This window comes from Rhamphochromis sp. 'chilingali' (genome assembly GCF_963969265.1).
Source record: "Rhamphochromis sp. 'chilingali' genome assembly, chromosome: 11".
Lineage (NCBI taxonomy): Eukaryota > Metazoa > Chordata > Actinopteri > Cichliformes > Cichlidae > Rhamphochromis > Rhamphochromis sp. 'chilingali'.
This window is the reverse complement of record NC_137938.1, coordinates 15,973,188-16,117,366: the sequence shown is the minus strand read 5'-3', so window position 1 is coordinate 16,117,366 and position 144,179 is coordinate 15,973,188. Positions and strand designations below refer to the sequence as shown.

The following is a 144,179-nucleotide window of genomic DNA, read 5'->3' as shown; positions in this document are numbered from 1 at the left end:
CGGACGTACCTGAGCGCACCCGCAATCACGCCTCGTCGCCTTAACGTCTGTGCCATCTATGCTGTTGTGTTGGTGTGTGTCGGGCTGTGAGCTGAAAAGCTACAGCCGGCTGTATGCGTACAGCAACTGTGTGTGAAAAGTGGTAGATGCTGAAAAGCATGTTCATGGAAACATCGTCGGGTCTGCCGTGATATGTTTACAATGGGACTTCTGCTCCTGAACCTCTGCGCACAGCGTCTGCAAATCGGGGCTGTACGGAGTCACTTTCATCTTTACGCAGGACTGTAAGCTGTCATCTGTGAGGCGTGAGCGGTGTTTGTTTTTAACATAGTTCACGGTGGAGAATAGCTGCTGACATAATGTGGATCCGAAGTGCCATAATTGGCCTACTTGGGGTTGAAAGTCTCGATATATGCATGGCGTTTCGGCGGGTATACCGGCTTCCGCGAGTGTGACGCTTATTTTGAGTGATGAAAAAAATTATAGAATATATTTTTTTTTGTATTTCAATATCACAATAATCTTCCAATTTAGAACTACAAGTTAAAAAAGAACTAATATAAATAAAATACACTTCAGCTAAATACTTCTAATTTATTTTCACAAACCAATAAGGACTAAAGAGCTGCATGTGGCTCCGGAGCCGCAGGTTGCCGACCCCTGCCCTAGAAGGAGTTTTTCAGAAGACCGTATAAAAGATGGACGTAGTTACCACAATTTCACCCATTGGTTTTAGGAGCTTCGGTGTTTTAGTTGCTGTCAAGTCAGTTTTTTGGAGCCGGAAATATCTGGACAAGAGGGTGGAGTGCAAAGTTATCCGCTAACGCTAGCTAGCTTAGTTAGCAGCTACATCCACAAACTGTAAAGGTGCCACGGACACACATGTCTGCTGGCTGGGGCTAAGAAACAAAATAAAATATTAAAATTTCCCTCACAAACTTCTTGGATGACCATCTTTACAGTAATTGCTATATATAGGTTTGCATGTATACATACTTCATCTCCTCCTTAAAGGGTTGGACAATCTAAATGAAACTTTGCATGAACATATCACACATTTAACTATTATTGGTTAAATAATACGATTTTACAAAAGATTTATTAGAAATCCAAATTCCCATGATATGCGTTAATCCAGATCATAAAAGGTATAAAAAAAACTTTCGATAGGGACCAAAACTGTTTGGGTTTTTTTGGTTTTTTTGTACCAGCGTCTAAAATATGCTTTTTCATCTTTTTTTATGCTGTGAAGCTTAACATGGGAGTGGGTGGGGATTGACTCTCCTTTGAAGCCAGCCTTTTGTGGCCCCTGCAGTCTGTTAGCGTTTCCTGCAATGGCCTCATTTTATTTTAGCTCCGGAAATTGTTCCTTAATAAACAATAACAACTATTTTCTAACATGACTGTTTTTGACTGCCCCCTGGTGATTAAAAAAGAAGAAGTTTACTCACAGTCACAGTAATTTTAGTAGTTTTTGGTGACTTAAAATTCCAGATTTATGTTTCTTTGTTCTGCTAAAATTACACAACTTGTAAAATACTTTCCCATCTATTTCAGAAGAATATCCCTTTGTACTCCAGCTACAGTGTGTTGCTGGAGCGTTACGCTCACAGAAAAACCCTTGTTTTCATACAGCTGCTACATGTGCAATTAGTACAAAGCTAGTTTGTTTAGGATTTAGAGCAAGAGCTATTTTATCCTCTTATGTATTTGTGGATGCTCTGAGTGAGCACTGGCTAAACTTGGGAATTACTACAGGGATCTGGGGGTGGTGCTGGGATTCTGTGTCACTACATGGGCATGCACACGCATATACATGTTAAACGTTCACTTGCTTCTACTCCTGCTCTCTTGTCTGTATCATCTGTACAAACTACTTCCTAATGTCAATCTTTTGGAGCAGGCTGATTGATAGATACTCTACTCTGTGTCACGATTCGCTGGTTTGTGACCAAAGTCTTTGTGGCAGATTCTTCACCCAGTCTTGGGCAAAAGAGAAGGTGGAGGAAGAAAAGGAGGGGCCAAGGGAGGGGTTTTGCACGAACAGATGCCGGCACACACAGGATGTTTGTGCGTGTGTGTAAATGAGTGTGTGTGCATGCACATGGTGTGTCACAGGAACCAAAACAGAGGAGAGTCCCGGTCAGCAGACCTGCAGTAGCAAGAGGAAAGTGATCAAAGTAAGCCAGAAAAGACTCTGTACTACTCAGACGTCAGTCACAGGAATTTAGTCAGAGACACCATTGGTCCTGTCGTCATTTGAGGGGAAGGAGTCCAAGCTCTTGAATCAGCATCAGCATTGCCAGTATCTGTTATCATCACCATTCAAAAGGAGGCCTAACAGTGACAATGAGCAACCCTAGGTCTATCCAGAATGAGATTACGTCTCTAAAAGGTATTTAACATTCAGTTTTTGATTTACAGAAAAAGTGCCTATCGACAGGCTAACATACCAGGCAGCAAAGAATGAGGGTCACATTTGATTGTATCAGTCTATCTATAGGAAGGGAGGGGTGTCATTGTTTGAAAAGCAGTGGAAGCTCAGGCATGTTTAACTAGCCGCTCACAATTGTATTTTAAACTGAGAGATACCATTTTACCGTTATAATAATCTTACCTGTGTTCGGCTGTTTTAATATCTGCCTGTCTGTGCTCCAAAATGTGTGCCATTGTTTCACCGTCTGTTAAACAGATAAATACTGAAGGAGTAAAGCAGGCTGGTATTTTGATAGACACACTTGGAGCTCACATTTGCCATGCAAACCCTCTATGCAAACCTGGAATATCCATTTTCTTGGCTTATCTAAAATTAATGGTGAAACTGTGCTTAATGATTACACAGGCTGGGCTTTATTTTTGTACAGTAGCTCCGTGAAAGAGTGATGGAAAATGTAGCACAGCATTCTTTGACTATCACGCAAACCAGGGAATACGAGGAATGTTGTCCACCTTTTCTTTCGCCATGCTTCTTGCTTGTTTTCAGTGTTTGCTTCCTTCCATCACAGTAAATCTTTCATAGTTGCATCATTTCAGCATGCGACCTGTCAGGTTTTACCTTTCTGAACCAGTTATTCACACGTGCTGCGTGTAGTTTCTGTTGATGAATGACTTAGAGTTAGCGTAAACTATGAATGGCCATATGCTTGGTAAACTGATAGTAACAATGAAGAGGAAGACAGTGACCAGAAAGATAATAGAGAAGAGTTTTGCAACTTCTTAGCTCAGCATGTTAAGTATAACCTGAAAAACAAGTGCATTTCTTATCTGTCTTTAAACAGGGCTTTATATACGTAAATGCTTCATTAGACAGGCTAATAGCAGACAGATAGGTGCAGTAAGTCACCTTCTGTTTATTTGCTTAGAACACAGTCTTTTTTCTTTATAGGCTTGGATGAAAACTAGAGCACAACCACAAGAGAGGCAGTTCAAACAAACATGAGTGCTGCCTGGCCTGATGTGGTGGCAAATAGAAACAGTGTATGAATATTTTTGTATGCAGAACAAATGCAAAATGCAGAATTCTAGCAGTTTGCTTTTCTTCTTTAGAGTTTATGTTTTATGTTTTCATTTGTTTCAAGCTGTTAGGGTTGGAAAAAATGGTAGGGGACTGAGGTGTTCAGCATTGATTTTCTGTTGTAAAAGGAGCACCATGCTGACTAAAAAATATATCTAATTATATCTAATGAAAAACAGGAATGGTTCTAGACATCCCTCTCCTGTTCAAGTTTTTTATAGGAAGTGTCTTTAAGCATGATTTTACCAAATTACCAACAGTATGTATGATCAGAGCTTTACACATTCTTCCCAGCTCTCAGCTCTTTCAGCTTCTCCCATAATAAATCCTTTTGTAATTACAGCTGTGCCACTGTCTGACACTTTGGTTCTTTCTTTAGACGGCCTGTGTGAGCTTTCACACAGTCACACTAATAAGAAACTACTGGATCCCGCTGCAATGCAGAAATTGCTTCCACTTATGTGGACAGAGTACCTCAGTGTGTGACGCTCAATCATCAGACTTTTTTATCTGTGGCATTAAGACACTTGGAACAGTAATGTCACACTGCTGCATAGAAAACAGGCCCGTTCATGCACAGTACGCTACCAGGAGAGATCAGTGCAAATGAGAGCTACAATTCCAAGAAGCTGTCATAGGTTCAGGCAGTGTGATTAATGTGATCTCAACGGTAGGCTTTCTCTCTCTGCGCGTCTGAGTCTCTCCATCTCATCTCTAGATTGATTTCGGCCTTAGTTTGCATTTCCTGAAGGAGTCATGCAGCCATAAATTCCCCCGTTTTACTTCATGACACATAGCCACAGACTATGTGTGCTTATGAGGATGAGAGCCGTAGGGCTGTCTCCTGCTCTGATAAATTCTTTTCAAGTCTTGTCTCTTTTGTTTTGGGTTGTATTGTATTTCTTTTGGGGTCAGATCTTGCAAGAATAGGTAATGAGTTGAATTCCATAAAACCAGAACACTGTGCGTGCAGTTGCACTGCTCTGTCTGGCTTTTCAAGCGGATATGCAGTTCTGTATGAATTGGTAGTAGCGTGACTTTACAGGGTTGCCAGCTGTCAAGTATCAGATTGGGTGGGTGGCATGGTTAACCTCAGCAGGTTATGAAACAGCTAAATGTACTGCCGTTGTTACCAGGAAACATATTGCAATGCTGTTTTAGTTGCTAAAAAACACAAGCAAACGCTTATAGAAGTGTAGTGTATAACAAATATATGCCAGCCATAAAAGGAATGTCTACACAGGAAGCGATTCACTTGTTGGACATTCCAGGGTCTGGTTGCCTAGGTTACCCTCTAATGTATTTACCTCGCTTCATATGCCAGCATACTTCAGACATTCATCTAGAAGCTGAAAGTTTAACTCAGGACACCCAGTTCACATTGCCCACAGTCTCTTCTCCCGTTGCGAGAAGTCACTGACTCTCTGTGGTCTCTGCTCGTTTTCTGTGTTGACGCTTGTTTAATGTGTTTTCCTCTTATACACCTCTAAAGACCGTAAAATTTACATACTAACGATTTTAGACATCATGATAATTAAGGTAGACATGCATGCTCACTCTGTAGTAGTCACTGCTACAAATACTGTCTTTGAATTTAGGCATGAAAACTGAAAAAAAAAACAGAAATATAAGAAGAAAAATTGACCAGACTTACTGAGAGGGACTGTGGACTCATCAAACTTTATTCGAAATATGCTCACAACCACCCAGCATATGCTTTCCTTGGGGATCTGCCAAACCTGGTAGTTGCCACCGATCCACAGTGAGGCCTTTCCCAACCCACAGACTCTGGCCTAGCATGCTGCTACATTATCAATAAATGTTTGTGTTTTTGTTTGAGGTGCTTGCTCATTTTAATCTGTCTAACCTAACCTATTTAACCTATTTAACCTATTTAACCTTTTTTCACAAAGTACTGGCTTTCATCTTTATTTATTTGTATTTATTTGGCATTAAATTTGTGTGGAAGCATGAGAGTAGTGAACCCTGCTAATTAGCATAAGCCACAAGACATTGCTAACTCACGTATCATCCTATATGTAGTTATCAAAACTATTTTTGGCCTATATTTACATACATGTTCTTTACACCAACACGAAATATACTCTTTATTTTACAAAAAAGCTCACATAAGCTGTGTGTATTCCATCTAATGCTAGGCTAACAGGGCAGTAGTGTTCATGCTATAAGCTACTGCGATGATACAAACCCCAGTTTCTCCACCATGGCTGTCATATAATAATATATATATATAAACTGGGTTCTCCTCTCTTTTCAGTAACACACATATTCATATTTGTCACCTGAAACCTTCTGTTTACCAAAATAGCAACAAATAGCAGCAAATAAAAGAAGACAAACAAGGTGATTGCATATCAGTAATGTAATCAGAGAAGGTAAGTTAGTCGTTATCTGAAAAGTGCTGTTTCAATTAAGAGAACTAAAAATGTTTGATTAAATCTCGACGTTCCCTTTTAAAGTGCAATGACACATATGGTTAGCGATGCCAAAGTGCAAATTAACAACTGTTAAATTGGTATTCATGGCATGTCTGATGGTGACCTCAGTCTATTTTAACCCATCATAATACTTTTAATAAAATCATATCTTAATGCTGCAGTTCACACTGATTGTTTCACCAGCCAATCCGGTCACACATCACATATTTATGAATACAGAAAGCTTTTATGACATTTAGTTGAATACAAATGTTACACAATAATCTCAAGTTGAGCAACAATTTCTTAAATGTCTGCTATGCTCAATCTGTGACAACAAAATACAATAACTGTTTCATTCAAGTATACTTATGCAACATTGGTCTCACTGCTCAAAAAAATCAAAAAGGTGGTCAGCAACCAAGTTTACACTCCAGTCACCTGAGAAAAAGTGAGAATCAGCACAAGGTCCCTGCATCCTGCGACCCCCTGTCCTCCATTGTCTGAAGGAAATACCTTTTGTAATGCAGGAAATGTTCTTAGTATTGCAAATCTGCTTGCATTTCCAACGTGTTTCAAGAAAAAAGAGATTGAAACGGTTTTTATTTCAAGCTTTGTCTACCAGCCGGCTAAAACACCAGAAGAGCCTGCACACAGTCGTTCAGAGATGAAATGTTTACTTTACTTTGTTCTTGTCTGTAGAGACTGACCGAAAATGTTAGGGGTAAGCTTATAGAGGGATTGAACAGATCCCTTCCTTCCCCTTGTTCTATAAGCAGTATGGTCTCTATAGTGTCTGGATGGGCCATGCTCCACACTGTACACACATGAATCGGTTAGAGGAAATTCCATGACCTGCTTGTAGGTATTTTGGGAATTACTTCTCACTCATAACCTTGCATTTATTTCTTTAATTTCCTTTTCTTTTGTCCCTGACCCTTTCTGGACAGATTGCATCCGCATTTCTGAAATGTAGCGTATGCTTACGTACACTGATTTTCCTTCTGTTCCACTCTGCAGTTTCTCTTTTTTGATGAGAAAAAAAACCAGTGGCAAAATATGACATTCAGCACTCTTTGTCATGAGGTAAAATAAACAGAGAAGCAGCGCAAGTGGGTTTCCACATTATAGTGTAATTAATGAGTAGCAAATGTGAGCATTGGGAGGTTCTTCACTTGTTTACCTCAGGCCTCTGAGAGTTAACCTTCTTTGTTCCTCTGGATTTGTCTCCTTTACAAAAAACATTACACAAAGATGTACAACATTTTGTGGGAAATGTAGCTCACAGAGTGACACGACAGAGTGGCAGGTATAAACTGGCTAGTCACTCTGTCACCACTTTGCTGATTGCTGAGAACACTGTTTGCATTCAGGATAGTTTCAGGCCTGTCATGAGTGCGGCGCCACAGCATGGGGTAATGATGAATATATTCCCATTTAACAGCAGAGTGAGAGGTAGTACATCCTCTCAGTATGTTTACCCTGGAGTGTTGCGTTGTAGTGCGTGCATGTCTGATGCATACTCGAGGCTCTGCAGCTGTGTGCTTGTCTGTGTTTTTCTCATGTGGATCATGCCCTTACCGTACTTTTGATAACACTGTAGTGATACTTTCCATCTATTCATCCCTCATCACAGATTCTGGTTTTCGCCTTATGAGATTCACTCTAAGAGATGCTTTTATTATCAGGCAGCTGGGACTGGAGATGACTGGGTGTTACTAGTGAGATTGTTCTCATGGTTAAGATGTTGGATACCAGAGAAATGGGAACACCTTATTGAAGTTAAAAAGGGAAATATCTTGGATCAGCGGTCCCCAACCTTTTTTTACGCCATGGACTGGTTTATGCCCGACAATATTTTCACGGACCGGCCTTTAAGGTGTCGCGGATAAATACAACAAAATAAAACTAGTACCGGTACCGAAAAAAAGAAGATTTATCCATAACACACGTGAAAAGACCCAGGAAAACCGAGTTAATGATAAAAACGATAACAAAATAACGCTGAAAACCGATAAAAACCCTGAAAACTATACATTTCATCCCTGAGCCTCAACTCTCGCAGCCCGGTACCAAACGACTCACGGACCGGTACCGGTCCGAGGCCCGGGGGTTGGGGACCGCTGCCTTAGATTACTGAAATATCATGTCTTAATATTTTTCTTCCTGTTATTGGTGTATGAATGGGGTAGTTTAGATTGAAAAGAACACGTTAGAATGTAAAAGTCACATAAAGTAGACCAGCCAGTCCTGGTTTCTCTGAGGTAAAATCACTATTTTATCTTATCTCATATCTCTTCTTTGCTCTAGAAGAACGTGTTCTCCCTGTTTGGTTCACTCTAGTATAGTCCAACTATTTGTTGACTTGATATACATTTTTTTTTTTCCTTTGAGATGAAGAAAACATAAAGAGTTCAGTTATAAGTCTGTTATAAAAAGGTCACTATAAAAGTAGATATTGATATCGGCAGCACTGATACATGGGTTAGACTTTATTCTCTATTGATATGTGTTGGCTGTAGATGTGGAAGAGGGTGAGGGTGATTATCTCTATGTGTGTGGCTTGTTCATGATGTGCCTTTTACTATATGATAGCCTCTAGTTGCCCGCACAGCCCTGATACAGGCAAGCAGTTAAGAAAACAGATAGTTCAGTATATGATACTAACGTTCAGCAGTAGTCGATACCTATCTGCGGTGGTCTGATGAAAGGGAACATCTGATAGTAGCTGTTCCACCTGGCAGCTGGAACTTTGCTTTAAAAGATCTGTTGTTATTATCTCCACACCTGATGACATAGCACACCTTCAGAGCCCCTGTAGTTTTCCTGCTTGTGCAGTTTGCACTTTTTGGCAGAACAAGAAAGACCAACAGGATATTATCCAGAGGCGTAACATTTTGGCACATGCGCGTTGGCAGATCAGTGTCGTCTTTGTATTACATCAATCGACCACTATCACAAAGCTGTGGCATAGTGGGTTTTTAAAAATCTGTTAAATGACACCCTTTTTTTTCCTGTAAGTCTATAGCAAGTTTTTCATTATCTGAGTTTCGTTTGTCTCTATCAGTATAGCTAGTGTTTGAACAACACAGGTTCTAGATACTGTTTTAAAATCTGATGTTTGGCGTTCTTGTCTTGTTTTATTAACAGTTGTTATCATAATTGCTGTTGTATTGGATCCAAGTCTCATTTTCTGGGACCATGATGATAGAACTGAAGACCGAGCACAAAGACAGGAAATGAAAATTACAAACGGTTTTCTTCAAGTTTCAGGAAATCATAGCCACTTTAAAGCGTACTGTTGATATAATGTTTAAACAATTCTTTTTTTCTTGCTTTTATTCTGCTGTGTGGAAATTGATATATTTGCTTGTTCAGTATTACAGTAGCTTAGATGAAATCATTGTAACCCATCTTAGCTGCAATTCTTAAGTCAGGAATGATGTTTCTTTGGCCACAACCATTTGGTCTTTGATCAGAGACAGCTAGCTGCCAAAAAAGGCAGCAAACTGTCTGATAAGTGCTTCGTGTCAGAGGAATGGAATGAGACATCTCTGAAAAGAAGAGATTAAAAACCGTGTAGGATTTCCAGAAATTTGGCAAACAAATGATTCTCATGGACTCAGAACTTAATGATCAGCAACAAGGCCCTTGAACTTGAAGTAAGGACAAGTCTTTACACAGCTCGAGTGTTTTCTCCCATCCACATCCATTCAGTCACCTGTGTTTCATTTCCCTTCAACTGACGATGGCACAGAGAATGACGGCTGAACAACAGCTTCTTAAACTGTATGTATAGTGCAGAAAGGAAATGACTCATCTAGTTACTTGCCAATCTGTGTTTTGTTTGCTTTAATTTCTATGTCAACAAAAGATGTCTGATCAAGAAATGACTCACAGTATCATAGGCCACAGTTCTGACCACAAGCAAATGACTCATCTTTTGGGACCGCATGCTAACTGGCTGCACGATGTCCTCGTGAATTCTCCTAAAATGATAACAAACCTCCTGCAATATTATCAGTCATGGTAACTGATAAACGAAACTTTTTAGCTTCCTGGTGTTAAATATTCTTTCAGACCTCATATTTTGCCTTACACAATAACAAAAATGTCAGCTTATTGGTGACTTAAGACAGACAGAAAATAATGAATACCTAAACCTTACTGTCCCATCCAGTGAAACAGAACTGCTAAACTACAGTTAACTTTAATTATCCTTTAGTTTTGCTCCAATCACAAACTTCAAACACAGTCTGTTCACAATATATAATACTAACAGGGGGTTTTCTCTTTATCTGTGACACCATGCTTTTGCCATGCTGTAAATCAGGAGTGGCTGCTTGCCTCAAATGTTGTGGCTACACATAAATGTCACAATGAAGCTGGTCAGTAAATTCCACTCAAATACAGTTTGCTCCATCGACCGCTGTTGATCTCTTTCGACATCTCCGCACCCCCGAACATTAAGAACAAGCCAAAACAATGCAGATACAAAGACAGACTGATTTATTATCACCCCCTTCTCCCCATTGTGATGGGCGAATTCAGCAGCCAAGGCCTAAATTTGTTTACAATCTTTCAGTCTGCTTCGCACAGGAGGGTAATTTGATGAGAACCTAACTGTGTAGGCGATGATTTCTGTGTGGTCCGAACCATGTGGTCTGTTTTAGAAGATATGACAGGACATTTTTTTTAAATCTGTTTACTTGTAACCGTTCCATCCTTTTCTCCCATTTTTCCTTTTTTAAAATACCATATGGGAGTTATCAAATTCCTGAACTGTTTTCTGTGCGGCATCTTCCAGCTGTCGACCCAGCCCTGAATTCAGAAACACAAGCAGTATTTGTTATGGGCGTGCTTTATGCTGTTTGCAAAGCCTCCACGCTCCTATTGTCGCTTCTGTCATCTGGGACATCTGCACTGTTTGAAGCAGGCGCTCTGTGGAATCATTTCACACTCATGTCCACAATGTTTTACAGCAATTTGCACACAATTCAAGACATTCCTGTCGTATAGTTAACCCTGCTCCCCTGTAAGGAAATGCATCATGGGTAGTTTCCCTTCTCTGTTGTTGAGCTATTTTTAGTTATGGCTTTCTAGCGCTATGGGGAAAGACCTTATAGTATACTTAATGAGAGCAACAGCTGTGAAATGACTTAGTGTCTCCCTCATGGTAAACAAACAGAAGCCAGGGGACAGAACCAGCCCTCTCTGCTCTATTTACTTTCTTATCTGAATTAGGCTTAAATATTTCCTTTTTGACAAAGGTTATATTTAGGGATGGATTACACGACCCTGAATCCTCTCTTTAGCTATGCTGCAATATACCTAGGCTGTTAAGGGCTTTCCATGATGATTCACCTCTTTTCTTAGTGTATTTATAGCACCACTCTACATTTAACCATTAGTATTAATCTCTCTTCTAATATCATAAAAGTACTGTTCATTATCTTCATACTGAAAATAACAGTAATTTAAAAAAAAAATCCAACAACTTGCAGCCAAAGTTCCTTGTTTTCTCTCCTTTTCTCCTCCCACGCCTTCCGGATACTTTTAGCTTGGGTTAATGTGTGTGAGTGTGTGCTGTAATTCAGGAAAAAGTGTTAATGATTAACCCTATGGCTTCCAATGCCTGCTTCACACGCAAGCTTTAAATGCAGCTATGGCTAGCATTGACACTGCACTGCAGGATCGAATTCATCATGCATGTTGGCTAACGCCGTCACTTGCGTGGTTACATTTTAGAAGACCCAGTTAAATGGCCCACTTGCATACATATGCTATATATAAATTTGACTCCCTTTCGCCTCGTGGACATCAAACACTCGCCACCTTTATCTTCACAGTGTTTTACACAGTGCACATGCAATATAGTCATTTCTCTTTGATTTCCCTGTTGTGTGTTCAGTGACTTTTCGATTAGAAAAACCTGCTGCTGTTGAAGTCCAGCATTTTTGTGTCTCCAAATCAGCAGATTAATAGTCTTTTCACACCCTATCCCAATGCGGGCTTTTCATCCCACTCAAAGCTGCATGAAATGATTATATTTAAACCTTATGCATACTCTAATGTGAGATTAATTATTGAGTTAAACATTTATTTTGTCAGTCCAGCGGGAACATGGAGCAGTGCTGCCTGATTTAATTGAATTTAACTTGTGTTCTATTGTTTTCTTTCATCTTTATGCCCTTGTTTGCTTTTGTTGCTGCCCTGAAATTTTAGCTCTTTGTCAAACACTTCAGCTCCATACACACTCACGTATGAGTATGCACACACATACACACATACACAGAGGTATTATTATGGAGGGCGGCTCTGACCTGTGAGGAGGAGGAGGAGACTGGCGGGGGGGACTTCTGTTGATCTACGCAGCGTGACGTGTTTGACAGAGAACATAGGCTGCAAGAGAAAGTCAAAAATCTGGAGTGAAAGCGGAAAGGAGAGAAGAAGATAGCTGTAGGGAAAAGCCGCCGTTAGTAAGCCGTGAGGTTCCAAAGTTCTTCTTGAACGCGTCTGAATCATGGAGTCCTTCTACTCGAGTAAAGGTACGCAAACGCAGTGAACAAACATGCAGCTGAAAGGAGAGAAAGGAGACAGGCAACAAAGCTAAGAGGTAACGTGATACAGGTGCAAGGCTGGCAAAAAGAGGATTTCAGTGGGTGGGACTGCACATGGGCAAAACTACAACAGTAGAAAATGTGTAACAGGTGTCTGTCTGCAAACATGTGAGAATGTATGGATCAAAGAGTGCAAAAACAAAAATATATAGTAATCAAGACTGTTAATCAATCTTCCATCTCCATATTTGCCAGTATTGGCTGTGTTGTGGGACTTTCATGTGCAAAAAGCTAAGGTGCGACAAGAATTACTCATAGAACAGACAAGGCAACAAGTATGCCACTGATTCACTCAGAAATGCCTTTGAAAGCCTGAATTGGAGCAGTTAGGGTGGTGGTGGGTTGCAAAGTGGTCTGAAAAGGCTGCAGAAACTCTGTGCAAGCTGAGTTGTAATAGCATAGCCCATATGAGGTGTGCCAATAGGATGAACAGGTTGGGATCAGCTGAGCACACCTGGTTGAATGAGGTGTTGAGATCAACTGATCTGACACGATTGCTAACGGAGCTTGGCTCCTTGGCCTGCCAGAACCAATGCTATCCTCAATTCATTTTCAATGGTTTATAGCATGCTGTTTCTTACATGGGTGCATTGTAGCCAGTGCAGTTACCTGCTGAAATGCTAGAGCTGAATTTAGTGAGTTACTCATGTCACTGGACTTTACCTGTTGTACAGTAAGTGATGCACTAACACTTGCTAACCTCTGATCTTGTAACAGAGTGCTGAAGATGTATTAAGCTTTTAGAGTGTAATAAATGGATGCTGACTGTGGCCGTGTGCTCCTGTGGAGATTTACTGCCTTGTCCTTGCTAGCAGCTCCCTAATATGCTACTTTACGTCCCTGTTTCAGCAGCCCGAGCAGTATTTTACCCTCCGTGTGTGCAGTGTGCTGAGTGCGATGCTGCCGTGCTGCTGACTCTCAGTTGAGAACCCACAAAGGAGGGATTTTTCTTGCACTCAAAGGCCTTTTTACTGTCATAGTCTCAGGGATTACAGGCTAAAAACGTTCCCACTGAGCCTCCATCAGGCTACAGCATGATTCAAAGACCTCCCACAGAGTGTGAAGAAGTGGTGCACTATGTTGGTGCTTCTGAGTGTTTGGCAGAAGAAGGCTTGCCTGTGTGGCGGTGAGCAGTTTTGCACTGGAGATTTGTAAAAGCCCAGGGCAGGTTTCTTAGGTTGTTTTCACTGATGGAAATGTGTGTTGGTGTGTTGTTTTTGGGCAGGGGTTGGTAGTAGCCACTATCAGCTGGTGTGCAATGGAGTATTATTAAATAGGCTTAAAGTTTCAGTCAGTGTCTTTGTGGGTTGTTTTAGTAACATAGTTAGATTTATTTAGTCAGTGAAAGCTTCTTGTGGAATTTCCCTAAAGTTGGATGATGTCATCGATGCTTCTGTCGTTGATCAGATCATTAGGCTTTCTTTAACCTGAAGTAATGAGGAAGACCTTGTGACAAACTGTCCAGCTGCAGTATGCAACACATGCAATCTTTTTCTGGAAACCAGTTTCTCGCTGTATTTGTTAGCAGATGAAGCTTGCTTAGTAACAAACACATGATTTTAGACTCTCTGTCTCTTTGAAAAGAGTTATTTTGGCCTTTATGATACAGTAGTATCTGGATAAGGGTAAAACCGAGCCTAGGGCGGTGATGTAGAAAGCTCCGCCCTGCTACGTTGGTCCTGCACTCGTCGAGCCGACCTGCAGGGGTGTTCAGTTTTTATTAGCGCATAATAGCAGTCTAGTCAGACAGCTTATGCTTAAAATGATGTATTACAGCAATAAAATATAGTTAGAACTTGGAGTCTAAGCACCAAACTCATCACTCACTTCAAATACGTCACTTGTAGAAAATGGGGAGTGATGAGTAAATATCTCCCTGGAGCTTACAGATGGAGCATGGGAGGCTTGGAAACATAGGCCTGCAGTCCTGGGTTGCACTGACATGTCTTAGGCAGAGATGGGAAAGTTTGCAGCTAAAATAGGCGGTGTGTTTGACACATGATGTTAGGCATGATTACCATTTGAACCAGCTTGTAGCCTTCACTGTATTTACAGTAACACTTATGATACACTCAGTGACGTAGCATGAAAGAATGAGAATCTCTAAACTTTGACCTACTGCCCTTACTTTACCTGTTGAAGTGTCCTTGAGAACATAAAGTAAGGTCTGGGATGATAATAAATTATCTGCTTTAATCTGTTAATTTGTTTGTACAATAAAAGGGTGCAGGGTTCACCAGGCAGCAGCTAATGCAATATTTTGGAAAACACAGTGAATTAAAGCCACAAGTCTGGACTTCAGCCACATCTTGAGTGTTTAAATTACAATTTACTGTGGTGGTATCATCCTCCAGCTCTTCTAAGTGGACAGCGAGGCATTCCCAAGCCATCTGAGAGACATAATTTCACTAGGCTGTCCTGGGTCTGTACCCCAGGCTTCTTCCAAGCAGGACATTCCTGAAACGCCTCACCAAGGAGGCACCAAAGAGACCTACAATATTTTTCCTGAAATATTTCTGTGCAGTTTCTTGTCAGCAGACTGTCCATGCAGGAAATGTGACCAGAGGTTGCTCCAGAGGAAAGTCTGCCTGCTCTTGCAGGATGCTTCCTCTCATATCCTGTTGTTCTGTTGTCTTTGAATTTAGTTTCCTTCACTTTTGGTTTTGTGACTTCCTGTAAATGGATTTCCTGCTATAAAAAATCATCGAAAAACTTGTATCATGCACATCAACAAAATAGTGGTTCGCTCACACCATCGGTGTTACAGCAAACCTTTGTGTTTTTAACAGATAAATGATCAACTTAGTAATATTTCTGTTAGAATCTTTGATGGGTGCAGTTTACTGTTTTCTCATTTATGGATTAAGAAATTAAAAGAGACGATAATTCTGAAGTTAAAAGTTTTTTATTAACTGGAAAATGTCTATTTTCACAAAAAAGTATATCAAATGACAAAACCTTTTTTAATTTTCATCTCCTCTTGATTGCATGTCTCAGTAACGTCTTGTTTCTTGGAATGTAGTTCCTGAAGATAAAGCCATAAACCAAGTACAAAACGTGAATCCATAAAATCTTAAAATTTGCCATTAAAACTTTACTGCCCTCACCATTAACACAGTCATTTTTCACATCATGTCAAGCATTTACTGCAAATATTCGCCATAAACAGTTACGTTCAGCTGCTAGAAGCCATACCATAAGTTAGACAGGTCCAATTTTAGAGCAGGTTAGTTCTCGGTTCATCTGTGTCAAAGGGTGACGATTTAACGACCTTGTGGTTCCCCATGAGAAACACTAGCAGGGTGGCAAGTTGGTAGTCGGTACTTGTGCGTTACTGTTATAGACTGGAAACTGTAGTGGTGCTGCTGAGGAGAATGTCCTACTCAGTAGCAGGGCGATGTGGGTGGTAAAGATTGGGTGGGGGCAGAGTGGCGTGACATCAGAATAAAGGACAACTGTGGAGCTCGAGCCTTTGATCTGTCCTGTCCCTAAAGGCTGGAATACTTTCAAGCCAAGAGCGTTGGCCTGTATTTACTGTGAAATTTTAAACTTCACTTTATAACTTTGATGAATACAAAGGCAGAAAAGTTCTCTGAATATTTTTTTAAGTGTAGAAAATACTAAAAAATAAAAGTTCAGTATAAAAGGTAGAAAAATAATAATAATTTGCATGGTATTATTACTCTTATTATTGCAAAAACATGTGGAGATGGTTTGACTGTAATGCAGTCTGTATCGTGTTTCATACGTTGAATGGTGTACAGGTGCTTTGGATGTGCAGATTACAATCATTATAGGAACCCTAAAACCAGTTTGGATGAGTCCTAATAACATGTGCCTTTGTCCTCTCTCTCTCCAGTAGATGGTGCTATTGCCCAGTAAACTTGAATTAGCCGCTCATTCCCAGTGAATGCTTTTTTATGAATTCTCTGAATCGGAATGGATGGGCTCAAGATGTTCCCTTTCTTTTGTGCAAAAAAGAAAGAAGGAACTCGCTTGCATAACAGTTGAAGCATGAGGATATAATTCAGCTCTTTGTCAGGCCGACTCTTGAAACAGAATGTTCCTGCATGTGGGACCGGTTAGTTTGAAGTCTTTGCAAGTGTCAGAGCGCACATTTACTTTTGGCATGCACTGCTAATGCAGTCCACATGACAAACCAGTTCTTCTCCATTGTCTTTTTAACTGTCCTGTTTAAAGTTTGCCTTGTGCGTTTATTAGGGAGTTCAAATAAACTCGACTTTTCTATCCTATAGCATGTGCCTTACACAATTAACATTGCTTTTTGTTTCTCTTTGTTTTTCAGGTGAGTCCCATCTTCTCTTCTGTCTTCTGTCGTGCTGACTGATGATGGTCCAGAACACCTGGAGCTATGAACCAATAAGTACTCTGATTGCATCAATCCAGTTGTAGTGTTAGAGTGGAATAAAACACAGGAAATGCGTGCAGCTTGATATTGTAAGAACTATTTTCTGCTGACACATGAATAAAAGCTTCATGTTTTGTTGACTTAGTACAGAGTTGGAGCGCAGCTGGATACACACTTGTGCTTATATTACTAGTTTAGTGGTGTAATAAACTTTTACTCTTATTTTATGACAGATAATATTTTATCTTGAATCTTGAATCATCACTCTATGAATCACAAGGGTGGGGTCATTTCCTCTAAAGTATATTTGCAATGTTTAGCACAAGGTATGAGAAATGCATGCAGGGGTTGTAACACCTGGGTGTGACCTGTTCACGAGAAGGCCACCTCATCACATTGCTTCATTCTTTTTAGCTCAAAGTGTTCCATGGAAAGGATGAGCTGTGCTTCTGATCTTGATGAAGTGAATGTGTGGATGTGCGATTGGAGGCATGGGTGGGGGCAAACAATGCTTGTTCAGTTACTCCCAACGTTACTCACAAAGCAAAAATGCCAAAAACGTGTGTCTGTGCTTGTGTGTGTGCTCAGCGAGTGTTGAGACAATAGCAAACTTGTGCTTCCACACTTCTTTCTGGTGATGTTTGGTAAGGGATCTCATTGTATTAGTAGAGATATGGCCCTCCTGTAACTTTTCAGTGGCCTCCAGCGCACGGCGGTTCACATTTCTTTACCCGAGGGGGAGTTATTACTGTTGCCACACCTCGCATAAAGGTCCTAAGATCCTGACAAAGCCGGTTGCATGATTGTTAAAGGTGATCCAACTGGTTTGTATTTCTCTCTTTCTCCAGTTCAGTTCATTTGATAGTCTAGTACGTCTAATTACCCTGCAGCACCTTTAGTTCAGCAAAGCAACGTTTACAAAAGGCTTCACCTTCACTACAAGATCACACTTTAAGTGCAGCGCATTGCTATTTGTGTTCAACTTGCACAAGTGGTCCCACATGTTTCTAAAAGTGCATTGATTGATTGATTAAACCACAGCAAACCTTTTAAAAGCTCATAGTGCGGTTCTGTTGCAAAGCCTGCATCGCGAGATTGGCTGCATAAATGTTAAGCAGCTCTTACAGTTGTCAGGGGAGTAACCTGATAGGCTGTTGGCTGTAGTTACTCTGCTGTTTGATTTCAATGTGGGACATACACCCTCAAGGACAAACTATCAGGATACTTTGTTTTGTTTTTTTAATGGTTACCTGTAATTGCTTCTTTGTAATCGTTTCTAAATCACAGTTCTTTCACGCAGAAATGCACCAATGCTGGTTAACGAGTGCACAGCTAGAATAGCGCCTACTCATCTGGGTTTTATTATAATTTGGGGACGGGAAGCTTGCCTATTGTTTGGACTCCTGTTCTGTCTTTAAAGGCAGGAGGTTTAGTTTTAGATGTCACAATGGAAAACAGGATGCAGAACCACTCCAACCACTCCAAGCCTGCAGATGGAAAACAAGCAAGCAAAAAAAAGAAAAAGCCATCTCCTGCAGGAGTGAAGACATGTGAATTTTGGGGTGGAGTGACTTGGCTCATGAAAAGCACGTATAGAGGAATTCTGGCTGATTACTAAAATTGGTATCAGCACTGGTAACCAATCAAATATGACCCTAGATTTTCACTAGCAGTGCATCTGTAGTTTCCAGCCTATTGTACTTTGAACTTGTGTGTCAGCTGATATTTTATTAATCCTGCAGCTGTGCAGCGCTGGGTGTGGTGTATTATTTCTCCTGTGGTTTTGTGCCTAGCCATTCTTATTGGGAATGCTGTGTGAAACAAAACAAGAACCATGGGCATAAGAGAACAATATAAAGTCATTAATTCGCATGTATTACCACACCCATAAAGTGAGGCGCCAAACCTGCACACGAAATAATTTCTTTTTTAATACCGTTGCCTTGTTGCAGGCACAGAGTTGGCTTTCATTCCTTGCAAGTTTTTATTGTGGCATTATAGTGTCTGGATTTGAGTTACTTCTTGTCCTTGCATTGTTGCATGTGAGGACATGTTGGATAGTTTATTACTCTGGGTAATTATACTCTACTGCCATAATACCAGACAACCAGAGCATTCCTAAGATTATGCAATTCTTGGGAAAAAAGAAAAACAAGAAAAACACTTGAACGAGCACTAAAATGTCCATCACCTGCTATGTTTTCTTTCATTTCATTTTCATTGATTGACTTCATGTCTGTTATGTTGCTGGGGCAGTGCTCTGTCTTGGAATGGCAGGATTTCAGGAAGAAAAGTATTATATATCGCTTCCCGTTCCCTCCGATAACCTGAAAAAAAGAGTTCAGACTCTCAGTAGTAATATATGTCAGGAAGAACAACAGCCTGAATCTAAAACTCCACACTGACCCTTAGCGCCACCTCTGCTGCAATTCTTTCCTACATTAATAAAGAGCCCTCTTGTGGGTACTTTGGCACACTGAAATCTAGTTTATGAAAGTCACGGAGATAATAGTGGTAATGAGTCACCACTGTGTCTGTAACTGGACTCTAAAGCTGTGGCAGAATGGGCCTTTTCTTTGCACACACACTAAATTTACTGCACGTCTTTCTTTTGTGAAAGAAAGACTCATGCAGTCATTTTAGTGTCTCTCTCTGCCCAGGGACGAAAGAATGCGACTGATTCATTCTGCCCGGATGGTGGTGGTGTGGCTTGTGTGTGTGTGTGTGTGTGTGTGTGTGTGTGTGTGTGTGTGTGTGTGTGTGTGTGTGTGTGTGTGAGGGCTCATATATATGGGTGTGCATGAGGAGTCACCTGTATTGTGTTTGTCTGTTTTATTCTGTGGGTCAGGATGCCTGACTAAAAATAAAGCCGAGGCTCTTCAGGTTACAATGCAAATCTGCACACTGTGACAGAGTCAGGAAGGCCAGAGTCGAGATCCTGTGACAGGTTTTGCTGTTTGATAGTTGGTTGCCCGTGGCAGCAGCAGCAGCAAGTCCATGTTCCCTGGGACCTCAGCCGTGGACAGCACATGGTGTTTGCCTAACCTGTGGGCTGTGTTGCTGCAGCAACCAAAGCCTGCATGGCCACTCCTATATGTGGTTAGCAGTTGCTGACTCATGAAGCAGATATTCATCTTTTTTTTCTCTCTCTGTCTCTCTTTGATAAAAATGTTACACATTGTTTGGAATGTCTTACAGATTTTCTCAGATACACCTTCTGTTGTTTGGTTGTTTTTCACATCATGAATGAGTTACAGTACAGTGGCTGTCTGTGCCTCTGATGGCACAAATGGACTTGCCCCTGCTGGCTGGCACTGCCAGTCCTGGCACTCCCTACAGCCATTTTATACCCTCACTCACCAGTTTGGAGCTCCATTTTGTGAAGGGCCAGCCTTTATTCAAATGCAGTTTCAAACTATTGGGTACTTACTGATGGATGTCATGACCACAAATCATCGTCAGCATATCGTTTTTTATGTAATTAGTGGTAGTTTTTTTGAATGAGCGGGCATTTAAATGTTGTCATAAAATAAAGAAAGCATGACGTTGAAGATAAGGACAGGGCAGTAAAAAAGTATTTGGCATAGGTTCAGCTCACATTCAGGAAGAACTGGGAGCACAACACAAGCAGAATTGAAAACAAAATGTGTCTCTTAGTAGCACAGAAAGTTTCTCTCTTATTTTAGTGCATCTCTGCTCTCGTTTCTTCATCTTATGTCTGTCTTTGCTGTTTATTAATAACGCCAAGGAGCCCCTTCCAGCTTTTAACACCTTGTTATGCTACCTGACTAGCTAGCATTACCCACAATGCTCTTCAGATATGTAATTTTGGACATTTCTATTTTTTAGTATTACAGATTTTTTTGTTTTCTCGAGTGTGTGTGCTGTCATGTTTGCCTGGTTTATCCTTAGATTATTATTTTTTATCTTTTTATTTTTTCTTATTTTCTTTCTTTTATTGTCTGATGATTTTTTATTATCAGAGCTAAAAAGTATATACAGCTAGCCAATATTATTAAGTCAATAAATTTAAAGCCTACTTTTCGCACATTCACTGAAACAGTAGTATTTGGAAAATTTAGCATGAAAATGCCGCTACCATCCAGGACTACATGTATTTAAATGTATGTTATTTACTTCTGTTCATACAATACTCACATTCAGTTCAATTCAGTTTTGTTTACATAGCACCAAATCACAACAGTTGCATCAAGGCACTTTATATTGTAAGGTAAGGACCCTACGATAATACAGAGAAAACCCCAACAATCCCCCTATGACCAAGTGCTACAGCCCTCTGCCACGACCAGTTGGGGGTAAGACGGGAGACATACTGCGGAAGAGAGTCAGAGATGAACAATTCTTATACATACGTTCTTTTAAGCCACTTTTAATGTCTTGTTACTTATGAAAATGCAGTTTTAAAACTTGTTAAAGTTTGAAGCTAGTTAGCAAATAAAGCATCAAGCTAGCTAATGTTAGCTAGCTTGGTTAGTATCGTTAAATAAACACAGATACCTGCTAATTAGCGCTGAGTGACCTACAAATTAAACTAGAATTGCTGTCTCTAAAACTGGAGCCTATGGTTGGATTGTTTCAGTACGATTTTAATCAAACAGCAAGCCATGTTATGTCAGAGCTCCTGTTCTGTGACTTGGATCAGCAGACATCTTGGTTTATGCAAACTGTAAGTCTTCTTAGAGGATGAGTTATGAGAAAACTTACAGTCATCATAAACGGGGCAAATGGAGTCACATACAATTGTCACAAATTCTTCCTATATTAAAAAAAAAATTAAATAGTGTTGTATTGTAATAAGACAAATGTGTTGTTTAATGCATCATTGTGTGAACGTACTCCTTTACTGAAACCTTGTGTATTCTCTTTCAGTTCAGCAGCTTCATACTTTTGTGGTGGCCTTTAGGCCCATTGGAAACATGCCAGAAACAATAAAATCGTAAACGTATTATCTCTAGTCTCTTGAAATATGTACAGCAGTTGGCTGTTTGATAGCATTTCTCCTTTGGATTGCCCGTATCTGAATGCAGTTTTAAGATTAACATGCTTCTTTTTAACAGTTAACAAAAGGCTTAATTGCTTGATGTCAACCAAAATATACAAGAGGTGAAGTAAGAGTTGTTGTTGGGTGTATTTCGGGTGCCTTGGTGTGCCTTTTACAGACTGACTTATAGTTCTTTGTATTCTGTCTCTGCATAGTTCTCTTGTCTATCCTTTTTCACCCTCCTGTGTACCCTTCATCTTAATGTCTGGGGCTGTAATTTGCTTGGTTTCTCGAACAAGGTATCCACTGTTCATCCCTCAGCTGGCTGATAATGGAATAAAGCGTGGGCGCCTACAGATGTATGGGACGTGTTGCAGGGTATCCGGGGCAGCAGAGAGGATGTGTCCAGTTTGGCAAGACCCTCAGATTTATAGTGTAGATGTTACTCTGCATTTATGGGACAGATGAAAAGATTTCCTTGTTCCCTTTTTTTCCCTCACAAACACCCTCCCTGCCCTGAAAGTAGCCCTCCACTCCCATTCATTCTCTTTCTTAGCCCCATATTGTATGCCATGTTGATCTGCTGGCCGGGCAGTGGGTCTCTATGTGAAAAGAAGGGAGTAGCAGTGTGGATTTGAGTGTGTGGCAAAAGCAGGAAGGTGTTTTGTTGGAGCCTCTGAGGCCTCTCTGTATGATAGATCAGATCAAAGCAGCATGGAGATAGGAGATCCTCTTGGAGATCGGTTCTGGCTGAGCCCAAAAAAAGGTAAGCGTTTATAATAAGTGCCTGAAGCTGAGAACAGAGGCAGCAAGTTAATGATTCTGTGCACTGGTTAGCATTAGGCTTATGTCATAAAGAGGTGTGGCTAAGTAAGCTAGACATCTTTTGTCAGATCTTCGAATCAGAACAGATAAATTGAAAGTTCTCACCCGGTTTGTGCAGCAATATTTAAACCTTTCTAGCTCCTAAATGGCGTAATACATCCTCTCCGTGCTGAGTCGGATCCCTGGCTGCTGTTTAGCTGAGCTGGCATACGCCTCTCACAAGAGAGAGAACAAGAGAGCTGAGAGCTGGTTCAAATTTTCTGTCCAGATCTCACGGCTGGAACTTATTTACAGCACAAAGATTTTTTTGTAATTGCTGGCTGTTTGCAGAATTTAACACAAAAGACTGATGTCTATTACATTTTTTTACATCAGACAGTCACAAAACATGCTCTACTTTTAGTGCAAATTTTATTGTTGCCGATTGAAACGAATGTGTCCTCTTCATCAGTCGTAGGGACTGTCTGCCAGATTGCTGTTTTTTTTTTTTTTGCTTTCAGTCGACTCTCTTACCCCGTCATTGGCGGGCTGCTGTCCAAATTTGAGAGGCTGCCAGGGACATTGTAAGGTTGGGCAAATTAGGAACCCTCCACTAAGACGTGACAAAAAGCTTGTTAGAGTGAGAGTAAGCGGGGATGAACGGGACTTGGCAAAACTTTTTTGGGTGCTCCTGCTCTTTTTTGGCTGGTGAGGCGGGCGACAGGAGACACAATCTGTGACTTAATTTCTTTCCACTCTGGAAAAGGAAAAGTCAGTGTGATCCGAGACTGGTGGAACCTAAGACCCAAGCAATGCCTGTCATTTTTCTTACCTCAGACACTCATCACTTTATAGATTTTTCCATGTGCATTTACGTGTATGTTGGCAAGACAGAAGCCAAAACTTGGCTTTCCTTACTACGCTCTCACAGTAGTCTGTTGTTTTTTTAACTTGTGACGTCTCTGCAGGTTTTATTGGTCAAGCTTTTCTCAAGAATTTCTTTTTCTAGTTCTTTCTATTAGTTACTCATGCCATAATTTAAAAAAAAGGTTGTCTTACTACACGGTTGCTTTTAACAAGGCTTACTGAACACTAGAGATATTTATAAGTCAACAAAAGTTTGGATTGGCAGAGCAACAAGCAGCAGGTCCCATAGTGCCTTGATTTATTTCAGAACTTTGTCTATTGTTCTCAGTGCAACAAAGCAAACATTTTTCCTCCTCCACTTTGATTTCCCCCCTTTTTTAGTTCAGCTTATCCAAGAACAGTTGATTATTTATTTTTGCAGCAGAGTAGGCAATGCCAAAGACACCCCTCTCCTTCCATGCTCAGCAAACCCTAACACAAAGTGCTTCTTTGTATGGAGCAGTTCTGCGGTTTACTGACTTTTGTGGCTTTGTGTTTGCTTGTTCTGTTTACAATATAAAGAGTTTGGGGTTTTTCTCTTAGCCACCCCTCCAACTATATCTGGCTTTGCACAAGAGGCACAGTTCTCTTCAAGTCCTTAGTCTCATGCGCTCAAAGTTTTCAGCCACCCGCCGTCACCTCCAGGGGTTAATCCTTTCAGCCTCTCTCTTCTTGCATTTCAAAAGCTTGTTTGTCTGCCTGTTTAAGCACTAATTTTTGTTCAGGCTGACCCATCCAGAAATCAGTCAAGGTTGTTGCGAGGGTTATATTAGTGATGGGTTATATTAGTGATACGATTAAGGCTTCTTATGCCAGGTTCTCACAATAGTAAAGACAAATTTATGTATAGATTGGCTACATAATTTATTTATAGCTTTATTTTTGGGCATAGAAGTCATATATTATGAGTGAATATATGAATACATAAAAATTGGCCACTCATTGCTGAGTAGTTCGACAAAATCCTAGAAGTTTTCCCCCAAACTGGAGCACACCCATATGGAAAAGATATATATAAATCTTATAAAGTTTGTATCTGTCTTGTGTGAAACTTGTATGAAAAGCATATAAGTGTGAAAACAGATATAAGATCCCTTGAAAAATTATATAATGAAACTTGTATGTTTTGGATACTTACTAAAACAATGTATGAAAGTAATGCGAAAGTGGCCACTTTCATGAGTAAATCATGTAAGCCTTATATGATTTACTCATGAAAGTGGCCACTTTCATGAGTAATCACATATAAGTTTTTACTATTTCTTTTCCGTATGGGCAGTTATCTGAAAAACGCTACGTCCAGATGAACTGAATCAACCTTTTGGGATAAGTTTAAAACGTTTATTTACTATTATTATTGGGGGTTTTTTTGTTTTGTTTTTTAAATTAACCATCATACAATTGTTATAAAAAGGAGTATTACAAAAATGTGAGTTTTAACAGGAGTGTTATTGGGGATTAACTCACTCTTTGAGCCAGCGAGTCCACATTAACTTCAGTTTTCAGTTCCAGATGTTTCTATCTGACGTATACAGATCCAAATGTAGCATTCTGCATGAATACATTCTCCCAGTGACGATTCTGGCACAGTGAATTTTCGCAGGTATGTGCTGAACGTTTGTCATCTTGTTTTAGCATGTGAGCAAGCTAACGTTTAACAGTTAGAGCTAAATACAGATTATGTCCGCAGGTTATGTTGTTGGTCATAAACTAAAGAATCAAACTTGACTGTGACGGAAACCACTTGGCCAGCATCCTTCTATGTATTTGTGGAGGTAGCTCAAAAAGATAGGGCAAAATAATTCAGCTATGACCAAGTTCATTAATTGAATTACTCTAATTACTTAGAAGGCCTATAAATACACTGGCGGCAGTCGGAAACCTCCATATAAAGTTGTTCACAACAACCTCTAACTTTAGCAGATTCCTAGGTCGGGTGTTTGGGCTCTAACATGCACCAGTTATGTCAGGGGCCACAGCTGTCTCAGACTATGGAGTCACTTGCCTAACCACACACAGCTAAGAGGCAAGCTCCTCAAATAAAAACGGGCTTATCATCTGGATAAAAATGAGCTCTCGTGCATCACAAAACAATTTGTCACAACTACAGAGACACAAGTCATAACTTAGGGTAGACTTAGGGCCACATTTTGATTTGTGCTTTTGTAACTTTTTACGTTTTCATCTGGCAACGCAGTCAGCTCAAATGCATCAGTGTGCTTTCATTACCAGCTTACAGTATTTTGGACTTTTTGTTTTACAGCCGGTTGTGGACTTTACCCTGAATCATAATAACGTGATAGTTGTCTCTGCTCAGTTTCAAATATAACATTTCATATGAAACAGTATGTGTGTTTTTTATTTGGAGGATCAGTCAATTTAACGAGTTATCTTTCCTGCTGCAGCTTAGAAGGTGTTTTTAGTTTTTTTAACTTATTGTAATGAGCGTTCTTACATTGGTGGATAAGAAAGGCCTTGCTGACCTTTGCTTTCCCTTGAGTGGCTTGGATCTGATATGAGGGTGGAGGGCACCTGTGAAGCCCTTTACATTGGGCCATGAGCCAGCCACCATCAGCTGGTGCTGACAAGTCTATTTTGGGACTGGTGGAGGCCTGAAACATAGCAGGAGGAGCAGACTCCTAACCAGGAAACTCTTCGGGAACTCTTCCCCAAAGTCCTATTTCTCCATTTCAGTCAATCACATTGGCATTCATTCTGTAGTTGGTCTGCTCTTGTTCTTTTTATAGCCTGAATAAGATTAGTTCTGTATTGCCATGACATTCCCTTCTGGTAGTCTGCTTCTTATTAGAAAAATTGACAATGCCACATCAAGCCTGTAAATAGCTTTTGCAACCAGCAACTCCCTTTGAAAAGCAGCAGCAGCAAATCCTGGTGATACACTGTTTCTTTTGAAGTGTGACAATCGAATATTTGGATGGCCGAAGAGGTCTGGCCTTGAGCCAGGATAAGGGTCACTGTCAGAGGCTTGAAGTTCACTGAACACTTTGTGCATAAACAGTGCATGAAATCACAGTGATATGCAACACAGAGGGCAAGGCACCCCTACACACTGATGCCAATTTCCCCCAGTGAGATTGTTTTAGGGCTTGCAATTTAAATCGTAGTGGCTACAAATGATATAAAAACTGTGATTTGCATTTAATCCCTAATTAAAAACAACCCAACAACAACTGAGATATCTTTTTTAAATAAGTAAGATATGTAAGGAAGTAGTTGCTGTAAGTTTAGAAAGCAGATTCCTCCTTGATGTAGGATTTCATCTGCTCAACTACTTGGGTCCTTTTTGGTGTTCTTCATTTCCATTGTATATTAGTGCCTGTGTTTTTTTTGCTAGACTTTTGAATACATGCAAAATGGTTTGGCATTGCCTTGGTGAAGCAAACACGGCCTTAGACTGCAGCCTAATGTGGTTTAAATGCTCACTCGCACTGATATCTTAGGATTCTTTCATGCACATACACTTCCCTGTCAGGCAGATGTTTGTTTCGCAAGTCAGAGGAATGTCTTCCTTGTTCCATAAACCGAAAAAGTCTCTATGTTCTCCGAATGAATGCTCCTCCCTGCTTTTTGAATCACTGACTGTACATACATCTCTAAAGTTAATACCATAAGATAACAGGGTATATACTGTAGGTGGAGTACATGGCTTAAGGCTTCACCCAGTCTGAGAGAGATGTCAAAACAGACAACTGCACAAATCCTGCGTGAAAGGAATTGTTATTAGATAGTAGATTAGTAAAGGCGTTAGTTGGGTTTACAAGAGGTCCAGCAATAGTTATGAGGGGGGTGTCTCCCTTATTTTAATATGTCAGTATTTTACATTTGTATATAGTCTTTAAAAAGAAACTATTATTTTGCCATGACATGTTTTTGCTTTCATGATTACTGATGAAAGGTTGATAACCTGATAATAACTTGTTTGATAATGATGAGATAATGACGTCCTTGCAAATAGCAGTCTAATAAGTTGACACAGTGGTCCAGCTGCCTAGCCAACAGATTTATGGCCAGCTTCTCCACTGCAGCTCTGAAAGCGGATATGTGGCTTACTCAGAACTGGCTTACTTCATTTGACTGTTGCCATGGTAAAAAAAATTAAAACAGTTTTCTGTCTGTGTTTGTATGTGTAATAGTGTGTGTGGTTTCAAACACCGGGGGGAATGCGTCATTTCATCTCTGCCCATTCACCACCACTATAATTTCATGAGTATATCACTGTCTGCAGCGCAGACAAACGAACGCATGCTACTGTGCTGTAAGCGACAATTGTAAGGTCTCCTTCCAGTTCGGCTTTCGCTGAACGCTGGTCGCAAGTGATCACTCTCTCTGACACTAGGAGACGAACAGGAGACAGATGTACAGGGGAGAGAAGTGATCTCTGGATAGAAAACTGATATCATGTTTCTGGGAGTGGTGAAAAGGTTAGCTATAATGCATAGTTCTTTATATAGTTGTGCAAGATAGATTCTTCTTTCCCAGCTCTAATATTAACTGTCTGAAGTAGCAGTGCAACTTTAGGCTGCTTTACAGCCTGTTGCATCACTTTAATGAGCTGCAAAGGAAACACCGATTGACCCGTCTAGCCTTCTTTTCTTGTCGGCTTGGAGACCCCCAAAACAAACACAGATAAGAATACATAAGATAAGAATAGAATTAAACTTAACGTTAGTTTTGCTATTATTATATAGGCATGGGTCATATTAGATAATTAGTAAGAGTTTAGTCATCTCCTTTCATATCCTTGCAAAGTCCAGCCAGAGTACATTATTGTGATTTATGTAGTTTCTCTTGAAATGTCACCAGCCTTCATGATATATTCTAAGACTGTGTCATATGAGATGTGAGCACCATGCCCTGCATGAATAGTAAAAGCTCTTCTTTTTTTTCTTTTTTTTCTTTTTTTTCTAAATGACATCAGAAACAGCAGTATGCGACATTACGTGATGGCAGATCTTCAGTTCATCCTTTGTCATTTTTTTTTTTTTTTTTTTTTTTTTTAATAAATAGGACAGGGGGAATGAATGAGAGAAAGAGGGGGAGAGAAAGAAAGAAAACCAAAGGGGAGAAGAGACGGTGAGAAGGGGGGGGAAGAGAGAGAAAAAAAAAAAAGAACTCCTGGGTCACCTGTATGGAGAAAAAAAAAAAAAACAAACAACAAAAAAAACAAACAGAGGAGACAGCAAACAACAAAGAGTAACATAATAATAGAGAAAACAAAGCACCATCACAATAAACTAGCTAGTCATAGATATCAATATTTACTAAATAATAAACGATATTGTGCAGCACGCAAGATAGACAGCGCACAGTGTGCTTTGAGGCAGCAGCCAAGAAAGCTTTAGTCCGCGTCTGTGAATACCCATGTGTGCATACCTGTGTGGATCAGCATGCTTGCATTCCAAAGGTTTCTCCATGTAATGATCTGCTAGGGAGTGTGGGGGGGCCACAGCCCCGTCCTCCAGGGTGTGAAGCGGGTATGGAGGAGATCAAAACTCCAGACATCCAGAGGCCCCCAGAACACAAGAGACCAAGGAAGACCAACAGAGGGGCAGCCGCGCCACTGTTCCAGTAAGAGCCGAGGAGAGTCCCAGATGAGGGCTCGCCCAGCAGCCGCGGAGCAGAAGTCAGGGGGAGTTGCAGTGACGCGCCCGTGAGCTCCGCCGGCCCCCAGCTGTGCCTGAGTGACCGACCCCACCTCCAAAGGGGGCCCGAGCGAGCCCCAGGCCCCAGGCCCCGACAAGCGGCCGCCAAGGAGTGAGCCGGTGTGTACCCGGACGCCCACCCCCAGACACAAAGAACCACCAACACACCGACACCTGAGGGAGTCCGCCACCGGCAGGGGAAGTGGTGGTGGGTGGAGATAGGCCTCCAAACCTTGGAGGGCCTGAGGTGTCCCCAGAGAGGTGGCGTCTGATACCCAACCTGACATATAGACACAGACATACAGGCACACACAGACACAAACATCCATTCCCACCCTCATGCTCTCATATGCACTCACTCCACACTCAACCAACGTGGAGACAGACATAAAGAGACGCTGTACACACAATCACACTCCCCAAGCGTACTCTACAAACCGGGTTTAGGTACCCTTGCCCCTGGAGGGGGGAATTGCACCCAGACCCAGGTGGTGTTACCCTTTTCCCTGCGGTGGGGAGAGGCAGACCACCCCGACTCCGCAGCAGCAGGGAGGCCCCACACCCCAGACCGCAGTCGGACGGCCAACTCCTCCTACTAGCCCTCCCGCTCCAGCAGGCCGCAGAGAATGGGGGTGGGAGAAGACTCCAAACCTCCCTCCACCCGCTCATTGTATGTTGATGCATATGTGTTCTAAGGTGCAATTAAAACCCAGGAGGGCATGGAGCTACCTGCCAAGGAGCAGCAGGTAAGCGCATAGTCCCTCCTGCTAGCCCTCAATGACTAAGTGTATTTAAAATTGAGAGGTGGGCAACGACGTCAGGGGTGAGGTATACACCCTGATGGTAATTTGGACTCCGTGATTGTGCCCACCCCCAAGATCCTATATGTATGTGTAATGAGAGTGTGAATAATGTGAATGTCTAAGTTGTGGGATAAAATTGAGGCAGAGGCAGCCAGAAGGGGACGGGGGGGGGGGGACGGGGGGGGTAGTCTCCTCTGCACCCTGGTGACATACCCCCACTCCAAGGCCCTGCATGTGTGGGTGGTTGTGGAGGAGCGGGAAGAGGGAGGCAGCTGGAGATGGGGAGGGAAGGAAGGGAGGGGCAGGTAACCCCTCCCTGGGGCCAGCTCCCCCGCTGACCCCAGTAGGCACTCCCACCCTTCGCGACCCGCCAGGGAAGGGGGGCCCAGGCCCATCAGACCGGGGCCCAGTGCAGTAGCGCCCCCCGGCTCCACAGAGCCCTGGACAGTCCACCCAACCCCACCACAGAGAAAACTGCACCCACCCCACCATCCACACATCTTCCAGACTACATAAGACGGTAAACGCCCAGGCTGAGATCTTCCTCCACCTCTCCTGTATCTCCCCCTCCTGCAGAGAGTTCCTGAAGAGAAGAAAGCTCCTGCAAGATGTGACCATCCCCCCCACCAGTTGAAGAGCCCCCCAGGCGGCTCGACGCACCGGCGGCACCCTGCTCCAGGGCCGGGCCCCCATGCACCCACCCGCCCACAACCCCGGCAACACACCAACCAGGACCCAAGCCCCCGAGGCCCGGCCCGGGCCCCAGCCCAGAGACGGAGCGCCCCCAGAACCTCACGCCCACGAACAGGAGACAGATGTACAGGGGAGAGAAGTGATCTCTGGATAGAAAACTGATATCATGTTTCTGGGAGTGGTGAAAAGGTTAGCTATAATGCATAGTTCTTTATATAGTTGTGCAAGATAGATTCTTCTTTCCCAGCTCTAATATTAACTGTCTGAAGTAGCAGTGCAACTTTAGGCTGCTTTACAGCCTGTTGCATCACTTTAATGAGCTGCAAAGGAAACACCGATTGACCCGTCTAGCCTTCTTTTCTTGTCGGCTTGGAGACCCCCAAAACAAACACAGATAAGAATACATAAGATAAGAATAGAATTAAACTTAACGTTAGTTTTGCTATTATTATATAGGCATGGGTCATATTAGATAATTAGTAAGAGTTTAGTCATCTCCTTTCATATCCTTGCAAAGTCCAGCCAGAGTACATTATTGTGATTTATGTAGTTTCTCTTGAAATGTCACCAGCCTTCATGATATATTCTAAGACTGTGTCATATGAGATGTGAGCACCATGCCCTGCATGAATAGTAAAAGCTCTTCACTGAAACCTGATCGTGAAATGTGTAAAGCTAAAGACACCTTGTACTTAATAACTTGCATGGGCAGGATCGGATGGATGCCAGCTAGTCATCTTCCTTTCTGATATCTACTCGCTGAACAGAACAGCCCATTCATTGGACCGGTGTGCATCACACGCCAGAGGGTGTGTGCCACTCAGTCCTAGTGTGCGTTCAGAGGTGTGTGTGTGTGTGTGTTTGCATGTGAGTAGGAGCCATTTGCTTTTGGTTGTGGGCGGGACTCTTCATAAAAGTCATAGAGTTGTAGATCACGTGCTCCCTCCATAGGTGTGTTGATCCATTCATTTGACTTTGCTCGAATTTTATTTCAGTTTATTGCAGACACTCTTTCCCCCCCCCCTCTTTCTAGCTTCCTGCTGTACTATTTACTCTAGTGAGATTTTTTTTCCATGACAGTTTTTTCCTAAGAGAAAGAGAGAGAAGGTAGGAGGAGCCAGACTGAGAAGTGTGTGCCTTGCTCTCTCACTCTCTTTCTCGCTCTCTCTCACACTCACACACACTCCCTCTCTTCCATTCTGTCATTGCCATCTCGGCCCGAACAGAGACTGCTCATTCTCAGCCACCCTGAATGTAGGGGGGGCATTAAACTTATTAACAGAGGAATATTTATTTTCTTCACTATAACAAAAGGATCGACAAGAGCAAGGAGAAGAGACAGTAAGGAAAAATCATTACAGGGATTTCTTACCCTTATTGAATTAAGAAACACGTGCCAGCCGGTCTTGGCACTTGACTCTTTCTCACAACACAGCGTGAGGTGCTGTTCTCTTTGTTTGGCATTGTGCATTTTAGTTTCACTTGAGAGAGTTTACTGAATCAAACAACAATGGTTGCTGGAATGCTGATGCCCCTGCATGACCTGAGGGCCATCTACGAGATCCTGTTTCGAGATGGTGTCATGGTGGCTAAGAAGGATAAGAGGCTGCAGATCAAACACCCAGAAGTACAAAGTGTAAGCAACCTACAAGTAATTCGTGCCATGGGGTCTCTTAAGTCCAGGGGCTATGTAAAGGAAACATTTGCTTGGAAACATTTCTACTGGTACCTGACCAATGATGGCATTGTTTACCTGCGTGACTACCTCCACCTGCCCACTGAAATTGTTCCTGCCACCCTGCAAAGGATTAGGAAGCCGGCCGCCACTCTGGCCATTGCTCACCGAGCTGCACGGGTCCAATCTGTAGAAGGTCCAACGTCTTATGTTCCTAAGCCGGGACGCAGGGCTGAAGCAGAAAGAAGAGAGGAACTAGCAGAGCGCCAAGGCTACCGCCATAAGATGGTGGGTTCTGGAGAAAGAGAGAATAACCCCGATAGGACCCCGAGGTTCAGGGGTCGCCCATTGGCTGGAGAACCGGCCAGAGAAAAGGCCTTATGGGAAGTGGAGGGCCAGCCTCAGGACGTTTTTAGGAAGACCAGCAGCTTCAGAAGTGAAACAGCAATGATGGAGGATAACAGGGGGAAAAGAGCCACTCACCAGGAGCTTGATGTTTACAGCAAGAATCCCATAGCATCACCACAAAAGAGGAGAGCACTGGAGGTCGAAAAAGAGAAGCCAACAAGTTCTGCTCCCGCTCAGACAGCAGCTTTGAAGCAGGATGTGTCACAGACCACTCTGACATCCTCCAAAACAGCCCTACCATTAGCTGTGGCTGCTGTTGCTCAGGCCACAGGTGCTGCAGCATCAAAGATTCCAGCTAAGCCCTCTGCTCCCAAAACAAACGAGGAAATGAAGACCAAGGACTGGCCTAATATCGCTGAGGAACAAACGTCAATCAAGCCTACTCAAATGATTACAAGCAAACCAGTTCTCACAATGCTTCCTGATTTTGATGCCAAAGAAGACAAAATGAAAATGGTGGTTGTGGATCCAGTTAAAGTTGCAAATGTGAGTGCTACAGCAGCCAATGATCAAGTAAAGCCCCAACAAGTAATGCCTGTCACTTCAACAGGCTCTGTCAAAGAAACGAAGCTTAAAGTAAATAAGGAATTGATTAAACCCACTGAGGTGAAGGCCCCTCCAGCTTCAGCTGAGTCTAAAATTATAAATGATAAAGCAGAAAAAGTTACAGATGCAGCTGCCACTCAGGAGACTGCCAAAGCCAAACCTCACAGCGCCACAAGCAAACCAAAGGGCTCCACTAATGAGGTCAAAGATTCTAAAACTGATGAAGTGTCCCTAGAAGTTACTACAGTACAGAAATCCTCAACACTTGAAGTCAAATCCACCATTACCACAGCAACTCTCGCAGCACCTTTGACCAATGCTGAAGATGCACAGCCTGTCACAGCAAAAGCTGCAGAGATGACTGCAGAAGAGAAGAAAACTAATTCAAAAGGGAAGGTGCAGGAGCGCACAGTAAAAGTACAAGATGAATCAGATACATCTCAGCCTCCTCAAAATGCTGTCACCACAGAGGTGCTTAAAGAAACCAAACAAGCGGTCGAGGGAGGCTCAAAATCAAAAAGAAAGAAAAAGAAATCTCAAGCTGAGGCCTTGAAGAGTGTGGAGAGTGCTGAGGGATCACCTGGAAATAAGACTGAACTCCGACCAGTGGCTTCATCAGAGCCTTTAATTGTGTCTACCTGCTCAAAGGGAACAAAGACAAACGAGGTTAAATTACATACTGACAGAGAGAAAACAGAAGATGTCCCCAAACAAATAACAGCTTATTCAGAAGAAGCCTCACTGCCACTAGGACAGATTCCTGCAGCGCCCCTAGTGGAGGGACAAATAAAAGAGAAGTCTGAGGAAAGCAATGCCGGAAAGATTGCACAGGGACCATTATCCCCTAAGGGCGAGTCAAATGTTACGTCGCCCCATATGGAGCCAGTGAAATCTGAGGAAATAACTGTGACCAAAGTGGAAACAGTGACAGTGCAGAAAATAAGTGGAGTGGAGCTCGTGCAAGCAAGCCCTAAATCTGAGCAGGGAAACCCTGCCCCACTGTCAGAACCTCAGAAACCCACAATTGAGGCTAAATCCGCCATAAATACAGAGAAAGCTACACAGGAACCTTTAAAGGGAAAGAAGAAGGGAAAAGGTAGAAAGCAGCCTAAAGAACCAGAGTTAGAGGATATAAACACAAATCCTGTCCCTTTGCCTGAAGCAGAAACATTGCCATCAACTGACACTACACCCCTGCATGAAGCTGCAGTTAAAGACAGCCCTGACATGGCCTCCGGACTGACAGAAACTAATGTTTCTTTAAAGATGACTCTTGAAAGAATGTGCAGTGAGGAAGTCAGGCAGGCAGCAGCTGTGCTCTCTGAGGCCCCAGCAGACAAAAGGGAGGTGGAGCCAGCCCTGCTCTTTGCAGAAAAAATCAAGCGGGAGGCTCCAAAACCAGAAACATCCTCCAGTGTGAGGGAAGCACCCACAGCCGGAGAATTAGCGTCAGCAGCAAGAGCGCTAACAGCAGAGCCAGCTGCAGCTCAGGCACAGGCCAGCCCACTCTTCGAGCAAGAGGAGCCTCCCACAGTTGCACAACATTCGGCCGCTCGGGCAGCAGAGTGCAGCACAGAGGAAAGGCTCTCTGTTTCTGAGGCCCTAACGCAGGAGGGAGAGAAGAAGAGGGACTTGATAGAGGACACACCCTCTGCCACCGCCACGCCCGTGACCCGTCCTGACCAGCCTCACCAGCGGGACACCTGCAAGTTTGAAACATCTGACATAGACGAGGCCACCATGAAGAGGAAAATAGTAGTAGTGGAGGAGATTGTTGAAGTAAAGCAGCTCCTTAGTCCGGAGGCAGCTGGACAGCAGTCACCACCTCCACCTGTGGAGTCTGAGGAGGAAGGCGAGGAGCTGGACCTGGATGTTCTGCAAGAAATTGCTATAGAGCGGGCAGTCTTTGCACAGGTGGCAATGGGCAAGGGGCGAGGAGCCTCACCAGAGGTAGACTGGGACCACTCACTGGGGGAGCCAGAGGAGAAGACATGGCCTAACTTCATGGAAGGTTTGTTTGAATGCGTGCCAGCTTACCTACTTCTAATGTCTCTGTGATGCAATCACTCTTGAGTCTAGATTCCCACCTTTCTTCAAAGCATTTGAGGTTTTAGGGTGCACTGTTGGTGCTCTGCACTTATGTACCTTGAATAGCATTACCATTCTGTAATTGTCTTTGACTTCCCATTCAAAGTATTATTTGGGGTGTTGTGATTACAGTTTATGGCTTAAAGTTACATGTTACCAAGCCCAGAGTCTATTTTGTGATGTGGTGCAGAGGGAGCCTCTTTTAGGAACAGTTTCAGTGAGAGGGTGAGGAGACCTTTGAGATGTGGCTGTGATTGAATTAGCTTTGTGTTAGAAGAGATAAAGTGTCTGACACAGTGCTTGCCCCTTGTTGTCCTCCTGCTGTCAGATTTCACAGGTTCCTGTGTTTTTTGCTGTGGTAAACACTCAAAAAATAATTTACTGCTATTCTTTCAAGTTTCCACATGCATCAGCAGCAGTTTTTATTTTTAACAAACAATTCAAATGACAAGAAAAATTCCCACATTTCCAGGGTGGGGAATTGTGATTGAATTGTGTAATCAATTATACTCACTGTTGTGAGTGGTAACAGTTATCTCTGGAGCTATCTGAGTGTTTGCCAGCAGGATTAGTGAGATCTGCAGCCATTCCAACTAGGTGGGGCTGTTTTAGTGAGATCCAGCCTCGCCTGTTCCCTGCAGAGACGGCTAACCGTGAGTTAAAGCCAGAAAAAGAGAGGTGTGGTCCTTTTGGGAGTATTAGTCTTTAGTAGTCTCTTTGCTCTAGTCAGGCTGTGTTCTTGGCTCTGGTTTGTGTTCTAGGGTTGTTTTTTCTTTGGAGAGATATGCATGCCCTTTGCATTCCATTATGCAAAGGGCACTAACACGGGAGTTATGTGGGTAAAGTCAACACAGTACTGTGCGCCATCCTCCTTTGCTGGTTTAGAGAAATAAAAGTGGCACATGATGCTGCGGTTAGCTTTTGTTGAAGTGAAACTCATATGGCTCATGTTAAATCCTGATGATGCTGAGGCACATTCATGTGACTCCAGAGTTTTGGATATGATATGTAACGTCTCATAACTTCCACGAGCGAAGCAAGTTGTTGCTGAAACCACCATGTAAAATGTTATATCTCCGGGTGTGCAAGACAGACTTTTTTCGGGCGTTGTCTGTTGAGGGTGTGAACAGCATGCAGATAGTCAGAAAGTTGGAATAAGTTGCTCACAGATCCATGGGTGTGTTTGTTTGGATCCACACGTGACTGACGTTCTGGATTCAATTAGAAGCCTGGCTCCTTGAGCCAGTCTGTGTTACTCATCAGGAAAATAAGTTCGATTAAAAACTTCATGACAGCTGTACACAAACACAGTCATTTATAGAGCTCATTATAAGCAGAACTCTGCTTCTCTGCAGTGCATTCTGGTATCTAGAAGAAACCTGAATTGTAGATGAAGAGCTGATCATTGCCATGGTGAACTATCGCAAAGATTTTAATTTGACTTTTACTACGGAGGTCTTTCTGATCTGTGACGTTTTCACACATCAGACACAGCAGCACACTGCTGACATCTGCTGTCCATTAACAACCATATTCATCTGTCACATAGACCTAATGCTGCAACTCCACTGCAGAAGTCTTTGAAAGGAGCTCAGATTTGTTATCATGTAATAAAAAAGCCACTTTTTTTTCTTTTTTGCTTTTAATTTGACCTCATATGGATTGTTAGAGCAGTGGTTTCCAGAAATACTGATTCTACTACCTTTATTCCTAGAGTTTAGTATTCTTGGTATGTTGCTTTATTAAGTGGCAGTCGGTAGACAAAGCTCATCACTGGATATTTTTGCAGTTAAGTATGCATACTTTTGTGCTCCTCCAGTTTCTGTTACAAGCTTACTTTGCATCAGTAATGCGGAAACTAGGAAGGAGGAACGTACTGAATGAAATGTGACTTATGCCACAAAAATGTTGCTTTCAAAGCAGCGACTATAAGCTGGTTTGAATTTCAGAGTAACAGTTTTCATCAAATGTGGCCTTCCGGATGCACTTAAACTAAATCTGAGTAGTAAGCACTTTTGTGTGGACTGTACACACTGTTTAAACTCGGCGCGGACATGGCACCAGGCACAATTTGAGTAAATCACATCACAGACGTGCCGCTGAGGGTCTTCCATGTTTTCATCTTTGAAATGGTGCCCGGTGCATACTTGTGTGATTGGATAAATGAACAGCTACAGTGAACTTCAGCTCTGTGTCTCTCATTATGGTGCCACTTCATTTTAATGTCGTGACTCACCCCGGGCGATTTGCAAATTTTGGAGTTGATTCATGTGCGTGACCTCTCTGTTGAAAGAAAAAAAAAAAATTAGGGAAAAAGTGAGAGACAAACTCTTGGCGTCTGTCAGCAGACTGTGTTGCAAACTGGCAACTTAATCTCCTGCTGCCGCTTTTGCCGCTTTTGCCGCTTGGCCCACGGTGCTGTTTTGCTCAAAACAAAGTAAATGACCTTAGCTGTTGCATGTCTCTAACTGCTGACTCTGCCTGTGAAACCCCTTCTGATATTTAGTTCGGAGTCTCAGAAGATATTGGAGTACACTTCAAAATTTATGACACCTGCAGACCAAACAGACATTTTGATCATTAAGGGATGTTGAAATGAAACCTGAGATGATTTCTTCTTGGCTTAAGTGCAAATTTTTGGAAAAATGATGGCACAAATATAGAACAGGAGTCACAAAAGGTGAATATTTATGAGGCCTATTTGAAAAGTGAAACAGAATCCCATTCCAGCAGCTGTTTGTGCGTTCAAATTGCTACTTTGAATTGCCGCATTTACGTGCGCAGAGTGCTTGATATCAGATTAAATGGTATGCTATAGCAGGAGCTGGAGAGTGATGCAGGATCGAGGATCTCTTGTGGCAGTGTAATGGTTAACTCACAATAGGCCAAACTTTGGAAACAGGATTGATAACATGTGGAATATATTGAGGGTTTGGCCAAACTGGTTATGACGTTAGTCATTTCCCAGGGTGCATGTTAGACCTTATTAGAAGACCAAACTAATGTGACTACAGTTGAGTGAGAGGGATGCGAGTTTGGCCTTCATTTTAAAGTTCATAAAACCCTAATTTTATCCAGTATTTTCTCACCAGCTTAGTGAGTAGAGGAGGAGCATTCTTGTTTACAAGAATGAATATCTGCACTACACAGTGTGGTTGAAGAGTAAGGCTACTGGTATTTTCCCCAGGGACATAAGCTTAGAATACCTTTCAGCCATGTGTCCTGACATGATTCATGTGTGTGTAGAAAGCCTGTTGAGTTCAGGAGTTTGGGATTGCTGCGCATAAAGTTGTTGATGAAGGATTTCCTGCAATCCTGTCTAATTCTGCTCAATGGTTTCTCAGTACAGCTGCTTTCATTTCACTATAGAACATCCATACATAATGTCAGCATTTCACAACAGAATGCAGTCCTCACTCTGCTCTCCAGACAGGTTTGCTTTTAGCAGTGTAGAGAAGTGGAGCCAGTCGTCAGCACTACAATTGCCCAAGCCAAATGCATATATTAGAACTTACTATATTTAGAGAATATCGTGCATTGATATGATCCCGCAGCAATAAGGGGATGAACACTGAGGTCACCAGCCTTGCTCTCTAGAGCATCCATCACTAAACTGTGTTTTACTGAATAAGATCCAGTTTAATCCATCTCATCTACTGCCAGACTTTCCAGCCGCAGTATTTCTGTGTGTTTAAATTCAGCTTGTATTCGGTTGTATCAGTGTGTCACACTTTCCTGTGGTTTAATTGGGATGAGTACTTTACTTACTACTCAAATGATTTGATTATGTTAAGCCTAAGAGAGCTCTGACATGTGATGTGTTTTCTGGGTGAGAGGTGTGACCTAAACAGTTCCCACCATCATCCTCGAAGAGAGAGAGAAAGAGAGGGAGGGGAGGGGGGATGGAAGGGCTTGCTTGTGGAGGGTGTCTCTAAAGGACGAGAACAGCCAAGTGTCCCGCCAGAGCGCTTCCATCAGTTTCTAAGTGTGAGCATTGTGTGATCATCTGGCTCTAGTGGATATTTATAACCCCCAGTCAGCTCCAGCCCTCTTTCTCCCCCCTGGCAGCCCTCAGAACCCCTCACCCCTGCCCCCTTCCCCAGGCTTGGTGTGTCATCCCTCCTCCCCTGGCCAAAGGAGAGCAGGCTGACGGATTCAAGCAGCAGGCACAGCCTGTCAAAATTCAAGACCAGGGAGAAACAAGGCAGTCGGGGCAAACAAGCACGCGGCTCGCTTGTCCTCCTCATTCTCCCTCTGTCCAGCTTGTTGTTTTTTTCTTCACCCTTGTCCTCCTCTTCTTTCCACATACCTTCTTTTAGATGAAGATCATACCTGGTAGGTCACACAATTGAAGTTTCTGTGTTGTGTCTTTGTGTCTAACTGTGCTTGTCTTCCTGGCTGATGACTGTTGTTGGGATTTTGGCAAAGGCAGTGGGTAATGTGTTGTTGTGCGTACACACTCACTCTAACAGGACATAGGCACACACATTCCCATCACAAACAGCTACTGCGGCATGGATTGCCTTTCATAGTTGTTCACAGTGTGACTGAGCTGTTGTGAGGAAATTCTTGGCTGCCTTCTGTATTTTCATTTATTTGATGGTATGTAAGTGAAGGAGGGTGAGGGTGAGAATTTGGGAGGAGGGGGGTTGCAGTACCCCCACCCCTGCTATTACCTCTTGTGACATCTGATGGAAGTCAACAATCAGCAGCGGCTCATACAGCGTGTTTAAATGTGCCCTTGTGTGTGTCAGATAGTTGTGGGTCTCTCCTGGCTATTTCACATTGCTGTAAAACTAGCTCTGTGTAATTCATTTAATTTACATTTTTTTCATCCACCCATTTAGCATTGCGCCATGTTTTGTTTTGCAATAATTCTCTAAATCCTCTTCAGTTAAATTAGAATTACATTTTGAAAGAAATCCACAAAATTAAAAAGATAACTTCTGCCTTTTTTGAGTGTTTAAACAAGTCCACCTGTTCCAAAGTCTCCATATTCATGGACACCTGTTGGCATCCAGCACAATACCAACGCATTTTGTTAAGAAATGTCAGCAGGTGGCAGCTAAAGTCCTGGATTTGTACTACTGTTTATATCACCATGTCACCTGTTGAGTTGTTTTTTTTAGGTCCTGCCATACAACAAATTGAATTGTCATCATGTGCTGTTTCAGTCTTTTTTAAGTCATAAAACTTTTGAAGGATGCTGTAATCATAACAAAATCCCTTTTCCTAATAAACAAAAAAAATCCTGATGATATAATGATTATAATCACTGAGGTGATTTTAAGTTCTGAAAACATCTTTTTTTTGGGGGGGGGGGCAGAGAGACCCTGCAGTTTCAAATGTCCCTGCCACGCCTCTGCCATCCCTCCCCCTCCTAATGAAGGCCCACCTGTCACGAGGCTTGTTTCTTCACACCCTTTACGTTATCTCTGTCCAGACTAATGCTGGAAAGCCACCCATGACCCGCTCTTCCCAGGCTGCTCATTTTGGGGCATTTAGTAACCATAACTGTGGCAGGATGTAAGGTATTGAAGCTCTTTCAAAGTTTACACAAAAAAGCAGTGAGATACTAAAGTTTCAGGGTAAAGCAGCTAGATATCAGAAAATATATTTGCCTCTTCTCTTCCTCTCTGTGTCTGACAAGAGATTACTAGAGATATTTTCTGTTGCATTGGTGATACTGATCTGAAGAGGTCACATTACTAACCCTAAAACTCTCTTCTGCGCAGCTTCACATTTAGCATGTTTACTGTCTGTATAGGTCATGTGGAACCTTGAAAATTTGTCAGTTGTGACAGGTCAAAGGTGCCACCAGGCCATAATGTGCCAGTTTTACACCGCCATATTTCCCAGACAGCATGAGAAGCCTGTTGCAGGTTCTTGAGACACGTAGGTCTGACCGGTCACACAACATAGATGCGTACTGGCCCTTTCTCCACCTAGCTGAACTTCCACAGAAGCTCTTTTGCTGCACGGTATTGTAGCTGAGCAGTGTTTTGGTAATTCAGTTGCTGGTAAGGCCCCTCCCAAACCTGTTGGGCCATGTTTGCTTTCAGATCAATATGTCTCTGTCTGTTTTTGAGTGTGGATGTGTGTTCTTGCTGAAGGTTGTTCCTGTATTTCTTTAAAAAAAGTCCGGTAGTGGTTCAGTACACCTGCTTGGTTTGAGGCACTGCCAATTTCCAAACCAGCCGGTAGCTTTTGAAACCCTAGCAGTGTTACAAAAGAGATGCTGCATCCATGAGTCAACACTTTGATGACTTTTTCTTTGGTTTATCCTGGATAAATGTAGCTTTTGTGTGCACAGAACAGCTAACAGATAATACAGTCCTACACTAAATAATATCTTGTTTGATCCAATGCCTTTACACGAGTCGTTGTTGACACGATACCCCAAAAGTACTCAATTGCTTAAATTTTAAGACATGCTTGTGCAAGTCTGGTTATTGATCAGTCCAAACCCTGTTCAAAACCCAGGTTTCTAAGATGTCTAAGGTGTCACTAGTAGTCCTGAGTGATTTCCAAAGTGTCTGTAGTTTAGCTGCCATGGCTCATCGTTGTTATCATGATAAAGTTTAAAGTTAGAGAGCGTGGTATCTTGCTCTTGCTCATGGGAAGTGTTAATGTTATCAGTCTAAGATAGGAGTAAAAGGAAAGCGCTTGTTGTGAGACAACTCGAAAAAGAAAGCTGGCCGAGATGCTTTCATGCAGGGCGTAAAGCAAACGTTAACTTCATTTCCCATGGCTAAAATGGCATTAGGCAACACTAAAGAATGCATTGACCTACACAACACTACGCAAAATGTAATATTCTTCAAAGTTGACTCACTACTCTAAGGACACGAAGACGAATATTTGATGCCCAGTTGCTTTGGCTGTAGTTTCGTGTTATGTGCCCTGACATTTACTCTATGATGTCCTTTTGGATAATGTTTTATTGTCTTTGATACTGAAGCATTAATGCAGCTGCTCTTCCTGCTGATCTGTCCCCTTCGGTCTAGACCCATCGGGGGGCTTTTTTTTTTCTTAGCTGTCCTATTTTTCACTGGCACCCATTCTTCATGATGACAGCTCTGTCCTCTATCCACTCACTAGCTCAATGGCTCGAGCTATCACTTATACAGGAGTGAGAGCAGACACCACACGGTCTGACCACTTGTGATTTAGCTTCTGGTCTTATGCTATTGACCGTGATAGGCTGCATGTGCAGATATGGAAACGCTGATGCTGGCATTTTACTCCATCGATGACCAGTATGGAGAAAGATCGTGAGAAGGGTGGGGGCGGGGGGGAAAATGCTGTGAGTCACACACAAGGTGCCTCACTCTGCATTCTCCTCCTGAGCTTTGACCTTTCATCTCTGTTTGTCTGCCCTCACACAGACAATCAAAATCAGGATGAATATATTTTATGGTGCAACAGAACCCAGATCTGTCGCACTATTTACATTGGCTGATGGCTGTTTTGGAACCAGACTGTTAATTTGCTTAAACTGCTTTGCATAAATGATCGGTTGAGAATTTTCAGGCGTAACATGTAGCTGCTGTAGCTATGGAAAGCTCTTGCTCCAGCACTCTTCTGCAGTCGCCCAGAAGGTGTCAGAGTTTTTACAGAACGCTGTGAAGTGTAACATCCGGTTTGACACGCTAAGCGCATGGATGACATTCAATCGCCAAGCAAATGCTCGTTTAGAGCTACATGTGGGGCCCTCTCATAGCTGTGTGGGCTGTGATGGTTGACTTCTGGTTATGGCTTTGGCTTGGTTCATGGAAAAGCCAGCATTCTTCCTGGAAACAGGCAGGAGTTTTATTCTGGAGCAATCCAATTACTACTTACAATACAGTACAGCAGTGTGTGTGGGTCTGTATGTGTCTGTTTTTTCCAGGGCTCGTGAGTATATAAAAAAAAAAGTCTAAATGGCCTCCACCATTGTGGTTGGTGCTGGTAAACCAGTGGGCATGAGTCATAAATTAAACAGTACACTTTTTCCTTAGGGGCTTATGGAAGCCGGTTTGGATACAGCTCTCATGTTCTCTGGGAATAATGAACAAGCTGTGATGAGACACACAGTCAGATGGAGCTCGTATAGAGCTGATTTATTTATGAGCAGCACAGGGATCATAGAAACAAATACGATTTCTATGATCTGACCCCCTCCTTAAGGCAGATTAATTATGCTTTTTTTGTCATATAGCACAGAAGCGTCACCAACATGCTATACAAATCTTTTTTTTTTTCAAAGAAAAGTGGATAAAGGGACAGTGAAGGGAGCTAAAACAGCTTGTTTGAGATGATATATTAATTCATAGGCCCAGAATTAAGTCAACAAGTGTTATTTTGTACAGTGAGTCATATAATGCTAATTTAGTAGAGTCCAAGAATCCAGTGTGGCACTGCAAATGCTAGCTGTCAGTGTGAAGGTCTTAATGTCCCTGTCAACATTATCGTTATCTTTTTATTTGATGTCAAAACATTAAAGTTTCCTGTAAAATAAAATCAAGGAGGTCAAGTGAAAGTATCCGTATCAGCGTCCAGTGTGATAAGATCCTGGCACACAGGTAGTCCTGGGTCAGAGATCAGTGATCTGCACTTTCCCTTCAACATTTTACTGCGCTTTGTCCCGTCCTAAATATCCAGATCCTAAAGTAAACCGGTAATGGGTAGGGGCATATTCACTGTATTTACTTTCAGGATTATGTGCCTTAGGATTTGTTAAGCTTGAAGATTTTCAGACAGCACTGGGGACTAATCTGAATAAATACATTGTATTCTGGCAAGATGCAGGCTATTGAAACTCAGCTTTTGCAAGGTGAAAAAAGCAGTGAGAGACGAAAGTTTCAGGTTAAAGCAGTTGGACTAAATACTAATCATAACACAACAGAAGTCTAGTCTGCTATCTTGGATTAGCATTAAAGATGCAGTGAAGCCTCATAATAGTCTCACAAACCGACGTGCCTGCAGGTGCACAAACACCTCTTTTTTAAATGCTTGTACAAACTGTAAACTGACTCTAGACGAGTGACAGTCTGATAAATGGATGGCTGTAGGGCAACAAAGCGCTTTTGCTTCCAGTTTTACATTTGTCATGGTTCTCATGGAGCAGATATGCTCAACCAAATGACTAATAAGTCAAAGGACGTCATAATTAAACTATGAAAATTATGTTGAGCTACCAGTCTGCTGTCTATTGTGTTTGTCCTTAAAAGAGCCCAGCACTGGGCTGGGCCCTGCCCCCCTCAAAGAAACGACTTTCTGTTTGAAAGTCATTCCTGTTTCCACTATTTACACCAGCTGGCACAGTTTACCTGAAACACAAAAGGCTACCTGTGTACACTTCCATTCGCATCAGCATGGCTGGGATGTGGAACTTTGAGCGAGGGAATTATCTGCATGAGATGAGCTCGCATGGAGAACGAACCAGATACCTGTACAGCAAGATGTGTTGTACAGGTGAGTGGTGAGACTCGATTTATAGGACACGGTAGGGAGGAGTTTGGTGTGTTGTGTTTTTCATTGTGTTGAATGTTCCATGGGTGGTACAAGACAGTCCTGCTCAGAGAGACTGACGGAAGGTTGGGGGTAAACTACATTTATAGTTTATGGAATTACTTTCACATAAAAATTTCAAGTCCAGATGCAATTAGAAGATATTTCAAAAATGGCAATTATGAACATAGTTGTATGACTTGAAACAGATCTAATTACAGACTCTTTGCAATGACATATATATATATATGTATGTGTGTGTGTGTGTGTGTGTGTGTGTGTGTGTGTGTGTGTGTGTGTGTGTGTGTGTGTGTATTTATTTATTTTTTTCATATGCATCTGCCATAAAACAATACAATTAATACTTCCCACCATCACTTCTGTTATAACACTTGGAAATGCTTGTGCAACTCGTGCAACCTGTGCTCTTATCTTCTAAAAGTGTTTTGTTGTTGCTGTGTAATGTGATGTTGACCTTATCTCATTCCTCTGGCGTAACGTCTTTATCTTACTTGATTGGATTTTAGCTTTTCAAAAGTTTGAAGCCTCATTTCATTATGTGTCAAATGTTTTTGATGGGTAACATGTCAGGACAGTGCTCAGGCCATTGGAGCATGAGGACTGTTGTGCTACAAACACATGCTGTCGTAGTGTAGCTTTGCATTATCTTGCTGAAATGAAAGATTTTGTCTGGATGGCAGCTCGAATTGCTCCATAACCTATATTGTTAAGCATTAATGGTTCTTTTGCAGATGTCGCAAATGTGCACTGTTGAATCCTGACACCATGATTGATGCTGGGTTCCTATCTATACATTAATAATAACCTGGATAACCCTGGGAAGTCTATGGTTTCCCTCATTTTACCTTATTGCAGCCCAGAGAAGACATGTATGAATCTTGTTCATACATGTATTTTCTTTGTGAGACAGACTTCTAAGTTTAATTTGTGGATTCAGTTATGAACTTTATTCAGTGATGATAGTTTTCTGAAGTGTTCCTGAATCCATGGAGTAATTTGTTTGCACGAATTTAAAGTGTCTGTTTTGAATAGGGCTGCAATATTGTTTTCTGGACTTCAGAGATTTCTCTGGCACCTCTGATTTATTTCATTCTTTTCTCTGGATTGCACTCACTGGAAACTTTCTCAGGTACATGTGGCTCATCATATGCCAGAAACTGAAATGTAGAAATGGTCAAAACAACCCTCTGAAGTTCTGAGTATGTCAATGTGGAATAAAGGTGATTTAAGTGATTTCAATGTGGCATGCTTCTGAGTTGTAATGTATCTGAGTATTTTAGAAACTGCTGATCTAGTGGCATTTACAGAGAGAAGGCTGAAAAAAAGAAAATATCCAGTGAGCAGTGGTTCTCTGACCAAAAATGCCATGTTGATGCCAGAGTAGAATGGCCAGACTGCGTCAAGCTAATAGGGACGGAGCAGTGACTCAAATAACCTCTCATTACCAAGGTTATGATATGCAGTAAGATTTCTGAACACAGAATATGTCGAACCCTGAAGATGGGCCACAGCAGCAGAAGACCACACCAGCTGCCTCTCCTTCAGCTAACGGAGCCTCAATTTCTAATGTCACATTTGGATGTTAGGGTAAGAATTTGGCAGAAACAATGCAAAAGCCTGGATCCATCCTGCCTTGTTTCAGCAGCTCAGGATCATACTGGTGGTGTACTGGTGTATTTCCTTGGCACAGTTAGAGCAAATTTTAGCATCATTTAAACACCACAGCCTAGCTGAGTATTGTTGCTGACCATGTCCATCCCTCTATGGGCGATCGTGGCTCAAGAGTTGGCAGTTCGTCTTGTAATCGGTTGCCGGTTCGAGCCCCGGCTCCGACAGTCTCGGTCATTGTGTCCTTGGGCAAGACACTTCACCCGTTGCCTACTGGTGTTGGTCAGAGGGCCCGGTGGCGCCAGTGTCCGGCAGCCTCACCTCCGTCAGTGTGCCCCAGGGCAGCTGTGGCTACAATGTAGCTTGCCATCACCAGTGTGTGAATGGGTGGATGACTGAATGTAGTGTAAAGCAGGTGGGTGTGGTTGTACTCTGGTGCCATCTAGTGGTCAGAATATTTCACTACCTTCAGCCAGTGGAGGACCAAAGTGTCATGTGAGGCGAGGGTGGCGTTTTCCTTTCGTCAAATAGTCAGTTATGGGAAACCCCTCTGTCTCTGCCTAAAAACACACCCATGAGTAAGACTCAGTAATAGTTACCACTGAGAAACACAGTGCTGTATATTTGTGGATGTTGTCATAGAAGCATCTCTCAAGTTCCCTTTTTTTCTCTCTCCACATTTTCAAAAAAGTGTTGAGGGTGATTTAGCAGATGGAAATACCACATGTGATACTGACTGTTTTTCTTTTTTAATTCCTAAAAATAATTTCAGCCGATTAGTACTTAAAAAAATCTTTTATTTTCTTGACAATCATCAAATGTTTTTTTGATTTACACTCAGTTACATTTTTTATATGATTGCCAAGAATTTAAATAGTTCCATTTACACTATCTTGTGTTATTTAACTTTTATTTATCTGATTTATCTGAAACATTTTCAGGTACTTTTGTTAATGTGTACATTGTCAGCCAAATGACTGCATTGTGACCTGCAGGGGGAGACACATGCTGCTTTTAAACGTTAGCCGCCGCGTGCCAGTCAGTCAACTAAGTTACATCTCAGTCACCAGAATTGCACATTAACAAGTAACATGACCCCAGATGCGGTGCTTTCCACAGACTCCTGCAAAGCTCAGGACCGAGCTATTTTAAACCTCAGCTGCCGTGGCTAATCTGAAGGCCTGTTGAGTCTGAGTTAAATTGGGTTTGGAGTTTCATCACTAGAGCTGGTTCTGACAACATCATCCAAAGTCTGCTGTCAGGCTGATGATGGCTGGCAGTGATAACTGTACGGTGTGTCACAGCACAGCTATGACTAACTGTGATTAGAATGGGTCTTACTTGTGTAATGTAGCTTTTTAAAATTACATTGCCAATCATTAACTTCTGCATAACATCTGTTTATATCTGAATAAAGATGTAAAGTGTAAAAATGTAAAAACATATACAGATATCTCTGGTCATAGTTTTCAGTTTTCACTTAATAGAACAGGATTAGAAATACAGCATTTATCACACTTAGGGGCCAATTTAACCACTGGATTTGATAGCATAAAGTTAGTGCTCTCATAAGTTTTCCATGACTTTAAAATTGCCAGATAGTTTGTGTTATGTCTTTTTTTTCTTTTTATTTCAACTGAATGTTTACAGGAGTTCATCCAGGTAACATTAAACAGGTTTAAGGTGTGTTTGCTTTGGTGTGCTGCTTGCCTAAATGTTTGAGTCATGTACTCAGTATGCAGCTTGGATAATACAGCTTGTGATCTGTGTGAATCAGAACCTTCTGAAGGATGGTCATGCCACTGATGACTTTTGTATGTATCCGAACCGTATCAGAAATATGAGATAGCGTTTGCTGTGATTCAGCCATGGGGTTAAAAACAACGATGAGAAACATGGGAGAGAGAGATAGAGAGGCATGTAACCTGAACTGTTGGAGCAAACCTTGTTTCGCAGCTTTTTCATCCTCTGCAAAGAAAGGTGTTGTGCGTCCTCCCTCTGTCTAAACCCTTATTTTTCCCTGCGCTTCAGCACTTAGAAAAGACCATAATGACACATTCCTAGAATTCCTTTGTCCTCTAATTTGTTTTGCTTTGTTGCTCCATAGTGCTTAAATGAAGGTTGTTGTAGTTTTAAGTGGTGGAAGGCTTAGCGGTGTCACAGGGATCAGCTAAAAGCACATAAATCCAGTGTGATGGTCCTGTTTCAGTTTTCACAGCAAGAAGGTCCTGGGTTTGAATTCACCATCTGGCGAGGCTACATCTATATATGTGAAAATACAGATTTCTTTTTATTAATTTCAGTTCACTTTCATATATCAAGGCACTTATATTGTAAAACAAGGAGCCTTCAACATTATAAATCAAAACTCCAGCTATGTAACAACCTGGTACCATTGGGGAGGAAAAACAGGCATAGAGAGAGGATAGCAAACAGGGCAAAACTAAAATGACACAACCATTAATTAAAAGACACAAAGTTAGCGTTTCAGGACCACTAGCACACAGAACTGCCTAACCCCATTATATTGGTTGTCACATGTGTTTATGATAATTATACCAAACCATTTCCACGATGATACAGTATATTAGTGGTAAAAGGAGTAAGGGTCAAAAGCCATGCTAGTGGTGCTTTCTGCTATATCAGCATGCACAATAATAAATAATGCTAAATTTAATTCGTAAAGCACTTTTTAACACATGGTTAGAAAGACCATAGCAGAAAAATATAAAACAATGCACAAAATTCTAATTAAAATCAATAACAAAAATACATTTTAATCAAAATTTAACATTTGCATTTGCATTAGCATGCTAACATGCAGGTCGTGGACAGACCATGCAGGCATGATATGTACCATGTTCCCAAATTTAGTTTAGCTTATTTGTGTCTGATTTTTGTATATACAAAAGACAGCCTAAGCCTCATCTTAATGGCAGAGAATAGCAGATACTGTACTATATTGCTAGTAGTCATGCTAACAGCAACACTGCATCCGGGACTACTATGACCACTGCCCTTATCAAGTCCATCATCAAACTTGTCATCAAAAAAAAAGCAACTCTCTATATTTTCACCACACTTTCTCCGTTCTTATAAAAAACCCAAGTGTTCCATCTGGTTTTTGATGAAGCCAGATGAAGGAGCAGTGTAATAAGCATGTTGAGACGTTAATGATATGCCTCCTTTTTAGAGGAAAGATCTAAGGACTAAGATTTTCCACATTTTCGCCCATTTTCCTTTGGGTCTCCTTTGCTATAGTGTTTCCAGTGAGAGTAAATGGTAAAATGGCCTGTATTTATATAGCGCTTTACTAGTCCCTAAGGACCCCAAAGTGCTTTACATATCCAGTCATCCACCCATTCACTCACACATTCACACACTGGTGATGGCAAGCTACATTGTAGCCACAGCCACCCTGGGGCGCACTGACAGAAATGCAGGTCAAGTAGGTGCTTGTATGCTTTTGCCCGCCAGATCGTCACTGATATCTGTTACCATCTACCGTTTCCTCTGCATCTCAGATCAACTGTAAATCAATTTCTTTTCTAACTTGTGTTAGGAGATGAAAAACACCTTTTTCCATCCATTTCAAAATCATATCCTTTGAGTATTTTCACAGCACGTTCTGCCTTTGATAGGATTCCTTTCCTGTTTCAGATTTAATTACCTGCCCACATACCGCACCTTAGTTCTGCAGCTTGCCTAGACAATGTAGAAACTAGAAAGGTGTGTCTCCAAATTTGCTAGCAGGGCTCAAATGAGTCAGGCATCGCTTGCACACACACACCTCCAAACAAGCACACTCACACTGACACATTAAGTGCCTGCATGTCCACACAGGCCATGCTGACTACACTGAAGAAAAAATATGTACTTTCAGATGCCTGATAAAGTGATGTCAGCCATGGTGGGGCAAATGGGATATATAACCAACCTTAGGCTGAAGGGGGGCAGGATTTAGACACACCCTGGCCTCTAGCTTAGCTGTCAGCACATAGTACAGCAACTCTATAGGGGACTGTTATGAAAGCAGGGTCTAAAGTTTTCTGATCAACTGATAATTGTGGAACTTTAGACACAGAGCTGGAACTCTGTGAAACTACATACTGATAGTATGTTACTTTTAAAGTAATCAATAATGAAACCATCCTCTTAATAAGTAAGACATGATCAAGTAAATATGACATTGCTTATGTTAATAGGCCCACTCATTTTGCTGCTTCAGTCTTACCTCATAGTTTCTAACGCTACAGTATTACTGTGTTGTTTTGCTAACTGTACTGCGTCTTCTGTGGCGCTATCATTAGGGTGTATTCTAATAATTGCTTTCCAGTTATTGCCACAGGGCGATAAAGCAGAGTGACATTAGTGGAACTTGGAGTAAAAAAATGTCAAAGAGAATTCATTTTTACCTGTGACTTCTTTTTCTATTTTTTTCTTAAAAAAAGAGGGATGTTTTCGCTCGCTTTATGAAATTTGCTGTTCAAAAAAACCTCTTGTTGCCTGGCAAAATCATTTAGTTTATACAGCAGGAATTAATGCATCTTTTGTTCCCTTAAATACAGCAGGAAATGTGTAGTGAAGCTGAGAAAAGGAGGTTACTTTGGCTAAGTACACCCCCCCCCCCCCCCCCCCCCCAACACACACACACACACACACACACACACACACACACACACACACACACAAAAAAACTTTTTTGATTCCTGAAATAGAATTGAAAAGACAGACGTGTTGTTTGATTAGAAGTGTGAAATACAACACTTGACAGCACTTCATGCTCTACATGGAGACTTAAATAAACAAAAGGATGTATTTTTCCGTCACCAGTAGTGAAAAAGAAAATAATTACACGCACAGGCACATTCAAACATGGAGTCATAATCTCTCAGTAAATCTGAGATGTTTAGGGCGTGGTTTATGAGAGCATTTCTCAAAACTATTTCATCCCTCATCTCTACTGTTTTTACATCACAGTGACTGACAGCATGAATCATAAATAATGATTAACCGGAGATGTGTGTACAATACTCAGAAAATTCTCTTTTACTTTTTAGGCTCTTGTTGGACATTTTAGTCATTTAAATGACATTTAATTCACTCTTAAGCATAAAAGGTCATGAGCATCAGTTTTTATGGCTCTTTATTGCGTCCTCTTACTCAGCTGGTGTGTGTGCATGTGCGTGTGTCTTTTCTTGCGCAAGTTGGGTGAATAAGTAATAGTACATGCAGGTTGCCACACCTCGCCTCTCCTACTTCTTCTTCTTTTTCTGCCTCACGTTGCAAGAGGTAGGCGTGTGTTTAGAGCCCCACCCACAAACCTTACTAGTGTGTAGAGTGTCCTCTACACACTAGGGCCACCGCTAATGCACAGTTGCACATCACACATAAGGACAGGCCCAGACGTCATAGCCCACAGGCACCATTCGCGGGAACAGAGTGAGCAGCAGAAAAAGAGGAAAAAAGGGAGTGAAAAAAAAACCACATAGGGAGGAAAGAGAAGGGCAGAGCCGAACCCAGTGAGGGAGCGAGGAGGTTAAGAGAGGAAAAGAAGAAGAAGAGAAAAAAAGAAGAGATTGTGGCCACAGGACTGCCTACTCTGGGACCAACTGTAGCGCTGGAGGGATAGATACAAGTAAAAGGCAAAAGATCCTGTCAAAGGGGAAGATCACCACGGATATTTTATCATTTAGGAATATTATTTTGTGCCCTGACAAACGGCGACAATGACCTCTCAGCAGCAGAGGTACAGGAATTTCTCCTCTGACAGCTTTGGCAGGGAGAGGGTGCCTTCAGATGACGGCTACTACCAAGGGATGCTGAAGGCCACGGACGGCAGGAAAGGTACCAGTATGGTGGCACTTAGTGTAAAATAGCTGAATTGCAAGTCTTGATCTGTTTGTTCCCACATGTGTGAGGAGCCTCTGGGCACAAATTAAGTGTTTTTTTTCCAGGAAGGGGTGAGATGTGTAGTTAATTTCCCAAACTGGGCAGAGTTCCCGTTGCAGACGTTTTGTCTGCGAGAGCTTGAAAAGCTTTGTGTGAAACTTTTTTTTTTTTTTAAACGTTGCGTGCATGCCAGATGATAATCTTTTTATTTTGCTGCTTATTGTTTGCTTTTATTGTAGTGGCAGGCGTGCATCATGTGCTGCATATTATTCCACATCCAGTGGCAGTTAGTCAGGCTGGGCTGTGCTGTCCACTCTTTCCTTCCATCAGCAGCTTCCTCATTTCACATTGGTCAGCAGAGCCCATTCACAACTTTTGCTGTGTGGCGTGCTTGATGTGTTTTTTTTGTTGTTTTTTGTTGGGGGGGGTGAGTCACTCCAGCTACAGACTGTTTCTCCTCGGTTGCAGCCAAAATGAACGATGTGTCACTCCATGCATCACATTTCTTTTTCCTGTTTCTCCTTCAAATTGTTCTTTATTCCTGTGAAGATGGATATTTTTGAAAGTTTCCACAAAGTCATTTCTCAGTAAAAGCCTTGCTTCATCCTGCGCATGTCCTTATGTAAACCTACCAATTTTTACTCAAGTAAAAATATCAATTCAGTCACGTACTAATACCAAATCTTACTACATTTTATATTTATTTTCAATGACATATCAAAATAAAAGCGTTTCTTACACTATTGTTTTACCGTTTACAGTTTTACTGAGCCTTTGCAGAGTATACGCTAGTATACACTGACTATGTGTTAAAATGTATCTTAAAGTGCTATTACCTGCAAATATAAAAAGAAGATAAAATATTTTCTTCTGAAATGTAGTTAAAGCATCTTCAAGTACCGTTAATTATAGTTCAGTAAATGTAGTTTTTCCATAGAGTGTTTTCTATTATAGTCATATGCTCTTCTGGACCATAAACTCCACCCCTCAATCAAGCATGTTTATGTGTGGTGACATGTGAAAATTTCACCTTCACCTTTACTTTCTAAAAGCACATGAAAAGAGTTGTAATTTAATTATAAAAGGTAAAACAGGGCACAGCCAATCACAGGTCAAGGTGCAACTCGTAACACTTCCTATTTATGTGGAATTTTGCATCTTTGACAGGAAGTATGAGCGTGGAGATAGTTTATGGAACTATCTCCAATGCTGGTACAGATGAAAAATACGCAGGCTTAAAGGTCTGGTGGTCTCAGTATGATGTTTCCATGGCAACTCAGTTCCATAACAGAGTTGTCCAGAAGTTGCTGGCAACTTCCTCTAAAGAGGAAAAAAAGGTAGCCTCTGGGCATCTATTTTATGTTAGCACTGAATCACTACCCTTTGCTTTTCATTGCTGGGCGTGTCAACATATATGGGTGGATGGGTCACTCCCATTAAAACTGATAAGATTTTGTGGTATGTCTGTGGGACATTCTAGCATAATCTGAAGGAATTGCTGAGTGGGTCAGTGAAGTTGGGTGGTGCACTTCCTGAACCTGTCTGAACAGTTGAGTAAACCACAACTTTTAGATCACGTGGGGTAACGTGAAAGCAAACAGACTCATCTATCTACTGCGTCCATAATAAATGATTGTAGTGGCACACCTTTTTGTGTTTGTGTAGGTGTGTATGTTTTTTTTTTGTTTTTTTTTTATTTAAACCTGAACTGAACAGGAATAAGAGGGAGTATGAAGGTTTGTTTTGTTAGAGGGTGAATTCCATGCCTAGGCCTTGTTCTTTCTTGTCGGATAATTGCAGACTAATAGTTATGCTATTATGTCGCACGGTTATCACGCCCAAGTATCTTCACACTTTAATAATATTTCACTTCTGCAGCCTCGATCCTTTCCTTTTTGTTTACGTCTTAAGAGCACAGCTGCCAGTGGTGTCATAGAGTGAGACATGACCTTACAAACCTGTGTTCTAGACAACAGAAGTGCATCTACAGACAGTGAATGGTCTCAAATGTTCCCTGACTCAGATGCAGGCTTGAACAGGAGCACAAGAGCCGTTTTCCACCCAGAGATGAGTTGTGTTTATTCTACAGGAGGAAAAAATAGTCTTGTCAGTCAGTCAGATTTCCTCCTTAGCATGCAGCTGGAAATACACTCAAGAAACACATTAATCGCACACCTGATGCTACTCATTTTGAAATTAGTTTTAGCTTTTCCTCGTCTTACGAGTCCGATGTTTAACTGTGCTCTTTCTGTGTTGCAGATGAACGAGACCGAGTCCAGAAAAAGACCTTCACAAAGTGGGTGAACAAGCACTTGATAAAGGTGAGGACCTATTCTGGGTTTTCTCTGTGTTGTAACTAAGGCAACATTGACGGTCAAGTTTTTGTACGCACACTCGCTCAATCCATAGCATGACTTAAGGTACAAAGACGGAGAAACATAAGTGTGGACGTCACAGAAGAGTGTCAACAAATTTCCCTTTTGTTCAAACACGTGTACGGATGTTTTCTGTCGCAACAAGCATAGCTTTTGTCAGTGTCAAACTGCAGATGTTTGCATAGTGAGTGATTGCCCTGACCCTCATTTAACAACAGGAGGCTGTTGAATAAAGCTGTATAAATGTTGCAACTCATGTATTCTGGGATTATGTCCACGTATGATCATTACATACGTCACTCCATGCATTCTTCCATTCATCCATTTATATAACTGCTTTTACAATTCAGGGTTGCTGGAGTCTATTGCAGCTGTTATAAGGCTAGCACAGAGAAGAACATTCAGACTTGTGCACCAAGCCAAGCCAACATGTGTGTTTTTGTACTGCGGTTGGAAGAATGAGTACCTGTAGAGAGCTCAGTCAGGCACAGGGGGAACCTGTCGAATCCACACAGAGCTCCAGCAGTCTGTAAGATTTGTGCCAATTTAAAGATCACAAACTCAGGTGAACAAAGAACCACATAACAGCAAAATCTTACAGCAGCTGAACGAGTGTCAGCGTGTGTTCATTGTTAACATCTCTGCAGAAACCATTACCAACACCGCCACCGCGACCCTCACCCCCTCCCTTCTTGCATAAACATACATTAGCTAGACAGTTTTTTGTTTCGTGCTAACACGGCACCGCGATCGGAAGGCTTACTAGAAGTCTCATCTGTCATCAGCTGAGAGAGTGTGTAAGCCGTCCATCAGCACTCTTCAAATCTCACCTGTCTCACTCTCTATTCGCAAAATATGGCCCGAAGGCTCACGTGAACAGGTCAGGAGGCGAGTCAAGTCAAAAGGACTATAGTCCTCATTTCAGACCTCCATATTAAGGTTGACAAATTAGCCCCGTGTAACACAATACCGCTCTCCCAGAGTGCTAAAAATATTCCTGCTTGTGCCACTTTTCTTCCAGAAAACTCCAATTGGCAGCACTACATTTACAACCATTAAGTGCTCCACTCCACAGACATAAGGCCCATTCTTTCTTTTTTTTAATGGAACAAGAAAGAGGAAACAAATGAGCACAAAGAAAGTGTTATCCTTTCCATAAATGTGCAGAGCTCGGTTTCTTTTACCACTGCATGAGAACCTAGTTCAGTTCCTCCCTCTTGTTTCTCTTAAGTGTCCACTGTGAATATTCGAGGGTGAGTCACAGACATCTGGACTCACTTAGCTCCCTCTGAAGAGGCAAATTCTGGTCTGGGCTCAGAGCCCATGGTGGGTTAGGCCAACGGTAGCACATGTGCTGCACAGACTGCTCGGTAGGGGTGGCTGTACTGGCATCAGTGCACGCCTTAAACTGAAAGGCATGCATTGATGCATGGGGAGTTTCATAAGTACTCCCATCCAGTTATTGTTACAGTTACCCGCATACTGCAACACTACATGAATTTAAGAATTTGTTTGTGCCCTTTCCAGGTACAGTTTCAGTCTGTTGCTTTTTCTGCAGACTACTTTCTGCCATGACTTGAAAGCGAGTGTAGTTAAAGGAGAGGTGCTCATTAGATAACACTTATTTTCTCAGGATGACAACATGAATCCGTATATATTCGAATTATATCAGTATTCTAATAGAAAAGTTTGAGTCTGTGTTTATTAGCAGCAAAAAAAAGAAGCGTTATCACCACGTACAGCCCATAGTAAAGAACCTCACTGAAGCAAATGCACACGTTTGGGAGGGAAAGCGTTAAAGTATGTGTGCGAATGTGCTGATCTGCTCTAGTGAGGTTAAACCGCTGTTAAACTGATTTAATGGCTTAATGGTTGAGTGGGATAGGCTGGAGGTTGGGTGCAACCATGAAGAGCTGTAAAGGGCCATTGAGTGTTATGCCCTCCACCCCACCTAGCTCAATAAATCTCTTCATCTTGCGTAAGACAAGAGTGAAACATCAAACCAGCTATGGGATGAACATCTGTTTTCTAGTAGATGCCTACAAATTGCTTGTGATGAGGTCTAGAACCTTGAACTGTTGCACATCAAGGCTACTCTGTAAGGATGGTTATCAGGAAAAAGGATAAAGAAAATGAGAGGAACTCCACAAGATGATATAAAACCTGAGGCATGTTAAGCATGTTGCTTCCAGACAGTGGCTCACAGACCACTGGAGGGACCGGTGTAAGGCATGTGCACTAATGACTTTGTCCTTGAAAGCAGCTCCTTTTTACTGCCGAGGCTGCAGTTTGCCTAGTAAACTTTCAGCAGCAGGACAAAGTAACCGAGGAGTGGCGATAGATGGCTGTGCTAGATTCAGCAAGGTAGAGGACAAATCACAGCATTACTTGACAAAGAAAGACCGGATCATCATCGTTTAATTGTGTAAACAGGTACTGATCTGATTGGAGAGAGCCCTGACAGACAGTTTCAGAGGGTGCAGACTTTAACAATATGGCCCATCCTAAAAAGTAGAAGAGCTTTTATTGTGCAAACAGTGAACTCTAGTGGCAGCAGTGTTGGTTCCCTTCCCTAAATTTAGCTCTGTGGTGCACTTCGCTTAATCATCTCTCTCTGCAGGCAGGGAGGAGCATATCATAAGATGGATAGATGGATGGTAGGAAGGTGCGGAAATTCTTGCCAAGATAAATCAGTCACTGTTGCAACTTGCAAGGGAAAATATGCCTTCATTCCATTTTAGGGCTGAGGCCCATTTCCCACATGGAAAACACACCCAGTAGACCAATATATCTGCAGACTACGAAAAAAGAGAGTACTTTAATTATTCTGTTTTTCATCAGTTTATCATCATGTCCACCATCAAATCCTCCAAAGTCCAACTATCACTTAATTTCTGTTCATACGCTTTTCTCGTTCTCTTGTTTCTATCCTTTCCTTTTTCCCCATTACTCATATCATCTCTTCTCTTCTCTACCACCAGCATTCGAGGGTAGAGGTAGGTGCTGGCAGTAAATATGTAGCTGGTCAGTATCTCACTGCATGGAGGCTGTCTCCCCTCCCTCATGTTTGTGCACCATCACATCTTTCCCTTGTCTTTTTTGCTTTCCCTCACTTGTTTTGTTGTCTGGTTGCAAAAGCACAGCGCATCTGTTGCATAAACAATGAATTCAGTTAACTGAAATCCAAAAGGTTAAATCATTTTTTCTAACCCTTGATGGTCTCTTATTTTATTTAGAGTCCTATTCATCATGTGTCAGGCTGCCAGCTGCCAGCAGTCGGGCTTGGCTGCTCGTGGCTATGCATTCTTGACATGTGTAGAATTGTGCTCAAAGCACTGTAGAGAACTTACAGTACGTGACTCTGCAGGTGTTTTAAGCCGTCAGCTTTCAGCAAACTGCACCACAATTTGAGTTTGCAAATCTCACGTGGAACAGGTTATTCCAAGTTGTATCATCATGAATCCCTTTGACATATTCTCTGCTGTGTTTTCCTTTTTTTTTCCCCCACCGTGACAGTCACAGCGTCATGTGACAGACCTGTATGAAGACCTTCGAGATGGACATAACCTGATCTCGCTGTTGGAGGTCCTCTCTGGAGAAACACTGGTGAGTACAGTCTCTTGATTTTTGTCAGTTATTCTTTCGCAGTCCTCCAGCATCCAAACCCAAACCTAATCCCGACTAACTACACAAGGATTACTTTAATGAGGTCGACCTGGAATGCCACCCCTGTGGCAACAAAATGTAAAATATTAGCAGCCAAGTTGTCAGTCAAGAGCTTAACCTGAGCTGAACTACGCTAAGCAAACACCTCTTAACTTCCTTTTCAGTGTACCATCCTCTTCTTCCTATTTCACTCGATATATTTTAATTACTTTCTTCTACTTCTCTCTTTGTTTTGCGTAACGCTTATGTATTTCATATCCTGGGGTTCAAAATTGTACACAAAGCTTTTCTGCTGCTGCTGCCCTCCACCGGCTTCAGCTCTGCTCATTTTCACAATGCATCCATAGCTATAACACATTGCTACCACTTTAGACTGTGTGCGTGTTTGTGAACTGTGCTCCTATCTGATCGACGGTTCTTCTTTTCTGCTCCTCCTTCTCCCGTTTGCCTTCCTTTAACCTTCCTCTGTGTGTGCTGATCATTGCCGTCTGGCCTTCGCCTCCTCTCCTTTGCACTGCTCTTGCTGGGGCTAGCCGAGGGAGAGAGACATGGCCAGGAGCGTTCGGTTGGTGAGTGGGTTTGGAACTTACAGTAGGCATTATGTTTTTGTTTTAATGATTTATCGGCACTTTTCCGGTTCTTTGGCTGCGCATGGTATCCACGAACTTCAAGCCATGATGAGTTCTGTTGCTGGGACTTTTTTGTTTCTTGTGCTGACAGGCTTGCTTTCATCATGTAGCTGCTGTGAACGTATACAAGAAAATATTTAGTTTGATTTCTGTTTGTTTGAGAATTTCTCCTTGATTTCTGTTTGAGAAGCCCAGAAACAAGCCACGCAACATGATTATATATTTGCTTCCTGACAGATGGCTTAAATTTGGCTTAGCTAATGCAAATTTCCCATAAGTTTATTTTTTTGTTTCTCTGGTAAACTAAAGGACTAAGACGGAGAAAGGAGAACAATTTCACCTCTCTATTAAATGTTTTTCATTTTCATTTTGATTTTTACATCATACATTTTTTGTTTTTTATTTGTTGCTATTGGTCCTTTCTAATGGCAGTAGCACTGAGTACCGAGTGTCTGCAATGTAACTAAACACTTCTTTATCTGTTCTTTCACCTCTTCAGCCTAGAGAGAAAGGCCGCATGCGATTCCACAAACTTCAGAATGTACAGATAGCACTGGACTTCCTCAGACATCGGCAGGTATGATATGTATAACGATACATCAAACCCTTAAAAACCAGACTGCGAATATCAATCGTTAGAAGATGACTGATAGTTTCAGCTGTAATCCTGCAAGTAACGTGAGTGTTTTGCTTTCTTAGGTCAAACTGGTTAACATCAGAAACGATGACATAGCTGATGGGAACCCTAAGTTGACCCTGGGGTTAATATGGACCATCATCCTCCACTTCCAGGTCTCCTCTTCTGTCAGTGTTATGTTTCATTATATTATTGCTGTCTACCTCTGTCTCTGGGATTTGAACCTCTCGGCTGCTGCTTCCCATCTCCTTGGAGCCAATCAGAGGGGACTCTGCTCTTCAAAACCTCTCATAAAGGACTTTTTTTTAAATCAATTGCTCTCATTAAATCATATTCCTCATAGAAGTATTATTTTAACATAAAAACTTTAGTCAGGTATTTAGAGTTTAGTAGCTAATACGAACCGTTTAAACAAATATAACACTGTCAGGGTGTGTTAGTGTGAGTCAATCTCTCCCTGACTCCCAGGGGGAGGGCGTGTCAGGTTGGAGTGCACAGCTTGATGGCATCCTCCACGCCCTACCACATACTTTCCAGGCCTTTCTTTCTGCCTTTCCTGTGTACGCCAAAAGCTGCCAGGCAGAAATCCCTGGGTGATAGCCTAATAGTCACGGCCTCACCCTCAGTCATATAAAAATGGTTGAGGTTTTGATTGCAGAAAGCTGAAGCTAAGCAGAGAGGGAAAAAAAGGTGAGAGTGGCGTGGTTTGATTATGGCATTCTGGTAAAGATAGTATTGTGCCCTCTAGATACACACTGCGTTCCCAGAGTCTTTATACTTTTATACAATAGAGGCAAAATAAGAGAGCTGGGCTGTGGCTGCTGATGAGTCATAAAGGCTCCAGACTAAAAGGGAAGAGAAAAACTACTCCCCACAAATCTGATCCGATTATCCTAAATTAACTTGATCACAAAGGAAAGAAGATGGTTTGATCCAAGAAATCTTTGGAGGATGATTTTAATTGCAGATTTAATTGCCAGTCTCGAGATACAGTAATGGGGTGAGTATTAGTAATGAAGTAATGATGGCTTTATACTTTTTATTTTCTTATTTTTGTTTTTTTACTGAATTGAATATTTAAAGTGTTATCGCATCTGTAGAACAGAGCTATTAGAAGAGAAGAATCTGAGTTTAGCTCGCCCATTTACACTTCATTTACCCTCAGTTAAATTGGAAAAAAAGAGAAAAACCAAGACTGCTATGACTCATCTTTCCTACCATCAAAATCCCCAAATGAAACGTTATCCAGATGCCACAGACACAGTGGTGTTTTCCAGCAATCCGTCAGGCAAAACTCGACTACCTCCTGTGAAACACAGACACTCTGTTCTCAGCCATGAAATATATTAAAGGTGAAATGACTAAGGTGTCAATTAAGGTGGTGTTGAGCAATTCTGTTTAAACTGGACCTATTGTGACTATTTTCAGTTCCATTTTTTAACTTGAATTCCACTAAAGTTTCTTTCAAACCAGCTTTCTTCTGATTGGCTGCCTCTCGAAAACAGCTATATTTAAGAAAAGCATAATAGGTCCACTTTAAACTGCATCTTTTGGGTTTCCACTAATGATGGATTGCTTCCACATTCCTTGCGTTAGCCACAAATCCTCTCTGTCTTCCACAAGTGTTAACGCTCTTTTGCATGAAACTGTTACAGATCTCAGATATTCAGGTCAACGGCCAGTCAGAAGACATGACGGCCAAGGAGAAGCTGCTGCTCTGGTCTCAGAGGATGACAGATGGCTACCAGGGCATCCGCTGTGACAACTTCACCACCAGCTGGAGGGATGGCAAACTCTTCAATGCTGTCATACACAAGCACTAGTGAGTGTGCACAGTTTTTTTTTTAATGGAAAATAAGCCCAACGCCAATGGCAACAAATATGCTAGTATTACATAGAACAAACTGAAAAGCCCGCTGCAGGTCCCTGTACCGACCCTGTTCCAAGCCTGCACTGCCAACATAACAAGACTTAACATATTTAAGACTGACATAATAGCATTGTCTCCAGAATGGAGCACTTTCTCATAGCTTTTTTGCACGGTCTTGTCATGACACACAACCATCCATCCATAAGTTTTATTCAGTATAGAGTGCACTGGAGCAGGAGTGTGATGTTGGAACGCTTTCAGATGTCAAATTACACTTTATAGTGCCAGTTTAAGCCTGCACTGTAATTAAACTCGGCCTCAGCATTGACAGAAAGAATTTTTTTTAGACATGATAAGCACAAGTGGCTGTTAAAAGCTACTATGGCTGATTTATTTTAACTAAGAGACAATAAGTCACAGCATATAGCTCCTTCCATACAGAGCCTCAACATACTGTGCATAGCTGCAAACGTATTTACTTTGTTTGAACTCAGTGATACAGTTGGACTATTTTTGCCACGATCTCCCTTTAAAAATGCCTCTTATAGATACTTTTCCGCACCTGACTGTGCACATGCTCATGCTGCTTCAATAAAGAGCCTTCATGCAGATTCCAAGCCTTAAGGCTTAGAATACCACTGGTAGGTGTTGGCCCCGAGTAACTCTGTGCCTCCTTTGGCTGCGTTATAAGATGGTAATTCCTGCGTTAAATGCAGCTGGCTTGTTAAATTGTTGGGAACCTAAGTTTGAAAAGCTAAATCCAAAGCTCTTTTTGTTGAAGCCTAAATATGCTACATCCCACAAATCTGTTGTGGGTCTTCTTAGTAGAATTAGTGGGTGCTTTGTGTGTTATTATCCTGGGAATTGAACATGCGTGCATTTCTCAGGATATCCGCAAATGAAGTGAAGTATTTTGTTGGTCCTAAAATGACGGTATTCATACATAATTCCAGAGTACAAATGGGACAAAAGCTACATTTCATAAGACAGAGGTGTATTTCTTTAGATCCATTATTAGAAAAGAAAAGAGAAAAGACTCTTGCAGGGGCAAGTTTTCTTGAACTTCAGCTCGTACCTGCACTGTTTGTTTTTTTTCTTTTTGTAGGAGGCTGCTGAGGCTGGCTCATTGCTGCCTTTCATGCAGGTCAGGGGTGTGGTGTGTGGGCGTAACTGTAGCACTCTGTGTCTGCTACATGAAAAGTGTAACGTTACTTGGTGCTGAGGCATAACTCAGGGTAATCTACTGTCGAACTGTCATTCATTCGGCGAATTCAAGATTTTCCAGGTTTTCTGCACATGTGTGATGGTTTCCAGCGTGGATTTGCAGAGACGCAGCTGAAGTTAGGTTTCAGGGCAAAGAATTTGAGCAGGGATCACAGCTAAAGGATTAAGCAGATCCTCTGAAGATGATGGACACCTGAGACAATGCCAGGATGCATTTACATGCAATGGGCAAGCCTTAAAAAAGATTTGCTCAAATTAACGCACCTGTTAACTACAGTCGATACAGCTTTTGGACCTTTTTGTTGGTGTTAAAATGCTCAGTGTGAGGAAGAAGTCTAAAAAGAAGAAGGGAAGCCTGGGCTTCATCAGGAACTTGTCAGAAAGTGTCAGCGATGTGGACAACAGGGTGGTCATGTTGTGTGAGGATATCCCATCAGAGGGATCTTCCTGGGACTCAGGACGGGGCTCTAATAGCTCAGGGGCCCGCTCAAGCAGCGAAGAATTGGGGCATGGATGGAGGTCCCGAAGCTTTCACGGAAGAGGGGGTCAGAGCATGAGCAGTCCACCAACGCCAATAAAACAATACTCTGTTCGAGAAATCCGTCATGCTGTGTCTTCTCCTGTGTACAGATACAATGGGGACCATTCCACTCTAACGATGAGAGATTTGTATGTATCTGCATATACTCTCTTTTGCTTGCACGTTCGAATTTGTAGATTTGGAAATGTCTTTAAAACTGCCGATTGAAAATTTTGTAATGGGGATTGCGTGCATGATAGATAAGGAGATAAGGCGAGGCATTCAATCATCCTGCTCTGTACTCTGGAAATTTGAACTTTTGCCTCTTGTGGGAGTGAAGCTGCGGCTGGTTGCCAGCCTAACTTGTGTCAGCTTTGATTATGTTAGCTGCTCTGTAAATTACATTCCACCTATAGATGCTCTGACATCTGCCAGAAAGCGTCAAACACCCTGAGGACAAAAAGGCAGGTGCTCATGCAGCTCTGTCAGAAACTGAACAGGCGGGCTCTCCTACAGCATTCAGCCACAGGCAGAGGGTCTAAGACAGGGGCGCTAAACTCATTTTACACCGTGGACCACACATAGCCCACATTGGTCCAAAGTGGGCCGGACCAGTGAAACTACATGATAAATGTGTAAAACTACAGAAAATATTCTGGTAGTTCATTGCTCTGACTGTGCTTTTATTATCAAATATAAAGTTTTCATTCATTCACATTAATATGTTTACTGTGGAATCCATGCCCCACTTAACATTTTCTAAAGCTGTCCAGTGGGCCAGACTGGAGTCTTTGCTAGGCCGATTCTGGCCCCCGGGCTTTATGTTTGACACCCCTGGTCTAAGAGGTTCTACTGCTAATATGCTGTATTGGGGTCATGTTTATGAAACGTGCTGGCAGAGACTGCATTAATTCTGCAAATGCATTCAGGTGTGATATTTATCTTCCTATCATTTTCCTCTGAGTTGAGGCATTGGTGGTGTCATTTTATATGTGCGCCAAGCTGGAAGCGTTTCTAGTCCTTTCAAATGCAGCTTTTTTGAAGACAACATCCTACTTACCCACTGGGGACTTCTCAAAACCAGTGCTTTTGAGAAGTCTGATGTTATTACACGTTAGGATATAGAATCAAATGTTATTGGGAGTTATTCTGAACATTGGACTCGCGGGCCTTGTGGCCTTGTGGGTAATCAGTTGCATTTTTGTGTTCCGTAGTCCCAGACTCATCAACATGGGCAAAGTGTATCAACAGACCAACCTGGAGAATCTAGAACAAGCCTTCAGTGTGGCTGAGAAAGATTTGGGTGTGACCCGCCTGCTGGACCCTGAAGGTAAAAGTGTTCAAAAATGTGTTCAAACAGACACAGACAACCTTTTTTTTTTTTTTTAAGACCGATTTCAGCTGAAGTAATTCTGTTACTCACAAACTCCTGGTGACTATGTCACATCACATAAATTTACCATATCCTTTCAGATGTTGATGTCCCACACCCAGATGAGAAATCCATCATCACTTACGTGTCCTCCCTGTATGATGCCATGCCTCGCACTGATGTACACGACGGCATGAGAACCAACGTAAGGAAAACATGGAGACAGTGAAATAAAAAAATAAAGCGTCGCAACATGAACGCGCACTTTAATTTGATCTGATGGAATGCTCTATCAGATTTAATCAGGACTGAAGAAGCTTGTGACTGTGCCTAAACTTAGCTTTTGTAGTCAGTTTTATTCTTATCCTGTTAAAGCTTCAAAGACAAATTGAAGTCTTGTGAAAGTAAGTATCACAGGAAATGAACAACCTGTGGTGTTTACAGCTACCAAGACAGTGAGGATTTGAACATTTATTGTCACCCATTGTCTGTTTATAGAAAAACATGTAGCTTCCGCACACGCACAAACTCGTTTACTTGATTCAGTGTCCAGAGTTTAAAGTTGAGCTGTGTTATAGTGAATATTGAATACATCTGAGGACTTTTTCTTTTCACATTACTGTCCTCACAGGCGTGGCTATGACCCCACGTACATGAAATCCAAAAAAACGCTAAAAAAACCATGCTCCTTTCTGTCTGGCCCCACTTATTATTTCTCCCACTTTCCTCCTTCAGCAGTTCACACTTTAACAACCTCTCCTCTAGCCTCTGCTTCTTTGTCTACTCGCATAAGACCTGGATTGTTGCCACCTAATTGAGTTTAGGGTTGTGTGTGAGTGAACTAAAATGGAGATGCAGGAGAAGAGCCCTCCTGTTTCTTGTTGTTAAACTCGCAGCTATCTTTTCTGCTGTGCTGGCTGCAGGAGCTGGAGCTGCGCTGGCAGGAGTACTACGAGCTGGTGACTGTTCTGCTCCAGTGGATCCGTCACCATGTCATGATCTTCGAAGAGAGGAAGTTTCCTGCCAGCTACGAGGAGATAGAGGTGAGACGATATGCTAAGGATATGCGCTTATTTTGTCTCTAGGCCAGGGATTTTGTTACAGGCATGTTTGCAGTTGAGCAATATCGAAAGACACACCGATAAGTTCTCATTATGTTCTTAAGAAACAATTAAAACATAGCACCTGTCTCAAAAATGGGAATACGTTTGCAGCCATCCATTATTGGATCAAAGGACATGCTTACATAATGTCTGGCTGTAGGCAGATAGAGACAACTATACTCACAAGCATTGTTGTACTGAAGGTGGGGCAGTGCTGGAGCTGAGAAAAGACAGCCATAAGGCAGATAATGCTTAAGTTAATCCTCGGGAGAATCACCACTCCCTGTCAGCACTCCCTTTACAAAAGCATAGCGTGACTTTAGTATTTTTCTACATTTCTTTGAACGTCTGTATTAGTAGAATATTTGTATTAAAAGTAGCAGGCTAGGGTGTTCTTTTTAATATACTCAATCAAATTCATTTAGACACTTTGGGGCAGAAAGATTTCCGAGGCTAAATGAGTTTATTGTGGTCACAGGAATGTGTGAATACTGTTTCACCCCACTGCTGGTCACAGAGCTGTCACAGGATGTGTTACTTTATTGTATTCATACTCATATAATTAGGGTTTTACCATCTGACAATTCTGATTTTAAAAAAAATACCAGGAACTTTTATAGATAATTTGAGGTCTATAAAATTATTAGAATGAATAAAGGGAAATCTAATTTAAAAATAAACAATTTCTTTGTGTTTCTTTTTTTCCCTTTAAGCTTCTTTGGCGCCAGTTCCTGAAGTTCAAAGAGACAGAGCTGCCAGTGAAAGAGACTGATAAGAGCCGCTCCAAACACATCTACCAGTCCTTTGAGGCAAGTTAACCAACAATCATTTAATTTAATAAGTTGAATTCTGTTCCGTTCCTTCAGCACTGTTATACCAACGCTTCACAACTAAATGCTTTCTACTTCCATATACAGAGTGCAGTGCATGCTGGTCAGGTCAAAGTCCCTCCAGGCTACCATCCCATTGATGTGGAGAAGGAGTGGGGTCGACTCCACGTGGCCATTCTTGAGAGAGAACGACTCCTCAGGATCGAGTTTGAGAGGTTGGGACAGATTTATAAGACATATGATGATTGTGATCAAGATTGAATTGCATCAGTTTTTCTTTAGCAAGGACTGCTGTGCCAACAACAAACTGCAAAAGAAAAATCCCTTGAGAGCCATATTTAATAAGAAGGTGGTGATATAATTGTCAACCTTACTGGGAATAATGCACAAATATACCAAGTTATAAATAAAACACATGTGACTCATTTGTTTTTCTAAAAATAATAAAGAGTTTAACTCTTCATAGTTAACTTTGGGAAAAGAGCTAAGCTAACATTAAATCCTGGTAAGGGACATATTTTCAACTGGAATAAACAGATGATCATAGGCTAGTAAACTAAATCCATTTAAAACACAAAGACACAGTTTTATCAAAGGCATTTCATGATAATTGACAAAAGGCAGTGAGCCTGTTGCCTGTCTTTAGCTTTATTAAATTAGCCAGTTATGTTCATTGGGGAATGGCAAAATAATATCCAGTTGCATTTTATTCATTATATATTAATATTTGAATGGTTAAATAAACAATTGCCTTCATTTTCCCCCTCTCGAGTAGCCAAATTGTTTAGCACATTTGTTCTTTTCTGGTAGCTAAAACATTCTAAGAGTATTTTTCTGCATTTGTGGGTTGCTCTATAATGAGATAAAAGGGTTGTGTTCCCCATAACTGGACGCACATAAAGACATAATTAGGTATGAGAAAATTGTACATTTTTATGTACTTAGAACAGCGTTGTGTCACGCTTGGGACAAAATGGGGTGGCTTCTTGTCACAAGACAGCCCCGTCATGTTGCAGTCTCGCAGCCTTGTTTATGGAGTTCTCTGGGATGTGGAATGACTGAATGGACTGACCGGACTTCTTTGTAAGAAAGGCATTTTTGTCCCCCTCTGGGCACGTACGTGGCAGAGTAATGGGCGTGTGAGAGCCAAGAAGAGCCAACTTTTTCATAGCTTGAATTGAAATCTGTTGAGAAGAAATGCGATATGGCTTTTGTGACTGACCCTCACAAACTGGAGTATCTGCTGCAACGCAGGGTCCCGTAAGTGTTGTGAAGGTTTTGTTGTGAGCTCTGGCGTGTGTTACACGATGGGCGTTTAGCTATTAAATAATGGGGAGGACAGTTTATCCATTTTCCTCTTGATTTAATTTGATTGCTCTGATCATATCTAGACTCGAGAGACTTCAGAGGATTTGTGGTAAAGTCCAGAAGGAGTCAGGAATGTGTGATGAGCAGCTTACCCACCTGGAGACCCTGCTGCAGACGGTGAGTTAAACTGCTATGTGTTACTGCAGTATGAGTTGACAAACTGACATGAAATCCAGAAACCGAGTGATTAGTGTACAAAGGGAAAGAAAAAATCACAGGAATGCATTTTCCAGTCACTGTCATTAGCATTTTTTTGTATCCTGATGTGCGTGACCAACTAAGAACAAGGCTAAGATTAATACTTTAATTGGCTTCCTTTCCTCCAGGACATCCGTCTGCTGAACGCAGGGAAACCAGCTCAGCACGCAGCAGAGGTGGAGAGGGAGCTGGACAAGGCAGACAATGTCATTCGCCTGCTCTTCAATGACGTGCAGGTACTCAAGGATGGGCGCCACCCTCAGGCTGAACAGATGTACCGCAGGTGAGTGCTGTGTGTGTGCTGAATTTAAGTGAACTTTCAAAATAGAAAGCTGAAAAAGCAAGGGCATTGTCAACTAACTGCTGTCTGTCTGTACTTGTGTGTGTCTGTGTTTTTATTTTTCATTGACAGAGTTTACCGCCTCCATGAGCGCTTGGTGAATTTGCGCACTGACTACAATCTTCGTCTGAAGTCTGCCGTGACTACTGCCCAGGTCCCAATTACCCAGAGCGTCCAGCAGACCTCCGTGAAGGGACGGCCCGAGTTGGATGACGTAACCTTGCGTTATGTTCAAGATCTCTTGGCCTGGGTGGAGGAGAACCAGCGCCGCATCGATAACGCAGAGTGGGGATCTGATCTGCCTTCGATGGAGTCCCAGCTGGGCAGCCACAGAGGCTTGCATCAGACCGTGGAGGACTTCAAATCCAAAATCGAACGGGCTAAGGCTGATGAGGTAGTGTTTCTATCGGACCACTAAAAAGTCTACATACGGATTTTAAGTATGTATAAAAGTGGTTCCCTATTTCCTAATAATGTCATTTTGTGGTTTTCATATACAATAGACCCAATTATCTCCTGTCAGCAAGGCCACATACAGAGAATACCTGGGAAAACTGGACCTTCAGTATGGCAAACTACTGGTAAATATTCATAAATAATCTGATTTCAGATTTTAATCACTCAGCACAAAAGGTTGAAGCTATAAATATAAGCTATGGATCTTTAATCAGCTGTAAATATTCCTTCTTCTTTTTTTCAGAACTCTTCCAAGTTCCGCCTAAGAAATCTGGAATCACTGCATGCCTTTGTCAGCGCTGCTACTAAAGAGCTGATGTGGTTGAATGACAAAGAAGAGGAAGAGGTCAACTTTGACTGGAGTGACAGGAACACTAACATGACAGCAAAGAAAGACAATTACTCGGTGCGTTTAAGAAGTAGAACCAAATCTAAAATTTCACAGTTGCTCATTTTTATCCCCTAATCCTGCCCTGTAGATTCACTGACAGATGTTCAACAAATAAGCAGATTTTCAACTACATCTGTTCAATTCTTCAGGGTCTCATGCGAGAACTGGAGCTGAGGGAGAAGAAGGTCAATGACATCCAGACTTTGGGAGACAGACTTGTCAGGGATGGACATCCAGGCAAGAAGACCGTTGAGGTAATTGCAGTAGTTAATCCAGCTGAGCAGAAGACATCTGCATGCAGAATATAGACCTAAATGTGTCCAAACTAATGCACTGTCATTGTCATATCTTCTTGATCTCTACCAGTCCTTCACAGCTGCCCTGCAGACTCAGTGGAGCTGGATCCTCCAGCTGTGCTGCTGTATAGAGGCTCATCTCAAAGAAAACACAGCCTACTACCAGGTATGGAACACAGACATTTAGGAATATAAATCTCCCTCATATTTATAGAGTCAGGAATATTGTCCGCCTCATGTGATCTCCTTCTTTACAGTTCTTTGCCGACGTTAAAGAGGCTCAGGACAAGATGAAGAAAATGCAAGAGAACATGAAAAAGAAATACAGCTGTGATCGCTCTACAACAGCCACACGCCTAGAGGATCTGCTGCAGGATGCTGCGGTATGTACATGTTCAAATGCATCGTACCGCACACACACTTTAATAAAAGCATCAAGATAGGGGTCTGCTTTCTTTTACTGTAATCTAGTTTAATCTTCTTTTCAACAGGAAGAGAAAGAACAGCTGAATGAATTCAAGACTGTGGTGGCCGGCCTGAACAAGAGATCCAGGTCAATCATCCAGCTGAAACCACGAAACCCCACCACTTCCATCAAAGGCAAACTGCCCATTCAGGCTGTCTGTGACTTCAAACAGCAGGAGGTTGGATTAATTCCACTGTGGAAATGCTTAATCATTCACCATTGCAATCATGATTGCCACAGATCCTGAGACTACATCTACTTTAATATATCCTGGCTTCTTTTCAGATCACTGTCCACAAAGGAGATGAGTGTGCACTCCTCAACAACTCTCAGCCCTTCAAGTGGAAGGTCTTGAACCGTTCTGGACACGAGGCGATGGTGCCTTCTGTCTGCTTCATTGTACCTCCTGTCAACAAGGAGGCTGTGGACGGTGTGTCCAGGTGTGGCTATAAAATTGATCCCCTATGTGACGACGACATCTTGGCTTGATCATGTCAATTATTTAATTTGTTTTTTCTTTTGTTCCCATAATGCACAATATTGTCCTACTGTAGTCTGGATGCAGGTCATCAGGGAATGGTGTCCATGTGGCAGATGCTCCATATAAACATGAAGAGTCTACTGTCATGGCAGTACCTGATGAGAGACTTCACACAGATACGCTCCTGGAACATCACAATGGTTGGTACCAATGTTCCCTCTAAGCTGCGCACGTGCGCAATTGGGTCTCTGTGCAGAGAAAATCTGTGTTGCGCACAACAAAAATCTAACCTGAATTGAAATTAAAATTAATACTTTAACAATTCTGTTTTGCAGTGTTAGTCAGTAAGTGACTGGCTGCTCCCATATGGGATTAGAACGATGCCACCTTATCCCATAGTCCAGCAAATGATGCGATTTACATTCGTATATACGCAGCTAATCAACATGGTTGACAGGCTATGACAGCGTCCTTATGTGCCGACGCCGGTGTTTTAGCTAGCAAAGCGGCGTGGCTGATGTGGAGTGAAGCCACATTAATGACAACGTGTACAACCATTGGAGATGTGAGCAGGACAGACGAAACAATTAACGGAAAAAGTGTGGACTTTATACCAGTTTTTAAATTGTGTTGATAGGCCACGTAAAACCAGAGTTATGATAAAAATATATGCAATCTTTGTTTGTTTTTTCCTGAATACTATTGTTGTTTATATTTACTGCGGGAATAAACGGTAAAAACGGCGTTTTATAAGAAAAAAGGCTCGAAAGCGCTCTCCACCTGTGAGCAAAAACAAACTCCACCCCCTCTCCCTTTCCTATTCGTCCAAAAAAGTACCATGTCGACCAATCAAAAAATGATATGGCAACGTGGTATCTAGTTGTTAAGAAACGGGGGGAAGTTTTAGGAGTGACGGTGGTGCTTTGAGATGTGAGAGATTTGAGACGTTTAGCGCAAATCTTGTGTAGTTAGTGTGTACTGTAGTTTTTGTTGTGTGTGTCAGAACAATGAGGCGACTGCTGAATGTTACAGGTGTTACAGCAGTGATACATCTCCTGCTGTCAGGCCTGCAGGTTTCAGGCTGTTCTCCTTTATCTCATAGTGGACAGAAATTATTTTTTTGGAGTGGCACAAATTGTGTGGCATCAGATTTGATGCAGAACAGCTGATTGTTCTAAAAATAGTTTGAAATGTTTATTTAAAAAACCGCCTTGGCTGCATTTAAAAAAAAATAGCTGCAAAAAACTTTGTTTGCCAAACTGAGTTACTTTAAAAAGAAAGAAAGTTGTGTTTTCAAAATTGGAGTTCAAGTTATTTTTACTTCCAATAGTGTTAACATACTACACAGGTCAATGACTAGATTTTTTTTTACATTTTCATTGCAAGTGGGCTAAAGCAGTTAATTAAAAGTAGTCTAACATAAATGCTGTAATTTGATAATTTTAATAAACCATGTAACTTGGATGGATTAGATGCCGGCGTGACCACAGTGCACACGTCTGATGTCGCTCACAGTGGTCCAAGGGATCGCTCAGGGAGTTTGTGTGTTCGCTCAGACACGTGAAAAATTAGAGGGAACATTGGTTGGTACTAAAGTAAAAGTATCACCTAAAACTTGTAGAGCTGACAAAGAGGGGAACTTCATTGTGGTTCATTCCATGTTTGGAAATGGAAATTCCATTTCAGTGTGTACCAAGTTTGGTGTAGCTGACGATAAAAGGGGCCTTGTTTGTGCTTTGACAACATTGCGCCAAGTCCTGTCTCCTAATTCCTCCACTGCTTCTCTTCATTGTGTGCAGTTAAAGACCATGAAGCCAGAAGAGTACAGGCTGATCATGCGGAATCTGGAGCTTCACTACCAGGACTTCATGCGTGACAGCCAGGACTCGCAGCTGTTCGGCCCCGATGATCGCATGCAGGTCGAGGACGACTACACCAAGTCCACCCAGCATTTCGACAACCTGCTTCGCTCCATGGAGAAAGGTGAGATCTGATTTTAACAAACTGATTTTAATGATTCATAGTTTTACCGAGGTCAAGTGTGTAGCAACTGAACAGTATATAACTGTCAATTCACCTTTCAGGAATAATGGTTGTTAGGGTTAAAGGTGAGTGACTTAAAGCAAGCACAAACTACTGCTCACCAAACTAATATGTGTACACGCCTTCCAGCCTTTGATGGAATGTCCCAAAACACGTGTTTGTCTTTAGTCATGTGTGAGTGCATGTTGCTTTGATTTTCAATATGCATTTTTTTGTGGCAGCTCTGCACCAAGTAGAATATGTGTTCTGATTTTAGGTACTTGGGTAATGCAGATGTTGTGTATGCTATAGATATGGCTGGAGCTGCGTGTATTTTACACATCATATATGAAGAACTGCATGGAAGGTGTGACACAGGTGATCGAAAACATTACAGTGCAGCAGTACAGCATTATCTATTTGTGGACATGACATCTTAGGATGTGTCATATTAAAATTGAATTGAATGTTTCATACTAACAAGAATAGTTCAATTTCAGAGTGCTTTAATTTCACAGCCATTGCTGGTAGGTAGCGTAACAACAGCAGTGACTTTTGCGACTCGACATTCATGCAAAAGTATGGGATGAGTTTGACTATCGATAGTCTTTATTAGTCCCAGAGTTGGGAAATTCAAATATAGCCTTTTCAAAACGGATGATCTTTTCTATTCCTACGATTCTAAACTAATACAAATGTGTTCACAGGTCAACAGAATGAGACTCTGTGTAAGAACTACATCTCTGAGCTGAAGGACCTGCGTCTGCGTATAGAGGACTGCGAGGCTGGTACTGTGGCACGCATTCGCAAACCTGTGGAAAAAGAGCCTCTCAAAGAGTGTATTCAGAAGACCACAGAGCAGAAGGTACAGAGCTCAAATTTAAATGTGTTCTGTGCAGAAATGGCAATGAGGCATCAAATGAAACCAAAAATAGCTGTGCTGTGGTTAAAAGACGGATAGGTTTGTTGGATAGTTGACTAAATGTGTTATTGATGAGAAGCAAAAGTAGCTAACTGAACCAGAATCCATGCAGAAGGATGGAGTGGGGGTTGAATTAATGAATCGTTGCAGTAGGTTTAAAATGTGGAAACACAGCAGAGAATTAAAATCAATTTAAGTGCTTAACAGCTTATATGTAATTCAATGAGAGCTGGGATGCTGGCGTCAATCCAGCAGCTGTACAGCCCTGCTAGTAGGTGAAGTTCAGCTTAGGGCTTTGTGCAAAAATAAAAGTTTTGAGTTATTTGAGTTTGGTTGACACATAAAAATGGGGTTAAATTGTTAACGATGGCAGAAAACTTGCCATGTGCCTCTGGTTCCTGCTCTCCTCGAGCTTAGTTTAATTAAAATTTTAAATGTTCCTTTTTTTCTTTCAGTTGTTCATAGTCGGCTGGCTTGGATTTTTTTGGGTTTTTCTTTGTTCTTCATGCTTGTCTTCTCTGTTGTACAGAAAGTTCAGGGGGAACTTGACAGCCTTAAGAAGGACCTTGATAAGGTGTCTGTTAAGACACAAGAAGTCTTGGCCTCCCCTCAGCCTTCCACCTCAGCTCCTGTGCTGCGGTCAGAGCTCGACCTCACTGTACAGAAGATGGATCATGCCCACATTCTTTCCTCTGTTTATCTTGAGAAGTAAGTCCCTAAAAACTGACTGCAAAGAGAAAATGTGCTGTTTTCTAGTGCACTTAGATCTCCTTAATTAATTTATTGCTCCTTGTCTCAGGCTAAAGACTGTGGAAATGGTCATCCGCAACACACAGGGTGCTGAAGGCGTTCTCAAGCAGTATGAGGACTGTCTGCGTGAAGTTCACACTGTGCCCAGTGATGTCAAGGAAGTAGAGACTTACAGAGCAAAGCTTAAGGTAAACAATACATGACTTGTTTTCTTGCCAAGCCTCTTTTTACAGAAATCTTACTTATGTTACAAAGAACTATTCTCAATTGATTCTGTTTAAGAAATAGAAGTCACACTTTTAATAGTAGGTTTGCCCGGTTCTTATGTATTTACAGACTGTTTATTGGTGTTCTTTGTACAAAACTTGCAGAAAATGCGCACTGAAGCTGAGGGTGAACAGCCAGTGTTTGATTCCCTGGAAGAAGAACTGAAAAAAGCCTCTGCCGTGAGCGACAAGATGGCTCGTGTGCACAGCGAGCGCGACGTTGAGCTCGACCACTTCCGCCAGCAGCTGTCCAGCCTCCAGGATCGTTGGAAGGCCGTGTTCACCCAGATCGACCTTCGCCAGAGAGAGCTAGAGCAGCTCGGCCGCCAGCTCGGTTACTATCGTGAGAGCTATGATTGGCTAATCCGCTGGATTGCCGATGCTAAGCAAAGACAGGAGAAGATTCAGGCTGTGCCTATCACCGACAGCAAAACGCTGAAGGAGCAACTTGCCCAGGAGAAAGTATGTTCAACGATCTAATATTAGCACCATTATTTGCTTTATTTTCGAGTGAAACTGCTGAGATTAACTTTTATTTGAACCCTTTTCCTTTCAACACAGAAACTGCTGGAGGAGATCGAACAGAACAAAGACAAAGTTGATGAGTGTCAAAAATACGCTAAAGCATACATTGATACTATCAAGGCGAGCCTGAAATAACACTATTCTGCATATTTTTTCGATAAATCTTGCAGTTTAGAGCATTTACTGAAATAACCTGTAATGTGTTTCATGCTAATAGGACTATGAACTCCAACTGGTTGCCTACAAAGCTCAGGTGGAACCTCTTGTCTCGCCCCTCAAGAAAACCAAACTGGATTCAGCTTCTGACAACATTATTCAGGAGGTGAGTTTATGAGTACTGGAAATCATTACAGAAAAAAGGTAATTTTTTTTTTAATTGAAGGTTAACTCTACCACTAACCACTGACCCTGTGAAAACAATATTCCTGAAGCTGTTGCATTTCTAAATGTTATTTTTTTCTCTCCTGTATCAGTATGTAACACTGAGGACCAGGTACAGCGAACTGATGACTCTGACTAGTCAGTACATCAAGTTCATCACAGACACGCAGCGCCGCCTGGACGACGACGAGGTGCGTGACAACTGGCCGAGGATCCCAAACAAACTAAATTCTATCTAACATTAACCTAACAAACCAATCAAACTGACATCTAACCAACACAGATGAGAAATTGCCAGTCACTGAACCACAGGCATGCAAGCACGCACTTTTCTTTGTGTGTTTTATGCACACACAAACCCATATATACATTATATTTAATGTACAGGTGACAAATAGATTCTTTACACTGGTTATGCGTGAAACATTGGCCTGCTGTAGCTGATATTTTTTCCAGTGAAATACACACGTAAGGCTAATATCTAATAGGGATTAGTTAAAATGGTATTTAAGGTTATTAAAAATACCAGAAAACAAACAGTGTATAAAGCTCATTCACCCACGTGGATGCAGTATGAAAGTAGATTTGTTAAGTTGGAGTGTTAGGTTCTCCATTTCCATCCATTCTGTGTGTTGTGTCATTTATAGACTTAGAACGAGGGGTTCTTTCTTTCACTCTTTTCAAGCTTCCTTTTTCTTCCTTCGCATTAATTCCCGAGGTCAAACCCAAAGTTCTGATCTAAGGTTCAACCTGGTTATCATGATCTTCAGCTCTCTTTCTTTTTCCACAGTAACACAACTTTAAAGTGTTACATTATTTTCTAACCCTGATGTTTTGTTTCCTTCTTTGCCTCTCTTAACTGCTTGCCAGTGCTTTGCCATGATGAATGCTTAACCTGTGCATTAAAGAGGTAAATTATTCAGTGTTTTTGGGGTACCTACCGACCCTATTACTTTCATCATCCTTTATCTCTGTCAAACTCCATCGGACATTTTTTTCACTCCATTCTTTATATAAACACTGCAGCCATTCATACTGTCTCAAAGTCACTAATATTCTTACTAACAGCTCATCCTGTAAATTTACAACTTTTCCTGAAATTAACACAGCCATAAGCGAGCTTCCTAATATACACTGGGTTGACTTGAGCCTCTTATCATTGACTTCGCCTTTGCTTTCTCCATTTTGTCACAAATAGTGATTTAAAGAACCCCCAGTGCATGGGATAAGATTAAAAAAAAAGAGTGGTGATTTCTAACATTAAACTATTTCAACAAACCTCACTTAAGTTTTCTCACAAACTTTCAAATGCAGGAAACATGAGCATTAGAAGCTCGCCATAAATTCTATTCATGAGTGTGGTGAATCCATTTATAGTGCTAATTTAAACAGTTTAATTGATCCAATTTTATGGCACAGATTGACATAGTTCAGTTACAGCTACAGTCACATGCCATGTTTTTCTTGCTGTGTTGTGAAGTGATATTTTGTTCCCATACATTAATAGATCCACTGCCATCTGAATCGTTTTACTTGCATCATGAATTTAACATGACTTTGATGAATGTGCATCTAATTTGCAACTAGTGAATGATCTTTTACTAAGCTAATTTTAACATTAACATTGCCTGGGTAATACAGTACATTTAGATGCTTGTTGCAGTGTGTGTTTTGGCTGTGATTACCACAGTACTTACAATTTTAATTCACACTGCTTCGAGCAGGTCAAATGTGATGTATTACCTTTAACCTGTCATGCTTGATTATAATCCTTTCTTTACCATTTGCTTCCACTAATGCAGAAAGCTGCAGAGAAACTCAAAGCAGAAGAGCGGAAAAAAATGGCCGAGATGCAGGCAGAGTTAGACAAACAGAAGCAGTTAGCTGAAGCTCACGCGAAGGCTATTGCCAAAGCTGAGAAAGAGGCTCAAGAGCTGAAGCTCAAAATGCAGGAAGAAGTAAGCAAGAGAGAAATTGCTGCTGTAGATGCAGAGAAGCAAAAGACCAACATCCAGCTGGAGCTGCAGGAGCTCAAAAATCTCTCAGAGCAGCAAATCAAGGACAAAAGTCAACAGGTAGATGAAGCGCTTCACAGCCGGACTAAGATCGAAGAGGAAATCCGCCTCATCAGGATCCAACTCGAGATAACACAAAAACAAAAGTATACCGCCGAATCTGAGCTCCAGCAGCTTCGCGATAGAGCGGCTGAAGCAGAAAAACTCAGAAAGCTTGCCCAAGATGAGGCTGAGAAGCTCCGTAAACAAGTAAGTGAAGAGACGCAGAAAAAGCGCCAGGCTGAAGAGGAACTCAAGCGCAAATCTGAGGCAGAGAAGGAAGCTGCTAAACAAAAGCAAAAAGCTCTGGAGGACCTTGAAAACCTCAGGATGCAGGCCGAGGAGGCTGAAAGACAAGTGAAGCAAGCAGAGATTGAAAAGGAAAAACAAATCAAGGTCGCTCATGAGGCTGCACAGCAAAGTGCTGCAGCTGAACTCCAGAGCAAGCACATGTCATTTGCGGAAAAGACCTCAAAGTTGGAGGAATCACTCAAGCAGGAGCATGGTGCTGTCCTTCAGCTGCAACAGGAAGCAGAACGCCTCAAGAAACAACAAGAAGACGCAGAAAATTCCAGAGAAGAGGCTGAAAAAGAGCTCGAGAAATGGAGGCAGAAGGCTAATGAGGCTCTTCGTCTGAGGTTGCAGGCCGAAGAAGAAGCTCACAAAAAGACCCTCGCTCAAGAGGAAGCTGAGAAACAAAAGGAGGAGGCAGAGCGTGAGGCTAAAAAGAGAGCCAAAGCCGAGGAGTCAGCCCTGAAGCAGAAAGAAATGGCTGAAGAAGAGCTTGAGAGGCAGAGGAAGATAGCCGACAGCACAGCCCAGCAGAAACTCACTGCCGAGCAGGAGCTCATTCGACTCAGGGCGGACTTTGACAACGCAGAACAGCAGAGATCCCTCCTTGAAGATGAACTTTACCGCCTGAAGAATGAAGTCGCTGCAGCTCAGCAACAAAGGAAGCAGCTAGAAGATGAGCTGGCCAAAGTTAGGAGTGAAATGGATATCCTCATTCAGCTGAAGACTAAGGCAGAAAAGGAGTCCATGTCTAATACAGAGAAGAGCAAGCAACTACTTGAGGCAGAAGCTGCCAAGATGAAGGACCTTGCTGAGGAGGCAAGCAGGCTTAGAGCCATTTCAGAGGAGGCTAAGCATCAGAGGCAGATTGCTGAGGAAGAGGCAGCTCGTCAGAGGGCAGAAGCTGAGAGAATTCTCAAAGAGAAGCTGGCTGCGATCAGTGAGGCCACTCGCTTAAAAACAGAGGCCGAAATTGCCCTGAAAGAGAAGGAGGCAGAAAATGAGAGACTCCGGAGGCAAGCTGAGGATGAGGCTTACCAGAGGAAAGCTCTTGAAGACCAGGCCAACCAGCACAAGCAAGAGATTGAGGAAAAGATTGTGCAACTCAAAAAATCCTCTGAGGCAGAAATGGAAAGACAGAAAGCCATAGTGGATGACACACTCAAACAGAGGCGAATTGTCGAAGAAGAAATCCGGATTCTTAAACTCAACTTTGAAAAGGCCTCATCTGGAAAACTGGATCTGGAGCTGGAACTGAACAAGCTGAAAAACATTGCAGATGAAACCCACCAAAGCAAGATCAGAGCCGAAGAGGAAGCAGAGAAACTGAGGAAGCTTGCCCTTGAGGAGGAGAAGAGGAGGAGGGAAGCAGAGGAAAAGGTGAAGAAGATTGCTGCTGCAGAGGAAGAGGCCGCCAGGCAGCGTAAGGCAGCCCTAGAAGAGCTTGAACGGCTGAGGAAGAAAGCAGAAGAAGCCAGAAAGCAGAAAGATGAGGCTGACAAAGAAGCTGAAAAACAGATTGTTGTGGCCCAACAGGCAGCCCACAAATGCAGTGCAGCAGAGCAACAGGTTCAAAGCGTCCTTGCCCAACAGATAGAAGACAGCATCACGCAGAAGAAGCTCAAGGAAGAGTATGAGAAAGCCAAGAAGCTGGCCAAAGAGGCCGAAGCTGCTAAGGAGAAAGCAGAAAGAGAGGCAGCTCTCCTTCGTCAGCAAGCAGAGGAGGCAGAACGGCAGAAAGCAGCCGCTGAGGAAGAAGCCGCAAACCAAGCCAAGGCTCAGGAAGATGCCGAGCGACTGAGGAAGGAAGCTGAATTTGAAGCTGCCAAACGAGCCCAAGCTGAGGCTGCAGCGCTCATGCAGAAGCAGCAAGCTGACGCTGAAATGGCAAAGCACAAAAAGCTGGCCGAGCAAACGTTAAAACAGAAGTTCCAAGTGGAGCAAGAGCTCACAAAGGTTAAGCTGAGGCTTGATGAAACTGATAAGCAAAAATCTGTCCTAGATGAAGAACTCCAGCGCCTCAAAGACGAGGTCGACGATGCCGTCAAACAAAGGGGCCAGGTGGAGGAGGAGCTGTTCAAAGTCAAGGTCCAGATGGAGGAACTGCTCAAACTGAAAAATAAAATTGAGGAGGAAAATCAGCGTCTGATTAAGAAGGACAAAGACAGCACACAAAAACTGCTTGCTGAAGAGGCTGAGAACATGAGAAAGCTTGCAGAGGACGCTGCTAGGCTTAGTGTGGAAGCGCAAGAGGCTGCACGCTTGAGACAAATTGCAGAAGATGACCTTAATCAGCAACGGGCACTTGCGGAAAAGATGCTCAAAGAGAAAATGCAAGCAATTCAAGAAGCATCTCGACTCAAGGCTGAAGCAGAAATGCTCCAGAAGCAGAAGGACTTGGCTCAGGAGCAGGCTCAGAAGCTGCTGGAGGATAAACAGTTAATGCAGCAGCGCCTGGAGGAGGAATCCGAGGAATATCACAAGTCACTGGAAGTAGAGCGAAAAAGGCAATTGGAGATCATGGCTGAAGCTGAAAGACTCAGACTTCAGGTTTCTCAGCTCAGTGAAGCCCAGGCCAGAGCTGAAGAAGAGGCTAAAAAATTCAAGAAACAAGCCGATACAGTTGCTGCCCGTCTTCACGAGACTGAAATTGCTACCCAAGAAAAAATGACTGTAGTGGAAAGACTGGAATTTGAGAGACTAAATACCAGCAAAGAGTCCGATGATTTACGCAAAGCTATTGCAGACCTAGAGAACGAGAAGGCTAGACTGAAAAAGGAGGCTGAAGAACGTCAAAATAAGTCTAAAGAGGTATTGTGTCAAAAATGGCATAACAGAGCAGCTTATGTCATTGTTAACTCTATCAAAAAGCTAACTCACTTCATTCTTAAAGTTTCCTCTGTTCCTTCCTTACACTAATCATATCACCATATTTTTTACTGAATATGATTTAATTTTTTTCACAGTGCACTGTGCTCATGCAGAAAACAACCTGAATGTGCAGCCGTATCATGCAATGTTGACATGCTTCATTTTTTCTTTCAGTTTCAAAACTCATTTATCCCTTAGCTTGTGACAAAATTAAAAACAAACATTATTATAAATACAGTTCGAAAACCAGATGAACTGTTCAGCAATTTGAGCAACAGAGGGAAATAGAGAAGATCTACACTAACTCGAGGGACAGTATAACCTTCATTGTGAATACTGTGTTGCCACTGCAGGCCAAGAGTACATCTGCCATAGAGCTGACTTAATATATGGAGCCCTGTATGTCCAGTCATAATAATTGTTTTTCAAGCCCCCCTCCCAAAAGAAAACCTCACAATAATAATGATATTGCAATATCTATAGAAATTCCCTATAGTTAGCAAGATTGGTCGCTTTGTCATTATTACCACCAAAAGCCCAGTATCCTAATAATTGTATTATCTATTTAAAAAGCTACCATAATAACTTGATAACAAACTAACTGATTGCTTAATAATCCACATTAAGTTTGTTAAACATATTTCCCATATACCGTGTTACTTTTTTAACAGCAGTCACCAAGAACAAACCGATCTGTTGTTTTGGAATTATAGTTTTGTCAGGTATATTTTATGAGTTTACATTGTTTACTCCAATTAGTAGGAGTATTTTTTGTAATATTTTTAAAGCCCCCTCACCTATGGTCATGAAATCTGGGTAATCACCAAGGGAGTAAGGTTGCGAATACAAGGGGGCGAAATGAGTTTTCTTCATAGGGCGACTGCGCTGACGAGGATCTCTGGAATACTCTGCTTAGCCTGCTGCCACTGTGACCCAACTTAGAAGCACTGTGTCAGTTTCATGACTGGCAGTGGAATATCTAATACTGACTTTGATAAGTACAAGTAGCATCACAAAGCTTTGAGAAAAATAAAAGAGCATTGCCAGCATTTGGATAGATTCTAGAGGTCAGTTGTTATACACAGATTTCAATGTTATATGTACTAATGCAATTCTGTGCTTCACTTGTGTGAAATTATATTTATATTATAACAAAAGCGCGAGCAAAAAAAATAATCAGACCAAATAATTTTATTTCACAAGCGCAATTAAATTCCTCACGTTTAAATTCAACAACCTGTCAAGTAGAACTCAGTCGCGTGCATAAAGAAGCCGTCTTGCATGCGAGAGCTTTGCACAAATCAGAAAGTCACATTGTACAACAAGTCAAGTAATGTAACAAAAATAATGCTGTGTGAGTCCAGGTTTACACTTATTTTTCTCCCTGGAAACAGCATGCCAATTCAAAGAGGGGCAGCTACAGGAGATTCAACAACCCTAACCCTATCAACACAATTTAAAAACTGGTATATAAGTTGAAGTCCACACTTTCAACACAAGTTGAAATGGAGACACAGTGTGGCTGTATCTTGTTGCTATTAGTTGCTTAAATTGGTCATGTGTTTTGGACATGTCGGCACATCCGTCGACCACAGAGGGTTAATTATCAACAGTTACTGTTTGCAATGCAGTAGTGGAAACACCGACAACTGTCACTGTATTACTTTAATGTTGAAGAAATATTTTAAACCAGAGGGTTCTAAGGAAGGTTCTGAAGCCTCTGCACTGTTGTCTGTAAAACTGTAGAAGCATGTGCAAAGCAGACACTCTTACACGCACGATGGTACCTTTTGTGGGTGCAGCTACTAAGTTCTACGTCTGTGGGTTGCTGAATTTAAATGCGAGGAATTTACCTGCAATGAAATTATTTGCTCGGATCATTTTTATGCTCGCGCATTTGTTATGACATAAATATGTCAGATTAATCCTTAGAATGGCTCTCTCAACCTCCAAAATGTCAAAAACAAATTCTAACAGACGAATTCAACATTTTTTCAAAAACATGTTGAATCTCCTGTAGCTACCTCTCTTTGCTCTGAAATGGCATGCTGTTTCCAAGGGGAAAAAAGTGTAAACCTGCACATATTAGTACAGTAGCAGTATATGCGGCTATAGCCAAAAGCTATAGTTTCGAACTTTGGGGTGCTAATTGTCTTCCCAGCTGCTTCACACTTGGCTGCAAAGTACCTTAGGGCAAGGTCAATACAGCCAACAAAACCACATCATTTACAAAAAGCAGATATGAAATCCCGAGGCCACCAAGTTCTTTTTTGAAACTTGAATCAAACTCTCAAAGGCTGTTGCTCAGGTCAATGTATTACTTTTTAATTCCCCCCAACAGGTTCAGCCTCTATGGCCCCCTAGACACCCATGCAGATTTTCTATTAAAAATCTTTCCATTAAAACAATTGGTATGATATCAATAATAATTAAATATGATTAACATTTTTCAGTTCAGTTTTAGTGTTCTTTAAATGAGATGAATGAGATAAAAAAAAAAATTAGATCAGAGCTAACACATCGTTTCTGTAAAAACAAAAGCATCTCTTAGGGACCCCAAACTTTTGAACAACAGTGGGAGTTCTAGTGGATACACATGACCAGGGGTAACAGGTTACAACAAAATGTGTATCAGACATTAGATTCAGGTTTAGCTATGCTAATATGAAGTGACAACAGTTTTTACATAATCTTATTAAAATGGTAACTAAAAATAGATAGAAGAAGACGACTGGCTAAAAAATGATAACATAATCATGAAAAAACAGGAACGCACACATGTTCACATTATAATTTCATTTAGTATTTTGCGCCATTAGCATAAGCAGAGTGCATTGTATAAATTTGTTGCAATTATTAAACAGAACAAAATAAAAATAAAAAACGTAGTTCGGTGCCACAGCTGTGAACATATTGTAACTTATCTTTTTATGTTTTTTTTTTTCCATCAGATGGCTGATGCACAGCAGAAAAAAATTGAGCATGAGAAGACAGTCCTCCAGCAGACATTCATGACAGAAAAGGAGATGCTATTAAAGAAAGAGAAACTCATTGAAGATGAGAAAAAGAGGCTTGAGAGCCAGTTTGAAGAGGAAGTGAAAAAGGCCAAGGCTCTCAAAGATGAACAGGAACGCCAGAAACAGCAGATGGAGCAGGAGAAAAAGACACTCCAGGCTACCATGGATGCAGCCCTTAGTAAACAGAAAGAGGCTGAGGAAGAAATGCTTAGAAAGCAAAAAGAAATGCAAGAACTCGAGAGGCAGAGACTAGAGCAGGAAAGGATTCTGGCAGAAGAGAACCAGAAACTGCGTGAGAAGCTACAGCAGCTTGAGGATGCTCAAAAAGATCAGCACACTAGAGAAACTGTCCGTCACAAAGATGTTATCCATCTAACAACGATTGAGACAACAAAGACAGTTTACAATGGTCAGAATGTTGGTGATGTGGTAGATGGTATAGACAAAAAGCCAGATCTGTTGGCTTTTGATGGCATCCGTGACAAAGTACCTGCAAGCAGACTTCATGAGCTTGGTGTCTTACCAAAGAAGGAGTTTGATAAACTGAAAAATGGTGAAACCACTGTTGAAGAGTTAGGCAAGACTGACAGTCTAAGAAACATTCTCAAAGGAAAGAATGCCATTGGTGGTGTTTTGACACCCTCCAATCAAAAAATGTCAATCTATCAAGCATCAAAAGAGAAGAAAATTACTCCCGGCACAGCCATGATCCTTCTTGAAGCACAAGCAGCCACAGGTTACATGTTAGAACCAATTAAGAACCAGAAACTTTCTGTTAATGCAGCTGTCAAGGAAGGACTGATTGGCCCAGAACTGCACAACAAAATGCTTTTAGCTGAGAGGGCTGTTGTTGGCTACAAGGATCCATACACTGGTGGAAAGATCTCAGTCTTTGAAGCCATGAAAAAGGGGCTAATAGAACACGATCATGCAATCAGAGTCCTTGAGGCTCAGCTTGCTACTGGTGGCATCATTGATCCAATCAACAGTCACCGTGTGCCCACTGAAACAGCCTATAAACAAGGACACTATGATGCAGAAATGAATAAGATCATGGAGAACCCATCAGATGACACAAAGGGATATTTTGACCCCAGCACTCAGGAACCTTTGACATATTCTGAGTTAATGGCAAGATGCACTACTGACCCTGAGACCAGTCTGTTACTCCTGCCAATCACAGACAAAGCTGCGCAGTGCTCTAGTATATATACAGAGGAAGAGACCAAAGATGTATTCGGCAAAACAACTGTGTCTGTACCATTTGGTAGATTCAAGGGAAAGACTGTCACGATCTGGGAGATAATCAACTCAGAATACTTTACAGAAGACCAGAAGAAGGACCTCCTCCGTCAGTACAAGACAGGCAAAATCACAATTGAAAAGATCATTAAGATTGTTATCACTGTTGCTGAGGAAAAAGAGAAGAAAAATGAAATTACCTTTGATGGTCTGAGAGCACCCGTGCCTGCTACTGACCTTCTGGAATCCAAAATCATTGATAAAGATCTGTACAACAAATTGCATAATGGCAACATGACTGTCAGTGAGGTGTCTCAAATGGAGCCTGTCCACAAAGCATTGAAGGGCACGAACTGTATTGCGGGTGTAGTCATTGACTCCTCTAAGGAGACAATGTCCTTCTATCAAGCCATGAAGAAGGACATGATGAGGCCCGGGCCTGCCTTGAACTTGCTTGAAGCCCAAGCAGGTACAGGCTACTTGGTCGACCCAGTTCACAATCAGAAGTATACTGTTGATGAAGCTGTCAAAGCAGGTGTTGTTGGTCCTGAGCTGCATGAAAAGCTTCTGTCTGCAGAAAGAGCTGTTACAGGCTACAGAGATCCATACACTGGAAAAGCTGTATCTCTATTCCAAGCAATGAAAAAAGATCTCATACCTAAAGAACAAGGACTCCGCTTACTCGATGCCCAAATGACAACTGGTGGCATCATAGATCCAGTAAAGAGCCATCGCATTCCTCATGATGTGGCTTGCAAGAGAAACTACTTTGATGATGAAATGAAGCAGGCTCTGAGTAATCCAAATGATGAAACTAAATGCTTCTTTGACCCCAACACAAAAGAAAATCTCACATACTCTCAGCTCTTTGACAGATGTGTCACTGACAAGAAAACTGGTCTGCGGGTCCTCCCTCTCTCTGATGAAGCAATCAATGCTAAGGAACAACCAGCATACACCGAAGCCCAGACCAAAGAGGCTATGACTCAGGCTACTGTAGAAGTTAACTCTGGACCATTTAAGGGCAGGAAAATGACCCTGTGGGAAATTATCTACTCTGAATACCTCACTGAGGAAGAGAGACTTGACCTGCTCAGACAGTTTAGGTCAGGAAAAATTACAATTGAAAAGATAATTAAGATTATCATCACAATTGTAGATGAGAAAGAAGCCAAGAAACAAGAACAGTCCAGCTTCAAGGGACTCAGAGCTCCTGTTCCAGCAGACTCCCTGTATGAGTCTAAAATCATTGACAAACCAACCTTTGACCTGCTTCAACAAGGCAAAACTACACCCAAGAAAGTCAGTGAAAATCCCAATGTCAGTAAATACCTCCAGGGCTCTAGTAGCATTGCTGGACTCTACCTGGAACCAACAAAAGAGAAACTCAGCATTTATCAAGCTATGAAGAAAAAGCTTCTCCGCCATAACACTGGCCTTTCACTTCTCGAGGCTCAGGCTGCAAGTGGGTTCATTGTAGATCCTGTAAGAAACCAATGCCTGTCAGTAGATGAAGCAGTAAAGTCAGGAGTTGTTGGTCCAGAGTTACATGAAAAACTCCTCTCTGCAGAAAAAGCTGTCACTGGTTACAAAGATCCATTCACAGGCCACAAAATCTCCCTCTTTGAAGCAATGCAGAAAGATCTAATCTTAAAGGAACATGCGATGCCCCTATTGGAGGCCCAGATTGTGAGTGGAGGAATTATTGACCCTGTAAAAAGCCATCGTGTCCCCACTGATGTTGCATATCAGAAGAACATTTTGAGCAGAGATATTGCCAAGACCCTCTCTGAACCATGTGATGAAAACAAAGTTTTCTCTGACCCAGAAACTGATGACACTATAACCTACAGACAACTTAAAGACAAATGCCAAAAAGATAAAGACACCGGCCTGTACATGCTCTCACTCTCCAAGCCGCAGTCTCCAACTGTTGTAGAGAAGACATACCTCTACACAGAGGAGCAAACACAGAGTGAGCTGTCCAGTACCCAGCTTGACATTCCTATTGAGGGGCTTGCTGATAAACCCATGAATCTCTGGGATATCATGAACTCAAATTTGCTTCCAGAGCAAGAGAGGCAGAAGCTCCTAGATGAATATCGCTCTGGTAAAATCACTAAAGAGCGGATGATCATCATCATTATTGAGATCATGGAGCAAAGAGAGATCATCAGAAATGATAGTCCACTGTCATATATGACTATAAGGAGAAGGATAACTATTGAGGAGCTCTACAATGCTCGCATCATTGATTTGGAAACATACAACCTTCTTAAACAGGGCAAGAGAGACATCCGTAACATAATGGAGTTGACAAGTGTAAAGCAGTATCTTTATGGGACAGGCTGTGTCGCAGGCGTCACAACAGACTCGACCTCCAAGCTAAGCATATACCAAGCAATGAAGAGAGGTTTTATTAAACCAGAAATAGGCCTCACCCTCCTAGAAGCCCAAGCTGCTACAGGATTCATTGTTGATCCACTGAAGAACGAAACGCTCACTGTTGATGAAGCTGTCCGTAAGGGTGTTGTTGGCCCTGAGATCCATGATAAACTTCTTTCAGCTGAAAGAGCTGTCACAGGATACAAAGATCCCTACAGTGGAAAAATCATAGCACTTTTCCAGGCCATGAAAAAGGATCTCGTTCCAGAGGATTATGCTCTCAAAATGTTGGAGGCACAAACTGCCACTGGTGGTATTATTGATCCTGAATTCCAGTTCCACCTGCCAACAGATGTCGCTATGCAAAGAGGCTATATCAACAAGGAAACCAATGAGAAACTGAATGATGATGTGAAAGGATTCATTGATCCTGTCACTGATGAGAAACTGTCTTATGCACAGCTACTCAAACGATGCAAGTTGGATGGTGGATTGCGCCTGCTTTCATTGGGAGACCAGCGGCTGACATTCAAGGGTCTGAGAAAACAAATCACAATTGAGGAGTTGATTCGCTCACAAATCATTGATCAGCAGACCGTCACTGACCTGAATGAAGGTCTTGTTTCAGTAGAGGAGATTAGTAATAGGCTATCAAGGTACCTGCAGGGCACAGGCTGTATTGCTGGTGTATTTTTGGAGTCCACAAAGGAACGGCTGTCAATTTACCAGGCTATGAAGAAGAACATGATTAGGCCAGGCACTGCATTTGAACTCCTTGAGTCCCAGGCAGCCACAGGATATGTTATCGATCCAATCAAAAACCTCAAACTGACTGTCAATGAAGCAGTAAAGATGGGAATAGTAGGCCCAGAATTCAAAGACAAGCTTCTCTCTGCTGAGCGTGCAGTAACAGGATATAGAGATCCTTATACAGGCAAGACAATCTCTTTGTTCCAGGCCATGAAGAAAGGGCTTATCCTAAAAGATCATGGTATCCGTCTACTCGAAGCTCAGATTGCCACTGGCGGAATAATTGACCCGGAGGAAAGTCACCGTCTGCCAGTTGAGGTGGCTTACAATCGTGGCTTCTTCGATGAGGAAATGAATGAGATACTGACAGATCCATCTGATGATACCAAAGGCTTTTTTGATCCCAACACTGAGGAAAACCTAACCTACCTCCAGCTGATGGAGAGGTGTATCACTGATCCTGACACCGGCCTGGTGCTTCTGCTACTCAAAGAGAAGAAGCGGGAAAGAAAGACCTCTTCCAAATCCTCAGTACGTAAACGCAGAGTTGTCATTGTAGATCCAGAGACTGGCAAAGAAATGACTGTGTATGAGGCCTACCGCAAGGGGCTCATTGACCACCAAACCTACCTGGAGCTTGCTGAGCAGGAGTGTGAATGGGAAGAAATCACAATGACTTCTTCTGATGGCACTGTAAAATCCGTCATTATTGACAGGAAGTCAGGAAGACAGTATGATGTTGATGACGCTATTGCACGTGGCTTTATTGACCAGAAGGCTCTTGAAACATACCGAGCTGGAAACCTGTCCATCACAGAGTTTGCTGACTTGCTTTCTGGAAACATGGGAGGCTTCCGTTCACGATCATCCTCATTTGGTTCTACCACTGGTTCCACTTACTCCTCTTCAATGAGCCCCCTACCATCAATTAAACCACCTGCAGTCATATGGAATGACCCAACAGAGGAGACTGGCCCTGTAGCAGGAATATTAGACATAGACACATTGGAAAAAGTGTCTGTCACTGAGGCAATCCACAGAAATCTGGTAGATAACATCACTGGTCAAAGACTGTTGGAGGCCCAGGCATGTACAGGTGGAATAATTGACCCCACAAGTGGAGAGAGATACTCAATTGCAGAGGCCACAGAAAAAGGTCTTGTGGACAAAATCATGGTTGATCGTCTGAACCTGGCTCAAAAAGCATTCAATGGATTTGAAGACCCCAGAACTAAAGTGAAGATGTCTGCCTCCCAGGCGTTGAAAAAGGGCTGGCTGTATTATGAGGCTGGTCAGCGTTTCCTTGAGGTCCAATATCTAACTGGTGGACTCATTGAGCCTGATGTTGAGGGCAGGGTGTCAATAGATGAATCCATTAGGAAGGGTACGATCGATGCTCGCACTGCCCAGAAACTGAGGGATGTCGGTGCCTATTCTAAATATCTGACCTGCCCAAAAACCAAACTGAAAATCTCCTTCAAAGATGCCATGGACAAAAGTATGGTTGAGGAAGGCTCCGGCTTAAGGCTTCTGGAAGCCTCTTCCCAGTCTAGCAAAGGCCTTTACAGTCCCTACAATGCTAGTGGCTCTGGATCGGCTTATGGCTCCCGGAGTGGCTCAAGAACCGGATCACGATCAGGCTCCAGGAGAGGCAGTATTGATGCTGGCTCTGGCTTTAGCATGAACTTCTCATCTTCCTCCTTTACATCTTCTTCTGGCTACAGCCGCAGATTCTAGATTTTATATATTGACTAGAAACCAGCAGTACTAATGCACTTTACAGTTGCATTTCTAACAGGAAATAAATAGTTAAAGTAACAGAAAATATAATTTATTTGTTCTTCCCTGCATGTGGCCAAAACAAGAATTGTCTAGGTTATTACTTTTTCATATAACATCAGTCTAAACATGCGCTCTAGATGTAGAAACATAACCAGGCATTGCAAAATATATAAAATATTCATATCTTCTGGTACAGATGACAAAGTGAGTTTATATTTTTCAAAGCAAAGCATGCCTTTTCTGCTGTTTGAGTTTATAGTTTTTATATAACACAATTCAAAAGATGTATACTTTATACTTTCTGAAACTAATATATACTTCCTGTATATCAAACAGAAATATTTCTTGAATATTTCATGTTTCCTTAGAAATTTTGTTTATTTTTTATCTTTTTCAACAGTACTGGTAAAGAGATACCAAATGTTAACATAATTCTAATGTTTTTAACTAAAATATTTGGATGCATTTAAAATTCCTGAATGTTTGTAAAGAGTATGCACAGAGTATGTGTTAATTTTTTAATGTTACAAATTGTCTGGGTTACTGCATTATGCACCCAGTAACTTGCAGCACAGAATACATCTGCGACACTACACAAAGAGACACTATAGGAATGCAACAAGTTCCACAATTAAATCCATGTACACTGTTCTGAAATCAGTTTTAGATCTGTCATTACTTTGCTTTTACACCCATTTATATTCAGTATGTCTTTTCATCTTTTGAGTTAACTGCACCATTGTTTTACACACTGCTCATAACCATCATCACTCAAGTGCTCCCACTAAATCCCAAGATGATGTCAGACTCGATCCCGATCCCCTCCACAGACCTGCTCCTGTTATTTTGATTCTTGTAAGTTGAATTTATTATTTGTATTTGTTTTTCTTTCGTTGCCCATTTTCTTCTGTTTGTTTTGATCACAACTAATAGCCAGTCCCAAACACTGCCTTTGGTGTCATTTCACTTGTCAACTTTCTCTGTTTATTCTCATTATTGTTGTTTTTCACCATCTTCCTTGTTTTTTCACAGCTGCCTCAGTCACTCAGAATCCAACATCTGGTCACATGTACTCAACTGGCTGGAGAATACGATCTTCTAACCTTGGATGGATCTGTGAGTCCATGCCAGCCTCATGCTGTAACACAGGTACAGAGCATAATTGCATCATTGTTTTTCAAAGATTAAGCTTTGTTTCATCAAGATTTGTTTTGCAGTATTCATTTCATTGCTTTCTTTTTAATTTCTCGCTGCATTGTTTGGTTTATTTTGATTACATAGTTTTTTTCCTTTTGCTTCTAGATACCATTGAGTATGTCCTTTCTTCCATTGTACATCACTGTTGAAGGAAGCTGAGGCTGAGTCAACATCATCTTGGGAAGCCTTTCTAGGAACACTTCATTTATTACCATTTGCCATGTATTTATTACTTGAATGCTAATACTGATATTTATGTTATATCCTGGCATTTTTAGAGAAAAGCCACTCAGAATAAAAACATTTATGTGTACATTTCAATCGAAACAATACATCTAGACTTTTTTTTTGCTATTCCTGACTACATATCCAGTTCAACTGAAGTACCTATGAAAGTAATTTAGAGAACTGAGATATTGATTCAGCACCACATTGCATGAATTTATGTTTTTTCAAATTAATTCCTTTCTTTTGCCTTTTTTTTTTTTTTTTGCTGCAAATTTCCTTTTTTGCAGATTCAAAGACAGCACAAAGAATAATTGTGCTTAGTTATTTTCTCAAATGACCTATTTCTGTTATGCATCTTTAAAGTTTTACTGCTGTAAATCTTTTTGTTTTCATGATGGTTTTGATATTATGAATGTCTTGCATGTTTTACTAACTTTTTAAAGGATATTGGGGGGGAAAAATGTTGGTGTAAAATAAAAGCAACTTCAGTAAGTGTTAAGTGTGCCAATTTAAGTTTCAGCAATATATAAAACGACAAACTAACTGGTTGGATTTTGTTATGGGGCAGATGTTGCTTCAGCGACATGGCAAAAAAAACTCTTGTATGTGAACTTAACACTATGTTGTAAATAAACGTGCTCTGAAGAAGCATTCTTGTCATTTGTATATCAGTACCCAGTTTTTTAAGAGTACTTTTTCACTGCTTCTGCCTCAGTTTACATTAATATAAATACTACGTTAATATTTGATTAAATAAGTATGTATTCTATATAGAACAATTGCTTTAATACGCCTGTAGATGTGATATAATACTATTACCTATGTGATATGATACTATTACCTGAAACAAGTACCTTATCACTGATAGAAGAGAAGGAAAAAATAAATAACAGTCAACCACATGAGGGCAGTGTTAGACAGACCTACTTTCTGCAAGGAAGCAGCTCAGTCAGGTGAAAGCGCCACAGGTCCAACTCCTGCTCTGCCCTAAACCCACTGTTTATTCTGTTTATCACATAAGTGAGTTTCTGTCATTAGGCATTTCACGACTAATTACAGTCAATTTTCTATACAATTTCTATTTTTCTAGCTTTTCATAAATCAGAGTGAAAAGACCCCAGAATGGGGTTTCTGAATTCAGGGTATGCATGTTTGTTTACACCCAAAGTCCTTCACACTACATGCATACAGATGTTTGCTCTGTGTGCCAACATTAGCCAGTGGGTTTGATGGAAGAGCCTGCCAACAGAAGCTCCGGGGCATTCACCACCCTGAATTCTTCACTTAGCTCCCTTGACTACTCTGAATTGACCCCAACTCTCCCTGCGTTTGATGAGCGGGAGGTAAGCACACAGAGAGAAATAAAACCCACTGTATACAGAATGCTATAAAATAATGAATTGCTCCATTAACAGTCTCAGCTAAAGCAGAGAGACTGGAACAGGGATCATTTTGTATATTTTACCCACTGGTTTCTTGCAGGATAAAGGCTGCTACTTGTTTGGATCACCAGGAGCTACTTCACAGGATCAGAGCTATGGGTATGCTACTGTAAACGAATTTAAAAGCAAAAGGAATGAATGAAATACTCTGGACCACAACAGATAACAATCTAGGCACATTAAAAGAAAAAAGAATGACTGCCAGATTGACAGCGGCCACCAACAGCCTGTGACAACGGTCATTTGTAGCAGCTTTGTGGACCAGTGCATTTCCATTTGTCACAGACACAAAGACAGGGTCTTGAATTGTGTAGTAAGCACTAAGTGTAAAGCATCTGATTGGAACATAGTTAAACAAGAAAACCAAAGTTCCAGCCCAGCAGACAGAGAGAGCACATGCCTTCCTAATGATCTATTTTGGAAAGTTTTTAAACCAAGAAATCCTGATACTATATCTGTGTAGCTGTAATTTCATTATAATAACAGTAACACATAAGTAGCAATAAAATGATGAGCCACAAACAGCAGTGTATTGTGTCATTATCAGGATATAGCAAAATGAATACTGTTATTAGCATGAAAAAGTATAACCAACCAAGACAGGCCATCAGTTCACACACACCAGTAAAAGTAGTCATAAAACTGCAAAAAAAAGAAAAAAAAAAGATCTGGCAGGTCTGTATATGAATATTTAAATATTACCAATGAATAACTGTATTTACTTATGAATATTAATGATGTTAGCTGTTTGAGTGCTGTGTTTGCAATCATTAGTTCATTTAGTACAATCCTTATGTGCATGATTCTAAATTACAGTGGTAATAGTATTTGACTAAAATGTGATCAATGCAACGTTTTCTCCTGTTCTTCTCTGATTCAGCAGGGAAATAGAGGACATGAGCCAATGGCAGTGTGAATTCAGGGGTCAAATCAGAGCACTGAGACAGTGGCTCAAGAGCATGGAGATGAGGCTACCTCCTCTGGACCCCAGGGTCAGTTTGCCTTACTGTGTGTGTGTCTGCTTGCATGCTGTTGCCTGCATTCTAAAGTTCATCGTATGACACGGGCTGGTGAAAAAATGCACCTCTGCGTATGTTTATACTGTGTTAATATCCCAGTGAGTTGAACACTGTGATGCTCATTAGATGCCACTGGTATCTCACAGATAGTGAAGCAAGTAGGTTCACTTCTGGGAGCTCTGTGCTGAGCACCAAAAGTGTGTAATTGCACAATAGCAGTTAAATGTAATGTATAGTGACTATTTGCAGGTCTGAAGGACACCTTGTATGTAACTTTGAGACATCAGTGACAAAAGAGCAGTATTTGATTTCCAGGGAAGAAGAAAAAAAGAGGTGTTTGGCACTTTTATAAAGGGGAAAAAATAGTATATTTAATTAATTGATGTTGTTATTAAAATCTGTAGCATCTTTGAGCTTCCTGCCAAGCAAGTCTACATAATTAAAATCCATCTGTCGTGCCTCTGCTTCCTTTTCTCTCTCCCTGACTCCCTGTTTATGCCAGCTACAGTACTTTTACAAAAATATGTTTTGGATTCCATTTTTAATCACACATGAAAACAATTCAGCAATGCTACTTTATTATCAGGTCACAAGATTAGAATAAAAAAAAATCTACTCTCATTCTACTTTCATTTATTAGTTCAGTGCAGTTTGAGCTGCACTAATCTCTCCCTGCTAAATGATTGCTATGACAATGCTAATGTTTAGCAAGCTTACGAAGGGTATTGTGATTTTGTTAGCATATTATCATGCACATGAACAAGAAATACAAGGTGAGGACTTTTATTTCATTGCTCAAGAAGAGACACTCGTGGAAGTCAAATAAATTAATCTTTTGTCCTGCCTACCTCTCGGCACCCCCAACCAATCACGGCAGACGGCTGCCCCTCCCTGAGCCTGGTTCTGCAGAATAGAATAGAATAGAATAGCCTTTATTGTCATTGTACAGAGTACAACGAAATTGGAGTGCCACTCCCTTGGTGCAAGTTTCAATAATAAATATAAATGTAAAATATAAAAAGTACAAAAAAAACAATCGTAAGTACTCAAACAATAGTATGTACAATATATACAGGATAGCAGCATTAATATAATGACAGTGACGGTATGGAATAGGTTCAATTGTTTTTGTGCTTATTTACTACGGTGATAGCTCTGGGAAAGAAGCTATCCCTGAATCTGTTTGTCCTGGTTTTATGTGACCTGTACCGTCGGCCTGATGGTAATAGTTCAAACAGTTGGTTGCTGGGGTGAGAGTGGTCCTTGATGATATTGCCAGCTCTGCTGAGGTACCGAGAGTTTGCAGTGACCTCCAGGCTGGGCAGAGAGCAGCCAGTGATCTTCTGGGCTGTGTTGATGACCCTCTGCAGTACTTTCCTGTCTGCAGCTGAGCACCCTGCATACCATGTTGTTATGCCGTACGTTAGGATGCTCTCTATGGTGGCTCTGTAAAATGTCACCAGCAGCCTCTCCTCCAGGTTGTTCCTCCTGAGCACTCTCAGAAAGTGGAGACGCTGCTGGGCCTTTTTAACCACCGCTGTAGTATTTGCAGTCCAGGAGAGGTCATCAGATATCTGCACGCCCAGAAACCTCATGGAGTGTACCCTCTCCACACAGCTCCCGTGAATGTAAAGTGGGGCCGGGTCTGCTCTGCCCTTCCTGAAGTCCAAGATAAGTTCTTTAGTTTTCGTGGTGTTCAGTTGGAGGTTGTTAACTGAACACCACTCAGTCAGTCTGTTGACCTCATCTCTGTAGTCCGACTCATCCCCCCTTGAGATGAGTCCAACCACTGTGGTGTCATCCGCGAACTTTATGATGGTGTTTGAGAGATGGGTAGGGGAGCAGTCGGATGTGTAGAGCGTAAACAGGAGGGGACTCAAAACACATCCTTGTGGAGACCCGGTGCTGAGTGTGATGGTGCTGGACCGGTGGGGGCCGAGTCTGACAGACTGTGGTCTATTTGTCAGGAAGTCCTTGATCCAGAGGCAGATGGGGGTGGAGAGTCCCAGGTGAGACAGTTTCTGGACCAGGATCTCCGGGATGATATGATTGAATGCTGAGCTGAAGTCCAGAAAGAGCATTCTCACATAGCTTCCTCGGTGCTCCAGGTGACTCAGCGCAGTGTGGAGCGCTATGGTGATAGCGTCCTCGGTGGAACGATTTGTCCTGTAGGCAAATTGGTGGGGGTCCAGAGTGGGAGGCAGACCGGCCCTGATGTGCTGACAGACCAGTCTCTCAAAGCACTTCATCACTACAGGCGTAAGTGCAACAGGCCTGTAGTCATTTGGGCTGGCCACAGCTGTCTTCTTGGCGATGGGGATGATGGTGGAGGTTTTGAGGCAGGGCGGGACGGTGTTTGATGACAAGGAAAGGTTGAAGATTTTAGTGAAGACTCCGGTCAGTTCGTCAGCACATGCTCTGAGAACCTTTCCATGTATTCCATCAGGACCTGCCGCCTTCCTGGGATTCACTGACCTTAGAACACACCTCACTTGGTGCTCCCTAAGTGTTAGTGTGCCAGTGCTGGGGGCGGGTGGAAGTGGTGTGGCAGCTGAGGGCTTGGTCGTCTCAAAGCGGGCGAAGAAACGGTTTAGATCCTCAGCCAGTGAGGCATCAGTCCTAGATGTTGCCTGGTTATTGCTTCTGTAGTTGGTAATGTGATTGATCCCCTGCCACATTTTTCTGGGGTCGTTGTCAGCAAAGTGATCTTCAATCCTCCTCCTATAGGCAGCCTTAGCTTTCCTGATGCCTCTACTCAGGTCTGCCCTGGCCGCCCTATACGCAGCCCTGTCCCCTGACTTGAAGGCAGTGTTGCGGCTTTTTAGGAGGTTTTTTTAGGAGGTTTCCTCCTGTTAAAACTGTTAAAAGGGGTTTTTCCTCCTCACTGTCGCCAAGTGCTTGCTCTTAGAGGGTCATTTGATTGTTGGGGTTTTCTCTGTTTTATTCTACGGTTTTTACTTTACAATATAAAGCACCTTGTGCTATATAAATATAATTGTATTAGATTAATAAATAATAATAAAAAAATTATAATAATTAATAAATTGAAGTTGTAGCGGCCGGCAACTACGTGAGTAGGCAGAAAATGAGAGATTCAGTTCTGTCCATACTTACACAAGCAATCAACTCCCCCCAAGGTCAGAGAGACACTCCCATGCATGAACATCATTTTTATTGTTTATCACTATCAATTGTGTTGTCACTCAATGTTGTGCCCTTTTCCCTCATTATTGTCTATCACTCTCATGTAATGTCACTCTGTCTTTATGTCTTCTACTTCAGCTGCTCAATTTCCTAATGGAGATTAGGCTCCGTTTTAACAATAGTATACTGGATCTTGTAAACGATGTGGAGACTAAGAGAGCAAAGAAATCAAAGGGAAGCTAAACCAATGACTCATGCAAGTCACTATACTGAGACCTTTGAGTGTACTGAAAGAGAGGAGCAGGAGTGTGGAAGTTTGTCAAAATACTCAGAGGGCCACTGAGGTGGTCCTCGTCCCCTCCTGCAGAGAGACTTCTTTAGACCACAGGAGGACAGAGGGGCTGGGGAATCAGACCCTATTGTGCCTGGCCTGGACAACCGGGCTAGAGAAGTGCTTGGCACTGGAGGCCCTCTGCACACATGAGCGAACACATTGAAAAGACATCAGACTCAGATGGGAGGAAGAGGCAAGGGGGCAGGAAAAAAAAGAAAAGAAAGGAAAGCAGGATTTTTACGGTAAAAGCATTCAGATCTAACTAAGTGGGCATTTACTGAACACAATTAGATTTAGTCATACAACCAAATTTTTTACAAATATTTATAAATGCAACTTGTCGCAACCGAACCCAGTTACAGTTAGCCAGTTACAACCAGGCTTACTAACTGGGTTACTGGTGATTGAGAAAATTGCAAGATAATAATCAAAAAACCAAACAAGTATTAGAAAAATGCAGGTCATAGTGGAATGCCATTTTGCTCTTCAAATGTTGGACTCTCTCTTGCTTTTATCGATAAATGTTAATGCTATTAAAATGTAAGGGTTTCCTTTCAGTCTAGCTGCCCATGAAGTTTGTCATGTTTCCATCAACTGTTACTTTTTAGTCAAATTACTTCAGTTTTATACAACTATAAGAGACCATGTATGGCTAAACTCTAAATGTGAATCTAAATTTGCTAATTTACTATTTCTGCTTGTCTCACAGCATTTTGTGCTTTATTATCACTTAAATAATTAATTCAGCTTTGAATAAAGGAACATTTTCATTTTGGTTACCCTATTGTCCAGTAAATGAAAGCTATCCCTGCTCATAACATTAACATATTACGACTCTGTGGGGTACAAGGAAGGCACGGTAATATTTCATGTGATTATTCCTAGTGAGGGGTGACTGCACCTTTTCAATCATCTGTGAATCGGTTGCACACAAGGATTAAGAGGTGTTTGATTTGATTGATTTAGTCTGGGCATGGGTTTCACAGTCCTGACTGAATTTTCAAGGCATTGATTAACTGAAAAGGAACAGAATAAACCTGTACGTATATCTTTTGTTTTTTAAAACAGAAGCTCTTTTTAGTTATTCATTCTTCAGACATTTTACATTTTGTGTCTGAAAGCAGCTACCGTTTCCTTGGGGACCAATGTTAAAGATACGGCGCCACATCTTATCGCATAGCTGGAAGGTTTTGGTGAGCTTCAGCCTTTTTTATTTTTCATACTTCCAATGGCTGAGACATAGCTTGCATTATTTATATTAATGTAGAGCATGAATTTTATACATATCTGGATTTAAAATGATTAAAAATAAACAAATACAATTGCAATTGAAATACAAAAACACAAACATTACTTTAGGAAATATTACAGATCAGAAAAAGGAAAAAACATATAAAGACATCCCGTGTACGCTTCACAATCTGCAGAGCAGACATCAAGAGTTACTGGCCGTCCATGACAAAGTACAACAAACAAAAAATGACAAGGAAAAGAAAGTTTGAGAAGGAAAATATGAGGAACTGGAAGAAAAGCATGAGGAAAAGCAATAAAAATTAGAAAAACTGGAGAAAAAGTGTAAAAACCTTGAGGTGCAGCATGAAGAGCTTTTCCAAGAGATGACAAAGCTCACAGCACAGAACAAAGATCTGCAGGAAGTGTGCCTGAAAAAGAAGAAAAAGCACTTCAAGTTTTTCCAGAAGAAAGACTCTGTTGCTTCTACAATTCAGCTGGACAAGAGTTGCCCAACAGGGGCAAATCATACAATAAATGACGCAAATAAATTCACGGTGCTTCAGGGTCTTATTCAATCTCAGTGTTGTTTAGAAAACTCAAAGACACAAGAAAGAAGCATCATTCAGATTAGCCGCATATTAACTTAAAATCTGATGCAGCCGTCCAACACAATCTCAGTCTCCATGTCTTCTCTAGGGAAAATAATTATTTAATCTTCAAAAGGAAACATAGTGAAGCTTTAGTCTGAACCCCAGCGAGAGAAATAAATAAAGGAGTGAAATAAAGGAGTGTCTTTTATCTGTACCATTCCTTTATCATACTGCATCCGACCACAGACCTTTGTCATGGTAATGCTGTTAGTCTGCTGCACTGCTGGTTCCAGTCTGGCCTGAGGGACTTGTTAGTTAGCAGCATGAATAAGGACATCCCTTGGCATCCCCTCCGCCACAATACAGACCCTTCTCCAAAGCAGAGGAGAGAGTTACACACCTGCTCCTTAACACAAAACAAGCAATGAAGCATCTTACTCTGTTTTCCCATGAACTCTCAATTACGCCTTAAGCTTTAAATTGGACACTGTAAATTATGAATGTGATAAAAATCTAAATGGAATTTGTGCATCTGTTTCTTACAGTCCAGAGAAACCTGAACATAGTTGGTAGTAGTATTTTGGCAGTCGTAACAAGTTATTTGCTAACATTGATGCCATGATCAGGCTTTGTGCAGGCAGGATGAGGACCCAAACGCAAACTCACAGAAAAAAAACAGGACTGAACTCAAAATACAGCTTTATTTCTGACAAAAGATAACGGCGATACAAAATAATATGAAACTGAACTGGGAAGTACTAAGGAACTGACTTACAAGGAAACACACGGAGGGGCACACAGTCATGAGGGAGAACACAACACTGAACTGAGGGAGATGTGGACATAAATGCACAGAGGGTAAACGAGGGAAGTGAGAGCACATGGGAAACACAGCTGACACAGATAATCGTAACGAGACAGGGCAGGGGTGAACACAACATGACGCATACTGACGAGAGACTGTCAAAGTAAAACAGGAAGTACACAGAGGTTCAGACAGGAGGAGAGAGCACAGACATAACTGAAAACATGGAATAAACACAAGGAGGGGAAACAAGGGTTCACAGATACATAAAGGGGCACACAGGAGGTAACCAAATAAGGAACATCTTAACTAAACAACCTAGGAACCAAGGCATAAATAGAGAACAAAATACAAAACACACAAAAACTAAGAATACTGGGCCAACATGGCCCAGGACCATGACAACTGAGCACAACCAGAGATATGCAAGTGTAAAAAATTGTTTTTTTAAATGGATTAATACTTCTTTGGGAACACCACAGCAGATCATTCTCTACCTCTTTTTACTCTGTCCGACTCACAGGATGGTTAATCTGAACTGCATGCTTATCTGAACTTGTAAGTTATAGAACTAATTAAGTGGCAAAATTTCCAATCTGTTTAACAAGACAGAAACTGAATGTAATTTCATACACTTCTCCGTCCACTTTGCCTTACCTGCACTTTTTCTCATCTCTCTTCTGAACCTATAATGCCACTTTAAGAGCAAGTTGATTAACGTGTTAATGAAATTATTAGCACAATCGCTGCACTTTCTACATTTCTCTTTACATATATCACCGTAGAAATAATTTTACCCACTACACTGGCACTTTAAAAATGAAAACGCATCAGAGAGGCTGAAAACCGCAGTTGCAGCGATGGTAATTTCAACTTTCCTTTTGTACGGTGGCAGAACAAAATGTGACTGACACGTCAAAGTGACAACGCTTTGTCAATAAAGGTTAAGGTCAAAAGTTCTTCTCTCCATCACCCCCCCCTCCCCCCGCCCCCAGTCCATGCTGATGAGATAAAGACACTTTGTGTTTTAAAGGTCTCTGGTTTAGCTCAGACTTTGGCAGATTCTGCATCCCAACTAAACCCCGTGAGGACGACTTCAAAACAACAAAACAAACTCAGGAAAGGCAGTGAAAGATCAGAACCTATTATCCGCGCCTCTCTGTCCCTGACAGCTTGCAAACAGTAACCCTCCTCTGACGCTGTCATAACCTTTAGGAAAGACGAGGCTTGTTGCCGAAAAGGCAAACGGATAATCCATTAGGCTCAGATGGCCGTGAAGTAAATTTGTTTATTTTAACTTGAATCTTATTTTGAAAACAATTTGATGTTCTTTTTGTTCTCGTAGCGCATCTAATTCATTTTCATCTTAATGCACTTTGGGTAATCTCGTCCATTACAGACTTTTTGTCCACAGCAGTATGGGGTCTCTTCTTTTACTGCCCATGCTTTCCTGTTCTCAGTATAAAATGCAGACTTATGGCTTTAAATTTTCTCCTCCTGGCAGCGATTGAATCAAATGCATACTTGATGATGTGGCTGAACTCCTCTATCCTCGAGTGGCTGAATCCTTCTCTCACCCACGGGTGTGATTTCCAGTATCCAGGCAGCCCAGTAGGGCCCAAGCAACCCAGCAGGAAAACCCATCAGCTTTTCATCCACTTTTCTTGGAAAGGACCTCTTTGGTGATAAATGACAGTGTGTGTGTGCTGAATAGTGCTTCTGGTTTGACCCTCAAAAGGGACCTTCTCTTTTTTTCATTTCTTGTGAAGAGGGCTAATTACCATGTTCTGTAGAAGAGCTATTGAGGTCTTATTTAATTTGAAGGCAGCAGAGAGGATGAGATAGGGGAGGAGGGGGGAAAACAAGCCTGTAAAATTAATCTTTTCTCTCAGGTCCTTTGGCACACGGGATCTGTGATCAAATTTAGGCTTCCACTGGACACTAATTTGATATCACATTAATTTGGGCTTTAATCAATTTTCAAACCTGTGTCCACTCCATTATCACATGCATTTTGGGAATCTGGATTCGGCAGAAGGAAAAATGAGATGATTTCACTACAGTTTCACCAGCTTATTGCATCATTGCATAGCTCAAAGTGCCAGCTGCTCTTTAACCACACCAGCCTTCTTTTTGAGAACTATTTGAAGCTCTATGTGCACCTACTGTGAAATGGAGAGGGGAGATTTTGGCAAAGTATTTAATTAGTACTGAGGGGACTGGAGGATGGTGAAAGCAGGGATCAGGTGTCATGGATTTACAACAATGTCTTCCTGGCAAAGTAGTGCCCCTTTACTGCCAGCTCCTTTCAGAAAAGAAGAAAGGGGGGACGGGGAATGTGGGACTTACTTTCTCATTAAGCAGCTAAAGACAAAAGCTCTCAAAGTGACCTAAGGAAACAGCTATCAATGAATGTGTGGATCTTTTACTGCTAAACCGTTAGCTAAAGGTGTTCATGGTATGTGACTGCTTTCTGTATTACTGTACATTTCCAGGGGTGTGTAATACAGAAAGCCTTTTGTCCTATAAGACAAGACAGCGAAGCTTTGAATCTGCACTGGAGTGTTCAGAGGTTAAATAACTTGACCTTCAGAGGTCATTCTATTCAATTAAGCCACTCTCTCACTGGCCACAGTGACAGGCTTTTTTTCCCCAGTTTTTTCCCTCTATGACATCGTCTACTTCTTTCCTTTTTTTCCAAACACCAGTTGCATAAATTTAAGTTGTAGAGGGCTGGGGGTCAGAAGTGGGGCACTGTTGTAGGAGTTGAGGATCACCGAAAACCTGAAACACATTCAAAGCAGATTAAACAGCCTATTTTTACCATCACAAGACTCTTCATGTGTCATTAACACAGGAAGGTCTTGAATGCTGTTGAGCACAATAGAACAATGACTGTTTAACCAAAATTTCACTATGAAAGATTTTAGAAACAGAACATAGCCGTGTTAGCTGTCAGAAGACAGAGGGACAGAATCCTACTGTTAGCTCAACCTCACCACATCCACTTTTAATAGACCCAACAGAGCAGTTTCACATTATATGTTTTAATGGCACGTTTTAGGTTATTTACCCATGGGGTCGCCACAGTGGATGGCTCTCCCTGTTTCATTTACCACAGATTTTACACCGGATGCCCTTCCTGATGCAATCCTCCCATTTATCTGGGCTTTGGGACCAGCACTACGAGTAGACTAGCTTGTGACACTCCCCATATCCTGGCTATGTGGCTCCTTCCGGTCTTGAATCAGGAACATATTATTACTGTATATGTTGTAGTAATGCTATCAAACAGCTTATATACTACCAACTATTGGTCAGTCCATGCTACATCTCACAAGATATTTCTAAAGATATTCGTTACCTCCATTAATATGGATGAATCCTCATGGTGATTTTCATACTTTTGCGTTGGGTCCAGATGACCTTTTTTTGGTTTTTGGTTTTGTTGGGGTATTTAATAAATACTGAATTAATTTAGGAAAAAGAAAATAGTGATTGCACCTGGGTTGATTGACAAAGTCAGAAATATTTCCAGCAGCTACAATAATTGTTAGTTATCATGGTTATTAGCATGTTAAATAAAGGCTAAGATGCTGAAGCTGTTAGCATATGATAACATTTAGCAGAAATTAACATTATTTAGACCGCTGGTTTGACTCTAGACCAGTTTTGTGTTGTCTGGTGTTTAGTCTAAAGTGAAAGTAGATTATCAAAAACGGTAATCTTGGGCCGGGCAATGTGTTTCATTTTAAAGGGATGAAAAAAGTATATTGCTTATTTTAATCGCTTGTAACTCTTTGTTAACGGAGTTACGTTGTCGCTCTGAGACACAAACTGAATAAACCAGGACTCGGCGCACATTTCATGCAAACAAAGTTTACAGTGACAGCTTCCAAGACATTTCTACTCACGTGTAACGCAGTAGGCACTTCACACGAGAACAATTGATATCGATTTTATGATATAAGTACCTGTTCAGTGAATGCACATTAACATTCCTGCTGCTGTTAAGATATTGCAGTTCATGGCAACACTGGCTGAGAAGTGTGGCTTAGGCAGCAGGCTGAGTGGCAGGTATCTACATGTACGACTGAGTGGATGTGTACAGGCGAGACAGAGTGAAAAAGAGTGTGTGTGCAAGGTGCATGCATGTGTGCATTTGGAGAATTAGTCAGTTGTTTGATTGTTTGGTTGGCTGGAGAAAGATAGAAGGAAAAATGATAAAGAGGGCAGAGCTTGGCCTTGTTACTAAGGTACTCGCATAAATGCATGTGTTTATGTATCCCGCTTTCACATCATTTCCAGACATTTTTTGGTGTTACTTATGGCATTGGTCATGTTTGAAGCAATACCAGAAATGTGTTAAAACATGGTTGCCCAGATTATTCACCTTAAATGATAAGGATGTATTTTTGTAATGGCGTTGGCATACATAATGCTTGGTGTATTGCATTTCTAAGGCAAATATTGTGACTTCCTTAAATGGGGCATGATAGAATTCCACCATAGGGGTCTTTCCTTGCTTTCCCATGCCAAAAGCATAGAAAAGACTCTGTATTATCTTCCCGTTGCTCTCTATTTTGTGTTTGCTTCCAGCCTCTTTGTTTACAGGGTTGAGTTGCAGTGGCTGGAAGTGAGTTGAAAAGTAATCTGAGATGTTTTACAGTAATTAGTTGTCCTCATTGCTGCTGTGGAGACTGCTGTACTGCCTCAGAATGGGGAATCGGGGACTGCAAGGGGGTTGGGGTGAATGTGTAAGTGGGTGGATGGCAGGGTGGGTGTGGGTCCCTTCTTTTGTAGCCTGCACTACTCTCCCTCGCCGTCGAGAGAGGGAATGGGCCGAGGCAGCTGTCACTTACCATGTGAATGTTTCAAGGGCGACCCAGGGGTCTTTAGAAAACTCTCCTTTTTTTTGCCCCCCACCCCATTTTTCATGAAGAAGCAGCATGGAGTTTCTGAGCCACAGTCGGACCCAGAGGAGGGGCTTTGTTGGATGAGAAGGGGGAGAGTGAGAGAGAAAAAATAAGCCTGGGGAAGGTAAAGGGGGCACTTTGCTGCCAGGCTGCCCGGTACAGGAGCAACCTGAGCATCAGCAGCACTGGTGGGAATAGCGCTGCCACGCCGTTATATGGAACTGGCACAATTTGACCTCAATGTGAAAACTGCTCTTGGCTGGGAACTGTGGGAGTTCAACTGAGCCGTTGGAATACATTGTCTCCATCTGGGCGCACTATCCCATCGGTGGCGTTAACAAGGAAAGAATTCCTCCATCGCAGCTCCCATAACAAAGAAGAAAGGGAGAGGAGCAGAGCTGGTGGGAGGAGAAGTGAAGTGACGGGAGGGGAAGGGTGCACTGTGAAGGGAGAGGAGGGCATTGTTTGCCTGTGACTGTGGGCAACGGAAAAGCATGAGTTATCAGGACATGTGTGAGTGTGTTTAGAAAGTGTGTTTGTATGCGAGCATGTGTGAATGAGTGCACTTGATTGAGTGTGAGCTGGAGGGAGCATGCATGTGTATGCATTCGGGGAGCCTTCAGTTCAGGATGTTGGAGGTGGGAGGCCATTCAAGGGATGCTCAAACAAAGCTGGATTTTTTTTCTATCTTTGTCTTCTTTTTGAACGGTGATTGAGGAGTAGCTGGATTCCTTTACTCATGCTGTTGGGCTCGACTGTGCTTCGGGGTAAGTGTAATTCACGTAAGCTTCTAACCGCCAAAACTGCCACTAAGTCAGGGCTGGCCTAGAGAGACTTTGGTTTTGCACTTTGCCGGTCAGGGATTAAACTAAGAGGTCGTAGCAGTGAGAGATCCAACTGAAGGATTTTCTGCATTTACTCAGTTCAAGAGGCAATAAAATATTCCAAAGCATCAATATGAATGGATCATTCAAATGTAAGTACATAAGTGTATTTTATTTAGTTCAGCTATATATTCTTTGTGAACATTTTCTCAATTCCTTGTATGGAGACATGCCCCTTTTACAACAGCTACAACTAGCACATTGTATTTTATATAGTAGTGCTGTATTGCACATTTAGAGGACAGTGTGCAACCTTGTACATTATCCACCCTAAAATGTTATGAGTCTCATGGGTGAATGCACAGCTGCCATCCCTGATTAGGGACCACTACAATGATTACTACTTCAGGACCTCCCTCAACAGAAACCAGCACACAACAGTGACACAACATTAAGGCTCTACTGTTCTGATTGATGATTATTGTTCGCCACTAATTACCAGTCCACTCGTATCGAGCTTATTACACCAAATCAGTGTATAAATATGATGAAAAACATACAATACAAATATCCTCTATATGGTATTTTAGATGCTCATAATGCATACACACATATAAATGAATATTGCTAATTTTGATGTTCGTGCTTTTATACTATATACAAGTCCCTATACTATAGTCATAATCCAATTCATCAGGAAATGGACTGCGGTCGTGTATCATAAATCACAGCTGAGAGCAGAGAAAGGGCCATTTGAATTAAGGGCCATTTTAAAGGTGGTTAAGTGATGGGATGGTTAGGTCAATATCAGTTATATAGTAGAGTGGCTCTCTGGTTGCCTGGCTCCCTTTCATCTACCATTGTGCAAAAAGGTGAGAGGTGTATATCAGATCCAGGGATGCTGAGAAGGGATTCTTTCATGAAATAATGTAGGTCACTGTGTTAGTACATGTCCTCCTTAAAAACTGAATGATTATTGGGGGTTTTTTCACTCTATATCAGGTCTAAGGGGTCAAGGCAACATAATGAGAATAAGAGTACATAAGCCTGTGTATTTCAAACAGAATCTCCTTTTTACTGTAGCATGTGATGAAAGTGGTCCTCAGCATATCCTCACACAGTGTGCTGTGAGATCACTGTAAGAGCAGCCGTGTAGTTTAGTAAATGACCACACATGTGGTGCGGTAACCAGAGAAGGCACACCCTCTCTGCTGAATTGTTAACCCATATGGACAGAGCCACAGACACTCTCTCGCTTCCTCGGGAGACTGCTGGGCAGTGATCTGGCCTAACTGGGTAATCATTGATCTTCAGGCTGGGGCTTTGTCTGGGCACTACTCTCTGATCTGACTGTGTACTCCCCTGTGGTTTCTTAACTGCATCATCTGCTCAGCAGAAACATGCATGATGTAGGTAATTGCTAGCTTAATGCACATGGAGGCATCATACCAACATAGGTCATATTTAGATTCCCATCCAGTTAAACACTGTCAGATTTCATCTTACTACAGTGATCAAGCATATGTAACCTTAGCTCCTTTATGGGTGTGCCAATTTGAATGAAACTTTTCATAAACATCGTCACACATACAGCTATATATATATAATAAATAAGAATTGAGTCAAACAAAAAAGGAGAACCAAATGAAGGACTTTAAAAAGCCCGCCTAAGGCAGATCTGATTTAAATTTGTTTTGTATATTGACAGTAGAGAGACGTTCTCCTTGGCTGTAGACTTTTTTGTCTAAGAAGCTGCAAAAATAAAGAAGCTGCATCTACAGGCTATTATTTTAGCAATCGATTATGGGTGTAATATACAGAATAACTGTCTATCTTTATAGCACTGTGCATCCACATCCTCCGCATTCTCAGTAGTTTGAGGAGCCAACATCCCAATTTCCTCTTTGATGACCCATAGAGGCCCCCCACAGATCTTTAGTCACCGAGCATGACCTGAAATGACCTGTAATAATTCTGAATGGACCAGTCCAATCATGACTCAGAGGAGGACCTAACTTCAACAGCACCCCTCCCTGTGCTATCCTGATGGGCTCACCTCAGCTCCACTAGACCGAGATAATTACTCTCACCTTTAACCTTCCTGTTAAAACAATGAAGGCTCTGAGCTGAGGGACAGGCAGACAGGCTAACACCGTAAACTGTCACTCATGTAGTAATTTTGATCAGGTTAGATGGTGATCAGATCATTTTTGTATTCAGAATTCTGCAGTAGTAGTGTGGTAATAGGAGAGAGTCAGGCTTTAGTTTTCCATAAAGGTCACCAGCTATCAGTCTGTGTAATAACAGTGTATACTGTAAGGTATGCTACTGATTGGTGTCTGTTACACCAACAACTCCCCCACTACTCTCATGCCGCTTAGTTTTCCTGCACCTCCTCTTGTTGTCACCCTCTAGAAAGGCGATGTCTGCGTGTTAATGGCTGTCATATTTGATCAGATCCTTAGCGGCTTTCCCAGGACTGGTCCAGGCTGAGTTACAGAAAGCGCTGGCTGATTGCCACTGCTTTTTCTGTGCCAGGCTCAACAGTGGGATCCTCGACAAGCCTGTCACATTGATTTCTAAGCCCAGAATATTTCGGTTGGTGATGTGACATAGAGGGGAGTGCGTGTGTTTGCGGGTGTTTATGTGAAATCTAGACAAAGGGATGGGGAGTATCCTGGCAAAGTATCTCTGATGCATTTTCCTATGGTCCTTCAGTGCCAAGAAAAGGGCAACACTGGCAAAGAAATGTAGCAAATGGAGAATGTGAGACACTGATTTACTTTATTTGTTAGCAGTTTTCTGGACGTGTAAGCTATGCAAGGAGTAACTCGTGCCTTTGAAACTGGGAAGCTATGCTTTTAAAATAAGTATTATTTTGTAGATTCACAAACTGAGCAATTATTCATTGCATGATGACCCCCTTGTCTTATTTTAGGTAGCTGAAGAAACTCCCGCATGCATGGCCGCTGGCCCTTACCTGACCTATTACCTCATTAGCCACTGGGCTGAAGGATTATGGGCAACCTCATCAGCCGGCCCAGCTGCCTGGGCCAGAAGTCCAAGCATGTCAGGTCAGATGAGGACTTTCTGAAGGAGTGCTACCAACGAAGAAAAGAGTGGCAGCCCGCAGAGCAACATGGGGAGACCAAAAAGGAAGAGACTATCAAAGACAAAGCCAACGATGATGCGAGCAAGGAAAGAGAGGTGGAGAGTTACAAGGAACCCCAGGAAATTGATCTTAAAAGGGAGCAGGGAGCTGAAACTCCCATTTCAGATAAACCCCTTCACAGCTCTCCTGCGTCAACAATCAGGAGTACCAGTACTCTAGAAAATGCTTGGCAAGGCAGCCCGTCTCCCATAAAAACTTCTCGAAATGGCACCTTGACAAGGAGGACAGTGCCTCCTGAGTTCGCCAGATCACCTCTGGCTCACCCAGAGAAAACCTCTGCAGAGAGGAGGGCCAGCTTCCAGAGGAGAGACTCTAGAGAAGGAAGCCCCTGGTCCTGGAAGAATGTGGCATCACGTGAGGTCACAGAAGTGACAGAGGTGACAGAGACAACTGTAACAGAAATTGTGGAAGTGACAGAGTATCCACCAGGAGATAAAGGAGGGAACCCGATTGTCACCAGAACCGTGAGAGTCTTGAATGGTGTCGCGGAGGAACTTGCAGAGGTTGAAAACAACACGACTCTCAAATATGAGAAGTTGTATCTGGTTTTCTTTTCACTCTTTCCATTATTCTTTCTATCCTAGAACTCTCTCTGTCTGTACAGGCAATATGTTTTTTGGGTATTTCTATATCAAAATTTTTATGAATTGACAAAACACTAGGATTGTCTTTACTTTGCAGCTCCAAAGTTCAAGCTCAGATCAGGATCCCACCCTGGATAAATGGAGGGTAGGTTTTACCCATATCATATTTCTGTTGTAGTTACGCCGATTATATTTCAGGTGAAACAACCTTGTTTTAAAGAAAACATTTTTTATTCACAGTTAAGAAATTGATACTGATATGTTGTGGTCTTTTGTCAAGGGAACAAGATCTGCCTTGGCACTAAAGGATGTTTCTACAGATTCTGAAACATTTCTCCAAAACCTGGAAGCTTTGCTTAAATGGGTCAAAGAAATAGAGGAGCTCACAGCAAATCAGAAACCCCCATCATCAGAGGTGAAAGTGGTGAAAGCACAGCTCCAAGAACAAAAGGTTTGTTACGTTCAACATTGCATCATAGTTTCATGTTTCCACTGAGTTCCGCAGTGGGCAAAAAGAATTACCTATAGGAAGATGTCCTGAATCCATGGAAAATGCTCTAGTGCTTCCGTTTTAAGGTAAATCTGCTCTATTCAGCAGTGAATGGGTGGTGTTTATCACCACAATGAGCTTCAGTAAGTCTTTGTCTACATGTCCTGAGGGCATATAAAAGCAGGGAAGTCTCTCACCTTTCAGCGGCAGTCACACCCATTGTGCGCTCTTTGGAGGAGGTGAAACCTGTCTGGTTCTTGATAATGTAGGTTTGTGAAACAGGACTCCCCCCTCACTGACTGGCACAAAAACAGGAAGAAAAACAAAAAAAGCAAAAATAAAAGGGGAGGCGGATTTAAGAAATATTAACAGGTGCAAGCAATGTCGTGTCTCAGAAATCGTACATAAAATGTTAAGAATAGGTTTTCTGTATAGCAGTATCAATAGTGTTTGTGATTCCACATAATATCACTTCACCTGAGATATTCAGCTGTTTCACAGCTCTTGCAGCGTCTCCTAACAGACCGGAGGCGTAGTATGACCTCCATGATGTCAGAAGGCACTCAGCTGGTGGAGGCCCATGTGGGAGAAGAAGGGGAGCAAGTAAAGGTCAAACTATCCACTCTTAATCAGAAGTGGGAGGCCTTACAACAGGAAGCAGAACAAAGGTGAACCACTTTTACTATCAATATTGATTTGACAAGACTGCATCACGAGACAAACATCACTCACTGATTACGGGGACTTTCGTAGGAGGGCAAGCCTGGAGCTCATCCTTCCCAGGGCCCAGCTGTTCCAGGAAGGAGTGGACAGCTTGCAGCAATGGCTCATATCTATGGAACAGACTCTAGCTGAACTTCGAAATGCAGAAAGAGTAATGCTGCATCTCACAGAGGCCTCCGACCGGGCCAAGGTTAGAAATCTAAAGCGAATGGACTGCCATGCAAAGTAAAGGTGGATTGTATTGTTTAAATAGAAGAATAGATTTTACAATACATTTTAAACACTTTTTTTCTTCCTTCAGGCTGTTGTTGAAGAAATTCAAGTTAAAACTGCAGAACTAGGGAAAATACAGAAGTCAGGTCATGAGCTAATGGAAGCATTATCAGGTAATGTTTACATACATCTTTAAATTAGTTATTGTAGATGGATATATTAATAATAGAAGTTCTGCCCATGTCTGTCCCTTGTCGCTTGTTTGATAACTCCTTGATTAATCAACACTATTATATGAGAAGACTGAGATGTGATCTACCACTCGTTCAAACAACTTCAAACCAAACACTGCACTTCCTTGCATCCTCAGCAGTACACCTGCCAAGTGTGATGCTGGTGGTTATTTTGATGAATGGCTACTGTGTAAATCTGGATTTACCTTTTCTTTCAGAGGAGGAAGCCCAGCAAGTACAGGAGAAGATGGATGCTTTGCGTATTCGTTGCTCTGTGCTGAGTCTGAGCAGTCTGGACGTGCTGCAGAGACTGGAACAAGCGCTTGAGGCCTCCAGTCGTTGTACCTCCAGCCAAGAGGACCTCCACCTGTGGCTGGGTCGCATTGAGCGGGAGCTCTTGGGGGCAGCAGGGGCACAGACTCATGCTGGAGATGCAGTACTATGTGCAGCTGAGAGACAAAGGGTAATGTTTACACATAATTAAAGGTTTTTAGGGTTTATACAAGGAAATACCACTTGATCGCCATTGAAAAGTGGAAGTGCAAAGCTAATGTAATATGTGGAAAAAAAAAACATTTTCACAGGACTCTGTAAAAGTAATGTGAAGAACTAAGTACACCACCAAATTCAAAAGAGCCATCTAAGCAGCAATAAAGTAATTGCTTCTGTATGACTTCATCAATCTGTCATATTATTGTGGAGCTGGGGTTGGCATTTCATTTTCCCAAGAAGAAACTGGGACTGTCTGTTGTAGGTTTCTTGACGTTCTTGGGATTGTTGTCTTGTCACCTGATCTAATTTTGACCAAGCATTAGCTGCCGTCAAGTCAGTGTTGTTGTAGGACAGTCTTGCTCTAATTGCACTTTCATGAACTTTAAGATTTAACTGAGACCTGAAGACTCTGAGAGAAAGCCATTAGGTTTTGTGTAATTTCTTTATTGTCACATGGTGTTTTTTACTTAAGATGTTGGAAGCCTTCAGAACATATCTATTTGTATTTGAATGATAATTATTTTGTTTATGTGACAATACTGTGTATTTTTAACAGTTGGAAAAAGCAGTGGTAAAGGAGATAGCTTGGTTCAAAGATACAGCAGCCAAACTTGAGAAGCTGAAAACTATTGATCTTGATCCAGAGCTCATCGCAGAACAGGTCTATGAGCAAAAGGTCAGGACACACACACACAGACACGATATATTATACAGTACATGCTACAGTTTTATAAGTCCATCAATAGGAATGTTTGGTAACTGATTTTAACTTGATTTTAACTTGATATAATGTTACCTGTACAGATTTTAGCAGTTGAGATTCTACAACATCGGTTCAATATTGAGAAGATGGTAAAAATCACTGAAATCTTGATGACATACAGCGATGAAGGGGAAACTGGCGATCTTCGGGTACACTCTGAACTAAAATTTCATCAATGAAGCAAACACATACATGACTCGGGAGGTTTGAATGTATTTTTTCCACTGTTACATCTCCTGCAGACCCCAATTGAGGCTTTACAAGAACAATGCAACACCACCTCAGCTACCAATTCCCACGTGGTCCTGCAGCTTGAGCATGCTCAGTCACTCCTCCATCAATTCTCTGAGGGCTTTGCTGAGGTTTCACCGTGGCTTGAAGAAACTCAGACCCTGATTGGCCAGCTGTCCCTCACCACAATTAGCTATGAGGCATTTCGGGAACAACAGGACCTTTTACAGGTAAAGAAACCTGCTTTCCCATATCAGAGTGCCAGCTTTTCTCTTCTTTCATCACCCTTTTTGTGCTGGTGAACAATGAAGTCCTTTCAGACTTTATAGCCACTGCCACTATTTTTCTCTGGGTAAATGTGCTAATCTGTTAAACCATAGTTCATTAATGTAATTTACTTCATGACAGGTCTGTTGTGTCAGGCCTGTCACTGCAAGTGACACAAAGGGATTTTTTGTCCTTTCCCTGTTCATTTCAAATGCTTTCTGGTAAATAAAGTGCTCTCTGCATTGTTAAACTTTTTTTTTTCTCTCTTGTGCTTAGGGTCTTCGGGAATCTATAGCTGAACATAGACCTTTGATTGCACGTTTATGCTCTCTGGCAAAACGCCTGTCAGAACTAAACTCCATTCAGGGGGATCAGTTCTGCCGCAAGGCCACAGAGGCTGAGGAGCAGCATAGAGCTATTAGAGACCGCGTGAGAGAGACTGCCAATCTACTGGAGGAGTCCTTGCCTCGATTCACTCAGGTAAGAATCCTTGTTTGGAAATGTTCACCAGTTTGTCCTATACTGGTTCACAGCTTAATGTTTTCTTATTCCTCTAGCTGAACGAGAGGATGACTCTTATCAAAGAGAGTCTACACCGCCTGCTCAGTCGCATACAGACACCCACCTTACTTCAAGGTCTCACGCCAAGAATCCAAGAGCAGCTGCAGGACAACAAGCAAACCTTGGCTGAGTTGTCCAAACTTGAGTTAGGCCTCAGCAGCGTCAAAACACAGGCAGATGAACTACTGGCTAACACTCGGGCTGCCGGGGATGGATCAATCAGCACAGGTGACCATATTCTCAGATCTCCTGAAAACACACAAAACCACAAGCTGCAATGTTTTTAATTATGTGGAAAAGTTTAAATTCTAAGCAGTTTGCTTGCCATATCCTTGTGATCCCAGCAATTCAAGAGCGAGTGTCCAGCTTGTCCCTGCTTTGGGATGAGACACATAATCAAGCTAAAGAGAGGGAAACCTGGCTGCTCAAACTCTTGGACCTTGCCGTTAAATACTGGAGCGATGTCGGCGATGTCACAGCTGCTCTTAATGATGCTCAGCAGGCGGTTTTGGATCTCAATGCTAGTCGAACAGACTCTGAAACAATACGTCAGAGCCTTGAAACCATGCAGGTTGGTCTGGAGACTTTAAAAGGAAGCGTGCGTGAAGAACCCATATTGTTAGAAAGACATGTTGTAACTTTTTCCATCTTTTCAAAATATAGACTCTCAGGGAGGATATAGACAGTTTGCAGGGAGATCTGGACAGTCTTGGCGTTCTGGGAATGGAGCTGATGTCAGCATGCGGGGATACTGACAAACCAGATGTCACAAAGAGCCTAGATGAAGTATGAAACATATCTGAAAGTAATTTTTTTCAGCTGATTAAACTGTGCACTGACATAAAACCATATATTTTTGCTGGCTTAAAGCTCTATTGCACGTGGAACAACTTAAGCAAACTATGGAATGAATGTCACAAAAAGCTGGAGGACTCCTTGCAGATGGCACTGCATTATCAAGATACCATGCAGGTATGTGTCCAAGTGCAATACAAAACCATTTATATGGTATGCATAAATTTATAATAACATACATGTCATTATCACAGCTATATTAAATAACACACCACATCTTTTTACTATCAGGGACTGTTTGAGTGGTTGAAATCAGCTGAGCTGAGTTCTGCAGAGGAGTTCGTGGTAGGAACTGACTTGGAGTCAGTCAAAGAACAGCTATGTGACCTCAAGGTGGGTTCATTCTCCATACTGCCCTAGAACCTGCAATTACATTCATTCATAACGGCACCTTTGCCTATTAAAAGTAATGTGTTCTCTTGGTATATGTTTGCGTACGGTATCCCTTGTTTTAGGAATTGAAGCGGGAACTTTACCAAAAGAAGATTGAGATAGAAAGTCTGAACCATCGGTTTGTGTGTCGGCTGTCTCCAGGCTCAGAGCGTCCAGGCTCAATCTCGCCACTGTGTGACTTCAGACAGCGCTGGGACAGTCTGGAGTCAGAGACTGTCAACAGACAGGTAAGAAGATGACAGCAGGTAGAGTGATGCAATGCTAATGCTAATGTGGCTATTAGCTGCTATATCTGCTGTGCCACAACTTCAAAAGACATTTTACTGAAACAAAGGTGAGCTAGCCTGTAATAAATGTGTAAAAATGATCTGTTTCCAATGTTTCTAATGATATATACTATCCACTCATTATGTTTACAGCATCAGTTAGAGTGTGCTCTGCTGGGTCTCGGTCAGTTCCAAAACACACTGGATGAGCTGCACACTTGGCTTTCCAGGACCACTGAACAACTGCAGGGCAGCCAGCCAATCAGCATTGACCTGCAGGCATGTGAAATAGAGCTGGCTAAACACAAGGTTGGTGGTGGCCTTAATAAATACAGATATACTGTGACTAACATTTCAATCCAGCCTTTCAGTAGGCTACTTTGTCAACGCTGGAAACTTTGTGTGTGTATGTGTGTGTCTTGTTTATTGTATGCTTACACACCACCTATCTGAGTCATCTTATAAGAGTCAGAAATAACTAACACCAGAAAACACTTAGCCCAAAACAATCCAAGCAATGCATTGCGGAAATACTATACATATGCATTAATCTCTTCCCTCCTCCTTTTTCCTTCTCAAAGGTGTTGCGGAATGATGTTATGTCTCATGTTCGCACAGTGGAATCCCTCAACAAGGCAGGCAGGGGGCTGCTGGAGGTTGGGTCCGCAGAAGGTCCACATGGTCTGCAATCTCGATTGGAGCATCTCAATGAAAGCTGGGAGTTTGTCCGCTGTGAGACTGAACGAAGGCAGCTGGAATTAGAGAACAGACTGAGTCAGGTGAAGACAGAATTATATTGTTACACTGGATCAGAAGTCTTTTTGATTGTAAAACACGATTCAGTTTATTTATAACAAATGTTGATGCACGATATATGTATATTGTGTTGGCACAGGTGCAAGATGTTACAATGGAGATTCAGGACCTTTTACAGTGGTTGGAGAATACAGAACTGAGACTGTCCTCTTCTAAAATCATGTGGGGCATGCCGGACTCTGCAAGTGAAAGGCTCAATGCCCACTTGGTGAGGCTGATTAGAGTTTAAAATTAAAAATGTCAACTATAATCCTGGAAACATACATGTGAAGATATTGGTTCTAATTCTTTGGCTCTCCTGACTTGATGTGACAGGAGTTGTGTAATGAGATGGAGTCAAAGCTCCACACCTATACAGATGTGAAGAATGCCATTCACAGGATGCTGGAGAGCAGCGGTGTTGTGCGGGGATCGAGCACCGAACACAGCTTGTCGATTCTTGAACAGAAATGGGCGTCTGTTTACAGCAAAGTCCAGGAGCGAAAGGTCCTTTAATGTAGCACAGTCAACACGCTGCCTCTTTGAGATTTGTTTTCAGTTCCAGTGTGTTTTATTTAGTGTGTTTTATTGCAAATACATGTTATTACAGTAAATCAGAGTGTAGGACTTTTTTCTACAGGCACAGCTCACAGAGGGACTCAATTTGGCCAAGGAGTTTCACAGCAGTGTCCAGGAGCTACTCACTAAGATGAGCAAGTGTGAAGAGTCTATGGGGAACCTGCCAGCTCCTAGCTTTGTTCTGGACACAGTTTGTGCACAGCTGCACAGTCACAGAGTAGGTTTTATTTATTTATTTTTTTAAATACCTGTTGTATTTTTGTTTTTATTGCTTCCAATCCAGAGATCTAAACCCTGTAATATGTATTGGCTTTTCATTTATGAAATGCTTTTATCTATACAGACACTGGTGAATGAGGTAAACAATTATGGAGAGAAGAAGACCACAGTGGAGAACGCAGGCCTCAGACTAACTGAGCTCAGCAGAAAGGACGACTGTGATGTTATTCATAACCTAATCATGACCGTCCAGGATCGATACAAAAAGTTACAGCAGCGGACTTCAGAAAGAGGAAGGATGCTGGAGGATGTTAAAAAGAATGCCAAGCAGGTATATTTCATCTCTAATATACAGAGATATGTAACCTTGATCTTTCTCACGCGTGTATATGAATATAATGTGCCACACCCACGGAGAGCTTTGTATAAAATGTTTCTATCTCATTCAGTTTAATGAATCTTGGCGCCTCCTGGTGGACTGGATGACAGAAGTCGAACAGACATTAGACACACATAAGGAGATTGCGGTGTCCCACGAAGAGATTAAGCAACAATTGACAGAGCAAAAGGTACATTATAAACATGGTGATATGCTGTATGTGTGTAAGCACCTTTGCTGTTCACTTATGTGTCACTCATTTGCCGATCGCTCTTGTAATTAGGAGTTCCAGAAACTACTGAGATCAAAGAGGCCCATGTACGAGGCAACACTGAAGAGCGGTCGCAGTCTGCATGAAAGAGCTCAAACCTCCCACGATAGGCAGCATCTGGAGAACTTAATGGCTGAACTCAAAGACACATGGGACACCATCAGTGGCAAGTCCATGGAGAGGTACAGAACTGTATACCGTATACAACTGAATTTCTACCAATAAATGAGCCAAACATTCACATTAATACAGATAAATAACCAAAAAAAAAAGTGTACTCAAAGTGTTTGTGTTTTCTGTTTTCTTTTAGGCAACACAAGCTAGAGGAAGCACTGCTGTTCTCAGGAAGATTCACTGATGCTCTGCAGGCACTGAACGACTGGCTGTATAGAGCAGAACCCCAACTGGCTGAAGACGTACCTGTTGGTGGAGACAAAGACATGGTCAACAATCTCATAGACAAACACAAGGTACCCACAAATACAGTTTGGAAAAAATCAGCCTTTGCAACCAACCCACAGGACTTATTCTAATGTTTTCATTCTAAATGCAGTGTTATTCATTTCCTCATTTTCATATTAGAGGGTGTAATGCAGTCTTGTACATGAAGTGTTTACTAACAGTTGTATATCACATGTATTATTAATGTATATACGTACAATTAATGTTAAGTGCTACTTGTTGTACTCTGAATTTGCAGCTCATTCTTCACAGTCCTTCCTCATGAGTAAAATAAAATAGTTGGTTTTAGCCTTTTTTTCTCTTTCTCTCAGGCCTTCCAGAAGGAGTTGGGAAAGCGAGCCGGATGCATTAGGACCCTGAAGCGCTCTGTGAGAGATCTGACCAGGAGCAGCACGGCCGACGCTCACTGGCTGCAGGAGCAGATGGATGAACTGGAGGGCCGCTGGGAAGCTGTGTGCAAACTGTCAGTCAGCAAGCAGGACAGGCTGGAGGCTGCGCTTCAGCAGGTGTTGTACACGAATAGTAAAGGCTGTGAGGCTGTCCTGTGTGTGCAACAGCTGTTTTAAAAGTAGAAGCTGGAATTTTGACATTCGGTATTAAATGCTGATTCGACTGTGTCACTTAATCTGTCAAGACATAACCTTTTGCACTGATACTGATAGCTTCTGCACAAAAACTGACAGGTAGTCGTGTTTCTTTAAGTTTTGTCAAAAGTCATGAAAAAACACATGATGTGAAGCACTAATAAGGAGCTAAACTCCCCTCCTCGTTCTTGTTAGGCTGAAAAGTTCGACGGGCTCGTTCATTGTTTCATGGAGCGGCTCACTGAGGCCGAGAGGATCCTAAAATACGGGGTCATACCAGAGGAGGAGGAAGGTCTGCTTTCCTTCCGCAAACAGCATGAGGTCAGTATAAAATTTTGTCACTCCCTGTAGAGAAATTATTTTTTTTCCAGCTTATCAGCTTCCAGTGAGTGCAGAGGACAGACTCTGCTACAGAAGAAGCTGGTGCTGATAAGAGTTTAGTGTTTGGCTGAAGGTCAGTTAAACAAAGCTGTGCTTGAGCGTAGCTGTAAGGACGGCTACCTCGAGCATCAAAAAACTCATCCAAGTCTTTTTATTGCTCCGCCACAGGAGTCGCTGTCTGCCTTGCAGGCTCAGGCAGTGGAGCTTGAGAACATCCAGTGTTTGGGTGAGGAGATTCTTGCCTCCTGCCATCCAGACTCCATAATCACCCTAAAATCGTGGATCAGTGTCACTAAGACACGCTACGAGGAAGTGAGTGCCTTTGTGCCAAAGTAATACACACAAGGTTCTATTTTCCTTTAATTATATTAAAAAACAAATCATTTGATTGTTTAGGTAACTGTTGCTATCAGTCACCAAAATGGCTTGAATGCTGGAAGACATTTTATCAATGTATAAACAGCGAGCTGTGTAATTTTCTCCCCCTCTTTTGTTTTCCGAGTCAGGTTCAGACCTGGGCCCAGCAGCAGGGCCAGAAGATCCAAGCCAGTTTGACAGCACTGGAGACAGAGAGAGAGGAAGTCCAAAGACTGCTGGACTGGATCTCATCAGCAGAGGAAGCCCTCAGCCTCAGAGATCAAGAGCCTCTGCCTGAGGCCACAGAGCATAACCAAAAACTCATTGAGCAACACACAGTATGAGTTCTTTTTCTTTGAGAGCATGAGTTATTTACCATGTTTGCACTGCAAAACCCCCAGTTTTACAACATGCTTACTGTACTTTGTAGTCTCAGTTATGGACTCCTCTCCGCAGGTATTCATGGAGGAGTTAAATAAAAAGTTCCCAGAGGTAGAACATGCCACAAAATCCTGCAAACACAAGAGCATTTCGAAGCAGCAAGTTTCCCCAAGCAAACGGCCCCTCACCAGTAAGCCACTGTGAAAACAGCATTCTGTGCATGCATTCGTAAAGGGTTAAAGGTTGAGTAGCTCACTGCTAATGACCTGTCAAGCACATACAGTATCATTTGACTGAGATGAATGATGACTTTCTTTGTCCAGAGAGAAGGAGCGCTATGAAGTTGCAGCCTGCTATACCAGTCCCCCTGGAGCACCTTGACCCTCAGACCCCACAGCTCAGTCAGCTGGTCAGTGAGTGGCAGAAACTTTGGCTCCTGTCTGTGGCGAGACAAAACCGCTTGGAACAACACCAGCAAATGCTCAAAGAGGTCATTGTGCTTTTTGCAACATAACTGTAATAACGTTGAGAGACTCTGGTACCATTGTAGGTGGCCAAAACAATAAAAATGTTTTTGAAATTATTATTAGGAGAGACATTTTGACATTCAAAGATTTAAAAAGGTTGTGATATTTTGCTGTTTCCCACAGATGGAAGAATTTGCAAACTTTGACTTTAACATTTGGCGAAAGCGTTACATACAGTGGATTAGTCATTTGAAGTCTCGGATCTTGGACGTGTTTCGCAGCATCGACCGGGACCAGGATGGACGGATTAGCCAGAAGGAGTTCATCGATTATGTTCTTGCCTCTAGTGAGACTTTCTTACCTATAATAATCAGTTCATTGCTGATACTAATGTAGCTCTCATTCTGGATTATAGTGCTTTAACTCTTTACGTTAAGATCTGCATGGCTGGTGTTCAAGATAAGGCTTTGTACTCCTTCTGTAGAATTCCCCACAAGCTCTCTAGAGATGAACGCTGTCGCCAACATCTTTGACATGAACAACGACGGTTTCATCGACTACTATGAGTTTGTGAGCGCGCTCCATCCCAGCAGAGATCCCTACAGAAAAACACTGGATGCCGATCAGATCAATGAAGAGGTAAGAAGAGCGTGTTCATAAGGAATAATTAAGAAAAAGTTAAACTAATGTACTCCTTATGAGGTTTTTCAACTCATGCTGTCATTATCCTGCCTTTATTAGGTGAGCCGACAGGTAGCACAGTGTAACTGTCCCAAGAGGTTTCAAGTGGAGCAAATAAGTGCCAACAGATACAGGGTGAGTCAACTGTTAGTCACTGATTCAAAAGATATGCAACTTCATATTTAAAATGCTAAAATCCTCGACCACAGAGGAAATTTATGTCTTACATGGATTTCCTCTGTCCATCAGTACTTGTAACACGGTAATATTATATTATTTAATGTTTGCTCCAGTTTGGAGATTCCCAACAACTGAGGATGGTTCGAATCCTGCGTAGCACATTGATGGTCAGAGTCGGAGGAGGCTGGACTGCTCTGGATGAATTCCTGGTTAAAAATGATCCCTGCAGAGGTTGTAATAGTCATTATTTCCTGCATAACTAAATGCCTTTCTTTCAAAGACAAGCTGTTACAAACCATAAAGGATAAAACATCTCTTAACATTGCTTTTTCAGCTATATCTAGTTGGCCAATAATGGCCTTTTCATTTGACATTCAGGTGAATTAGATTAAAAAGTGAAAGGTGAAACAAACTAATATCAAGAACTGACCAATTCATGTTTAGCACTAAAAAAATCCTTTTGCAATCAAAAAGATCTACATGTAGAGCCATCAAGGCTAAAATCGGGTTAAATCTGGTCAAAAGTAAAGGTCAAATAGATGACTAGATCACAGCTGGCTGTTGACCTCTTATATTTAAAGAAAAAAATGCAAACTTTCTGTTTCTGATGGGCTCCTGTTGTTATTTGTCACATGGTAAGCTGATTAGGACAAGCCTGTGGACATTAAAACATTATTTTTCCCATGTGGAAAGACAGAACGGCAGATTCCAGGTTTGAATCTGTTGGTTATGGAAAGACTTTGTAAAGGTCTTTATGAGGAAGAGTGTATAATTATACATGTCTGTGAAGGTTCTCAGTCATCCAGGTCAGTGTAGTCTAAGGAGCTTGGAAAGAAAAGCGTCTGGACTTCTTTAAGTTGCTTGAAGACGTTTCACCTCTCATCCGAGAAGCTTCTTCAGTTCTAAGGTCAAATGGTGGAGAGTCCCAGATTTAAACCCAGTGGGAGTATCCCCCCAAAGAGGGAAAAAGGACCCCCTGATGATCCTCTAATCACATGAGCCAAGGTGTGAAAACGGGTGTGGGTCACAATCAGCCAGGGTTTCGGGTGAGCTCATTGTGAAACCTGGATCCACCCTATCATGTGATTTCTTGAGGTCAGATGGCCCAGGGTGTGAGTGGGTTCACCCAAAAGACAAAACTCCAAAACACAAACTTAACAATGTGGTGTAAGCTGTACAGTGCAGCGAGGAATGCCCAGACCTCTACATTGGAGAGACCAAACATCCACTTCACAAGCGCATGGCACAACATAGAAGAGCCACCTCCACAGGACAAGACTCAGCAGTCCATCTGCATCTAAAGGTCAAAGGTCACTCTTTCAAGGATGCCAATGTTCACATTTTGGACAGAGAGGATAGATGGTTTGAAGGAGGAGTGAAATAAGCCATTTATGTCCACTGTGAGCGACCATCTTTGAACAGAGGCGATGGTTTACGACACCAACTGTCTGCCATCTATAATCCAGTTTTGAGATCCCTCCCCAGACGCCTAAACGCCCACTCACACCCTGGGCCATCTGACCTCAGGAAATCACATGCTAGGGTGGGGCCAGGTTTCATAATGAGCTCACCTGAAACCCTGGCTGATTGTGACCCACACCCGCTTTCACACCTTGGCTCATGTGATTAGGTAGAGGATCATCAGGGGGTCCTTTGTCCCTCTTTGGGGGGAAACTCCCACTGGGTTTAAATCTGGGACTCTCCACCATTTGACGCTTTTCTTTCCAAGCTCCTTAGACTATAATTATATGCATTTTTTTCTTTTCACCCTTCAACCAAATCTCAACATTCTTTAGACATCTTGCAAAGTTGTCTTCAACATATTTTAGCCATCTTTTCACTGAGTTTTTGTTGGGTTGGAGGGGTTGTTAACACAGCGTATGTGAAAAAACTTTAGTCTTATTAATATCTACATGTTGGCTGACTATAATAATAGGTGTATCTATAAATAATGAGAAGTTTTGCCATTTTCTGTAAAATCCCTCTGTTGTGTCTCCAACAGTAAAAGGTCGGACCAACCTGAAGATAAAAGAGAAGTACTTGTCCCCAGCTGGGAGCACCTCTAAAGGTTTGACTGTCAGCAGGTCCAACTCAAGCCTCAGCCTGTACAGCAGTGCCTCTGCCCCCACCAGCCCCATGACACGCAAGGTAAGCTTTAAGCTGTGGGTAAAGCAACTTCCTATCTTTCTAATATTGAAATGAGAGAATTTCCATAACAATGTAGGATCAAGTTGCACCTGTCTACCTCTCAAATGAAGAACAGTAGCAACCAGAAAAAATGTAAATGTATTTTATTATGGAGACATTTATCAGTAATTGGTGTAACATATCTGGCTTTAGGCATTACTTCGTAGGAGTTTCTCAGGTGACCGCTGCATTCGCCCCAGGAGCTCCATAGCTGCTTTGGGGTCTGACCTACAGTTTGCCACAACAGGGGAGGATAACTCTCCATCACCACCAGGTTATTTTTTATTTTTTGCTTGATTTTTTTAGGCAAACTGCTTTCTCGTGCATCCAGTAAAGTTGCAACATTCACTTTTAGAACTTGAGAAACTTGTTGTGTTAACCCGATTCTGTCTGTTTTCATTCTTTTGCACCTTCTAGACGAAACTGAGAGGTTGCCCACATGATTATCTCTCCTTCTGAGCACCCTGAGTATGCTGCAGCGCTCAACCCAAACACAGCCTTGAAGCCCCAAAAGAGTGACAAGCAAAAGTTAGGTGCTAGAAGGGGCCTGAAAATAATGGAATCATTCACATTTGACCAGGTGAAAATGAAGGAAAAATACAGGAAAGGTCACCAAAAGTGCTGCTAACAGGCGTGCAGCTTTAGGTAATCTGCGTGAGAAGAATGTCTCAGTGTGGACAATGAGGGGTCAGTCCAGATGCAAGGCAGAGATTTTTTTTGTCCCTTTTTTCCTCATTTCATATATTTGTATCTGATTGCGTAGAGAGTAAGAATTTCTGCATGGATACTTGCTGCATGATAGCCAGAGCATTGCTTTAATCAGAACTGCTTTTATTTTCCAAGCCTGCTAAAGATGAGCTAAAGTCGGACGGTGTCGGGAGATGTCAGTAACGCTCTGTTACTGATTCAAGGTGACATAGTGCTAAGACTCACATATGATGGCACTGAAAGGTGTTGTGTTATCTGACTCTGCTATCAACATCCAAAAAAAATACTCATATACCAAAATCATAACTATATAAAGGGTACAGTATGCCGTCCGTCAGCTTTGTAATATTTTTTTTTGTTTTTATGTCATTCCATGATGAGGATATTGTTGGCAGGGCCACACTTTCTTTTGTCTTTTAATTTTTTTGGACAGCATGTTTTCATATAAATGTATTTTTATTCTTTATTGTAAGGATGCTCTAAACACTGGAGATTGTTTAACGAACAATGCACTGAAGTACGACGGGCCATTGTTGATTTGTAGAGATTCTTTTTCTCAGGACTGGTTGTGTCTTTCGATGTATGTTTCTATGGAACATTACTGTGAACATGTAGATGTGTTTTTTTCTTCATAACACTGTACTTAGAAAAATTTCTTTAGCGCATTTGTCTTTATAAATATGCACTTTTCTGTGTCCAACTACTGTAGATATGTCGTGCTAAGTAAGAGGATGTCTTACATATGATTTATACAAACTATAATTTTAGTTTGGGGTTCATAAAAAAATAATGTTGACAATTTTATGTCATGAGAATGCAGTGGTTGTATATTTAATATTTCTATTAGTTTCTATGCTTTTCTGGCATTTTAAGCAACACAGTATCGTTTTTTTGTTTTGTTTTCTGCCATTCAATCAGTTCAGAAACTCTCACATTTGTTAATTCATTATTCGCCTTCCAAAGATGTTAAAAAGAACATTCAACACTAGTTTCCTTAATAACAACACATGAGCCTGGACATAACAGTATGTATTGTTTCAGCAATAAACAACAAACCACATTTATCTTGAGAAATAATCAACTACAAGTCCACCATCATCATCATCATCATCATCCACTGGTAGTGTTGCAAAGCTTTTATTCTGCGGGTTAATGATAGACCAGTTAATACTTTACAATATGTGTAACCACTATGTTTGTAAGTGTCCCTTTGTACTAGATCCACCTGAGGTTGAGTAGCTTCAGTAGCTTATGTCATGGCATTTGGTCTATGCAGTTGTCAACTAAATTTTTTAAAGTCAAAAATGTTTTACGTGATGGAATACATTTTCTCTTTGCCTCGTGTTTGGAGACAGTTGATAATTTACTGTACTGTAAAAAATTACAACAGCCAGATTTCACTTCGATTGCTATGCACCCTGATCTTTCTGTACTGTAAATGTTTCTATACCCAGCACTCATTCTGATGTCTAACTTTAGATGAATGTCACTAATAATTTTACATCCACTTGTATAAAAAATAAAACTTTTGTATAAAAATATGAAATAGTTTGCTATTAATATTATTACATTTGCTAATACTACCAAAATGCCCTCTGTGGAGGAGGCAGAAGACCAACTACAATGGCAGAGGTTACTGGGGTAGTTAAGAAGCTCCGTGGTGCCAAGTTGCCAGGCTAGGATGAGATTCCAAAATCCTGAGATGATAAAGGTTCTGGCCATTGTATGGCTGTCTTGGCTGACACTTGGTTGACGTGGAGGTCTAAGACAATGCCTGTGGAGTGGAGTGGTGGTTGCCATTTACCAAAAAGTGGGTGTGCTTAAATTTTCAGGGTATCAAGATCTTGAAAAAGATTCTCCAGCTGACTGTCAAACCTCGGTCCAGATCTTCAGGAAAAACACTGCCAGTTCTGTCCAAACAGTGGGCCAGGTCATCACCCTTACAGGACTTTTGGCTGGATCGTATGAGTTTGACCCTCCCTTCAATCATGTGTTTTGTGGATTTGGAGAAAGTTTACTGGGGTGAACTGTGGGAGTATGGAGTGTGTCTGTTGTTACAGGCCACGGGGTCTATGTATAATCAAAGTCAGAGCTGTCCACATTTCTGGCACAAAATCAGACATGTTTTCAGTGGATGTTGGGCTCCACCAGGGTTGAACTTTATCTCTAATCCTATTTGTCATATTCATTGACAGTTGAGGTGGTTCAGGTATTAAGTTAAGATGTTTTATGGGCTGCTCCCTATGAAGGTTTTCCAACCATGCCAGACTGGGAAGAGATCTCAGGGTAGGCCCAGAACATCTTACACTGTTGGAAAGCCTCGTTGCTTTTCTCAAATGGTGCCAAATTTGATGCATTTGTCAGTTCAGAGTTGAGGATGTGGGTTGCATCAATGAAAGACAAATCCTCTCTGTCAAGGCATGCTTGGACAACTGACCGCTATAGCTGGGTCAATGCTTACAGGTGGGCACCAGATGCTCAAAACAAGATTCAATAGCAGTATAAGCTGATTGGCTAATTATTTCCTTTTAAATTCCAAAAAACATTTTGTTTGATAACATTAAACTGAATCTGCCATATTACCTGACATGGTATGACAAAGAAACATCTAAATATTAGGCTAAAAGAACATGTCAGTCACTTTAACTACAGAATGTGTCTGAAGGTCAAGTGTTTATGATAGATTCTCAAAGAAATGTAATCTGTTGATTCTCAGGAACATTGCCCTCCTGTTGGTGACTCTTTCAGACTCCGTTGCAGAGTACACGCAGTACCAAAAACACAGACATATTTATTTAAACATGGGGCCCAGCTGTTTTGAAAAAGAAAGCAGGGTATTGTACTTCTACACAAATATTCATTATGAATCCAGGTCACAGGAGTGCCCTTTAGCCTACTTCCAGTCCTGAGTGGCTTTTTGTTTTGGTTGTTTTTTTTTCTTTTTTTGTTTTTCAAAACAACTTCTGTCCTGTGACTGGATATCAGTCTTCATTTCCCAGTGATAAACACACATTTATCATGAGGCAACATTTCTTTAACTGGTTATAAGAATGTTTTAAGTTTTAAGGGTGCTTTCAGACATGAGCACCTCTCTGTGGTTTGTGTGTTTTGACATTTTCAAAAACCCGGTTGCCTATTTAATGCTTGATGTAATCAGTAGTGTTTGGTGATTGTGGCCAGCATGGTTCTGTTGAAGTCTTTCGCCCCAGTTTTTATAGAGTTGACAATGAATTGATAAAGAAAGGAGAGGCACAGTTTTCTGCACTTTCAGCAAATATTAATTGATATAATTCAACACTTTAAGAAATATTTAGCTGATTTTGGACTCCACATTTATGCATGTGTGTGTGTCAATGACTGTAGAAAACAGTGTGTGTGTTTGTGTGTGAGTAATAAACTGAAAAGGCTCTTATTTCCCCTTCTGAATATCGTAATGCCAAAAAGATTTTCAGAGCCGAAGGTTACACTTTGATTTCTATCAATAACTGATGTTGCGTGCTGTCGCTTTATCCCTGCTTGAGCTCCACAAAAGTTGGTATGTGCTCTGGAACTCCCTCCTTCCTGCTCTAATGTCTAAAAGTCTGACTCTCCTTCTACCATTATAAGTAAAATCCTTTCTTCATCAGTCAGCCCTCTGCTTCCAAAAGTATGCGCATAGGTTGAAAACAGAAGTTAGTAAGTCTTGGTGTTAACTACAAACAGTGTTGGGGAGTAATAGAATGCATGTACCGGTGTTCGAAGTCGCAAAGGAATGACGTCACAAGAAGGTGATTGGTCACTTGCAATGTTGAACCTGGAACAACATTAATTATGATGATGTGGGAACAACGCTGACACGAGGAAATCAGATCGTCCATTCCGCTACAGTTACCATTTAAAAAGGTGATAATTAGAATACAGTTACTCTGTTGAAATAAACTGATTACACGGCGGCCTTTTCCTGTTTCATATGTTTGGCTATTCCTTCAATCCAAACAAAACACGCAATAAGAGGCTCTAATGTAAGCGTCCTGTTAATGTTGGTGGCGTTAGTTACACAATGGACCCGAAGCCAGGACAACAGAGCCAGCAGTGCATGGGCAGGAATTTATTTCTTACTTGGAAATTCCGACATCACTTCACATTTAAAGAAGAAAGGGATGGGCGAGAGCTGACCATGCAATGCAAACTCTGTTTGCCTGCAACCAAGCTGCTCTCAGCATCAAAAGACTCCACCTCCAACCTAAAGAAATATCTTATTTTTAAAAAACTAACATTAGCCTAAGCCTACTGCAACTACCTTGTTTTAGTTGTGCTAGCTACCTGGGAGATGTGCCACTAAAGTATCTTGGATTTACTATTGCTGTGTGATTTATTACTATTACTGAAGGCTATTCGCCACCGCCAATTCTTTTGTCCTCCACTTGTCCAGGTTCTACAATTTTTTTTCAAGGACACCCTTCACACCATGCCAATATATATCCCGTTTTCAGCTAACAGCCATTTGGGAATCATCTCGTTGGTGCAAAACTGCTATTTTATGACTGTCAGCTGTTGTCATGTCTGGCATTTTTCACAGATTCAACTAAAGAAATGGTGACATGTTATATATTTTTGGACAGGCAAACAGAGAAGAAATTTAAGGGACAGGAGAGATTTTCTTATGTAGAATTATCATGTATCAAAAGTAATTTGTTTCATATAACAGTCATCAAATTACAAAGAATTTTGTTTTTCAGGAAAGGAGCATATAATACCAGTCAGTGCTGAGGTGGGTGCAAGGACACTCAAATGAAAAGCCATCCAGTGACGTTAGTAGTCAGCAGGGGTCATTCATTTGAGCTGGAATTTGCGCTGAACAAAAGCAAGACTGACCCCAACGAACCAGCCAGTCAGAAAGCTGTCCAAAGTCATCTTCTGGTTGGCTAGACTGCCAGAATTTACTCTACCCAATTTGGGAAAAACCTTCATGTTGCTGTAATAATGCCATAGAAGATTTTATACAGGTTTTTATATGACATATAAATTGCCTTTTCCACCCCTTTCTCTACAGTTTCTTTTCTCCGTGTGTACCTTTTCCTGTTATCCAACTGTTTCTACTGCTAAGAACTTTGGTTCCCAAACTGAACCCCTGGCTCAGCCCTCCTCAGTGGTCACATGACACAGATTCTTGTAAAGTACAAAGCCCACATCTCACTGTGCATTCATACTCTATAGACAGTATATCAGAAGGAGACTGCGCTGTTACACGTCTGAGCGACCTTCATTATAACTGACTCTGCTTCCCACAAGCAGGTAGGTGTTCCCTTTGTAATTCAGAATGATAAACAGGTATAAAGTGATTAATGGAAAGCACTTTCTGTCTTTAGTTTTTAGTGTATTTGATTTATGTGAAAGGTTAGTAGATGAAGAGATTATTGTTACTAATAATCTGCATTTTAGAAATACAGGAAAAATTCTTTCATTTTTAATAAACAAATAAGGCTTTTCAGCATAGCAGCTTTCCCACAAAGTTGCGTCTGCAGCTGCTAATCTAAGACTTGCTGATAGTTCTTTGGAGTTCATATAATCCCTGACATAACTGTATTTAAATTAGATGTTAAAGATGTGGATGATTTCATTTTCCTTACGTTGATTTTTTTTTGTGTCAGGTGTATGTGTTACATAGGCTGTAGCTCCAACCTACTCACTTTTGATTTGTCATTTGATTTATTTATGTTTTTTTTTTTCATTTAATTTTGTGTAAAATAAATGAACCAAATAAAGACAATGATAAAGATAGTGATATTAATATTGCAATGCAGTACTGGAACACTACTTCATTTGGCCCGTTCCTATTTTAGCAGTCTTTCCATATATTCAAATTATATATGCCAAGAGTGAAGGTTTTGGCTGCTAAAGTGCCATGTCATGCTGAACTTGACAAACTGGTCTGCTTAGATGAATCACTGCATCTACACCATCTATGACTGTGAAACAGTCATCCATAATCCATAGTCATACAGTGAAAGCATTAGAAATTAGAGAGCAGAAGAATGAAGCCCCAGCTGCATGGAGTTAACTGTATACTATAAACTATAACTCTACTGACTGTGAATCCAAAGGCAGCCGTAACCTTCCTACTCACTCTGCTGCCTGTGTGTTTAAAGGAGGGGAGACCATAAAGTCCCAAGCTGGTTGGAGGAGGAAACAGGAAAGGGAGGAGTTCTTATTGACACCTCCCCCTCCACCGGCTCTCTTTTCCTAAGCTCCCTGAAACACAGAGCGAGCACATGGCTGCCTGGTTATGAAACCGACCTCACTCATGGTGGTAGAGGACATGTGCGCCTGTGCAGTCCCTCCCCTGGCAAGTGCAGAGGAAAACGGAAGCAGAATGCAAGCCTGTATGTGTGTGTAGAGAGGTTAGAAAAGGGGAGGGCATAAAAACACACACACACATTTGCGGCAGATGTAACAAAAAAAAAGGTCGAATCAGCCAAGAGTGAAGGTTTTTGGAAGGAGAGAAGCCAGGGGAGAGTGGTTTCTTGTTCCTTGTTCTGAAACAGGTAGGATGATTGATTTTGTGTACTTACAGCAGCATAGAAATGATGTATGACGGAAGTAAGGGTGATTGAATTGCCTGGTTATCTTAGATCCTAAAGCCTCAAGTCTTTCAGTCCATCTGTTCTGTGCTGTAGTCCATCTGCTTCCCTCCAGCATTAAAAGGTAACAGAAATGAAAAAATGCATATAAAAATGGTTACAAAAGGCACCAGATAATTAAGTTTAGATTGCAGATCAAGATTAGGAAGATCAGGAAGTTATATCAAGGTAACCTGACGTAACAGCCAGAGATTCTTACTTGTTCCTGATTCACATGACATATAATCTTGTGTATTTTAGAAGTTTGACACAATATATTGCGTTTGTGCTATATAGCCAACCCTAAACGTAAAACATGCTTATATCTTTAATTGATTGGCACTAATTGTTCATAGTCATTATCAAGACTTACATTATTTTTAAAGTTACTTAACAATGATTTCTTTTTGATAAATATGTTTATGTCAGAACCACATGGTGTTTTTATGGGAGCACCGTGTCAGTGTGCGAAAGGTCAGGCATCCATTTCTAGACTGCACATGTGAGAAGGATGGAAGAAGCTTAGAAAGACAAATGCTGTGAAGGTCAATGGCTCCTACTTGAAACAGTGACTTTAAAAAAGTGTAATCAAATGGCAAATTAAGCTGTAATGATGCATGATTTCATTTAAGTGGGTGAACAGGATAGTAACACAGTATATGACGGCATATTGAAATCCCCAAAAAACAGGGATTCCAGATTAGGGGTTAGTGATTAGAACCTCCATGGGCTTGCCAAGTAGAAGTCAGAATCAGAATCAGAATACTTTATTCATCCCGAGGGAAATTAGGGGTTACAGCAGGCAGCACGCTAATGGCGCATGCGCACTCACAAAGGAACCTTCTGACCAACTTTACACAAACATCACATTGGGCAGACATGTCAGAAGGTAGGCTGATAGGAAAAAAACAACGAAAATACACTACATGAGGTAAGAGGAGGAGAAAAAAAAACTCCACTCAGACTGAGCTCCTAGTGGGAGAACAGTTTGATAAAAGAAAAAACACCTCAGCACAAAAGCACATGACTATCAATACACCATAGAAACACGAGACAAGCAACAGGGCGGGTAAAGGGTAAGAGAGAGCCGGCGTAGACAGAAGTAGAGTAAGTAAAGTTTATTTATATAGTGCTGTTCAAGAAAAAAGATCACAAGACACTTTACAATATAAAATAAGATACAATGACTAAAATGTTAGTAATATATAAAGATAAATAAGACCAAGCCTACACAGTGCATCTCAAACGTTTTAAGGGTATCATCCATGTACAAAGATCTTGGGCCAGGTTTACTAAATGGGCAAAAACAGGGTGTAAGCGCAATCCCAAATAGTGCTTATAGGTGTGTTTAGTTTTACAGATGATTTAGAAAAGAGGCGCATTTCTTAAACAAAGGAATTGTCAGCTCATTTCAATATCAAACCAAATGCAACAGGATGAGTTGCAGAAATATCAGCTTCCACTTCTTGCATGCAATTTTGTCACTGCTTTATGTTTGTACTTTTTTTCTTTTTGCCACATTTGCAACACATCTCAACACCTTAATAACTCTGGTCCCTTTAGTCCAAAGGAACCAAGCTCTATAACTTGGGAACCACAAACAGTTTCCTTTTGTCTTGAACTTAGACCTGGATACCAACAACAACCATTGAACAGCTGAACTCAGAGACCTGGTAGTTATGTATGGGTATAGTCGTTCACTAACACAGAGAGGCATCTGATCATGAAAAACTCTCACAACCAAAATCACAATAATCGAGGCGTGATTAAATACAGGCATGTAAATTCAATTCCATTTCAGATATTTAAGATGGGCAATGTTCTGCAGATGATAAAAACAAGTTTGTACAAGACAACCAACCTGCTAATCATAACTGAATGTCCGATGAAGTTACACCCAGATTTCTTACAGTTGGGCGAACTGACGATGAAGTGGATCCAAGATTGTCAGATAACATGAGAACATAGCTGTCAGGGAGATAGAGAAGTGTTCTCTTTGGTATTCTCTTTGCCCACAGCCCTTCCAATTTTTTTGCTTACAAGCAGACAGTTTGACCAAGATGTCATAAAAGATTCTTCTAACATGTGACCCTTATTACAGCAAAATTGCAGAGTATTAAGGCCTTGCCAGGAAAAATTTTTTTTTTTAAAATCAATTTGAAATCTTTTGGATTTGAAATGGGAAGTCCATGCACAAAAACTCTTGAACGCATTGCTACTGAAGCAATAAAGAGAAATATAAAGCTTTATCAACCTGGTTGGATATCAGAGACCTAGAGGATATCAGAGGCTGGTTGAAAATAATTCACAAGATTCTCAAGGTTATTTCTGCTTAAGGGGACAGTATTAACTTATGACACCAATGTTCTATGTGCTGTTTCCATAGAAGAACTCATCTATTAACTTTTGTGTCAAAACAATGAAATAAAGATGATGAAAAAGCTCATTGTCCTTTTGCTGTTGTTTAGTTATGCCACCTTATCTGAAGGCTTTGTTTCAGAGAGAATTTTTTTTTACTTGTTTCGAAATCTATCAGAAAAAGACTTCCATGGAGTATTATTTCTTTTCATATACTATTTGGCTCAGGAATTGATATATTGGTATGAAATATAGTGCACAAATTCATGTTCCCTACAAGATAACTTTAGAAACTGTTCAAAAGTAAATGTTACCCTAAATCACGATGAACATGACTAACATCATACATGCTGAACATCAGTGACAACCTTTGCTCAAAGCTCCACTGTAATCAACCTCTACCGATGAAGCCTCTTAAACTAATTGCAGTTAAAAAAGATACACTCTACAACTCACTTCATTGAAGCTCATTTGTACATAAATGCAATAAAGCAATAATCCATCAAATGCATGCAAAATACACATAAACATTTCTTTGCCTGAAGGTTTAATGACTGTTCTTTTAAATGCCACTAATCAGTCGCGCTTATGCTGTGTCTCTATGTTTCAGATTCTGTAGGTCTTCATTTGCTCACTTCTGCTTGCATCATGTCGCTGCTGACTCACGTGCTGGCATGTCTGTTTGGAATGGGCTCCTGGGTGGCCATCAATGGGATGTGGGTGGAGCTCCCCTTGATCGTAAATGATATCCCAGAGCACTGGTTGCTGCCCTCCTACCTCACAGTCCTCATCCAAATGGCCAACATAGGCCCTCTCTTCATCACGCTGATGCACCGCTTCCGCCCAGGGGTGCTCGATGAGCGGCCGGTCATCTACGGCATTGTAGGATTGGGCATCGTTGCTACATTCCTTCTGGCTTTCCTTTGGAAGCATACAGTGACCTTCGGAAACTCTGTGCATAGTGTTCCACTGCTGACATTGAGTTTCCTGCTATCTGTGGTGGACTGCACCTCATCTGTTACCTTTCTTCCTTTCATGATGCGGCTGCGTCCACAATATCTCACAACGTATTTTGCAGGTGAGGGCCTCAGTGGTCTCGTGCCTGCAGTGGTGGCACTTATTCAAGGCGTTGGTGTAGTTCACTGTGAAAATGCCACTTTATCTAATAATTCCAACATAACTGACAATGGAATGCTACAGGCCATCTACCAGCCTGCTAAATTCTCTGCACAGGTCTTCTTCATATTCCTTAGTGTAATGATGGTCGTGTGTCTGGTCGCTTTCCTCCTACTCAATCACCACCCAGCTGTGGCTCGTGAGAGAAAAAGCGAACGGTACTTCAGTGGGGAACTTGATCGTGAGAAGAAAGAACAAGGCCTATCTCTGAATGCCCAGACACCAGAGCAAAAGCCCATGATCAGCCCCTCGGAGGCTGGCAAGAGGGAACCTAGGAGTTCTTTCGGGAGGGGGACATATAGTATCTTTGAGGTGGTCTTTATCTTTGTAGTGTTGGCTTGGGTCAATGCTCTGACCAATGCAGTGCTGCCTTCAGTGCAGTCCTACTCATGCATGCCTTACGGGAACAAGGCTTACCATCTAGCTGCCACCATGGGAGCTGTTGCTAACCCTGTGGCTTGCTTCATCGCCATGTTCATACCAATAAGGTGAGCTATAGAAAAACTACAATAATTATAAAATACTAATCAAGACCATAGATCCAAGAAATAAGTTCTAAGTCACCAATAGCTTGTAAATCTTTTCTGTCCAGGTCTCTTGTCTTCATGGGAGTTTTGACCATTTTTGGGACTGGATTTGGAGCCTACATTATGGGCATGGCTGTTCTAAGTCCCTGTCCTTTGCTGGTCCACAGTACCTCTGGAACTGTAGTCATAGTAAGACTCTTTATTTTCTTGCATGTACTTACTGTGTACACAGAATAAAATTTCAGACTTCATGCTCTATCTTGCATCTTATAAAAGCATGAAGCCACCACCCATTTGCAATACTCACTTAGCATTTATGAGATTTCCTGTGATTAAGGTGTGTAGTGTGACTGACAGGTTTTACAATATAATGTTAAGTCAGCTTAGTCTCATCTACTTGATGCTGTCATGGAAGAGCTGTGAAAGTCCATTGAATGAGTCAATGAGTCAAACATTCAAAAAGAGTACATTGTTTTTGTGCACTGGCACAGGCAACTATGCCTCCACTTTGCTGTCAGATGTGCCTTTCCTAATACACTTTTTCGGAGCAAAAGTACTTAATACTAAAATGGTGTTAACTGCTAAAATACTTTTTCAGTCACCAAACTGAATAAGAAACCAAGCGGCTACGCACTGAATGCTACTAAGCTAACCAAGCTCCAACCAGGATATTCTGAGCTCCTACTTATTACTTACAGCAGTAAGAGTAGTAGCAGTAAGAGTAAGTCATTCAATGCACAATTCTAACAAATTCTCTGTTGCAGGTGCTGGCCTGGATACTCTTTGTCCTCACCCTGTCTTATGTCAAAGTCATCATTGGGGTGATCCTGAGGGATGAAGGCCACAGTGCCCTCGTGTGGTGTGGAGCTGTAGTGCAGCTGGGTTCAATGCTTGGTGCTCTAACCATGTTTCCACTTGTTGGTTTCTATCAGTTTTTTAAATCGGGTGATGCTTGCAACACTAAGTGTCCAACATAGATGTAAAATGTGTCTAAGTTCAACTCTGCTGTACAGAATTCTAGCATTAATTGCACTTGTTTTAGTAGAACTGCACTTATTCCAACTTGTAAGAGAGCTGGCAAGTTATAGATGAAAATCCACCACAGTATCACTCCGTGTTTTTTTTTAACCTAAGTTCTGTTTGTAAATTTCATATACTTTATCAGTAGTTAATGATGTATGAAGTACACATACACCCAATGCTTAGAAAATTTTTTGGACCACCTCTCATAAAAACAAGAAAACACAAATAATTTCACAAAGTTTGAATTCACACTTTTATACCCAAATCTGAACGGACAAACTGGACCTTATCTGAGAAGTCAGAATCAAGCACAACATTCAACCACTAAAACAAACTTTTCTGTTCAGTAATACAAGTAAATGAGTATAATTTGTCATCTTAATTTTGAAAAATAATTGAAAGACAAGCTTTATTTTTATTTATTTATTTATTTTTTGTGAAACACAAAATTTGAAAAGTCTACTTGCAAAAATTGATGCAGTCTCTTTAATTCATTAAAGAAACATAAAATAATGATATTGGTAATTACCAGTATTATTAATATAGAGCTGCTGTGGCACAAACCTTACATTGGATGGTGATCTAATAAATTTGTTAAGCACTATATCCATCTATAGTGTCTCAGACTACAAAAAGACCAAACTAAATAGTGTTCTGCCACTGAATATATCAATATAATATACAAAACCTTGTTGGTTCAAAAGGTCAAAGCTATTTTACTTGAAGTTTGAGCATCATGTCAGATGATGATGTTCAACATGTACTTTATTGATTTTGCTTTATAAGAAGTTATGGTACTGTCGCCTTTAAAATGTGCCTCAATTCTATAAAATGACCTGGGCATTTTGGGGGATAGACTACTGTGTTGTTTAAATAAAACTACAATGTGCTTTGTATATGTTACTGAAGTGGAGAAACTGTTGAACAATACCAAATAAAACATTTGTTTAATTACTGTCTAAAAAAATTGCAAATTTGCATGTTGTTTTATCCAGAAAATTGCTTCTTCTTTTTGTAATTCATCCCTACACTGAGCTCTAGACATACATTTTATTCATCCTCTGAACTATTTAGCCAAGGGTCGCAGGCAGTAAGAACCCTGGACCAGCCACCAGTCCTTAACAGGACTAAGGCAAGAAAATTAAACATTCAGGCTAATTTGCATCTTAGGCAAATTTTGAGAGGCAAAATAATGTAAAATTAATGAAGTGGACACAGAATATCATATGTATCAGTGGATTTTTGATTATGCCACCTACTGTTGCAGCACATCCCTGGGGATTACTTCAGGAAGACCAGGAAACACTTGACCCCTGTTTCAATCCAGGGGGTCAGTGTTGACATTGTGGAGGACTATAAATACCTTGGAGTACACATTGACAATAAACTGGACTGGGCTAAAAACACCACAGCACTTTACAGGAAGGGCCAGAGTCGTCTCTATTTTTTGAGGCGACTGAGGTCCTTCAACATCTGCCAGAAAATGCTGAGGATTTTCTATGAGTCTGTGGTGGCCAGTGCGATCCTCTATGCTGTTGCATGCTGGGGGAGCAGGCTGAGGGTCGCAGATGCCAACAGACTTAATAAACTGATCCGTAAGGCCAGCAATGTTGTGGGGATGGAGCTGGACTCCCTCAAGGTGGTGTCGGAGAGGCGGATGCTGTCCAAGATAAAGACAATGTTGGATAACACCTCCCACCCACTCCATGACATGTTGGTCAGTCACAGGAGCTCGTTCAGTGAGAGACTGAGATTACCGAAAAGCACCACTGAACGACACAGGAAATCATTCCTGCCTGTGGCCATCTCCCTGTACAACGCATCCACTTAACACACTGTTTGCTGCTACAACTACACATGTTTCTTTTCCAAATATTTATTTATAAGTGACTTATGTATGTATGTATGTATATATATGTATATATTGTACTATTCTTAGTTAGCATATTGTCTGTCTTGTCTTAATGTTGGTTTAAAATGGAGCACTGTAACAAAAAATAATTTCCCCCAGGGATCAATAAAGTATTCTGATTCTGATTCTGATTCTGATCCCACAGGTACTCTATTAGTTTGAGATCTGGTAGCTGTGGAGTACATTTGCATACCTTAAAGTTAATATCATGTTCAAGAAACATTATTGAATTGAATGAGTTCTGGTGCATTATTCTACTGAAAGTGGCCATCAGAGGATGTGATCATAAAGGAATGGACAATCCTGAGCAGCAATACTCAGTTTGTTTAAACGACACTCAACTTGGGCGCCTTAATACCAGCTTTCTTCCAATCCAAGGCCTCAACATTACATCACCACCACCTAAACCACTGGTACAAGGCACAATGGATCCAGGCTTTCATGTTGTTTGATCGAAATTATGACCCCATCCTCCATAATGTGACAGCAGATATCTAAACTCATCAGACCAGCCGATGTTTTTCCAAACTTTGCTTCTCCACTGACTGTTTGACTCAACTGACTGAAGTGTCTCCTGATGTGGGTTTTCTGCTGCTGTTGCCCATATGCTTCAATGTTGTACATGTTGCACATTCAGAGATGCTCTTATAATGATTGGTTAAATAAATTGCTGTCAGTTCTAAGCAGTCTGGCCATTTTCTTGCAGGAAACTGCCAATGACTCTGTAAAGCATAGAGATGGTTGTTCAGGAAAATCCCAGCAGTTTCTAAAATACTCAGACCAATACTCAGACTCAGAAAAGCACATCTGGCACCAGCAACAGATGCCATGTTCAAAGTTTAAATAATTTTTACTAGCTAAAAAACCTCTCAATGGTTTGGCCAAACAATACTTTGCTGAGTTGCTCACCGTTTACAACTGAGTTAGACCCCTCAGTTAATCACGTGCAGATCTTTTAACTGTTCCTAGTTATTGTGGTCCTGTTCTTTGGAACAAGCTGTCTGCAGCCCTGAGATAAATTATATCTATTCATAAATTTACTGTATTTTTCGGACCATAAGGCACACTGTCGATGAATGGGTCTGTTTTCATACATAAGGCGTACAAACTTTTGTTTTATTTTATTATATTTTACTTTTATCACTAACTCAAAGTGTTATAAACCTCCCCTTCTGACTGCACTGAGGCACTGAGCTTCTGCCATGTCATTGGTTTATTAGATACAACATCAACTAGCACTTGAACCTGGTGTAGCAGCTATACCTAATGAAGTGGCCAATGATGTAAAAGACTACATTCATAACAGAAAAGAAAAAAAATATCATCAACAGATCGTCGACAGTTGGCAGCACTGATGTACTCCACAGGTCACATGTGTTTAAATGCAGATCAAAGGCATTCAAATCACATGAATTTTGTTTTATGAAATCTAAAAGGTAATGCCTTCACATTGGTCTGCTAAACACTGAAAAATGGCTGGCTTAGAGAAAAAAAAAGACAATATTTTTAGGCCAATTAGCTGCCTATTTATAGTTGTAATTTACCAAAAACTCTTTGATCTGAATCTTACATATCTATGTAATTCACAAAATCACCACTAGATGTCACTTTTTGATTAAAAAAAAATATATCGCCAAGAACTTCTCATAGCTGCAGTCAAGGCTTAACATTTAAATGGCTGTGGTCTGATTTGAGGGTGTGAGCTCTAAAAAGAACTCTCAGTGTCGCTTTATTGAACCTCAGCTGGTGAATGGGGCACTGACGGAAGATCCTCTGTGGTTAAATTGGATAAATTAAGCAAACCTAAATTAGCACTGAGATGTTCAGACATTCACCTGTGCTGAAATACTGATTCTGCCTAGATATTGGGGTTTCCCCCCCAAAAAATATAATTTATACATATATATATATGTATAAATTATATATACATATATAATATATTAAAAAAAAAAATATATATATATATATATATATATATATATATATATATGAATCAACATCAGCAGTATGCATCTCCCCCAGCTTATTAGAGTCAAGGTGCATCATATGCTCGTCACATTAAATCGGGAGAGAATGTCTTATGCATGTAGGTGGATGCGAGAATGTGTGTGCGTGCGTTGTTTTGCGTGTGCATTGCACACGTGTGTTTGTCCTTCCTCTATTCCACATAGACAAACAGGAATGAGGAACTCATGGCCAGTCAGAGGCTGATTCAGATCCCAGTGGCTCTCCGGAGAACATCTGGGGTCATCATCTCCTGCTGTCTCATACTTCACCTGCTCTCCTTATCGCTTCCTGTAGTTTCTGTGACTTATGGTGTGCAGAGTTTAAAAGCTGCACAACGGTTTGGAATCATCTCAACAACAGCTTACTGTCTGAAAACGGAGAAGCATTTTTTGATGCACTCTTTCTGAAACTGTGTAATGATCCAAACGAGCCAAAGAACAATGCATTGAGATTAAGATAAGACTTCAGATCAGAAAGCCTGCTCTATATGACTGTGGGTGGGGTGAGAAGGGGGAAGCATGATTTAGGCAACATAATAAGCAAAAGTGTAAGAGTGCAGCCTTTCTTATCTTCGTCTCTCTCTCTCTCTTTTTCCTTTAAATATTGTGATATCTCCGTTTCCCCCAAGCTCCTTGTCTTCCTCGATTCTTGCATATGGCAGACTTTGTGACAGTAATTTAAATTTAAAACACATGAGGGGAAATCCTAGCCCGCGCTGCTCTTTAATGGGCCGTCATGGGATTGGAGTATGCAGAGAATGATTGAATTTTGTGAGAAGGCCAGGAACGATCAAGTCTCGCCTGACGTTATGCAATCGACCATTCCCCTCTCACAACGCGACGTCTGGTAAAACCTAGCAGGAGGAAAAGGGAGGAGGGGGTTGGATAAGGGTTGGAAACCTCAACGTCTAGACCAAAAAAGAGAAAAACATTTTTTCTTCTAAACGACTCAAGACTTCATAAAAGAGAAACTTGGCTATCATACACACACACACACGCACGCACGCACGCACGCACGCACGCACGCACACACACACACACACACACACACACACACACACACATGTATATTTATATATATATATGTATAAAGCCAAACAAGATGTGATGGGCCACATCAAAAGCAGAGATGGATTGCTTTCAATGGTTGTAAATGAGTCTTTTTACACTGTAATGCATGACATCCTATATTTCCTGACAGATGGAAACATGTGGATCCCATACAAAGCCTGCCACACTGTTTTATTTATGTGATTGTGTCATGTCTGTTTTCTGCGTTTCTCTCCTCACCTGCTTGGCTCACTTTGACAATGTCAAGGCAGAAATTCTGAGGCACTGATATTGCTGCACTGTCCAAGCTTTCACACCCTCTGAGTAAGATTAAACCCCTGCTATATATCCTCTCAGTGAAGCAGGAGAGGCTACCTTTCCCGTTAAGTCCATTATATTCAAATAGGCGGGGCCTTTTCTTTCTTTATCTTTTTCTTTTTTCTTCTACGCAAACAAGACAAAGTAATCAAAAGTTAAAAGCAAACACTCAAGGAGGCACTTAGCAAAAAAGAGAAAGCTTTTATGATAAAACATTCATATACAGTGCAGGAGACAGGTAATCTTTGAGGATGATAGGGTTGTCTTGTGGTCAGTTTCTGTATAGTATTGCTTGGGGAGTCTTGTAGATGAATGCTCCTAATAACATCCCTGCCCACCCATCAGCTACCAGAGAATGCAGGCAGAGCAGCTAATACCTGAGTGTATTTCTTCAGGGGTGTGAAGTATGCCTTAAAGAGCTGTTGGAGGCAGCAGTAAAGTAGGGTTCATTACCTTGACAGACTGATGACAGCTACAGTAAGAATGGCTGAGGTGCACACACACACATATAAAGGCTCAGTAATGTGCTATCAGTGATGCTGTGCTATGCACAGTAGAATTTTGCATAAATGATGCCCGAGATGCTACAGTCAGTACTGCTTTCACTGAGATGTGGTGATGAGCAAGTCATTGAAATGTACTCTGTGGTAAATATGCTAGGTTTGCATTTGAAAAGGTTTTAGTGGCCAAAGAGTTTATTTTATTTATTTTGTCGCTAAACGTTGGGTGAGTACAGTATATTGACATCACATCTACCAGCAGGCAAGGAGATTAGCCATAGTAAATACTGGAAACAGGAAAGCAGAATAGTTCTTATCCTAGCAAAACAGCATGATCACGAACATCACAAATTAACACAGTAAAACAACTTTTTCTTATTTTCATTTCAGTGACTTTTAAGACACAAGAAGCTTTGGAGAGGGTGAGGCTGTTTACTAGGAGTGCACTCGCACAATCTAGGGTACTCCTGTAGCCGGTCCCAAGCCTGAATAGGCGGAGAGGGTTGCGTCAGGAAGGGCATCCGGCATAAAATCTTTGCCAATTCAAACATGTGGATCATCAAGAAAGAGATTTCATTGGATGTTACCAGGATGGACAAGATTAGAAACAAGTACATCAGAGGGACACCTCAGGTTAGAGAGGCAATGCTGAGTTATTTGAGAGGAGGGATGGTGGCTAGCTCTCTTATTGTTAAGCCTAGCTTAGATCCTTACCAGATTACTACACAGATATTAGCAGCTGAAGCCAGACTAATACCTGCTTAAATTCTCCAACTTGTAGGAACTAGTTTGAATTCAGAGTTATATTCCATGAAAGATCTAAACATACATCCCTAAAAATTCTTTAAAATATCTTTAAGAACGTTCATATCATCTAAAATACTTCAGTTTTTAAAAATATTTTTAACATCTTCTGTTATTGTTCTCAGTCTTTAGGTTAATTAAACTCAACTGGTTCTGATGGTAACTTTTAATGTTAGTTTAGGGAGCAGTTTAAATTCATATTCACAGATGACAAAGAATTTGTGGCAAGACTTTTACTGATAATTTTATGTTGGGTTTTAAAACTTTATAAGTATAAAAAACAACAACAACAAACGAATTAATAAATAACTAAAGAAGCAAACTCACAGTCCATCGTTTCGGGAAGTCAGATCGCAGGGGTTGCATCTGGGGTCAGCTTTAGGTCACTCTGGGCATCCATTAGTGGCCTTATTTAGAGTCTTATTCCTTTAAGAGGAGTGATTGGCCAGCAAAGACAAAGAATCATTACCTTTGCCCGCCCCCTCCCTGCCAGCAGTCAATAATGAGGGATCATTAAAATGAATAGATGGACATTCCCCTTTTCTCCGGATCCTTATTGCAAAATCAGTGTCAGGGGAAATGAAGATTGAGCTTGGAGAAGGCGTCTAAAAGCCTCACAGTGATTGTCGTGAACTCATCTGCAGTGCCAGGCTCCTTTATCTACTGTAAGAGTCTGCACCTGCCTGAACTCCTGACTAGCAAGGGCTTTTACTGTAGCCCATTAAGAGCATCCCTAATGCGCGCTACAGCGTACTTCAACATAAACATTCTGCATATGTACCGAAACATTTACAGCAAACAAGACAAGAATGATTGCTTTGGATGTCTTGAGGCTTTTTTTTTTCTCGTCCACGAAGAAGACAGAGCTCTCAGAGTGAACTACAAATGTGATATTAAACACTTCGACTTTGATGCGGAGGATAAAGTGATCATGTGATGCAATCGTATAAACAGACACTTAAAGACAATTCTCACTTTTCACATGTCTTAAACTCAAGCATCTGTCCCGTCGCTGAATTTTATAAATCCTTGCACAACACTTCATGCATCACAAGAGTGAGCGCAAATCAAGCTGAATGATTACAGATGGAAAATAAAAGAAGGCACAGGATTTTTCCAGGCCCCATCTGGTTGCCTTTCTGGGCAACCTCTTAAAATGTCTTTTAAAAAGGTGATTTGTCTGTGGATCCGCAATAATGTGATCGTGTCAGCGTGTCTTCTGCTGATCCTGTCACATGTTGAAACCATCCCATAAAAACTGGGTTTGTGTACACCTGTGGAGCTGGGCGGCCCCGCCTCACACACATGTAAACATGTGCCGAAATCCACACACACACACACACACACACGGTCCTTATCTTCCTCCTTTATCATCCTAAAGGTAACTGATAAGAAGGTCTGTTTATAGTCATCTGACATATGTTTCAAACGAATAAAAGCGAAAAAAGTCACAGAAACTGACTCAAGAGACCAACAGAGATCAAATGCTGGACTGGCTTATGGGACAGAGTTATCAAAGGTCCCTCAATGTGGTCAAGCAATTATCTCTTAAAGGATCTCTTAAAGTCACCCCCATGGCTCTCTCAACATGCCCTTCATAACAGAAGTATACTGGGGATTTACTGCTTGCAGGTGGCTCATGAGAGACAAGGGCAGGTGCTCCACCACAGTGCCTTTACACTTGCTTCATAAAAGCCCAAATCAAGGGCTCTCTGGGAATACAATAGGGGAGGAAGTGGGACCAAAAAGGCACTATAAATCTGTATAGTGAAACTTCGAAGTCTGACCCCTCTGCCAGGCTTTGTGGACATGTTAACCTTTTTGGGGGGGGGGGGGGGGGGGGGGGGGGGGGAGAAGGCACGCGCTGCAATCATTATAATCAGGGACTGACATTTTCCTTGTCTGGACTCTTGACTTCACAGCAGAGACGCCGTGGCCGTCAAATGACAGACTGTGCTGTCTGCTGCTCACTGGGGCTGTCTGTCAGCACATCAGCCTGTCAGTACCATTAGCAGTTGATCAAATTGTGATCATTTGGTGAGGCACTTGGTCGAATCTTAATCATAATCATGCATACACATGAGGCAGCTATGATGGGTTTTTTTTTATACAAATACATACAATACAATACATGTATTTGATATATTTCGTAAATATAGGATGGAAATCTCCTTGCAGCTAGTAAAAATATGCGGTTGCGTCGATGTTCTTTTTGCATTTGGTTAACAACTGCAAGCAGTTATAATGACTAACAGGTTACGCCCTTAACCTCTGGATC

At 41.6% G+C, this 144,179-nt stretch overlaps 3 protein-coding genes across 7 annotated transcripts; all 3 read left to right on the top strand.

Moving 5' to 3' along the window:
* Positions 1 to 32,077: 32,077 nt before the first annotated feature.
* On the top strand, positions 32,078 to 92,095 carry LOC308406510 (plectin-like). The gene is made up of 34 exons (XM_080897558.1): positions 32,078 to 35,452; positions 54,802 to 54,863; positions 58,434 to 58,523; positions 59,712 to 59,789; positions 59,912 to 60,004; positions 61,505 to 61,671; positions 64,678 to 64,793; positions 64,937 to 65,040; positions 65,759 to 65,878; positions 66,652 to 66,747; positions 66,856 to 66,983; positions 68,160 to 68,253; positions 68,463 to 68,617; positions 68,747 to 69,068; positions 69,178 to 69,255; positions 69,375 to 69,536; positions 69,671 to 69,775; positions 69,888 to 69,983; positions 70,075 to 70,200; positions 70,309 to 70,461; positions 70,569 to 70,723; positions 70,838 to 70,964; positions 72,564 to 72,747; positions 73,494 to 73,651; positions 74,238 to 74,416; positions 74,508 to 74,646; positions 74,830 to 75,186; positions 75,286 to 75,369; positions 75,467 to 75,571; positions 75,723 to 75,821; positions 77,433 to 80,786; positions 83,798 to 90,877; positions 91,055 to 91,171; positions 91,325 to 92,095. The coding sequence occupies exons 1-32, from the start codon at positions 32,323 to 32,325 to the stop codon at positions 89,975 to 89,977; spliced, it is 16,596 nt and encodes a 5,531-aa protein (XP_080753684.1). The 5' UTR covers positions 32,078 to 32,322; the 3' UTR covers positions 89,978 to 90,877; positions 91,055 to 91,171; positions 91,325 to 92,095.
* Positions 92,096 to 104,858: 12,763 nt separating this feature from the next.
* On the top strand, positions 104,859 to 125,154 carry macf1b (microtubule actin crosslinking factor 1b). 2 transcript variants are annotated; one of them, XM_080896133.1, is made up of 40 exons: positions 104,861 to 105,697; positions 108,693 to 109,429; positions 109,608 to 109,655; positions 109,791 to 109,961; positions 110,502 to 110,668; positions 110,754 to 110,913; positions 111,025 to 111,109; positions 111,388 to 111,632; positions 112,218 to 112,337; positions 112,466 to 112,573; positions 112,667 to 112,885; positions 113,199 to 113,402; positions 113,480 to 113,711; positions 113,828 to 114,054; positions 114,147 to 114,269; positions 114,354 to 114,455; positions 114,570 to 114,671; positions 114,794 to 114,958; positions 115,151 to 115,306; positions 115,579 to 115,776; positions 115,893 to 116,021; positions 116,129 to 116,299; positions 116,433 to 116,588; positions 116,715 to 116,921; positions 117,040 to 117,159; positions 117,253 to 117,422; positions 117,551 to 117,710; positions 118,014 to 118,208; positions 118,482 to 118,607; positions 118,836 to 118,979; positions 119,174 to 119,362; positions 119,481 to 119,595; positions 119,729 to 119,895; positions 120,056 to 120,218; positions 120,357 to 120,511; positions 120,614 to 120,688; positions 120,847 to 120,964; positions 122,736 to 122,881; positions 123,074 to 123,194; positions 123,338 to 125,154. In XM_080896133.1, the coding sequence occupies exons 2-40, from the start codon at positions 108,773 to 108,775 to the stop codon at positions 123,361 to 123,363; spliced, it is 6,342 nt and encodes a 2,113-aa protein (XP_080752259.1). In that variant the 5' UTR covers positions 104,861 to 105,697; positions 108,693 to 108,772; the 3' UTR covers positions 123,364 to 125,154. The 2 variants fall into 2 exon arrangements, with proteins under 2 accessions (XP_080752260.1, XP_080752259.1); XM_080896134.1 differs by lacking the exons at positions 120,847 to 120,964; positions 123,074 to 123,194; positions 123,338 to 125,154 and having other exon boundaries at positions 104,859 to 105,697; positions 122,736 to 122,865.
* A 3,618-nt stretch (positions 125,155 to 128,772) lies between these two features.
* LOC308406363 (riboflavin transporter 2-like) lies at positions 128,773 to 137,795 on the top strand. 4 transcript variants are annotated; one of them, XM_080897334.1, is made up of 4 exons: positions 128,773 to 128,902; positions 133,196 to 134,249; positions 134,354 to 134,477; positions 135,053 to 137,794. In XM_080897334.1, the coding sequence occupies exons 2-4, from the start codon at positions 133,234 to 133,236 to the stop codon at positions 135,263 to 135,265; spliced, it is 1,353 nt and encodes a 450-aa protein (XP_080753460.1). In that variant the 5' UTR covers positions 128,773 to 128,902; positions 133,196 to 133,233; the 3' UTR covers positions 135,266 to 137,794. The 4 variants fall into 4 exon arrangements, with proteins under 4 accessions (XP_080753460.1, XP_080753458.1, XP_080753459.1 ...); XM_080897332.1 differs by lacking the exon at positions 128,773 to 128,902 and adding an exon at positions 128,954 to 129,990 and having other exon boundaries at positions 135,053 to 137,795; XM_080897333.1 differs by lacking the exon at positions 128,773 to 128,902 and adding an exon at positions 128,960 to 130,152.
* Positions 137,796 to 144,179: the final 6,384 nt, after the last annotated feature.

Coding starts and splice junctions, on each gene's coding strand:
- LOC308406510 (XM_080897558.1), top strand. CDS start 32,323: ATGGTTGCTGGAATGCTGATGCCCCTGCATGACCTGAGGGCCATCTAC. Junction 68,618..68,746: donor GCTGAACAGATGTACCGCAG/GTGAGTGCTGTG, acceptor TTTCATTGACAG/AGTTTACCGCCTCCATGAGC. Junction 69,069..69,177: donor AACGGGCTAAGGCTGATGAG/GTAGTGTTTCTA, acceptor CATATACAATAG/ACCCAATTATCTCCTGTCAG.
- macf1b (XM_080896133.1), top strand. CDS start 108,773: ATGGGCAACCTCATCAGCCGGCCCAGCTGCCTGGGCCAGAAGTCCAAG. Junction 118,608..118,835: donor CCTTCCGCAAACAGCATGAG/GTCAGTATAAAA, acceptor GCTCCGCCACAG/GAGTCGCTGTCTGCCTTGCA. Junction 118,980..119,173: donor CTAAGACACGCTACGAGGAA/GTGAGTGCCTTT, acceptor TTTCCGAGTCAG/GTTCAGACCTGGGCCCAGCA.
- LOC308406363 (XM_080897332.1), top strand. CDS start 129,894: ATGAAACCGACCTCACTCATGGTGGTAGAGGACATGTGCGCCTGTGCA. Junction 134,250..134,353: donor GCCATGTTCATACCAATAAG/GTGAGCTATAGA, acceptor TTTTCTGTCCAG/GTCTCTTGTCTTCATGGGAG. Junction 134,478..135,052: donor CCTCTGGAACTGTAGTCATA/GTAAGACTCTTT, acceptor TCTCTGTTGCAG/GTGCTGGCCTGGATACTCTT.